Raw genomic sequence first — 121,896 nt, forward strand, 5'->3', positions numbered from 1 at the left:
TGCATACTGTTTCCTTGAGTCATTACCAGACTGCGGACTTTATGCATTACTAAGAAAAATTCATGCATGTATTATGAAACTATGATGACATTACAAGAATTTAAGAATACTGTTATATTATTCTCGACTTATTGAAATTGTTAAATATATGTTGTCAGTTGGCTTATGTTTCTTACAATCGACTTGGAAAACTTTTATTTTGCATAAAGGTCCATAGTCATTACACAAACCTTGATAATGTGTAATTTTGAATCTATTACAATGAAATCGATAAAGAGAAACAGTGATAGTGAAACAATGGTACTTGATTAACCTTCGGGTGGCGTTCTATTTTTACAGCGTTCTTTCTCCATTTTTTGATACCTACATTTGAAGGTACTTTGGCTAGACAAGTCAGTTTTAGGGTCAAAATCGACTCCATCGGAAAAGGGATAGATCAACGAACAGAGAACACTTTTCACTTGAAATAAATAAAAAAATACCCTACGGAAGTTTTGAAAGTTAGCTACCTTCTTTGTAGCGAATTCTTTAATCAGAAAAATTTGTGTGTTTCCGATTGATTTTTGTTTCAACGATCGGTTTATCATAGAAATCGGAGGGTAGGTAGCTGCTCTGCAGTTTCACAATAACCTTTTTAAATTTTTTAACAATGTTTTACCCATTTGAAATAAATAATTTCTTTTCAATCTTTGATAACTGATTTAAAATTCGGAAAAACTATCCGAAAGAAAACTAGTTTTTATTTCATTTAAATGTCTTAAGTCTTAAGTAATAACTGAGTAAATGAAAAGTAAAGTTTAGTCTTTTCACCCCTATATTACGCTTAAACAAAGTGGTAGAGATCTGACATTTTACAGAATAACATTTCTGATAAAGAGCATTGCTTTAGCGGATAAACAAACATTGAAAATTGGCATGGGGATCGATTACCCTATTCTTATCCTGCTAGATACTTTGTGAGATTACAGATTTCTGGATCGACTTTGTCATGTTACAGTCAGTTAAGGACTAATACGAGCGATCCGCCCTCTTCCCTGAGAATTACCTAGGAAATTACCTGGACATCTAGGAAATTACCTGGTCAGGTAACCCACGGTAGAGAGCGGAAGGGAAGGCGAGAACACGGTAAATACAGAGTGAAAGAGATAGTCCAAAGAGAAAATCTTTAGGCACACCCACACACATACACATACATTTATGTATATATATATAATATATATATGCATACAACGTAAGAATCATTTCATTTATTTCAAAACTTTGTTTATACTTAGATACGATGAAGCAAATCGTAAATATCCGGACTTAGATTTGCCAGTGCGTAAGTATCGAACGCAAACGCGGGCAGGGTGATGGCAACGACGTTTCTTCTCATCTTCTCATCACGAATTGCTCGTTATTTGTTTAATTACCTATCTTTTTCTTTCTTTTCTTTTTCTCTCCCTCTCTCTCTCTCTCCCTCTCTCTCTCTCTCTCTCTCTCTTTCTCTTTCTATCTCAATATTGCAGCATTGAAAAAGGGGCTTACGTTATACGATTTTTCCTCTCGTGATCGGTTTATTCTCCTTTACGATAATCAAAAAATAAGTTATCAGAGTACTTTGTACTTGTCCAAAGCCGATCGATGGTCGCGGAAGCTCTCTTTCTCACTCTCTCTCTCCCTCAACTCTCCCTCTGTCTTTCTCAGTCCGTCTCTTTTGTTACAGTATACATATTCGGTATCGGAGAAAAGGCAGACACGAAATCGCGTCCATCACCATGCCCGCGGTCTCTTAGACGGACTCTTTAAAATTGCTCGTTAACTCCCGTACGATTCGCGCGTCATTAATCATTATCGATGTAATCAATTACAGTCGTAATTCAATAGCAAATATATTATCACATTTAGATTGTATTAATGTTTAAGACATTCGGCCCGGACCTTCTTCGACAAATTTTGACGCCTGTCGACGATTTATCGTCGTCTCGTCCTATTTCGCGAATCCGCGAAATTTGGAAAGTTCGCGGCTCGAGTTCCGAGTAGCCTAACACCGCGACTCGGTCGCGCGACATCTCGGTCCTCGAGACTCCCGAACACGTATGTATAAGTGTACGCTCGTGATTCCCTTAGACGTCAGTTTTTTTCGAAGATTTCCAGAATCGACCAACCGGACAGCTTTCTCGGAAAGATCATCGGTTTCGTTGCCTGGACTGTTCTCGAAAAATGTTCGCGATCGGTTTCGCCGATCGACTCGAAGCACATTAATTAACTGGCTCGTTATGCACACACACACACACATGTAATATAATATATATGTATATATATATATATATTTATTTATTTTTTTCTCGTCGAAAATTCGTAACTCGTGCAAGTATTGCTTTTCGAGAGGTTCGCGCCGATTCGGACGATGATCGAGAACGAGTAGCTGGCTGGCTGGTCGTTCTTTCTCACGTAAATCTAAGAAACATTAATATAGAATATATTATTGTGTAGTTTATATAAGGTATACGTTAAGACACTTACCATCTACTGCAAAAATTCAACAGTTAAAAGATTGTAACAACTAGTTCGTAATTTTTATACAAGACGAGTTTGCTCGATCGACATTTTTCGTTTGGGAACTTCATTTTAGCTTTCTTTCTTTTTTTCCACGGCGGCCAGTCAACGTAAACGGAAGAAGAGAAGGAAATAACGAATTGAGCGAATTAGGTTCGTCCTCGCTCCCCATTCCTCCCCCTAACATGTCATTCTTTTTTAGAATGCTGATTTCCTGTCTCTCCTTCTACCAACGCCGTTTGCCCCGCCTTCTTTTTCTCGTTTGCTTTTCTTTTTTTGGCACGCATTTGTATCGTTTACTATTGGCACGACAATTTACGAAGAATGAGCTTGCTAGAATTAATTCGAATAAACCTCGGACGCACCTGAGTTCGATCGCTCGGACAATACGATATAATGAAAAGAGCCTTTGTTACACGTATTATGCACCGTATACTAAGACTGAATGCCAATAAATCGTTACTCAGCTCGAGGAGGCTCTACGTCCGTTCACGAAAGGCAATTTTCCTTAAAACAACAATAGATTCACTGGTACATGAGGAATCTGAAGTTCTGCGACGAAACTCGCTGTTGTGTTTAGACTGTTGATCTTTATGAAATATAAAAATTGTCCAAGTGAACTGTAGGAAACAGAAGTCAAATGTATTTCCTCTTCTAAAAGTTTTAATGAGTCATAAACAATATAACAACATCGTTCAATTCGTCTAATATTCTTATCATTTAGTATTTGATTAATCAACTTCTATCGTAAATGCATAAAATCCGCAGTCAGTTATGTTCAACCTTTCGACGCACGAAGATGCCGATTGTATGCATTTATCCCAGAAACGAGTTAGGATGTCAAATTCGAGACAGTGAAAACGTTTGAAGAATTTAAAAATACTGTTATATTATTACCAACTCATTAAAATTATTAAGGAGCGGAATAAACGTATATACAGTTCTTAATTTTGCATCGTAACCTTGCAACTAATACAGAACATTTTTATTTCGCATAACAATCTGTAGTCCAATCATGTGTTCCTTTTAATATTGTAGATACCGAAGTAAAATATTATTCAATATTAACAGTAAATATTACGAGCAACACGTCTACTAACATATTTGGAACGAACTTGCTTTGAATCTATACGAAGATTCGTTTTTAATCTTACACGAATAATAAATTAAATAAGCAGTACCTTTGGTCGCATCGAATTTCATTTAACTTGTATGTCAAGGAGTTCACCCGATATAGATAAACTTTGAACTAAGTATCTTTTTGCACTCTCCTATTTCATTTTATATGAAAAAAAGATACCATGTGATTGTTCCCTTCATACCGAACAATTTTTCTAAACAAATTATTTTTTATAACTCCAGTACTTCACGAGATATTTCCGTTTTCAGATAAACGAAACACCCTGTATACACGCATGAACAAAAAGAAAATTAAATTGACAAAATTCATTCAGCGTTGGTTTGTCTCTGATGTTAGTCACAAGATAAATCCAAAAACATTGATAACACGAACCAAAGATATAATTAAGTACTGTAAACAATATTTCACAAATGGCGTGGAGTATATTTAGCAAAAAAAAGTGGAAAGATCATAACCTTTTGCCGTGTGATAACGAGAAAATTGACTATATGCACCTTTCGATAAGGACGAAATAAAATTCTATTTTTTGTAACTAATATGTAAGCATTAAAGTAAATGTAGATATACAATAAATACATACTTTCTTTTTTCTTCTGTTGAATTACTACGAATACGGAAGTGCTAATTATTGTGGCCGTACATAAAATCGATATTTGTCCACAACACGGATCTAGCCAGGGACATATATCGGCCAAAAGATACTATTCATGATAAACTGCTGAACGTAGAAAAGGACAGCGAAGCTCGACTGGCCTCGGTCGCCGAAGAGTGTAAACATAATATGGGTCGAGTGTATCGGTGTGAGACCATTACTAATCCAATTAAAAAACTTCTTTATTTTTTTATGGGACTTTTCCCAATATATTTGTCCAATTTTTCTGATTAAAATGATACCAAATACGATATTATTCGGATCATATTTCCACTAATTTTCTATATTATATTTGGTTTCATTTTAATCAGAAAAATGCCACGAATATTTTGGTGAAAGTAATGGTCTCCTAGCCTCACATCGATATACCCGACCGTGTTGTGGAACATACACTCCTCGGCGGCGAGAACCACAGATTTCGTCTTAATGTCCCTCGCCAGAACCGCGCGAGGGACTTATATCGGGAATTTACTATATACCCGACCCGCATTATGTTTACACTCCTCGGCGATCGAGGTCACTCGAGCTTTGCGGCCCCTCACGGGGTATACCCCCCGGTAGTGGGGATAGTTGTGGGACTTTTATCGGCTAGATATTTGGGACATATATCGAGTAAAGACTGTATTAGGTTTTCGATAAATGCGCGCAATGCGAGTTCATTCAATGCGTAGTTTTTAAGAGAACAAATAGTATGGGCAAGTAAGGGGTAGTTTAAGGAATAATAAAACATTAAAGAACAGATGGTCGCGTTGTTTGTGTATGGTCGTGTTAACAAACACTAGGAAACGTGCATATAGCGAAGGAAACTCTTGGGACAACCTAGTGTAAATGAAAATACTGTGATGACACCACACATGCGTTAGCTAATTTCGTCGCAGAATGTTCAAGTTATCCCCGTAAAATTTCGCGACGTATTTCAAAAGTGTCCACATTTGGAAGATCTCCTTGTGGAGAAATGTCCAACGAGGTTCGTGAACGAAAGGAAAGCGAGATGATCGCGTGTATCGAACACGTTCACGATACCTTAACGGCTAAACAATCTTCTAAACGCGGCTATCGAAGCCGACGCGGTTCTAAATGGAATAATGAATCGAGCGGTTATCAAAAATAGAATATATCGTTACAAGTACGATACACAACGCATATCAGTATACCAACAATCAACAACATCGCCGTCCCGTTCTCTGTCGCGAATCCACGGGACGACCGGTACCAAAAATATTATCTCACGAAGGAGAACGTTGCATCCGCGTGCATACAAAAGCCCGAAAAAATTAAAGAGACGACGATCCTCCTCAGCTCCGCTCCTCCTCATCGCTCCTCTGAACGCATGCACGCGTTTAATAACGGAAATCCGCTGGCGTACACATGTCGCATCATGTATAGAAAAACTGTTCTGAACATTATTATAAAAAATGTCGCGTATACCGTCGATACAAATCGTTCGTAAATGTACAATCGTTGTTCGAATTCAATTGTATTCGACGATTGCAAAAGTTCCTGATTTTCAGAGACCTCAAGATCTTCCTTCAAGAAAAACCATACACTTTTTCAAAAATGGAATTCACCGGCTTGTAAAACGTTGAGCGACAATCGTAGTCGTTGAGTGACAATCGTAGAAAATTGTAGTGACAATATACTTGATTTAACCCTCGTACACTCCTCGGACATAGTTGCATAAAACAGTCTAAGGGAATATTTCGTCCATTTTTCTTTTACATTTTAAATCAACAATTTACGTTTCATTTATAACGTCACAGAACACGGATCACAATCAGTCACAAAAAAAAACATAAATGCAACTATTTCATTTTCAAATCGGGCACTTCTGCAATCATCTAATACTTGTGTAAAACACGAGGAGATATACAGTGTGCAAAGTGATTGATGAAGAATCTAATTTAGTATGAAAGAAGCATATTGTTCACGTCGCATTTTTAATTTCAAATATACGATTATTATTTCAGTTTATTGTTTTGTAAATAAATAAATTTACTCGGTAATTTCACGAAAAAATATCATTGCAATCTCAATAACTGTAACATAAGAAGTCTGAGACTCATTATTTTAATAGATCCGATCATTTGAATATTAATAATAGTCTAATTACCAGTTTTATTTTGGTAACGAAAAATCTGAAGCTAGTTTTACGCATTTATGACAATACGAATTGAAGAAATACAAAACTGTGAGAACAGAAAAATTTCTGAATATGATTACGCTTTATTAATGATTAAAAGGAAAAATACATTTTTATTGAATTTCTACTTTCAACAATTGACTTAGAAATTTTTTATTTTGCATAAAGATCCACAGTCTAATTTTAGCAATTATTTTTGTAATCTTTTTATTCCTTGAACACCCTAACAAAGTTTGGTTTACTTAATAGATTGTAATAAAAATATATGTATAGCAAGAAATGTTTGCATGAAAATTAAATGGTTTCAAGGGATGAACATACTGGTAGTATTAGTTCTTTTTTGTAGGTAAACGCGTCAAGGACTTATAAAGGTCAACTTTGTTTTTTTAAATGGAATCGTATATTTTCTTATGCACCAATCGATGCAGCTTTTTATTCTCTATAAGAAAGAATTAATCTATGTATGTCGAAAAATGATTAGATAAGGAATTATTTTAATTTAAATATTACAATGAATGTAATAAAATGTCGGCCGACAAGTTGCAAGATGTGAAACGATCACTCTTTTATATGTTTTAAAAATGTTGAGATGTGAATAGATATTACGTTAAACCCTTTTGTAAGTAATTATTAGATAAATAAAGTTATCGTTAGTAAGAGAATGCGATTTTCTTAGCAATATTTAAATTAAAATAACGCCTAAATCGATGATTTTTCGACATAGGTTAATAGCTTTTTATAGAGACTAAAAAGCTGTATCGATCGGTCCATTTAAAAAATCAAAGTTGATCTTCATAAGTCCTTGACGCATCCACTTACAAAAAAAACTAATATATACATCCCTATACTCATCCCTTGAAACCATTCAATCTCTATCCAAACATTTTTCGCTGTGAATAATAATAATAACGTAAATCAAGGTGATAATATCTGGTGCTCCATTCTGTATAAGTCTAATAAAAAGATGGTGCCACTTGTATACACCTGGTGTAGCACTCAAAAGTTGAAAAAATTTAAAAAATGCATTTTACCATAAACCATAGATTATACATATTTACATATGCATATATTTAGTTGCAGATAGGATTGTTATATTGAAGAAACAGTAAGTATTCTATTCAATAATTAGGTTCCAGTGAAATATCAAAAAAACGAAGTACCTAAGGGGATTATGATTTGCATAAAATTTAGCTCTAAAGCTTCGTACAGACCTGAACATTTCGCCGAACAGCGAACGGAACTCAGAATCGACATTAATTTCGGCGAACATTCGTTACCATGGACGAGATATCTCGCTACCACTATGTCGCGTATACGACGCTATTGACGAGATATCTCGTGTTGCAATTTCTGTTGCGTGCTGCTATGGACGAGATTTCTCGCATCGCAAGTTCTGCTGCGCGATGCTATGAACAAATATGTTTTGCATCTATCCTCCGATATTTGCCCTTGTATACCTATGCTTCAAGATCTATCCTTCGGTATTTACAGTATAATGTCACTTATTCGATATACATTAGTGAAACTAAAAGAATATAAGAAAGATAACAAAATACTTTTAGTATTTTCTCTTAAATACTGTCCAATAGCAACTTTTTCAAAATTTCTTTTTCTCTCCATGCGATAAACTAATTGATCTAACGCCTCAAAAAATCCAAGTCGTACGGTTCAGTCTTAAAAAAGTTTTCATCCTTTTAAAACTGTCCGAATATTATTGCGAGCCACTATATATTACATTCAAAAACCAGAAGCATATGATCCTCCAGATATATTTAGCACTTTTTCCATCTTCGTAGGACAAAGTGAATCAGATGTTTTATGTAAAGTGTTCAAGTTAATTTTGCAAAAACTTCTAAAATGCAGGTTCTGCGTGGACCCCTCACAACCAGTTGGGAATGACTGTTTTATTATTTAGTCTGATGTTTGCTTTAGTAATGTACAACGCTTACGCTGGTTTCATTACGTCCATACTGTCCGTTCAAGCAAGCTGAATCAAATCAATTCCCGATCTTCTGTCACACAACTTCAAATTAGGGTACAGCATAACCGATGACAAGTATATTCAGGTACTACCGATAAATTGAAGACCTTTATGCACATATGGTTCATGCAAATGTTTGAATTATAATCTTTCTTATAAGTTTAGCGAGACATTTCAATTGATTTAAATAAATGCAATGTTTTCATAGGAAAGCCCTTTTTAAACATTTGAAAAAAATGATTAAGAAGAGATATAATTAAGAGATATCGGGATGAAACTTGCACTAAAATTAATTAAAAAATTATTACAATAAAGTAACAAAAAAATCATTTTAAATATTATTTTAAGACAATAAAATTGTTAATATTAATGGAAAAATTATTACAAACAATATATATTTATAACGATAATTATCAGTAGATGAAAATAATTTTTAATGAATGGATGGAAAAAGCGGCAACTGATAGATTGACCGTTCACACGAATGCGCGCACAAATGCACGTGACGGCGTTCGTGGTCCTGTGCAAACTGGTGTTCCGTTTGCCGTTCGGCGCAATGTTCGTCAGAACATTCAAGTCTGTACGAAGCTTTAGACTAATCTACGAGTAAGCGTGAACTTTGTTTCTTTATCAGCTGAAGGCTGAGTCATACTGTATATTCTTATGCTCTGACATATGCACAAGTTCACTTTCAAATAGCGTCGTTTTTAGAATACGTAATGATTCTCATATTGTTTTGTTCAGATCTTACTTATTCATTCGAAAAGAAATTTCAAATTGTATAAGTTTAACAACCTTGCATATTGTGTGAAAAATACTCGCCTCTCTATCTACCAATTATTTTCATTACACCCTGCATACTGTATATTGTAGCGTAAAAGTACACAAACAAGTAACAACTTTTTCAATTATTGACACATGCGATTCATCGAATTTTGGATAACTATAATTGTTCAATAATCACAGTATTATTGAAATTAGTCGTTTTTTAATCATTAGTTCCAATTTTAAAATAATTTTCCTCCTTAATACTTTCCCAAGAAAATAATACAGTCGAATAGAAGTATAAAAATTGATTACTAATATTATGTAACATGAATTACTGATCATTAATAAATAAATATTATTTAGCTGTAGTATACCGTTAACAAGTTGAACTTTTCAATTTCTGTACCAAATGTTCGAGACCCAAAATATTTTGAACAGTTAAGAAATAGAAAAATATTTCATGATTTCGACTGCATAATAATTTTCCAGCACATGCGAGCAATCACCATTGTATCAATTTTTCATTATATTTCGCATATTCGATATCAAATGATATTTGATTAATAGGCTGCGGGTGTTATGCGTTTATGATAAAAATTAGTAAATCAAATGCAAAACCGTGCAAATATTTCAGAAATTTAAAAACACTTTTATTATTTTCTCCTGATTAAAATGATTAAGAAAAGAAATAAGTATCTATGTAGCTCCTGTGTTTTACAGTTAAACCTACAGCCTATTGATCAATGCTAATTTTCCTTTATCTGATCAATCGCATTTAGTTATAGGAAATTCTAATAATTTTCGATCAAAATGGAAAATGGCGTATACAGTGATGGTCGTAACACGTTGCGCGTCGTGGAGCATAGATCCCCTTTATCCGTGCCTTTGTTATCTTTCCCTTAAAAACGGTTATCGACTAGAACGTAGGCAGTTATAATACATTAAAAATTGACACACATGTATGTTATATAGATTGGCCTCAACCTTATCTCCTTCCCCGTTGTCTTTCTCTCTCCCTCTCTCTCTCTCTCTCTCTCTCTCTCTCTCTCTCTCTCTCTCTCTCTCTTTCTCTCCCGCTGTTTTTTCATTACTCACTCACTCACTCACTCACTCTCTCTCTCTTTCTTTCTCTTTTCTTTTATAGCAGAAAGTAGTACGGTAGAATCATTTGGGGACGGTGTTCGATCGTAAAGAGGAAAAAACTTGTTACTGTTAATACTTATTCGATGTTAAGTGAGGATAGAGTATAAAGCCTGTTATTACCGAACGGGAACTTGCTTGCTTTGCTTTGCTTTGCTCGCAGACAAACCTTTACAATTCGCTTTGGCTTACACTTTCACGGCTTAAGTATTAGTTGAGACAACATGAAAAAGTTTTACGGTTCGTTGGAAAATCCTGCATTCTCTATGGTATATTTTCTCATCATCTTTTTTTTTCCTATTTTCTCTATCTTTCTCTGTCTCTCTCCCTCTCTCTCGCTCTCTTTCCCCTTATAGTTTGCACCATTCGCTAATGGTTAATATAAAAACGTTAAATAATATTAGTTGAAAGTATATCGTATATCTTTCCACGTTCATTTAGGCGGACACAATTATTGACCACAGCAGAAGACTTTCGAGCCTCTTATCGCTACCACTATGAAATTCGATAAAATTCTGTCGACTATTCTTCCCCCAGTTAACGAACATGTATCGTGTACACTATTTATGTACCTATACGCTGCTGCAATTTGCCAATACTTACCGTAAGAATAGTACCCGCCTCGCGTTTTACATGGTATAATAGTAATGATACCGGTATAATAATCATAGGTAATCATAACAATGTATATCGTTATCGATAATACGGTTAACAATCATAATTACAATTAGACAATTATAATATAGCCGGAGTCGAATATAGGATGGCGCGACAGTAAAATTATGTTTGCAAAATAGCACCTTTCCCATAGGACAGAGACCTCAAGCTGCTTATCTATCTCTCGACGGATATCATTGCTAAGAAAGTTAATCAAATAACGGCTCTTACAGTAATCGTTGTAATAATGTCAGTATTCGTATAATATTTTCTAAAAGATTCTAGACATGAAAATTATGGAATGCATAACAAATCTGGTAAATAAAACTCAAAGTGTATACTTTCCCCGGACAAAAATGTTTATCATTAGAACTGACACTTGGAATAGCGCGTAAATCAATTATTTAATTAATTTGCAAAAAATGAAAATTTCCAAAGAGAACTTCATGACCACCTCCAAGTTACAATTCAGAGATAACAAAAAATAGCCGTTGGAAGAACTTTCATTGTGGTTGTCTTTTTGTCGGATTGCAAGCGAAGTAAATTGAAAGCTCGCGCAGCATGAGTATCTCTTGGCCATCGAGATAGCAGTCTTAACGATCGCTCAATTTCGATCAACAATCGAAATTTTTAACGATCGACGCATAAAGATAAACAAAGGACGAAGACACGCCGTCTAGCGTTCCTACTTTCAGTCTTCCTCTATAGTCCAGTCTACGATTCTAGCACCATTGCGCAGCTTTATCGTCGTTCGTAATCGTCAGATCAATGAACGAGTCCCGATAATTAAAAATCGACTAATATAAGATCTCGTTAGAATTTAAAGATTAGATTACATCATCGACGTTCGCATGCAATTCTCTACGTGTTGCCTAATTACTAAGGGCAAACCTCATCGTTGCTAATCAGAAGTTGAAACTTTCTTGTTACTTTCATCTCCGCCCGGACATCATGTTCTCCTCGAAGCGCCACCAGTATGCATATTGTAATTGTTATGAAGCTTTCGAATAATTACAAAGAATCGTGAAACACTGTTTGAAAACATGGAATCGTCAACTTCTGATCATCCTAGCCGTCGTGGATTCAGCTGCCCAAGGCTAACTTAAATCTTCATTTTACACAAACGCATTGTTATTTTGGGCTCCTCTCACTTTTCTATTCAAATATCGCATTTGGTAATTCATTTTATGTATTTATGAAAAAATTAGCTAGGTCTCATTTGAAATAGTAGAAGTATTAAAAGGATTTAAGAATTTCCGTACATTACTTAGAACGTATTGAAATTATTACACAGAAAAATCAATTCTTATTTTGGTGCTGTGTCTTTGCTGTTGATACAATTATATTTTGCACAAAGATCCACAATCCAGCTAATTACGATTTTAGTGGTTGGATCATTTGCCAGAAGGACTACCTCATCTGTTTTACTTGTCGAAAATTTATAAGAATTTTCAAATACAATTATTCTTCGAACGTCTTCGAACCCGTTCAAATGTTCTCAAACGGCTTCAAACCAGTTCAAATCGTTCGAATTTTATGAACTTTTGTTTCACTTGTCGAAACTTTATAGGAATTATGAAACATAATTATTGTTCGAATGTCTTCGAACCGGCTCAAACGTTCTCAAACGGCTTCAAACCAGTTCAAATTGTTCGAATCGTTTGAATCTCGCGGCAGCTGAAATCACGACGGTACGATCAGCTTTGCCAATGTAAAACCGCCTCCACAATTTTAATACCTAGGTCGCAAAGTATTGACAAAGTTAGGACGTGTGTGAAGACAATCCGCTTCCTTCTGCTGAGTTGCTTCGCTAGTTAGCGGATTCCGAGTTGGAGGACGGCGAAGATTCCGGGCTCTGCACCAGCGGAGTGTCCCTGCCGATCATGGGAGTGAGCAACATGCCACGTGGACTGAACGTGTCGCAATAGAGATTCTCCTTTTTGTGGACGCGTCGCACGTGGCTTCGTAGGTTGTCTCGGCGAGCACTTCTGTACGCACAGTGTGGACAAAGGTGCGGTTTCTCGCCCGTGTGCATACGTCGATGTTGAATGAGCTGAATAAAACAACAAAGAGGATCATCAACAATATGGTAATGTCTCCATGTATTTGAAGAAAAAAACGTGCAAATATCGGTGAAACAATATCGTCGCACGTATGTGATGTTCACAATCTGGCAACTTAAAAATAATCAAATTAATCTTATATGCTAAAAGCGTATAAGAGTTAAAGTCGTAGTACAGCGCATAGAGATAAAGCTAAAGTGGTCCACATACGGTACTATTTATTGGGCTAAACTTTGACTTAGGGGACCACAAATTTTGGACTTTCATAAATATAATCCCGTAGATTTTGACGATAAAATGCCAAAAATCCATGTTTTATCGTTAGGAATTCGATGGTTCAAAAGTTATGCGTGTTTAAAGTTGAACGAATTCAAGCGTTTTTGACAGTATATTTGCAAATCGTTATTTCAATTTCTGAGTATTGTTTCTATAAGAAGACTGTGTATTTCTTAAGATCGTATATTCTAGAACATAATTGTAATAATATTTGATGACCATAAATTGTATAAAATATCCGGCATAAGATTAAATGAAGAATACGCTTAGGTACCCCAGTGAATGATACTTACACAAGCAAACATATCATAGAACCATTGGTCCACCTCTAAATACAAATTGCTGATCTCACGATAACAATACTTACTTTAAATACGTGGAATGTCATTCGAACAACTGCTGAAAATGTCGATCTCTTCAATTACTGGATATTTTACATGCAGAGGGCATCATAGATGTTATTTTTTCGTTTAATACAAATTATGTTCATTCACTGGACAGGTCACCCTAGCAAATATACAGGGTGGGGCAATAACTATTAGCACCTCAGATATCTTCGAAACTATAAGTTTCACAGAAATATTTGCTGAAATAAAATTGCACAGTACGAAGGGGGCCTTCCGGTGGCTATAATAATTTTTTTGCAGGTGGAGGTACTTCAGAACTTGAAGGTCACCTTCATTTTTTTTTTAATGGATCGGTACGTTTTTGTTTCCGTATCTTGATAGGGGATCTTAAAACGAGTTCAACGACCTATTACATAAGGTCATTGAAGGTCATAGAAGGTAGTGAAAGGCGATAATGCTTACGGTTTTGGTAGTGAATGAAACATACGTTTATGGTAGGTGTTCGAAATGATGACCATCACTGTCAATGCAATATTGGATTCTTTTTACGATTGATTGACTTGCAAGTCTTACAGTGTCAGAACTTATTGACGCACAGGCTGCAATAATTCGCTGTTGCATGTCGCAAAGTGTAGTTAATACTTCTTTGTACACGAAATTTTTCATCGAGTTCCCTTCGCGCAATCAATGAATAACGTACTGGACATCCATCATGTTGATACCATATGGGTTGTCATGCAAGTAAAGATAACTCTTCTAGCAAAAGACCCAATGTATCCTTAATAAAATTAACATAGATGTTGCCATTCAAATTTCCATTGATTAAATAAGGACCAATAATTTTATCACCTATGGTACCGCACCATACATTCACAGACCATTGTTTTTGATGTTCAACCTGTCGCAGCCAATGTGGATTTTCCGCTGTCCATAAATGCATGTTATGCAAATTAACATTCCCGTGATTTGTGAATGTTGCTTCATCAGTAAATAAGACGGTACTACGAAAAACCTCATTGTTTTAAATCTGACATTTCGACAAAACTCAAAACGATTCATGAAGTCGTTCCCATGCAATTCTTGGTGAAGACTAACATGGTACGGATGAAAGTGACGGTGCAAAATGCGAAGTACGCTCCTCCTACTAATGCCAGATTCGCGTTCAATTTGTCGCGAACTAATATGAGGATTTCTAGACACACTTGCGAGCATACCGATTTCCATTTCTTCGTTAATTACTCGTTTCTGACGTTCAGTTTTACGAACACTTAAACTACCGGTTTGCCTAAGTTTATCACACACATTTTTAAATGTTTGACGCGAAGGTTGAGACTGATGTGGATATCGTTCAGCATACAAGTTTTTCGCCCTTACAGATGCATGTTTATTCTCAGTGAAGTAAACGGTAAGCATTACGCCTTCCTCTACTGTTTACAATACGTACGTGCAATTTTATTTCAGCAAATATTTCTGTGAAACTTATAGTTTCATAGATGTCTGAGGTGCTAATAGTTATTGCTCTACCCTGTATGAATTCAATGACAAACCCTCTTTGGTTATAATTATTTTATTATGAAATTTGTGAGTACTGGATATATTTACGACGTTTTTCTGATTAAAATGACAAAAAACACGAAACAATTTAGATAATATTCACGTTTAATTCACGACAGAACCTCGGTTATCCGAACTTTTCATTATCCAAATACATACGAGCTTCAACTGTAATCTAATACTACATATAACTAGGCAACAGCTCTATTATCCAAACTTTCATGCTCCACTGATTAGTACGGATAATCGAGGTCCCACTGTAGCTTAAATTAAACAAGTGAATATGACCAAAATTGAGCCACGTTTGATGTCACCTCAACGGTTTTGATCTTAATTCTTACACTAAGAAAAGGAACCCGATTACTGTGGGAGTATCCAATTATTCTGCCTATATATTAATTATACTTATTTTTAAAAGAATGAATATTAAAACAGAAATATTTCATTTTTTTCATTAAAATCAGTTAATACATATGTTACATATCCCTTTTTTAATATTCATTATGATCTAGAAATGAGTACAATTAACATAGGCGCAGTAATCGGTACTCACACAATAATTGGGTCAGAAAAGATTAAACTATTCGCGTTGTTGAAACAATTCCGATAGATTAACCTGAAGATACTAGTCAAATCAATTATGGTGGAGATTCTCTATCCTATCTATTAAGAGCAATAGTAGTAGTAAGAGCAATGTAGTCAATAAATAAATATTGTAAATTATTTTTAATCGTATTTTTAACCATTAAACAATTAATCTGAAGTGTCAATGAATTAATGTAATTATTAAATTGCCGATTTTCAAAATCATATCTCCATCGATTTTTGATAAATGTGAGAGTGAAGCAAAAAATTTTATCACCGAGAAAAAGAGTCTTTGTAATAAAAATCAAATAAAAATATTATTAACAATAAGTCTGACAGAATTGACTTATGGAACAAATATAATTACGAACAAGGTTTCATGAAGACAAAGGAAGGAATAATGAAAAACAAAAACTCTTACATACACATACATTACAACATTCATTGCGCTGCACACATCAATCATACATCATACATAGCATACGTCATTGCTTACATTGTTCACACACTTCAGCCAACAAATTCCTATTAATCCGCCCAGATCTAATTTGATCATAAGTATAAAATTTATCAATCCATTACTCACGTTCTGTCGACAATATTAAATTGCTAGCTGAGTTACAGACTTTATGTATTTTTGCCAAAAAAAAAAAGAGTATGTTCAAATGCAAAATAATAAAACCGTTTGTAGAATTTAAAAATTCTGTTGCATTATTTTCAACTCATTAATATTATTAAGAAAAGGTATAAATGCCACAGATAATTTTTATTTTATATACAAATCCGCAGTTTACTAACGAGTATAGAAGAAGTAACTTCATAAATGTGTTCAAGTTTGCTTGTATTCTACAAATTCACATATGCTAAATACTCACACTATTTCTTAAAAGAGGTCAATAAAAAAAAAGAAATTTTGCATTTAAGAAATTTTATATTATTTTTTACCATATGATTTGTATGTATAATATACACATACCCTTGAACAGAATGGTCACAGAATAACTAACACAGTACTGTCCAATACTTTACTCGTTAAATCTTTCCATATTAACAATATAAATATCAGCCAGTCCTGTATTGATTTTCAGTGCATTCGAGGATCACCGACGCCGATCCCAGGCCGTTTACACAAAGCGAAACATTTGATTTAAGAGTGACACAGAATACATCCAGAGGTAGTTTACAAAATTCAAAGGGCCGGAGTAGAATAGCGTAGAATTTACGATCAGCCGCGGGATTATACGAGCGTGGCAGAGATAGAACTCTAGAAACAATCCAAGCCCATAGATTATACTCGCCGCTATATTTTTCAATTCTACGCGATTTCAATTGGCTCCGAACGTTTCTATAACTCGACGGAGACGAGGATGAGGGTGGAGGGAGGAGAAGAGAAAGAGGCAGAAAAATATTACCTTTTTCAATTGAACCGTGCGGAAGATGCAAATGTCGCAGCAAAAGTATCGGTCGTCACGATGCCTTCTCATGTGTCTGCTGAGATCGACCTCGGAGGATCTATCTGCGCCACAGACGGCACAGCTCACCCTAGTTTCTGGTGCTGTTCCCTTCGCGTGTGCCCTTAAATGCCTTTGGAACGCCTTCTCGATGGTGCAGGCGTACGAGCATAATGAGCACCGATACTCTTCCCTTTCGTATCTGCGCATACGAATTGTACCATTAGTCGAATTTTATGAAGACAATCACATTTTTATCTTATCTACCTACTTATTCGCACCTCCTTCTTGAATACTATATATGTATATAGGGTCTCTCACGTAAGTGCAACCCTCAGAATATCTTCTTTAATTTTGACAAAATAAAAAATTTTGTTTTGTGTAATTTGAATGGTATCAAGTGGCCAGTATCCCGCAGAGGTTGTTTTTCTAAATGATGGTTTTTGTCGTAGTTTTCAAGGTCATCAATATTTTTTTTAATAACTACATATATTTTCGTGTTGCATCGCGTAGGTCATACAAAAATACATTCAAATATACATACTGTGACATGACCTTCAAATGACCTTGAATCCGATGTGTTAAAAATTGTTGATTTTACAGACGCCTGAAAAAAGTGTCAACTTTTTTCATTAAATTATAACAGCTGAACTAACGAACCGATGGGAATGCGTTATTAGGAGCTAATAGTGAAAACACAAAAGTATCTGATAAAAATGATGTCGGTTGAAAAAAAATGTTTTTTAAAGAAATTGCTTTAAAGAAATGCAGGAGAAAATCGTAGGGGAATACTGAAGAATTTGTACCCTTTAAGAACGTGTTTTTAAAAAGGTGAACACTTTACAATTGACGAAATTAAAATTATTTGGAGTGAACGCAGCACCGCGATATACAGTGTTTACTCGATATATGTCCAAAACACGGGTCTAGCCAGGGACATACATCGGCCAGAAAATACTATTCGTTGATCCACGCTGAACGTAAAAAAGGACAGCGAAGCTCTAGAGGCCTCGGTTCATTGCCCCTCATGGGGTATACCCCGCGGCAGTAGGGATAGTTCTGGGACTTTTATCGTCTAGGCATTTGGGACAAATATAGGATAAATAACTGTACCGCCTCGGACGGCCGACTTATATCAGGTATGCGACCGCCACAGGATTTAATAACGTTATAAAGTGTTGGGAAACCTCTCTTTTCATCAATACTATTAATTGTTGGAAACATTTACTATCACTGGATAATGAATACCATGAGAGAGCGGTGAATATGTTCCATTGGGAAACGATGGAATAGAGTGTGAAGGAAGTTTCGATTAAAGATTTAATGTTTTGTTGTATGAAATGAGGATGAAAGTGAAAAAAATCTTTCTTTTCAACCGACATCATGTTTATTAGATACTCTTGTGTTTTCACTATTAGCTCCTAAAATCTCATTTTCATCGGTTTGTTAGTTCAACTGTTATCATTTAATGAAAAACGGTTCTCTTTTTTTACACGTCTGTAGAATCAACAATTTTTAACATATCGAAAAATCCTTTGAGATTCCGAAAATCCGAAACACTACTCCGCAAAGTATCCGATTTCGCGTGGAATGACCCTAAACCCTTTATACAGTAATACCTCGGTATACAGTGGATCCAATAAGTATTTAAACACTAAATTTCCCTTTTTATCTAAGATATTTTTCGATGGTATATCGACTGGGAAACTGAATTCACTTTTTGGTTGAAAATGTTGCAAATCGAAACGTCTATAAAAATACTGAAAAATTTTGCTCATGACTAAAACACCACCGTGGATGTAAAGATGGAAGCTTCCTAGTATTTCGGTAATGGAGAATTCTTATATCATCGGTTCGGATGATCGAGCTTCTACTGAATCATCAATTAAGTGAGTAAATATTATCCCAGTTATATCGTGTTTGGTACCTTTTTAATTAGAACGTTTACAAACGTATTGCTGGAAGTTTTACGAAGAAATAATTAAAAACAAAACAGTTTTGTCATTAGATTAGTATTAACCATACTCAACTTATTCAAAGAGTACGGGTGTACTCTTCGGGGTGGTGATAGTGAGGAACAATTTTACTGAAATATTGTGCACATCTCTTTCATATTTGCATACTGTATATGGAGACATTATTGTAGTTGTAAAAAGAGACAAAATAAAAAATGAGTGTCTCCTAAATAATAATATTTTCTTCTTACACCCTCTACTTTCCGAGACATTTAAAACAATGGTTTTCCAACCTCCAACGTTGACAAGAACTCTGGTACCACCCCGTTGATATGAACAATGTCGAAGAAACAAAAATCGCGAGCTTTCGTTTCAGATAGAAAAGAGATCGGTAAACGGGGGTAAAAATTTACAGAAAATTTTTAAGTACCTATACCTGACGCGTTGCAATGCCAGTGTTCGTTTTTTTCCCGTCGGTGTCATGCCCTGTGCCACGTGCGCGGCCACGTGGGTCTCCATTTCGCACCTGCTGCTCGTTGTGAAATCACAGCCCGAGGACGGACAACTTTTCGTTTCTCCTGTTTCCGTGCTAGTCACGGGTGGATGGCAATCGACAATATGCTTTCGTAGGGCTGGCCTCGTTGGTGCAACTACGTCGCAGGATCCGCACGAATAACCGCGGTGAGCATTGCTCACGTTCGGACTGCTTCCTCGCGACCTGCAAAATTGTGTTGCGATTTTAAATTTCCGCGAATGCAATGCCCATATACAGGCTGCTTCGTAAATCCTAGTACAACCAGCCAGCGGCTGAATCTACGGGCGTTACATTCAACCCTCGCATGACAGGAATTGGGCCTACTTTGATCCAGACAAGTAGACTGTAAATTTTATGTTTTTAGGACAATATGTATCGAGTAACTGCAATGTGAAACGGTAGAAAGATTCAAAGAATTGAAGAGCACTGATACGTGAATCACTGTAATATTCCGACACTTTGTTTTGATATTGGACCATACGACTTGGATTTTTTTTTAAGTCAGAACAATCAATTTGCATTAGTTTGAAAAATTGCAATTGGCCGGGATTACAGAGAAAATACTAAAAGTTGTTGTTTACAACTTTCTTATGTGGGCCTTTATTGAAAATTTGAAAAATACGTTTTGTAGATCTGTATCCATTATACAGATTTTGAAAAAAACGACAGGCATTTAAAGATGTAAAAATTAACGTATTTACAAGAAGTGCCTTGGAAAATACAGGGTGTTCGACTACAGGTGGGAGAAAATTTAAGGGGGGGGGGTCTCCATGACAATATAAGACGAAGAATACAATGAAGACAATGAAGAATAAAATTGCGATTTCGGCTTCGTTATTTAGTTATTAACAATTACAAATCCGCCTAAAATGCGGCAACTCGACCAACAGAGACAGTCACGTATCAAGTGACAGATGCATGCTTACCTTGGTTTTTATTTGGGGCGAGCTGAAAATGTTTTAAGGTTTAACAAATCATTCGTTGGACGATATTGAACCTGCCTACTCGTTAAAACCACAGGGGCATTTCCACTATCCGCCCTATGGAATTATCCAGTAGAAGGCCCTTTTACTTTTTAATTGGTCTAACACTTATCCAGAAATCCTTAGACATGCACTATAATTGTTCATAAAACCATACATAATACATTAAAAGGTAAGACTTGGGAACCTCCTCCCCCTCCTTTCTACACATGACCTACGTCATTCTATTCGTTTTGACATGCTGAACACGAAATATACGTGTCATTTTTTGGCGCAAATGAATAGTTCCCGAGATATTCGCGAAAAACTACCGCTACTACTGCATACATGAATCCTGCGTATACCTACGCGTCTGTGACGGCGCACAGTGTGTTAAATTAAAGAACTTTCGATAGAAATGAGGTAGAGCGATGAAACTTTTTTTAAATTAAAGCTGAAACTTTGTAGAATATGGGAAAAATAGGGAGATTATGGTACGAACGTTTTTTAACCTTGAGAAAATTCGTTAAACTTGCACAATTTCAAGAAAATTATGGTTTTTTCAATACCACGAGCGGAAAAATTTTTTTTTAACATGCTATACATCATTTCCCATAGATTTTTTCACGCTGATTTCAAATCTGGTCTCAAAATTTACGACCTCAGGATTTTGCAAAAAATAGATTTTCGTGACAAAAACTAATGAAGTCATTTTTTCGTTGAAATGATGGGATGGTAATAATCTCTCTATTTTTCCCATATTCTACAAAGTTGCAGCTTTCATTTAAAAAAAATTTCATCACTCTACCTCATTCCTATCGAAAGTTCCTTGATTTTGAATCCGATTTTGTCCAAATTGCCCACTGTGCGGCGCGCCGCAACATGTATGCAGCATAGGACTTCCTTTTTTCTACTCCTCAGCGCGGCGGCCAGCAAGCAACATATATGTATAACGGGCGAACTTGTTAAAAAGATGTTTTCTCTATAGAATATAGAGAAGTCAGGATTTCTGAGATTTTTGACATTGTTCAATTTGAAAACATCGCTCGCTCGCTTCACTCGCTCGAAAGAAAAAACTAACCCAGACCAACACCAATTCCACTTATTAGCAAATCACGTTAACGCGATCACAATAAATCAATAAAAAGAAATATAAAGGTATGCTAGTTTTAACTAAAACTACTAACAAAAATTATGAAAACTATTAATAATTAAAATTAAACGAAAATAATATGTACAGAAAAATTTAAATCACTCTAAATATTTTCTAACGCACATGAGATATTTGAAATTCGTGAAAACAGCTGTCTTGAATCAGTGTGCATACGAACGCAAGCTTGTACGGACGATTCCTCTTGCACAAACACACTTTCTTAAAACGTTCAATGTAGGTGTTTTTTTACGTGGGTGCAGTTAAAGACTTCACATTAATTTCACGGACATTTTACTTTGCGTGTGCGAAAGTCATTGACGTGCGTCAAACGCGAATTAGTTCTGTGCGATTTCGGTACGCAAGTGCATTTTTGTGAATACTTGCACTTGTGAGGATTTCATTGAATATTTGTGGACACAATGGATACCATTTTATAGTGATCTCGAGTAAATTATTTATGTGAGAACAATTAAAAAGTGAAATGGAATTGATCCCTTCTACTCGATAATTCCATAGGGTGGATAGTAGAAATGCCCTTGTGGATTTTAACGAGTAGGCAGCTTCAATGTCGTCCAACGAAGAATTTGTTAAACCTTAAAACATTTTCCCCTCGCTGGGACCCCAAATGAGAACCAAGGAAAGCAGGGATCTGTCACTTGATACGTGACTGTCGCGCGCCTCTATGACGTACGCAACGCACAGCTCTGTTGGACGGGTTGCCACATTTTAGGCGGATTTTTAGTTGTTAATAACTAAATAACGAAGCCGAAATCACAATTATTTTATTCTTCATTTTCGTCTTATATTGTCATGGAGAACCACCCCCTAAATTTTCTCCCACCTGTAGTTGAACACCCTGTACATTAAAAAAAAATTGATAAATAAAACAGCAAGTGGTCTTAAACATCATCACTTATATAGTTATAAGTATGGTCCGTCATTCGAAGGTTAAACGATTCTAGTTCATTGCAACGTCTACCAATTTTGATGAAATTTTCAGAATTAGTACGATTGACTCAGATCTAGGCCCACATGGTTGAATATATTGTAAACGATTAAAGCTACCAAAACCCGATTTTTATAAAAGTTGTTTGATACAATGAGATATATTATGTGGGGTAAATCATTTTCATATTGTTGAAGTAGTAGAAATGATTTGGCTGAAATAAGCTAAAATAATTTTTTTTTTAATGCACCCTATATTCTTGCATACATAATGTTATAATTAGACTGCGGATTTTATGCATTTCAAACAAAAATTAATGGTTGTAATACAAAACAATGCAGAGATTACAAAAGTTGCAGAATGCAGTATATTAATTTTATCGTGTGAGAATTATTAAAAGAAGAAATACATTTAAGTAAGTTAACTTGTACTCCTTACAATCGACTTAGAAAATTTCTATTTTGCATAAAGATCCATATTTAGCATAGCTAAATAATATTTCCACATTCTCTAAAGATTGATAAGCATAATACATACAAGTTTTACTAATTTGGTTTACTAAAATGAGTGTGTATTATTTCCTTACATTAGGGGGACCCATAAATAATCAATTATTTTGAAATGTAAAACAAACTTTGTAGTAAATTCAAGTTTTTATTTCTTAATTTATTATATGATCTTCATCATTGTTTAGGACAGTTTGCCATCTTTCCTGCAAATTTTCAATCCCCCTCTTATAGAAATTCAGAGTTCGTGATGCAAAATATGACTCGAGGTGCCTCCTTACATCTTCTACAGAAGTGAATGTTTTATTTCTTAAATAATGCTCCAGAGAACTGAAATTATGATAGTCAGAGGGAGCAATATCCCGTGAGTACGGTGGGTGCGGTAAAACTTCCCATTGCAATTCTTTGATGTTTTCCTGAGTGAGTTTCGCTGTATGGGGCCGGGCATTCTTTTTCAATAGTTCTGAATACAGTCGTTGTAATTGCTGACAATACAACTCAGCAGTAACTGTTCCTCCAGGTTTCAACAATTCAAAGTGAATTATGCCACGACAGTCCCACCAAATGCACAGTAACACCTTTCTAAGTGATAAGCTAGGTTTAGGGGTTGATAATGCGGTTTGATTTGCAGAAAGCCATTGCTTGGAACGCTTTATGTTATATCCATTTTTCCGGAATTTTTCAGGAATCCATTTTTCATTTCCGGTAACGATTTTGCTAAGAAATGGATCTCTACGAAATCTGGATAGCAATGAAGTGCAAATTGATCGACGAATATTCTTGTTGGTCTCAGATAATTGATGCGGTACCCATATTCCTTGCCTAAATGCCTTTCCCATTTCGTGTAGGTGCCTTTGTATAGTTAAGCATGTGGACCCAAGGCTTCTCGATAATTCTTGTATGTTTAATTTTGGATCAGTTTCCACTAGAGATTTTAGGGTGTCGTCCACTTCGAGGCCTGTCGAGAGATCATAATCACCAGCAGCAAACCTTCTGAACCAACATTGACACTTGTTGACCTTCAATACATCTGCATAAACATCGCAAATTTTCTTTGTTGTTACCGTTGCATTAAATCCCGCGTGAAAATGAAAAAGTATGCAATGACGAATATGATCCTCGGAAGGTACGGACGCCGTCATTTTACTACAGGGTTGTAAAAAAATTATACTTTCTAGAATATTTTGAACACAGGCTGCTTTACCGAAAACTGTAAAAGAATACGTGTTTCCTCTTCAACGATCGGTACAGAACTAAAGGCAAAACAAATTCTTTGCAAATAATTGATTACTTATGGGTACCCCTAATTACACAAGTATAATTCTTTTATGCTAATGATTTTGACCATCGCACATGATTTCTATACTTTAATTAAGGACCTCTTTATTTTAATAAAGAGAAATAGATTTTCAAGATTCAAGCATTAAAACAGTGCCTAAATTATTAAAAATAATTCGATATATAATAAATCGATGGTTAATAATGAAATTAATCAATATTCACTGTAAAAAAAAAAGCACCGAACCATACATTACCATAAACTATTTCAAGCTCCTTCCACCGTAGAACAGCGAGAAGCGAACGGTGCGACATTCATTTTAAAAAAATTCCCCAATCGCGGCATTGTGCTATTAAAAAAGTATCCGAAATTTCGCGATCGGTATTCGCGAAGCGTCCATAACTCAGGGCAATCCAATATCCTTCGATTGCTTTGATTTACAGCGTGATTTATCTGGGATGTTTGAAGTATCAGAAACGAATTCGAGCGAAACGCATGATTTGTCCTCGAGTTCGACAGATTCGTCGCTTTCGTTTTATCGATTCCGCGGTGAGCTAAATAGAAGCCCACAACTTACATATATACCTCTTTGTCCATTATTGAATATAATTTTCTGTAAATCCATCATTGATTTAATTTTCTGTAGATTCGATTTTGACTTAATGTTTTCTGAACAATCTCTGGATCCATTTTCATTATATGTACTCCACATGTTGGAAGGTGCTGTTTATTTTTGAAAGTTAAGTTTTAATACAATATGGTATAATTATATTTACCTATGCTTTCTATACTTAAATAAATCAATAAAATCTTATGAATAAAAGGAATAAATTTTAGTGCAAAGAAGAAACAAGAATCGATTCTTGAACCATTGGGGAACCGATATAGTGGAATCAAAAAGATGACAGTTATGGAATTAAAGAAAAAACATATGGGATAATGGTTCTTCACAACTGTTTCTGTTATATAACAGTTTTAAACAGCTGTTGTTATCGAAACCATTTCAAGCCCTGGTCAGTAGCCTCTTAGCAGTTAGTATTCAATTAGAAAGGTTTTGGCATGCACCCCACCAAATAAGCTGGCGATGAACGTGTTAACACGCATCTGACCGGCATTTTTTCTCTGGTCATCTTTCTGTTCCTTCTTGTACGTTTTAATAAATCAAAACTTCATCTTTCGTTCATGTTTATGAATTATTTTTTTAGTTTAGAGAAACTAGAGTCATTTATTTGCTGGGATGCACAATGATTAATATATTGATCACACAAGTGCACATATGAGAGGCACAAATCTTTAACCAGGTATCGAAATTCATATTTGTTGTAATATATAAAAGTAAATGGAATTTAATTGGGATCTTTAAGAGGCAAACGGGTTAAAGTAGCATCCACTATAATAAACTTTAACTTTATAGTTTTGCTAATTGAATTGCTTTGATTTTGTGGGAATTTTTGGGATTGACATTTGGTACCTAACATGTTAATTTGTAAATGATTGCATACTTCTCAGTGTAAGACGAATGTTCGCTCTCCGAGTCGCTGTCGGAAGGGATGTTAGGGATTTCTGTGGCCTCGAGAGCCGCAGTCGCTGCCGATAGTCTTCCAAGCATGGCGGTGTATGCGCCAAGGACCCAGCCATTTAGAACCGGTGTAACAGTCCCCTCCTGTTATTCAATAGAAATATTGTTATAGGTTATTCAAATGATTTAGTTTTGAAAAGAAAATATAAATACAGCCTGTTGGAAACAGGAAACCGGAAGTGTGCTGATGATCGTAAAAGCAGTTCCGCTATAACGAACAATCGTTTCCGGTTCAGAACAGAGTTTCGAAACTCTATTATATGTATATTCAAAAAATACTATATTATACTATTATACTTTTGAATTTAACGATCCTACATTTATATTCAAAGATTAAGTATACAACTATAATAAAGTTATTTTTCATATAAATCCTGCATACAGTGGATCCAAAAAAATGGTCGACAGTTGAATTGTGCTAATTTCGTGAAAGTAAATAGTACAACCGTAAGCCTTTACTCATTCTAAAGCACGCAGCCTCTACTTTCGCAGAGCAGTGATCATTTTCCTCTAAGATATGTTTACATGTTTTAACAGTTGGGAAACTGAAGACCCTTTTTTCCTCAAACGTTTCCAGAAACTTTCAAAAAATTTTCTTATAAATTAAACTACCATGAATTCGAAGATTGAAGCCTCTTTATAACAGCTCCTTAAGAATTGATGTACGATTTCCGTCACTGTTTTATGGAACAAAAATGAGGAACAAGTGTGGTCCTGTAAAGCCCTCGTCAATTAGTTAGTACATCAATTTTTAAGACATCGTTGTAAAGTAGAAACTTGAATCTTTAAATCTATGGTGGTTTCACTCACGAGAAAATTTACCAAAGTATTCACAGACGTTTGAATACGTAGTATTTACGAGAAAAACACTGCTTCAATTTCTCGCCCTGCTACGTCATGAAAAACAAAATCTGAGAATAAAATGAACGATGGATTATGAAACTAGAGGCATCTAGCTTAGAATGAATCCAAATTTATTTTCGCACGATCATTTTACGAAATGGTCACAGTTTAAATACGGGGTGGCCGGAAGTCGTAGTGCAACTAGGCAGGGGTGGTTCTATGTGTACGAATAAGTCGAAAAAAAGGAATAACATGTTTTCCTTTGACGCCGCGTTTTCAAGAAAATCGAGTTCAAAAATCTGTCAGGTTCGCGTGCTTTAGTATATGCAGGAAGTAGAATTGGTCGGTCATGATCAGACTCGTCAGACGATTCGTATCGAATAACGCGCTTATTCGATACATTTTCAAACTCGATTTTTTCGAAAACGAAACTTCGGATGAAAAAATGTTATAGCGACATTTTTTCTTTTTTTTTGTGCAGAATCGGGCACCCCCTGCCCGATTGTACTACGATTACCGACCCACCCTGTATACGCAATTTTTTCGAAGATTGTAGTTTTAGTGTTCTAATACTTCTTGGATCCACTGTATAGTGTTTTCTCGATTTATGTATGGCTACAACACGGGTCTACTCAGGATTATATATTATCGTCTAGAAGATATATCATTATCGGACATCATCGGAATTATATCATTTTCATTAGAAAAATACCACGAATATGATGGTGAAAGTCTCATAAAAAAATAATGAAAAATAAAGAAGTTTTGTTATTGGATTAGTAGTGGCTTCCTGGTGTCAAACCGATATACCCGACCCATATTATGTTACACTCCTCGGTGACAGAAGTCTTTCGAGCTTCTTGGCCCCTCACGAGGTGTACCCTGCGATAGTGGGGATAGTTCTGGTACTTTTATCGGATAGATAATTACGACATACATCGAGAAAACACTGTATATTACAAATTTCATCGCTGCATTTGTCTTTGTGACTAATGAAAACATTTTCGATATCAAATCTGTAAACAGTTGTAATGATAGATGTTTGACTTGCACGATCGAATTACTTTTTGCTGGAGGTAGTATAAGGAATTTCAATATAGAATGATCGCTCGCGGAATATGCAATAATGATTCCCTATTTTTGCATTCACATCAATAAAATCGTAAAGTGGCATTTCATTGGAATGAGAAGAATGGTGATTAAACGATCGATGTCCAAAAATACCGAAGCAAAGCGAGAGATACGATTAGGTCGACTGGCGATGTCGCGAATTGTTAATAAGAAAGTCGATATGCTCGCAGGCTGGATTAGTCAGATCCGAAAACGGCGTTTAAATGATATGATATTCAATCAATTTGCGTCCAGTCGATCATTTCACGAGCGGATTAAGTCTCATATTTCGGTTACGACATTACTGTCTATTTTACACATCAATTGCCAATTACTCGGTTCCATTCTCCTTTTAGACCGAGCTACGCGAAATTGATCAAACTCGAAACGTACCTTGTCGAAAGCAAGGTAAGCCATCGGATCAAGCAGCTTCGTCGGAAGATTATTGTTGGCCGAGCGATGGGAACTGTTTGTACTTCCACTGTCGCTTTCCTCCCCCGCATCTTCGTTGTCGTTGTTCTCCTTTGGAACTGATGTCTGCGCAATAAAGAAAAATCGATTCTTAATTGTAATTTTAACACATAGCTTATCAATTTTCACGGTTTTCATTGTTCCGAATACAGTGAACTCGCGATGTCAGCAACTCGAGTCTTGATGTCATTTATTCTCCAAGAGTCATTCTTTGATCCGCGACGAAATGCCACGAATATGTTGGTGAAAGTCCCATAATAAAACAGTGACCAATTAAGAAGTTTTGTTTCGGTCTCTCGAGCTTTTTGGCTCCTCACGGGGTTTACCCCGCGATAGTGGGGATAATTCCGCGACATTTATCATCCAGGCCTCGGCAACATACATCACGAATTCGCTGTATAAGATGCTTTCTGAGATAGTGACGCGTCAACCGGTGACGCGATGCACAATGTGGTATTTGGCCCGAAAAGCCGGAAAAAAGTCAATTTCAAAAATTTAACGTAATTTTTTTTATTGCTCGAAGTTGTTGAATGTGTGAAGAACAATGTACTAAATTTTTCTTATTCATTTGTAAGTTTATGAATTTCTAAATTTAATCGAAAGTCAAGAGATTCTATGACTTGTATTGCCTTTCCCATCATGCTATAACATATCGTACATTTATGAGTGATTTGTACATGCTTTAAAAAAGCTGTGTAATTTTTTGCATTATGGATATCTTTAAGTAAGTATGGACTACACTTTCAGACTGTTTTCATTTTTTTTATTATACTTATTTATAAAGTTATTAATATTTGTATATGATCAATAATTCAGAAATTATTCTTACAATTATAAGACTTCATTAACGACTTTATTATGGTTCTGAGTGAGTCCCGATGGTCTTTTTGGTCTCATTATATTCGGTAGGGATTTGTGATTTCAAGTTAATAAAGTTTCGTTCCGGATTTGTCCGGATTGACGTTTTATAGCTAATTTAGTATTAGCGTTTAGAAGTGTTTTACGTTCGGCGTATTAATGGTAATAATTTAAAAATATTCTTAAAATACATATCTACTTATTAAAACATTTCATGATCTACATATTTTGTATTAAAATAATAATTTACATCATTTTAACATAATTTACGTGTAAAAATATTTTTTCCAGCTTTTCGGTGCACGTACTCCACAATCGCCACGATTTTTCAAGGGTTTCCGACAGACTCAGGAAAAAAAGGTTCGAACAAAAGATTAATAGTATTCAGATGTCTACAAATTTCAATACATAAAATTTCGGAGAAAACTTTTTTTATAAAAAGTGAGGATCAATTTAATTTTTTAACTGTTAAGATACATTTTTGACTTCATAATGTTATAGCTGATGTTAAGACGAATTCAACGACCTACTACATTATGGCATTGAGCCTATATATAACGCTTAAATAATTTTTTCCGGCTTTTCGGGCCAAATACCCCACTGTGCGATGGTTCGCCCTTAATACATAGGATGCCCCAGCATCGGTGGTACAACCAAGAAAGGTGTGATTCTACATGAAAAAAATCAGTCGAAAATGGAGAATAAAATTTTTTCATATGAAGCTTTGTTTTCGAGAAAACCGAGTTTGAAAATTCATTTTGTGATATGTGCTATGACTTTAATTTGATTTTCTTTGCCTAAATCACGAAACTGTAGCAGTCACTGATATGTGATGATTAACATAGCGAGTATGTTGAGTAACAATTTATTGAGTCATTGTGATTTTGAGGAGTTATCTTAATTTCGAAAAAATATATCGCATTCGAAATAATCAGATTAAAACAATCAAGTTGAGATCTGTCGATACCACTTTATTTAAGCCACCGCGTATCGGCTACCAGAAATATTTCAATACTGATCCACAACGAGACCTCTTGCATTAAATATGATATTATATACGTAGATATTTTAGTTATAGTTTCTGAAAAAATGTGAGCTTTACAGCTTATTGTTAATCTGATACTAACATACATTCTATGAAACATGGATTCTATTTCAACTGATATCATACCTGCTTACATTCTGAGCGTTAAAACATCGAAAATGTTACAATTTTAATGCTAATGAAAATTACCAATTATTAACAATTAAAAAAATAATTATTAACTACTTTTTGGGAATGTAATTTGATGAAATCTAGCAATTACGAAATCATTTTTGAAACTACATAATCTCAATACGTTTATTACACATTTAATTTATAATGGAGATCTTTTAGATTATATTTTACAATAGCAATTTCATTTATGGATCATCATTGTTGCATTTTTTACTTTCGCTCGTGTCCCTGTATGAAAGTATTACATATAGTAAGGCGCATTCCACTACTAGGGCCGAACGAATCGCATAAACTACATTCTCGCCTTTTAATCAGTTCATTCGGCTAAGGTGTTATGACGGTAGATTGACTCTTCTGGCCGCAGAGACTATTGTGATCAAAGAACTTATCCAGTAATTAATCGGTAAACAATTACAGTGACTCTTATTAATGTTCGGACACTCTTAGAAAGACGATAACTTTTTTAGATATTGGACCATACTACTTGGACTTTTCTTAGAAGTTAGAACAATTAGTTTATTACATAACGTGGGAAAATTTTTAAAAAATCCAATTGGTGAGAAATACAGAGAAAATACTAAAAGTTGTTGTTTAGAACTTTTTTATGTGAGCCTATTAAAAACTGCAATTTTCACCATCTTGAAACAATTGTAATTCACTGTAACGGTGACTGATTTGTATGAAATTTTCAAAATATCTAGGATAGAGTGGGGCTAAAAACTCCAGTGTGTAAGAAGTCCTGACTTAAATATCTTTGTTTGTTTATGGTCGACTAAAATTTGCAATATACTGTAAGTAGTGTGGGAGATACTGAAATTAACCATAGTAGTCGCAACCGTAGTGACATCGTTAGTTGTTTTCAAACATTCGTTTGCTTCAATGCACGGATACATAGAATATTGTATATTGTTTTGTTTTTCTTCTGTGTACTAAACTACTGTCTGACCAACGTATCAGATAAGTATACTACTATTTTATGATCCTTTAGCAATTTGTATATACTTTGGTTTTTTTTTTAATGATAATTGTTTCAATGTATACATCGATGGAACTACAAAGGTACCATTGGAGCAAAAAGTCGCTTGGGACTTATTAATTTAAACGCTTTGAGACCCATTGGGACTTTGAAGTCCACTTCTACGAAGTTCGTTCTTCAATTGTTGGATGGCAGCACAAGCTTATTTCTCTTTGGAAGCTTGCTAGAGACAAGTATATAAGATGATGTAAGGCCAAGATGGATGCTAGGATGGATTTTAAAAGATTAAAAATCGTCCATTCGACTTATATTCTCATGTAGAATTACCCTCTCCACGGTTGTACCAGCAATACTGGGACACCCTGTATAATGTCACAAGCTGTAGAAAGCGAGATAGACTAAAAGATGAAATTATCTAAAGTAGCTAGAGTATCTATGATGCTCGTTGACATTCTCTAAAAAGATTTATTTTGAGATACAAGAAAAATACAAATGACGCTCCTTTTTCCACGGCAATTTTTTTCCGTTGAACAGAAAAACACTTTAACTGAATATATGTGGAAAATGTTTTAAATTTTCCATGGTTTGAGCCCAAAAGATAATAATAATAAGATAATAATTTTTGTTTTTGTAAAAAAAACGGTATGTTTTTACTTTTTGTTAAAGAGAAGCCAAAATCATTTTAGAATTTTTCGTTTAAGCTCGCCGAATCGAAAAATATCTTTGTTTTGTATCTTAAGTGTTTTGCTTGAAATATTGTATAACAAAAACAATTAATATAATGAATATCTGTTAATTTAAAAGGAATTTCTTGCTTATTTACTTTCATATTACATAAAATACCAGATATAAAATAATAGAGACTTTATGCCCTGCGCACGGTGGTAAAAGTAAAGTAAACTAGTTATAGTTTATACAAGAAAAACAAGTATCTCTAGTCCGTTACTACTAAATGCTACATAGGTTTATATGAAAAATTGCATAAAGTATTTTTAAAATTTTCAATAAAGGCCCACGTAAAAAAGTTGTAAACAATAACTTCTAGTATTTTCTCGGTAATCCTGACCAATTGTAATTTTTCAAACTAATGCAAATTGATTGTTCTAACTTCTCAAAAGAAATCCAAGTTGTATGGTCCAATATTAAAAAAGTAATTGTCTTTTTAAAAGTGTCCGAATATTAATGTGAGTCAGTTTTTTCCTGTCTTTTACTAAATTAAAAAATGTATAAACGTAGGCTCTTAAATGCTTTGTCAAAAAATTACAACAAAATTATGAAAAAACGGGGATATCTTGTATATTGTATACACTATTCACGAGAAACATAATAATGAAATATTTCTATTGAAATTGAAAATTAAAAAAAATTCTACAACTCCGACAGAGATATTCAGATGTTTTGTTCCTTTTGATTCGTCGTGTATATTAATACCAAACGAAAGTAAACTGTAAATTCTAAGTACTAGTTTATTTAAAAAATTACTCGGTCCAACGCCAACTTTGCGTTTCAATAAACAATATGCGATCCGTACAGAGATTTTGATACACTGCAGGAAAATTTGAAAATCGTTTCCCTTGCACTAGACCATTCAATAGCTCATCCAAAGAAAATACTACATGTCGACATGGGTGGTAATAATGGAGTGACGAAGAAGATCAGGTTTTCCCGTAATTTCTCTTATCCTTCCCAATTGAAAATTCTGAAAAAAATCAGTCATATTTTAGCTATTACAATGTACATCTATAAATTTTTACAGATGTTTTAGCTTCGAAACCGATTTTAAAAAATAAAAAAATTTTGAAACGCCGATTTCTTGTAGTAGTTATGAGAAACTATGTTTAGATTTTTACAGGTTTAGCATCCCGTTATGGTTTTTAACATATAATTTTTTCAGATTTTTTAATTCAAGAAGCAAAGAGAAATTACGGAAAAACCTGATTTTCTTTGTCACCCCATTAATACCCCCCATGTCGACATATAGGGTAGAAAATTGGCCCAAAGTATTTTCTTTGGATGAGCGTAGTATTTTCTTATCGAATGGCCTAATGCAAATTCAATTTGGTTTGGGGGCACTTTTGACCTGCTTATCCGGCTACACCTTTCAGTTTTAAAGAGTCAAACTGTATCTTTTGTACAAAATGATTCTGTAGACTCTTCCAAATAAAATAGCATTACCTTTATAACATTAGAAATAATATTTAACACGTTAAGTGCCACGTCGGTCTTATATGGTAACGATAACTTTTACTCAAGTTCACAAATTAATTTTTATTGTGATATACCCATTCGAATAAACCGAATTTGATTAACAAGGGAACATTCAGTTGATACAAGCCGATTTTGATGAAACTTATGTGAGATATAGTTTTTCGAAAACTATTTGACTTTTTTTATCGGCAACCATCCACTCTGAAGGGGCGAAAACAGCCCTCTAAGTTGGGGGGGGGGGGGAACCACATTTTTTGAGATATCTCGGAAACCAGAGGTCGAAAAAATCACATTTTTTTAAATTGTGTGTTTTCTAATGGGGAATGTAGTCGCGCAAGAAAATTTTGACAAAAGTTTTTTGTTTAAACAACATATTAAAAATTTGTTTTTTTTTGCAGTTTCTCTTATTTATTGTGAGTTCATTTGAAAGTAAACTCAGGTGTATGTTGTTTGATCCAAAATAAGGGATACGCGTTTTAAGATTTTTTTCTTTTTGCCATTTAACAATAATTATGCATAGTGAAAGATAGTCTTGCACCTGGCATGCGGAGGAAGGAATTCTGGCTTGTTTTGTAAAAGTATAAGGATTTAGTACAAACGTGTATAGCATTTTGAACAATAACCACAATAAGCACTGGGTTATATATCGTTCATTGTTTTATTAGTAGCTAAAGAAGGTGGCGCAAGTAGCAGTGCTAATCACCGTGGCGCACAATGGTTCAGAATCGTAAAATAGGTGGACAAAATTCATATCTCTGTCAACTATGCTGTATTTATTATAAGGAAGGCTGTTTTGGGGGTTTTCAGTTCGTAGAATCCGAATCTGATGTTATCTTTTTGCTACTATAAAGCACCCTTATAAAGCAACCCTTATGGGAGGGTGTTTTATCCGATAAAATCGAAAATTCTTTAATTGATTTAAAAAATAATTTTAGACAAATAATGTTAGAAAACATACCCACGAAACTGTATAATTAAAGAGTTATTGTTAATGAAATCAGTGAAAGTTTATATTTCAGAATTCTAGGTGAAAGTAATTATAATGAATGGAGCTCTAAAAATTCATCACATCACATTTTGTTTAATTAGATGTTTTTTTACACATTTATATAGTTTATTAACAATTATTTAATTATTGAATGAAACAGCTTCTGATTAGGGGCTTTATAATATGTACAAATGCATGTTTTTAAACAAATGTCTCACGGTTACAGACGCAAACGGACGCAGCTAAATTTTAGTTTAATTATAACAATACTATTTACAGAAATCGATATTGAAAGAAATTTGATGCACCTATTTGCACTAAGAAAGTTACAGCATTTTTAAAACAATCTTCATTGAAGAGATATCTAATATTTTTACGTGAAACTGTAGTAGCAACTTACTACTTTAGTAAGAGTGAAGAATTCGTAAGAATTAACAAAACAGCAAATAAATACCAGTATTATAAAAGTTCATTATTCATTTGAAATAAATTTTGTGTAGAAAATATACACGGTATTCTCAATCGTCGCGTAACATATACCGGATTGATCACTGTTTCGAGAGAGCATCGACGCTTGAATGTTTATAATTCGATTGTTCTAAACTATTACATGATCAAGGACCGCCACCTTTTGAATAGGATTTAGACGAGTATTAATTTATCGGTAGATCAAATATTAAATCATTCCATGTCTTGCAATTTTTCGAATTTTGTGCTGCGCACAGTGGTACCAAACGGCCAAAAAGAGGCAAAAAATCTGTAAAAGCGAAACTATCCAATGCATTTATTTAAAAATTTGTAGAGACATTGCTACAAGTACAACGCTTATTTGGCAAAAAAAAATTTTTTTTAAAGTTGTTAAACATTAAGTAATATGGGTTAATCGCAAATCTCTGTTTTCTGCCCATTTTTTATTTATGGAAGCATACAACAAATCCTTTAATAGATTTTGGTCTGGCACTGATCGTTTTGGCAAGGTATAATATTGAACTACCTTTGTGTAAAAAATCTTGAGTCCCTTCCTAACCCTTTCACCGCAATTTAAGTTTAAATATCAACTTTCAGAATTTCCAAGAATGAATCGTGCGGAAGTTACGGTGTATTTGATATTTTAGGTGAATTTTTTAGGAATATTTCCAAATAATAAAGGAAAATGTGAAATGCATATAATTATTAATTCTTTATGTATAAAAAAATATTTATTAACGAATTGAAGAATTGAAAATTTATAAAATGGATTTTTATAAAAAAAAATTATTTTTGTATAGCCTAATAGTGCGTGCATGATGTGCCAAAGTTAGATTTTTGAAAAAAAAATTTTTTACGGAGATATACGCATGGTAAATAACCATTTCCTCGCTCCTGGGAATTCATCAGTTTTCAGTGCGATAGTTATGTGATTACTCCGTCTATAATTGAATACTTGGGGGTCTACAAATCATATGGGTTATTGCAAATGGCTTCAACTATTAACTGGCAAAACAATTTTTTCTATTTAAAATAGTTCCAGATCGAAGCTATTCAAAGGATTTTTTGTATTCCTCCATAAATAAAAAATGAGCGTAACGCAAAGAGGCCTCAGGTTAGTCCACATAAAGAAATTATTTAAACATTTTTTTTATTTAAACAATTAATTCTAACTAACTATTTCACTTTTTCCTTCATTAGAAATGATATATCCCTAAAACATTTCACCTGAAACATCAAATAATCATGACATCCGCGCGATTCATTCTCGGAAATTCCGAAAGTTGATATTTAAACTTAAATTGCGGCGAAAGCATCTCGAAGTATCTTATGATTTTTTGCACAAAGTTAGATCAATATTACACCTTGTCAAAACAATTAGTTCCAGATCAAAATCTATTAAAGAATTTGTTGTATGCTTTCATAAATAAAAAATGGACAGAAAACAGAGATTTTCGATTATCCCATATTACTTAATGTTAACAACTTTCTGCAAACATTTTTTTTTGCCAAATAAGCGTTGTACCTATGGCAATCTCTCCACAAATTTTCAAACAAATTCGTTGGATAGTTTCGGTTTTACATATTTTTTGCCGCTTATTGGTCATTTGGCACCACTGTGTGGCGCGGCGCGGCGGTGTAAAGATACCAACTGTTGTAGCCAATTCGCCTGCGAATTTCAGCGGTCGTTGGACCTTCGACATTGGAGTTTTCCTCGTTGTATATGGTAGCTCTGAAAAGAGCTGTTGGCAAATGCCGGACACTACAGTTTTACCTCGATCATTTACAGCATTTGAAGCAGAAACCAATATTTTCAAGAATTTCTATTGGATGTTAGGGTAAAAAAGGGGGAAATGTAAAGTAGTCTACAGAATGTATAAACACGGCTTTGCTTCGTGTACTATTTAGTCCTTCTGCGTTACGGTTTGAGTTTTGTGACTTCATAAGACAGTGCTACATAAATCATTTCTGACGATAATGAAGGTAAACATACAATAATTATATTATTTTTACTTCTCCTGATTGTTTAGTTTTAGATTCATTTTTACAAATATGAAGGTCAGTCCGATGAATGTTATAAACATTTTGATGGAAACATATAGTCACAGCTACAATAACAAGGAAACTACATTCCCCATTAGAAAACACACAATTTAAAAAAAAATGTGATTTTTTCGATCTCTGGTTTCCGAGATATCTCAAAAAATGTGGTTTTAACCCCTTCAGAGTGGATGGTTGCCGATAAAAAAAAGTCAAATAGTTTTCGAAGAACTATATCTCACATAAGTTTCATCAAAATCGGCTTGTATTAACTGAATATGTTCCCTTGTAAGTTCTTTAGAATGCAAACGGGTTAAAGTAACATCCACTATGATAAATTTCAGCTTTCTAGTTTCGGTTTCATTAATTAAATTACTTCGATTTCGTCGGTACTCTTGAAGTTAATATTCAGCACTTAAAGCAGCGAATGCAGTGTTTAGTCTATATATGTCCCAAATGTCTAGTCGATAAAAGTCACAGAACTGTCCCCACTGCCGCGGGATATGCCCAGTGTGGGGCCATGAACCGAGACCTCCTAGAGCTTCGCTCTCCTTTTCTACATTCGGCGTGAATCAAAGAATAGTATCTCCTAGCTGATATATGTCTCTGGCTAGACCCGTGTTTTGGACATATATCGAGTAAACACTCTAGCTGCTACTGACGTTTTAAAAACAATTTGTGACCATCGTTCTCCGACTTATCCTAATTAGTAAATGTTTCTCGTACCTGGTTATCATTTTCGTCCGATTTTTCGATGTTTCCTTCGCTGTCGTCGCGTTGCTGCTCATCGTTCCTTTCGGTTTCCTTTTTCTCCGCCTCATCCCTGTCCTTGGAAGATTTCGTGACTAGTTCCATGGGTCCATATGGTGGTCCGGCCGATGTCAATGGTAACGGCACCATGTCCGGTTGGTGGAGAGCGCTCAGGGCAAACGCTGCCCTAGGGAGCAGCTGCGTCGCGCTTGGAGGCAGAATCGGGTGCCTTCGGGCGAGACGCGGGTCACCCCAAAGTTCACCCGCGGCGTGAAGACTCCAAATCCCATATTCCATCTGTGAAATTCACCACAAAATAGCTTCTCGCATCTAGGACTACAACCAATTTAGGTTTCCCGGATTTTTCTTAACCTTTAGGCCGCCCATGGACGTCCGGGAGGACCTTTTCTAATAATTTCGGCTTTCCGGTGCTTGCTACCCTTGTCATTAATAATTTCGTTCCCAACAACTCCCTAGCATCCTTAATGTTTTGTTTAAAATGTGCTTCATAAGGCAGTTCCTTGAATGGTGCCAATTTAAACAATTTTTTTACTCATTATATAGAAAATGATATATATATATTCATTTTCCGTCCAATGGAGTCATTTTCGAGAAAAACGTCTAAGACAAAACTTTTACATTTTTTTGCGTACAATTTGAATATGCAATAAAAAATACCAGGTCCCATTAAAAAAAACGACTTCCGGTTTGAAAATCCTATTTCCGGTTAGTACCGGAAATTGCAACTATCACCATTTGATAGAGTATACTCGAATTAGTTACTAAAATTTTTTTAGTTTTCAATAAAAATCACTCTCCATCATTTTAATAGGGGTGGACGGGTGGTCTAGGACACCCTGTATATATATGTTGCTTATATATGTATTACTTATCCAAGTAAAAAGAAATTAAAAATAAAATAAAAATTCAGGGTTTTCACATGCTGTTATCCAATTTTGTTTAGATCTTTTTATTACCAATATACATAATATGTGTTAAGCAAGAATGATTATATTAAATTTTTATCTGTTACTCGTATGTATCATATATAAATTTAATTAGAACTTAATTAAGAACTTTGATTATATTAACAAACAAGATATGTGCCCTCTATTCAATCACAAATTTTTATTTTCAAAAATGTTTGTTGTGTATCCTCATCGGAACATTTTTAAAGATATTTCACAAGTAATAGATTCCAATATGGCTTATTAAAAAATTCGAAAACTGTTTCGAGTTCTCCTTCCTTATGTTATTCATATTGCTACATATGATATTCATATTGCACCAATGCATATTATCATACATTACTTGTACTTGTATTGTATTCGTATTAAAAATAATTTGAATATCATAATACACCAAAGTTTTTCATAAATATCACAAATGAAACAATCCGACTCTCTCACTCGCATCGTAGCTAAACACCGAAAGAGTTAAATGAAAATTAAATTGAGAAACATTGTAACAACGAACTAACAAATTTTATGGCTTTCTTCGTTCGGTAATTAATAGCTAATTTTTTGTCTATGATTCATAAAAAGTCATAAATAAAGTTTCTACTGTACACAATGATATTTTACTTTTATTTCTGTATTGCGATTGTAATCTATAACTTACAGTTTTCATTTGCGATTTCATCTGGTGGTATAACCAGAAAAGGAGTGAACGTCGAGAACGTGGAATAACATTTTGTTGCCCGAGATTTCGTGTTCAAGAAAATTTAAATTAAAGATTCATTAAGTACGCATGCTACAGCAGAACTATTTATGTGAACGAAATCTTCATGAATGCCCGGTTTTGTAAACCCTAACTGTTGACAGTGGTGTAAGCCCCATTTTCAGAAAATCGAGATTATGCATGAATTGCACGTAAAACATATTGTTAAATCTTATTATAAAATATAATAGCGATCCCAAACTAAATTTCTTTATCATCTGTGAAGTTAAAGATTCTTCACTTATCAGAATAAACAACTATTTATTTTGACAGTAGTGTCGGGCCATTTTATAAGTTGCGATTATGACATAAATTTTCACGATGATGAAGCACTTATGTATGTCTGGAATGAAACCGTTCCGTCCAGAGGATCGCAGGGAATAACATTTTGTTACCTTAACCGGATGAAGCGTCAATATTTTATTTCAACGTCAAATTTAAAAGATATTGTTTTTAAAAGATCAAAAAATGCTTAGGGAGAAAAAAATTAATTGGTTGCATCTATTCTTCCGTACAAGTTATTTTATAAAGCCTCTATGGAATCAACTGCAAAATTTAAAACTTTGGAACTGCATAATTTCAGACGAGAAAGACCAAAACATTTTAAAAACATAAAATTATCCCATCTATACAAACTTCTATATCCCTCACTTCGGTTAAATATAAAGATATGAAATGTTCTAAATATAGATATTTTAAATTGATGAATTTAAAACATGAATATTTTTTTATCTTTTATATTATGTATAAAATGATGCTTTTATATGTAATTTTGCTTCGCGTAAAATGAATAAAATATTTAAATTTTTGAAAATATAATATAATTTTTTGGGAAAACCTTGAATTCTAAGCAATTAAATATGATTTATAATCAAAAACCAAAATTAAAAATCATCAATCATCATTATTTAAAATTTGATAATTTTGATAGTAGTGTAAGTCCAAAAAAAGTCCGAAAAAAGATATTAGCCTAGTTCAGAGGTCGGCAAGACCGAGCACATTTCGGCCGATTTTCGAGGGCAATGCCCCCTTGTTCCGGCCGCGTGTCTCGCTCCCCGTGACGGTCATAGTTTTCGAGCTATCTCAGGCGCGTACCGTATGAGCTGCGCGTGGTGCATTAGGGCGACACCCGTATCAATAAGTTTCCACATTATCGAGTAGGCCTATTCCACTATGTCGCATGGTAATTTCGGAAAGTAAATTTGAAAAATAAATTCAGAAGATAAATTTGGAAAATAACTTCTAATTTCATCGCCAATATTTTATTTAGATATGGAAAAACATTTTCGCGTACGTTTAGACTTTAGACGTGCTGAATAAATCCGTAAATACAGTGAAATCTCGTTGTATGTCAGTGCCAACCTTGCGTTTCCAAGTCAGTGGAAAACCTCACATCACCGCGGTGAGTGGCCGAATCTCGTGAGCCGTCGCGGCCACAACATTGTCGGCTATATCAATGTGAGACCAGAAGACGTCTATTAATCTAATTACAAAACTTCTTTATTTTTTGTTATTTTTTTATGAAACTTTTACCAACATATTCGTGGCATTTTTCTGATTAAAATGATACCAAATATGATATATGTAATTCCGATGATATTTACGTGTGTAATGAACGATGGAAGTCTTCCCATAACAGTTATTTGTATATAACATGTATATATCTATATTGTATATAACAGAATTATATCGCGTTTGATATCATTTTAATCAGAATAATGCCACAAATATATTGGTGAAAGTCTCATAAAGAAATAACGAAAAATAAAGAAGTTTTGTAATTCTATTAGTAGTGGTCTTCTGGTCTCACACCTATATAGCCGACAATGTATGACACACTCCTCGGCGACGACGGCTCTCGAGCTTCGCTGTCCGCTTCTCCGTGCAACATTATATCGGAGACGGATATTCCTTCCGTTTGAACGTCAGTCGCGTTTGTATGTCATAGGCTTCTTATGACTTTCCATCGGAATGACCCTTAGGTTTCCAGCGTGCCCTGTGTATTTCAAATGGGACGCTCGGCGAGAACCACCGATTTCGTATGAGTGTCAGTTAAAAGAACGGCGGGACGTAATGTGGAAATCTATTGATGCGGGTGTCGCCCTAATGCACCTAGACCTCTGGTCTAGTTAAAACTCTAAAAACACACAAAGACGTGAACGAACTAAGTAAACCTTATCAGGGTTTTGTAATCGATTTTTGATATTTTGATAGAAACGCAAACACTTCATTATCTCAAAACAATGAAAAATGGACTTACACCACTATTAAAATAAACGGCTCAAATGAAAGTCTGCTACGAACGAAATTAAGGACGTAACGCATTAGGTTAACGTATGTATGATAACATCAGTTACGAAGTAGTGTTCCTAAGAAGTAGTCGCTTAATTGCAATAATTGTATCTTGAGATTATGGCTTCCAGTGGTAATTCAAATCGCAAAAGAATTATGCTTACTGTTACGCAAAAAATTAAAATTCTGGAAAGATTGAAAAGCGTCGAGACGGGAATTCGTTTATCTAAAGAGTTCAATATTGCAAAATAAACGTTGTCCAACATTTAAAAAATCTGATCTAAAATATTAAAGTACCATACTGGAGTGGAAACAAATGGAGCAAATAGAAGGAAAAAGAAAATCATATCAACTGCAGAAAACACTGTTTTAGGCGATGCATTTTACATATTGTATAATATTTTACGTTCACTAAATAATAAAAGCTTTTGAACATTATGTTTATTTAAATAGGTGAAAAATTAATTTACCAGACTTTACTAAATTACTGTTTTTACAAGTCATTCGTTTACGAGACATGATTGAATCCAATTATCTGAACGTGAACTCCAGTTATTTCAACTCAAAGTTGCAAGTACGGTATTATCTCCGTAACTGTAGCAAAGGTTTCTGTTGTAACTGTCCACATTCTATCCCCACCACTGGGGCGATCCCCCTTTGAAACAGTCAAGCGGTGAACACGCTAGATAACCGAGCCAGCAAGGGCTAATTTTTTTTCATAAAATATTTACTATCGTATTCGTCTGGTTGTTCTGGTTAAAATGACACCAAACACAATGTAGTTACAATCATAATTACTTGTGTAATAAGCGATTAATGTTTCAGGCCTGAATGAAGACGGCGAACGGAAATGAAAGATTAGCACAGAGTCAAAGCGTCGAACCTTACTCCTTCTTTCTATCTCAATCGCTATTCTGCTATACATTCGACACACTACAAAGGATGTAGCACCTCTACTAGAACTGTCACTCGACAACCCGTCCGATACTAGCGGACTCGTATTATTATACCTATGTAAAATTTTGATTTCGGCTTCATTTTTCAGTTATTAACAATTAAAAATCCGTCTGAAATGCGGCAACCCTACCAACAGAGATGTACGTTGCGTACGTCATAGAGGCGCGCGACAGTCACGTATAAAAATATGTGCATTTTACCACGTTTTAATTAACTCGCTTTCTTGTCTGTCTGTTTGTCTGTTCGGTACAACATATTGCAATTGATTTTAAACTAACTTCCCGATAAGCTAGAGATTTGAAACTTTAAGCGTAGAACTAAACATAGTTCTAAACATGGAACAGAACTGGATGACAACACACACAAGACTAAAAAGCAGAAAATAATTATTTAAATAAAACAATTGTTCTATACACCACGTTTTTAAGACGGACTAAAAAGTATAAAATAATTTTTCCTATCCCCATACAGATTCCTAACCCCATACAGATAGTCCTGAAAATTTGTGATTGTGAATTTTTAATAGCTATGGAAATACTTGTAAAATTTAAAAGGAAAAACGTGGATTAATTGATTCATGAATAGTTCATCTAAGTCACTAACAATTTTATTGCACTGCAAATGATATGAACTGTTGCGTGAGTTTTCTCAACTGCAACTACTCTCTACACTCTTTACTATTATCTTGCGCTCCACGTTTTTCGTTTTAAATCTTATAAGTATTTTCATACCTATTAAAAATTCATAATCACAAATTTTCAGGACTATCTGTATGGGGTTAGGAATCTGTATGTGGCTAGGAAAAACTATTTTATACTTTTTAGTCGGTCTTAAAAACGTGGTATATGAACAATTCTTTTTATTTAAAGAATTATCTGTAAATACTTGCACTTGTGATAATTACATTCAATATTTATGGACACAATGGATATATGCAAACCATTTTATAGTGATCACCAGTAAATTAGTTATGTGAGCCTGATTGAAAAGAGAAAACGCATTGATTCCTTCTACTCGATAATTCCATAAGGCGGATATTAGAAATGCCCTTGTGGATTTCAACAAGTATGCAGGTTCAATGTCGTCCAACGATTAATTTGTGAATCCTTAAAACATTTTTACCTCGCTGGAGCCTAAAATGAGAACCAAGGTAAACATGTACTTGTCACTTGATACGTGACTATTGCGCGCCTCTATAATGTACACTACGGACACCTCTGTTGGTCGGGTTGCCGCATTTTAGGCAGATTTTTAATTGTGAATAACTAAAAGACGAAGCCGAAATCGCAAATTTTGTATTCTTCAGTTTCGTCTTATATTGTCATGAAGAACCATCCCCTAAATTTTCTCCCTCCTGTAGTCCGTACATCCTGTATGAATAACCATTGAGGGACGACGACCGATTCTCGATATATTTCTGTAAAATCGTCGTTGTATAATGTTACAGATACTATCATTATATATATAAATTAATTGAGCTATTTCATGTTTTTCATAACTATTTTCAAATTCTAGAAGATAAGCACTAACGAATGAAAATTTATAGTACTTAATACTTTACCTACCGGAAACCTGTTAATAAGACTTTCAATGACTGTATTATATCAAAAAGAAATACAATATCAATTCACGAATAGCGAAAGATTCTAATCACATTTCGTTACAACTTCTGTAATTATAAATTAAAAAGTTTGTAATCCGTCATAATGACAGGTCCTGTAGTTTTAAATCGAGTTACTGACAAGACAAGAGAAACGTAGGAAGATTTTTACAAACCGATTGAATCACGAATAGCGAAAGATTTTAATCACATTTCGTACAAGTGGTTCTGCGAGACTATTCGAAATGGCTGCAAATACGATTAACAGAGGACCGAGAATAGAAAACGGTTAACGGGAAAGACGATATTTGTCTGATTATTCCGTCGGGATGCTAGATGAGTTCTTGTTGGTGAAAAATAAATGAGAATATTCAGCGAAAACGGGAATAGATGCATACTGAATAATTAGTTAAGTCTGCCAGCACGTGAAATCTTGATCGGGGGAGCAGATTTGAACTGATTTAAGGGGAATCCTAGTCGTAGAAAAGGCGTGTGGCGAGTTAAAAGATATAAGCAAAAAATGTTATATACGCTAATCAAGTATTAGGTGAAGGTTGGTCAAGTAGTATCACTGCCTAAACCGTGCCTTTTGTATTTAAATAGTTGTTTAGTACAAACAAAACAGTATTAGCTTCATTAAATGTTTTCGTATGTTTATTTGAAATATAACTTTTGCTGTATCTTACGTCGTACCCACATGAGATTCTCAAATTGTACTCGCAGAAGACATCGAAGAAAACATGATTCAGTGCCTAAAATGTAAAATATGGGTACATAATCTTTGGGCTGATGTTTACAAAAAAAAAAACCAAGAAATATATTTTTGATGTTTGTACTAATTGAATATGTGACGATGATATGATACAACTATTTGCATTTGAATAAATTACTTAAGAAATGTTTACTTATTTTTATGTAATTTTATTTTTAGATACGACTTAAGGTGTATATGGTACGACTTAGTACCTTAGTACCTTAGCACCTTAACTTTTTGTATATGTGCTAATAATTACTATTTCCATTAATATTTTTTGTTTGTGATCTTAGAGATGTACAGTATATACAATAAAGTTTCAATCGATACAGAAACTTTTGACATAAGTTGTATTCCTTTCAAATTATGATTATTTCACCTTATGGGGTACGACTAAACTAACCTTACTCTAATCAAAAAATTTTGCATACACTCATCAACACTATTACAATTTTGTAAAAGCTCAGAAGTATCGCAACCAATCGAATATGTTCAAGTGCTGATGGAATTTGCACTTTCTAGCAAATATTTTCAACATAAATTGCGTACCAGCGAATGATACAATCGGTAAATAGAAAAAGGATATGTAAAGATAACGGAAATGCGAAATAAATATTTGTATAATCACGATGAGTTGAAAGTTACGTGTCCGTGATGGCGGCTGCAGAGATGTACCAATAATTGATGAAAATAATTCAAAATTGCACGTAAAAACATAATAATCGCGTTCGCGTTAATGCATTTGTTTTCGCGCTAATTCCTTCAATATGATACTTAATAAATTATTGAAGGTAATTTTCATTAAATGTTTTTCGCCCAACCTGCACAAGCTGGGATGAGGATTACAATGGATTCTCGTAATAAGCTACACAAATGCGAGCACAGCTACGTGTAAAATCCTTTTCAGGCGATACACAAGATCGAAGTTAAAAATAAAATTCCGATCGTTCGTATATAACAAGAATATTGTTATATGAATAATACTGTTCCTCCGGTTCATTCGTTTCAACTTCATTTGAATAACTACTCTCTGCTTCCAGTCACAAATTAGTTAAAACACTGAACAAATATAATCTTTAAAAGCATTAAAAAAAAAGTGTACGTTAATGTTTTGTCAAGAAGGTATCTCCAAAAATCGAAGTGTGTAAATATTGTTCTCATTCGCTGTAGAGTAACGGACCCAATTACAGTGGAGGTACCAATTACTGTGCGTATATTAAGTATACTTATTTTTAAACCATAATAAATATTTAAAAAGAAATATTAAATTTTTCTCATTACAATCATTTAATACAGTGTTCACTCTATATGTACAGATATGTGCGAAACGCCTAGCCGATAAGAGTCCCAAAACTATCCCCACTGCTGCAGGGTGAAGGGTCAAGAAGCTCGAGAGACCTCGGTCGCCTCTAGAGCTTCGCTGTCCTTTTTTATGTTCGGCGTGGATCAAAGAATAGTATCTTCTGGCCGATATATGTCCCTGGTTAGACCCGTGTTTTGGACAAAAATCGAGTAAACACTTTATATACATGTGTTATATAACTCTTTTTTTAATATTCATTATGCTTTAAAAATAATTATAATTAATATAGGCACAGTAATTGGTGCCCCCACAGTAATTGGGATCCCCCAACCCTATGTTGGAACGCGAGAACTCTTGAAACGCGAGTTGATCGTAAGGTTGAATAACATCAAATGATTATATTTGTGTAAGAATCAAGTCTTATCCTGATGTGATTTCATTATTAAAATTAGGTTTAAATTAGGTTTTACGTTTTTGAAAGAAATCGAAGCTTTGCATACCGAAATTACGGTAAAATGAACATAATAATTCGTTTGAGCAAACAATAGAGCATTCAACAAGAATGTCTCTGGTATTTTAAAATACCGTGTATTTTAAGTGTACCTTTAAAATATAATTCAGAGTTTTATTTTATGAAAACATAAACTGTTTAAGACAATAAAAAAAAACTTTGTATCATTATATCTTGCGATGGATAAATATATGTATGTTCATCTGTATGGGTGTGGACCATTATACTAACGCCTACGAGTACCAACAATGTTAATATAATTACCTTTTTTACCGTTTTAGTACTGTATTTACGCCGCACTTCGCCATTTACGTGAATTGTATTAATTTATTCATGTATCTGTTACGTCAATTATATGCTGTATACATTGTGCTCATTCACTACTGCATAATAAAAACGTAAATCACAAGAATAATACTTGTTGCTAATGCAGAAAAGATAGCATTTGTTACTCATAATAAATTCGTATTATTCTATAATATTAATTATTATTATTTTCAATGAAAAATGAAAAATATCTGAACAATAATAGTCAATTTATATTAAATCAACGTGATTACATTCAAGTAAATCATAAAATATAAAATGTTAATTCGTCTGTAATACGTATATGTAACACAGAATTTTCTATTTAATATCAAAATGTTCGAACAAAACACGTTTGTTACAGTGTATGACGAGCTAATTAAAGCAGTCGTGCAGACACTTGAAACTTCAAAAAATTATCATGACCTAGTTGCTATTAGAGCAATAATTCACGGTCCGTATCAAGGATAATAAACTATTTTTAATGTTTGCAAAAGTATATACAATAAATCTGTTTTGATGTGTTGGTCCACATTTCAAATTCTACGTATCCCAGTAGTTTATGAGTTTTTTAGATTATAAACAATATCTTGTCGTCTGAAGTTAGTTGAATATGGACGGACTACTACAAACGAAAGTTTTTTCTACAAAGAATTGAGTCTGATTTGTGCCTCTATAATATTTCAAGAAAAACTAGATATTAATTGCATGCGATTAGTGTGATGAAACATTATTGAACGCAAACTTCACAAAATGCAAGCAGAATAAAAAATTAGTGTGTTTTTATAGCGTCTAAAAAAAAGTACTCATCCAACGTTGCCTTTTAATTATCAAGAAAACAGTTAATTAAAGCATATTTACATCGAACTACTTTTTAATAACACAATTTTGCATGATGTAATTTCATGTAAGTAACGTTAAACCTGTCACGATGAAAAAATCCTATATTTTCAAGTAAAACCAATAAATAATGATATGCGGACGTGTGTATAAATACTTATTCCTGAGAAATGAATTTCATACACGAAAATCTCACTTTTAATTTTAATCTATTTTTTCCTGAAGTTTTGATTAATTACAGGATCTCAATTTTTCTGACGGGGACGTCTTCCATTATACTGGTTTATCGAAGTTCTGCCACATGCGAGACATTTGTATAATTAAAACAAGGGAATTTTTATTATGCCCAATGAATCGATCGCTCTTTGCGATAAACAGATTTAATCATTTTTAATTGGCCATCATTTGTATTACTCGAAATATATTTGTAAGTTTTACGATAACTTGACTTTATCATGCAGATAATTTTTAATCTTTGCAATAATATATAAAATATTATACTTGTCCTAAATTACATTATATTTACTGTTTATAATATAATTGGCAACGTTTTATTACATCTGTATGCTTAGTTTATTTATGTTTATTACATTTTAAATATTTCATACTCGTGGTTAGATTAGATTATTCACGAGTCTCCCAAGCACATTTCAGTTAATTTTAGATAATTTGGATCACTAGAGAAGTAAGAAGAAACAAGATAAATATGCCCTGTATACACTTAAGATTGTAATGAGTGAAAACCTAAACACAATAAACATAATAATAATAATGATAAAAAAATAAAAAGATTAAACTTATCCTATAATTCATCAATTTAGATTTGTAGACATATCGTAAAGTGTGTAAAACTAATATAAACAAGTAAGAAATACTAATATAAAAAGTACAAAAAACATGTTTTCAGATGTACTAACATTTTTTAATTGGTTTTGATTATTTACTTTCGAATAAAATTTTATAATTTTATAACTCCATTATAACATTGTAACTATTTATACCTAACGCGTTAAAAGACGCACCAAATCGTGTTGTTTCAGTGGGTTAAAAACAGTGGAAACTACATTAAGCATTAAACTAACGAACGCGTATTGTAAATAAAGACATGAAAATTCACGTGGCGGTAATATTGTACTTCATAATTCAAAATTACGCAGCGGTGTGTACGGAACGGGAACGAGAGGCTTAACCATTTTGTCTTTTCGTATAAAAATGAAGCCAAATGGATTTTTCACAATGGTCGGCCGCTTTAATTGCGACGCATTTTGTAATGTTTAATAAGTGAGCCCGCAATGGACAAGCACTGTACTCATTATTTGGGAAACTTCGTCGGCGCTCATTACTCGCGAAACTGTCTGGGAAAACGGTAATCATTTTAATGACCGTTTCCGTTTAAAAAAAAAATCCTCGAAACGAATCCGGAGGACTTTTGATTACGGAAGTTCATCGCGTGCTCCTGTTTCCGCGATGCTGTTGTATTCCCGATAAAAATAACACGACAAATGCCTCGACTAATAAACCCGTCTATCTCGAACGCTGTGCGAGCTAAGAATTTCGTGTGTGAAATTTAGACGGATGCAACGCCACTGACAGTTCATCGATATCTACGTGAAACTGTAATAAAAGAAGAGGAACGGTAATGAATCAAAAAACTCGGACGAGTACCGCAATGATGGATAAGGAAGCAGTCTGTTAGCGAAGTTAAAGGTGGAATAACCACGGAAAGTCTTATTAACGGCCCTCCGGTAAGTAACTATTTCTGTCCGTAGCGCGGACACGTATGACGTTTGGAAAATTCAAAAGTAGCAGAGAAAATTACCGGCCATTTTCTATTTCTCGAGCTTCTCAAATCTACACAACAGTTTTGAAAAATCGACGTTTTCGGTTTGCCGATTAATGATGCACGATAAGAATAAGCAGGACAAGGGACCCAATTACTGTGGGGTACCAATTACTATACCTATATTAATTATACTTATTTTCAAAGCATAATGAATATTAAAACAGAGAGGAAAAAGAGATATTTAACACATGTATATATTAACAGATTTTAATGAAAAAAATTTAATATCTCTTTTTTAATATTCATTATGCTTTAAAAAGAAGTATAATTAATATAGGCACAGTAACTGGTACCTCCACAGTAATCGGGTCCGTTACCCTACATGGTCAATACCCTACGTACAATACATTCTATGTATGTCCCAAATGCCTAGTCGATGAAATTCCTAGAACTATCCCGACCTTCACTGTCCTTTTCTACGTTCGGCGTGGATTAACGAATAGTATCTCCTGGCCGATATATGCCCCTGGCTAGACCCGTATTTGGGACATAATATCGAGTAAACACTGTAATCATCGTTTAAAAATGTGGATTGGTAAAGATTATACGAATGTAATATTGATGGATACAGAAATCTATAGCCTTAAAATTTTATATTCTTTAATATTTGGCCAAAACGATTAATTTTGTAATAGCACAGCAAAAATTGTTTTACGTATCTGTTTATATGAATGACATGATAGAAAATGAAATTATATAGATGACAAATTCACGACTCGTCCAAGGTATTTCATTTTTAACAATTAGACTGCTAATTTTTATGCAATATAAAAATGGTCTGCATTCATCACAAGATACAGGAGTGGCAAGATACAACCTATAGGTTGTTTGCAAAATCATTTTAATAAGTCCGAAACAATGCACCATTATTTTGAAATGCTTTGAATATTGTTCCTATTTTGAATTTGATTGATTCCTGTCATAAGTGCATAAAATCCGTAGTCTAGTAATGATTATTCTATGTGTTCTTTTACCAATGCCAGGAAAATAATTTATTAAATTTTTTGGCATTACAGTTTGTATGCATAATTGGATTTTTCTTTTACTTTTTCCTGATTATTCTATCTTTTATTACAGATCTTTGTAACCCCGACAAAATGAATTCTTGAACTTCAACTGTAAATATAATTACTTCCTTTGGAAGGCGTTCTACAATTAACATGATGGTAATACCTCTTATCATTTAGTACAATTCAACATGGTTAGGAAAATTGCATCACATAACCCTCTCTAAAATTATATGATCGAAATTTAGAATACTAAATTTCAAAATAATGCAATGACATAAATTCTCTATAGTGTTGGGCAGCAATTGCAGAAATGCAATAATCCCGCAATATTAATATTAATTGTGGCCTAAGATTAAAAGTTGTTTAAAATTTTCGGATGATACAATAAATATAATACCACCCCAATATTCGAATTATAATGAACCAAGTACAATAAACAATTTGAATAAGAGAATAATGTAAGCAATAAAAAAATAATCTAAATCAGTGTTCTCTATAACACTTGTCAATTATTCTTAATAACAGGTTTGTTATTTTTAGACTGCGGATCTCATGCATATATGATAAAAATAAACAGCTACGACTTGATCCCATGGAAATAAAAGAATTAAAGGCTGTCAATAGATAACTTTCAATCAACTAAAATGATTAAAGAAAGAAAGAATGCTTAAATAACACCTGGTGCTTACAACAAACAAAATGTTTATTTTGCATAGAGATTCGCAGTCTAGTTATTTTTATATAAATCACAAGCAGAATGTAAGTATCTGTCTCTTGATGGAAGAGAAGGCAAATTTTGACTGTCATTTTCGTTGTATACTCTCAAACTTGAATATGTGACAGAATTACGAATGGAAAATGAGTAGAAAAAATGGTACAACGTAAAATAGATTATACATATCATAAGAAAAAGTATTAAGTTGACTTTGTAATGAAGTGGAATGAAAATTTTTCGTTTCGCAAATTCGTATCCGCCAGTCTAACCCGGTTTATTTGACCGGTAAAGAAAACAGAGACGCACAACACGTTCGATCACACCAGAAAACAGAGCGTACGGATAACAGAACATTCAGCTACCAGAGGAGTTACCGTGTCCTCCAGCAGCGTATGCTCCATCGACAACCATATAAGCATGCAAATACACTCGAACAGCTTAGCCACGGGGAAGCAAAAGATGATGCGACGATACAAAATGATCGCAACGATCATTGAAACAGAGCGATGCATCGCAAGTGACCGAGTGTGTCGGGCATAGTGAAGCAAGCAAAGAGGAAGCTTGGCCAAACGGCAGGGAACGAAATGAGAAAACTGAAAAAAGTAGGAGAAAACGACTGGTATAAAAAAAACTGGTATGGTGGCTCCCAGGTGAAGTCAGGGGAATACTGATAAAAGTAGAGATCGCAACGGTGTAGCCTTAAGACTTATTCCGATACGATCATTAACCCTAGACAACTAAGCTAACTATGCGTGAAAATAATGACGTTGGAAATGGAAAAGATACTTTTTATCTTCTGAAAGAGCAGAAGAAGTGAAATGTAAAAATGATATTTGGTATTGGAACGTATTAATTGAAGCATTTGGAGGATCATTTTATGTCACAAGATCTCAATGTTCCGACCGTAATTTGGACGAGGGCAAAGTTATCTAGGGTTGAAGCGCAGCGGTGCATTGCAACAGACAAGAGAACTGAAAAAGTAGGGGAAAAAAAAGAAACTGGATAGAGAATAAGGAGACAGTCGGCGACAGTGGGATTCCCGGGTGAAGTCAGCGATGGAGTAATAAAAGATTCCTCTTACGGATGCCCGTCCGGTGGCCTACCGCAATTCAGGCCGATCGTCATTACGGGTAAATCATCCCCCGGTTACACGATGGCCCGAGCAAGAAGCTGGCCGATCCCTCCACGGTTACCGGTCGACCGGAAATTACGCAGTGGTACCGCGGCTACGAGAGAGCGACGTAGACGATGTTCGTGGTCGTGGTCGTGGTCGTGGTTTTGGTCGTGATCGTGGATCGTGATCGTGGCCGTGCACACGCGGCCCCGCGAACCGCGAGCCGCGCGAGTCCAGAGAAATACGTCCGGATACGTGCTGCCGCAGAACGAACTCGCGAGATTCCTGACCATTGGACCGACCCTCGTACATGCATACTTTAGCATAACGTTCTCTATACAATATCCAGAAAGAGGGACGAACGCGGGGTGGTTTGGATGGGTGGTGGAACATGGGAGGGAAAGAGAGGCGGGCGGCGGCGACGAAGGGAGAGCACCGACCAGAGACAGACAGAGATGTACAGCGGTACCCTGCCCCTCTTTCCTCGTCCGGAGTCCTACCTCGCTGACCCCTTCCCATTGCCCTCGCGAATCGATTTGTTATTGTTTTTGTGTCTGCGGTCGTCGCGGCGAGCGGAGCAAGCGGGGCGGGTGTATCGGCGGGTAGTGGGTGGCACAGCCTGGGGACCCAGGGGCTGCCGATTGGCAGCGGGGGTGGGCTGGTACACGATGAGGAGCTGGAAGGGTGGCGGGTAGGTACACCCGTACCGGTCGTGCTCGCAGCTTCAAAGCCCTCGGTTTTCGGGGCCGACAGAGAGGCGACCGGGAAGGGTGAAACGGGGGAACTCCGCTACCACCCTGGACAAAAAGGGGAAAGGGAATGGTTGTAAGTGTGCACTTTGCTAGCTCGAAAGAGATGGACGAATGGTCCCGCGCGCGTTCCTGGCCAGTGGTGTAGCCATGTTCGGGCGTCAAAATTTTCGGAGGATCTTTCGAAAGCTACGAAAGCAGATAAACATCCGTCCTGTAAAAGGCTGATAAAGATTCGCATCGATTTATGAAGGTATCGAGGGGTTCATCGCTTACGAGTACATCGAGAGTGTCTGTAATAGTACGCTATCCTCGACGTTTTGTCCCTCGATGAACACAGTATGTTAGAGCGTGTGGGGAGAAATCCTGGCTACGCCACTGGCTCCATTACTAAAAAGAGCGAGAGAAAATGGCTGGTAGGCAAGGATGGAAGCTGGCACACTGATGAGAGAGCAAGGAGGGATGGGGGGTGGCGGCCAGGGGTGAAAGAGGTGGATAGTGGATGGAAGAAACGACAGGGTGAGAGGGAAGAACCGCGAGGGTTAAACGGAGAGGGGGTTTTGCTGCTGGTACTTGTGGAAGGAGGGCTGGTGGGGGAGAGAAAGAAGGGGAGGGAAATAGATCGGATTGCGTGGTCGGCACGAGGGTTGGTTGGTATGAGTGCAACGAGATAAAAGAGGGAGCAAAAGTGAGATGGCAAGAGACAAGGAGATGCTGATGAAAGGAATTCGTAAGACAGAGGAAGAGAGAACAAGGGACGAGCGTGAAACGTCCTGAGAGCAAAAACGCGAGAGAGAGAGAGAGAGAGAGAGAGAGAGAGAGAGAGAGAGAGAGAGAGAGAGAGAGAGAGAGAGAGAGAGAGAGAGAGAGAGTATGATAGAGAGAGAGGATGATAGAGGTAAGACGAGGAATGCGGTTTGACAAGTGACAACCGATCGGACCACTGATGTCACAGATCACTCGGTTGGCCGTTCTCTCACACGCACAAACCACGATTAAATCGCACACACACGCGCGTAGATACACGCAGGAGACAGAGGAAACGAGCGCGCGCGCGTGTCGTGTATCACGCCGTTGCTCGCGTCCCGTGCACACAGTACGTCGTACATAAGCTTTCCACGCCGTCGAGAGAAAAAAAAACAAAACAAAAGTATCACACCGAAAGAACCAGAGGATGATATAGAATCCGTGGGAAAAGAGTGAAAGAGAAAGAAAAAGAAAAAAGCAGGTGAATAGAGAAAGAGAAACAGAGAGAGAGAGAGAGACAGTAGGAGAAAGACGTAGCATGGTGCACAGCGAAAATGAGAGAAATTATGCACGATGACAGGGATAAAGACGCAGAGAGAAACGAGGGTAGAGAAAAGAAACGTGAAACGAGCAGACAAAATTTTTCGGCAAAAGTAAGTAGTAACGTATTTACGATGCTAACCGGCCGATAGCCCCGCGCGACGCCTCTATCTGGTTACCATTACACTCGGATGTATGAAATGCGCCAGCAGCATACACCATCCCCCCACAATAGCCCTATTTATGATTGGGCAAAATTGCTTTCCATGCGCAGAATAAAATCGCGCGCGGCCGAGGAAAAATCCGCGGGGGTTGGATGCACGCGGTGCTGCGACCTGCGCCGACCAGCTCCGGACACGTTTCTTTCGACTGATCCTTATTAAGGACATGCCGCGCGCACTATACAATTATTTGAATCAATCGGTGAATCGAGGCTACTCCTCGACTGTCGGATTTTCTTTGCGGCACACGCCGGCAAAATTTGGGGAAAAATTAAATATGGCGAGGGGTCGCGGTCATGCGTACACGACTCCGGCGACTCCATTTTCCCGTTCGCCAATCAGTGGATGAGAGCTGATTTCAAAGAAATCCGGTCCGCAGCGCCATCTCCGTTCGAGGATCTGATTCGCGTATCGTGCGAAATTTCTATGTAATCCTAACCCTTTCATGTCGACGATGGATTGTTTGCTTTTGTACGATCGACGTTATATAATGTTACAGATATTACAACAATCTATTGATGATTTTAATATTTTCCTTAGCTATCTTCAAATTCTAATGAAAAAATAGAAAGAATTATCACGTATGCCTAATCGAATTGAACAGTTTATGTTGAAATGTTGAAACTCTTATTCAATATACACTGGCCCACGAAAATAATCAAACGTCCTTGAAAACAGTAAAAATCGGACCAAACGACCTGACTTTTTTTTAGCAATTAGAAGAATTGATTTACTAAATGACGTGCAAACAAATTTTGAACAAATTGCAATTGCTAGGAATTATAAGAGCAAATAAAAAAAGCACTTCCCAAAACTTTTTTATTTGAGCCTGTAATGAAAATTTCATCGAAATCAGTCGACGCAGATAAAAACGGCACGCATCGAAAGATGTTAGAATCTGTGGATTTTAAGCAGAAACTGACCAAAGGTCGTGAAAAACTACGATTTTCGCCACTTGTAACTACTTGTAGCTCGTGTGAATATTAATCGATTTCGATGAAATTTTCAGCATGTATACAACTAGCATAGATCTACAAAACGCATATTTTAAATTTTCATTACAGGCTCAAATAAAAAAGTTGTAAAAATTGCCATTTTTATTTTCATGTAATTCTTACCAATTGCAATGTTTTCAAAATCTTTTTTGCACATCATTTGAAAAATCAATTCTTCTAATTGGTCAAAAAAATCAGGTCGTTCGAGCCAATTTAAAATAAGTTATACTACTTTAAAAGGTATTTGAATATTTTCGTGGGCCAATGTATAAATTATTGCACTTAAAAATTTTCAAACTGAATCTGATTTTTGTATCATGTTTAGTTCCTTCGTTTATGACTTTACATTAAGGATGAGGCTGCTGTTTTTAGTGCAAGAGCCTGTAACTTGTTAGTATCTCTCCCTAACCTAGAAACAAGGTAAATCATTGAGTGTAACATAATTTAGTTTCTTAAAAGACAGAATGTAATACCACACCTTTCATAATAGTCTTTAATAGTGTTGTATGTATTTGGTTATTATACCCATCTACTTCCATAGGTAATACCAAAATTAATCCCCTCTCCCCTTCCCAGGGCTTGCTCCAGCAAGCCCCCTGGAAATTCTGGGGATAATGTTGTATGTATTTAAAAAAATCTTTAATGCCATCACTGACACATCAGTAAGACTCATCAGATCCAATTAAATCCATAATAGACTTCAAAGTATCGCAACAAAATTTAAGTGCTTGAATTGTTTCTTCCCTTTCAATGGGTGTTTTAGGAAAAATTATATTATCACAGCATAGTACATCATAGTCCTGTAAAACAATATGTAACTGAGATAAAACATCTTCCATTAATGTAATATCTTGAGATTCTGTAATTCAAATCACAACAAATCCATTTCTCTAACACAGTTCTAAAATAGGTCATTTGCACAAATATTTATCGATTGTTACTTACTAATACAGATTTTTATATCTTCTTCAGATCTTTATATCTTAATGCAAATAATTTCTCTTTGTTACAGTCAAGTTCGTCAGCCATTGGTGGTAATTGCGATACGATCAATTTCTCCATCTCCTGTGTCTTCTGTCTCAATATAATTTACACCATCAGACTCTATAAGTATTTGTCGTACAAAAGTTCCATCTCTGTATGCTCCTCACGAAAGCATTTATCCAACTGAGGTTGGAATACTGACAATCGATCTGCTCCACGAGTCCTGTGACGTGTAGATTAACGTAGTAGTAGTAGTTTAAATATTTTACATGTTTTATAGATACATATGAATAAATAATTTAAATAAAATTTGTTACTATGTGATAAGACAAAATCTGAAAGAAAAAATCTGAAGAAATCGAAAAAAAGAAAAAAGAAAAAGAAAAAGAAATCTGAAATCGTTAATCGATGACGAGAAGACAATTGAGCGCCGACATCTGATATGTTTCCCTTCTGTGTTTCACATATGCAAGCATTTAATATCCTAAAAATAAGTAACAGTTATTATAAAATAACTTAAACAAACTGAAAAATTAATTACCCTTACTTTTTAGTTCGACGTATCACTTTTGGTGGTTTCATGTTACCTTTCTGCATCTTTTGATGTTCATCTTTGATGATCATTACTGATCTGCAAACAGTAAACATGGTAAGGGGGCTTTATGTACATAGAAGCCCCCGAACGTGAGACAAAAAAATAAATTGTGTGGTTGGTCTGCTCCAGACATCGGGGCTGACAGTCTTTGAAAATCTCTCGTTGGTGCCCTTACCACCGACGAGATATTTAGAAAGATGCCAGTCCCCGTGTTAAACTGCGAGTCTCAAAGTGGGTCCCAGGTGGGTACTGGGAGCGGTCGGTAACGGCCCCAATGTCGAGATACTCTCGTCGGTTGTGGAACTAAGAACGTGGAACTATCACTGATCTCAAATACCAACATCGCTAAACATACCGCGCTCGCTACCTAAATAGAACATTTGCTCGTGAATTACGTAAGAAACGTCAGTGACATAGGCAATAAATAAACGTATAATGCGTAGAATGAGAATAAGTATTTTTTATTGTATAATTTCATTACACTCTTATTGCCTTCTTATTTTCCATATTGTTCACTATTGTAATCATTATTTTATAATCAATAGTTTATAGGTGTAATTAATTAATTTGGAACTTATCGCGATATTTATAAAATAATGATTATTCAAGAAAATATATTCTGTAATAGTTATGGAAAAAAAAGAACAAATACAATATTCAAGTAATGACAAAATTCAATCGTCCTTATTCTGATCCGTAGTAAAAAACAGAAAATTAATTTTTTCACTTATTTAACCGATAATACCACTTCTAATGCTGGACTGCATTGACTGCAATTATTCAAGTAGAGGTAGTAACGAAATGGAAGTGTTAAGTAATGAAACTAACTTTCGACGGATCACATCCATGTAATGCTATTTGGTGGCAGTATTATTGCTATTTGACAAACGCACAGATACACAGATTCTTATATCTTGCAATGCACGTTGTTTTTTTCTCCGTCAACCGATTTCGATGAAATTTTCAGTTTGTGTATCACTAACGTAGAGATAAAGACCCATATTTTAAATTTTTATTGCGAATTTAAATAAAAAAGTTTTGAAAAGTATATGTCATTGTAAGTTTTAATTATAATTGTATTGTTTGCTATTTTTTATACGTTATAGTATTGTTTCTTTACATTTTATATTTTTTATATTTTATAAGCAATAAATTTTATGTATAATCAATAATTGTATTGTTAAATTTCATTTTCTGTGAGTAATTGTCAATACATATACGTTAGTAACCACATCTAGACTTTTGCCCGAAATTCAGCAATTTATCCGCACTGTGCAACGCGGCGAAAAGCGAGCAATCGAACTCGAGGCGAGAATACGCTGTACTTCTCTGTGTTCGAAACTTTTATCGCTTGTTACATAAGTGAATATCATCGGAATTATATCATATTTGGTTTAATTTTAATCAGAAAAATGCTACGAATATATTGGTAAAAGTTTCATAAAAAAATAACGAAAAGTAAAGAAGTTTTGTAATTGGATTGGTAGTGGTCTTCTGGTCTCACACCGATATAGCCGACAATGTGTGGTCCACTCCTCGACGACGACGTTTCTCGAGTTTCGCTGTCCGCTTCTTCGTGCAACATTATATCGGAGACGGATATTCTCTCCGTTTGAATGCCAGTGATTTTGGTGTGCCATAGGCAGAGTTGGGCATTATTTAGATAAAAAATTATTTAAATGCCGATTCGAATAAAAGATACTTTATCTTTATTCGTTATTCGAAGGTTCGAATAAAAAAAGTATCTTTATTCGACGAGTATCGAATAAATAATTTTATTCGACGAGAATTTATCCGACGAAAAAAGATAATTTTTTTTATTCGAAGCGGATTTATTCGAACTTCAAATAATTTTTTCATCTTTTATCTGTATCTTTTATTCGAAGGCTTCGAATAAATCTTCGAATAACTTTTGCCAAGCGCCGAGCTTCAAAGACCCAGCGATAACAGACGACATACAATGTAAGCGGATGGAGAATCGCGCACGAATGAAAGTTTAAACTTTTAGATTGTTCAATACATCCTCATAAAATTGTGACGATCGAATGGAGGGGATTTTCCTTATGAAAATGAGGTCAAATTCAGGTGTAATCGAACAAGTTTCACTGATACGTAATGTTACGATAAAAATTACAATCTCATTAAAGACAGTACAAATGATGTCGTGTTTGGACTCATTTTGATCGGGATAAGCTCTACAACTCATTCGTATTAACAATATTGTTCTGATTAAAAACATAAAAGCATAAATTGCCAATAATGCTCGATTCTTCATCTGCTTACATTGTAGGCTGTTGGTCGGTCTTTAAAAAAAAATCTTTATTCGTCGAATAAGTTCATTACGTGTGGAATAGAGATAACATAATTATTTTTATTTGAGGCGTAACAAATAATTTTTTTATCTTTTATTCGCTGTTTGAAATGTCTATTTCAATAAAAATTTGCCCATCTTTGCTCCTACAATTATATTATTTTATATTATATTAATTCATCCACGTGATTCTCTCTCAAACTCTATACTATTCGGAATAGTACGTTAAATAAACGCTACTCTAGTTTTCAACATATTTCTGTTCCCACAGATCGATTCTTGGAACAATTATCTATAAAAAAAGTGTAAGGAAATAATGCTTGTTCATGAAATATTTTTAAATTACAAATTAAGGTAAATCATATGAAATTTGAAGTAGAAATTGATTTTCCTAAAATTATGCTTTAATAATTTCTTACGTAAAATATTTTTACGAATTTTTCGTCCTTGATATTAGATTTACTTTTAATATTTTAAATCTTAAAAAGCTACACTAAAAAAAAATATCTGTTTAATTTGAATACGTTTTTCGGAGAATGTAACATTTGATAATCGATATGGTTCCGTGATGATTCACCTTCTCACCGACGAGAATTTCCTTCGTGGTCTTCTGCACCGACGAGATACCGTCGTTGGCCTTCTGTTTCTTACTCCAGCCAAAATCTATCCTAGAGGGCGGTAGAAAGCACCGCATTTTTCGAGCGACACATTCTCCCGTAAGGCTGGCAGTCTTTATATATATCTCGTCGGTGACTCGGTTCTGTTCCAGGAAAAGCTGCTCGGTTCTGTGTCATGCTAAGACTGAGCAGATGTCAGCACTATATCGGTAACGCCGAAAACCCGGGGTAAGCACTCTCTTATCCTCTCTGGGTCTAACCTATACCTCGTCTCTTGTTGTATCCCTACTGTTTGAAAGGAAAAGGTAACAAGGGTAACTGTATTCCCCTGAATTTTTGTCAATTGTCCTGATCTGGTGACACTTGGATTGACTTGGATGGAATCCGATGGAACTGAACTTTGCAACCGACACCAGGCATGATGGCATGATAGAGAGTACCCCTCTTGCCTCTACAATCACTATCATACAGAGCTCCTGATAACGACAATATCAGATTGTGTGAAACTATATAACAACGGAGACAAGAATAATAAAGCTGACAGAACACTGTGTGATAAACTAAGAGTTTCGTAACCTAAATTAAGAAGTGTATTTAAATACATATTTTATCATGGATCAGGTATGCATTTCAACCATTACGTTTTACAATATATTTATTTGTTAAATATCACAGTATTTATTCAGCAGTAACGTAAATGATCACGATCATATTCGGTATGTTTTTCTGTTATTAAATTCTTACACGTTTATACTTGCAACCGAAATTACTTCCATCGCAATCTAATAATTTATTACACCATAAAATAGATTATTTTCATTAAATTAAAGTTAACAAATCGTTTAATTTTTAGTAACAGATTCTATAATTAGGAGTGTTAAGATATATAAACGCCAAAGTATTTGGAATAGTTTCTTTTACCTACGACCTATACGGTTATCAAATTTTAATACACACATTTTTAAATCATTATTATTAAAATCAACTAAATGAATAATTTTGATGACTATATGGCATTTTGATTGACACTATATGGCATTCTTTTTTTTTTCATGAACAAAGTAATAAATTGAAGTGTAAATGATTACGAATTTGAATTACAAATATTTTCTTGTATTTAATAGGATAAACGAAATGTTTCACCGTTGTTACGATCTATATTAGCTATTGATAAGAAGATAACGGAAAATTTTGTGAAACATGTTGAGAAACTTATGCCTATGAGACAGTTACAAATACATTATAAAGCATTAGAGGTATGTATAAGTTATTCTTTCTCATTTAAATAATAAATATATCATTTTTAAATAGTATCAAGTGTATTTGATTTAAATGTATCATAAAGTATAGTAATAATAATAAATAGACATTTAAATTACTAAATTAAACTTATTTTTCCGTAAATATTATTTAATAAAGTTAATAGTTAAAATAAAAGATGTTAATTAGGTACGAGTATAAATATTGCATCTTGATTTTTTTATTCATATATATTATTATCTGTGTAGATATCTTGTCATGGACTAATATGGATTACATTGACACTTGCACTTATTTGGATCCTTGATAACAGAAATTTATATCAAGTGCAAGTCAATTTATTAATAGGTAAGCTTGAGAATTTAAAATGTTACCATCTAATTTAACCCAAATATATTTTTAGGTATATTGTTAGACATTGTTGTTATTGGTGTATTGAAAGCACTTACTAGACGAAGACGCCCTGCCATTAACGATGATCCTCTTGCATTAGGACCTGATAAATATTCTTTTCCATCTGGTCATGCCTCTCGGGCAGTGTTAGTATTCTATTTTTTCTATTATCTGTGGCCTCTGTCTGCGATCTTTTATCCTTCATTGTTAGCATGGATAGTTGCTATTTCTCTCTCAAGGCTCTTAATGAGAAGGCATTATATTCTTGACGTTATCTCAGGTCTAGTTATAGGTTATGCTGAAGGAATTCTTATGAGTATTTTATACTTAGAACCTGAGACATGTAGGTATTTAATCTCTTGGATAACTGATGAAAAAATAGATGGTGCAGAGTATGATGTATAGTTCAATATTTTAACTTAAGAAACAAATGAAATGCTGCATATACAGTTGAGAATGTAATGCAATATTTAATGTATTTTTAATTACTGTAACATAGCCGTGTTTTTTAAATGTGGATATATGAGAGGGGGGATTATTGATATTGGCTACTATATTGTAAAATAAAGAGGAGTGTTTTATACTATAGCAATTTATTATATTTTCATATGATATAATTTTTCCCACTCATTTTCACTTTTATGTTTGAGTAATACTTTATTATTTCAAGTGCCTGGTATTTCTTACAAACTCAGTATTAGAAAGTACAAAATTTTCTAAATACTTCTGACGAGTGTGTTCATATGAAGAGTTTATTTTATTCTAATGAAACAAATGAATGTAGTAAAAATAAATTGAAAAGCAGTTTACTTTTATAAAAAACAAAAAGGAATAATTCACATAATAAATTCGTAAATTATTTTATTGAAACAATCTATCAGGATGGACCTACGAGACCAAGTTTCATGCCTAATGAACGAGGATAATATTATTTTATAGAGATCAGATAATATTATTTTAGAGATATATATTATTTACGTTTCACTTTGGTATACAAATTTCATTATTAATCTTTACAGAATAATATTTTCTCTCTTCATTAACAGAGAAATACCTGGTATTATACTTTCGACTAATTATATGTATATAAAATTACTAGCCAGTTCATACATGGATTCTACCTGCTTCACATGTACTACAGCATAATTTATTCTTTTATGAAAACTTACTAACAATTTGAACATTACAACCATTTCAAATAATAGGAATACATAATTTTAGGTTTTTATACTAGGAACAAATAATTTAATATGGTCGCGTTTGAGACACGTACAATAATACCTTTTTATGTGAATAAAAAATGAAGTTAATAAAGCAAAGGTAATAACTTACATTTCTTTAAACAGTACAAAAGGTTTTCAGGTTTCACTTTGTACGCAGCTCACCTCCAATATAAAATAAGGAAATACTTTTTTTTAATAAATAAAAGCATTTGTTTTTCTTGAAAAGAAAACGCATTCTAATGTAATAAATACTACCATTTTTATGGTCATCGTTAACTACCCTTTCCCAGTTACTTTACTGTGAATGGTACAGTTGTTTTTATGCTTCGTCACATACACAAGCAATACAATTTTCCATTACAATTCCTCTAAGACTGTTCATAAATATGAAATAATTTTATTTAAAGAAATGTCAATTCCTCACTTCTTTAATTGCTTTACCACAGAGGTGAATGGTAAAATTTTAGGTCCAAACGAGAGTGCTGGTTAGTACCAGCTACTACTTCTTGACTACAAGAAGGAGATGGCTTCACATTCTTTTCAGTTTTCTCTGTTTCTCGTAAAATGGTAGCTAGGGGAGTGGGTTGATGATCAGGTAAAGCAGGTGTCGGAACCGTAGATAATTCGCTTGTACGTTGCTTCTGTTCTTCTTCAGAGTAAAGACTCAAAGAACGTGGTCTTTCCGGTTTCGATTGTATGACAGCAGCTGTGCTCGGGTTTTCACTGAAAAAGTAACTTCCCATGAAGTTGTCAAAACATAGAATATTAAAGAACATTGACATATATTCTATGATGATAATTTTTCACTGTGTACAATTCTATATTATTAACACTCAGAAGACAGAGGTTTTTCAAAATATAAAATCCAAGTCCGTTCGAATATTTATTTATAAATTTTTCTAGGTATACTATCATCATATTCTATCCAAGAAGTCAACCTTTTTATTAAATTTAATAAAATTAAATTACAATTTGATTTAATAATCAGCAGGTGAAAAGTTAAATGAAATTTTTGACGAGTTTGATCAAAATGGATCAAAGTACCGTCGTCTGAGAGTCAAATCATTGAATCTTATGAAAATTGTAATATCTGTGGTTGTAAGGAAGAACACCGCATGTCACATACTTTCAATTTCGAGATATTGCCGTTTAAAATTGCGATCACTAATTCTTTGTACTAGTAATATTTCCTTGCTGCATTATTTTTGTGAGCCTATCAAATTTGTTTTCATGACTTCTTTCTGGTAAATACGTAAGTCCTGTATTATAAAACTCAATTAATGCATAAACTTACATTTTTTGAAATTGTGACATGCACAGTTTTTTCTTGCAGAAACAGATTTAACACTTTCATTGTCACATAAATCTTATATGTTATACAAAATTTTAAGTAATATAATTAAATAAAGCCATTTCATAATTTATAACGCACTTATCTTGCTGCAATGCATTTGATAATTTTTGATAAACTGTTTTTTTACAAGAAAAAACAAGATTCACCCACCAGCAATCTCTGTGGCAGTCAGTGTTCATACAATCATTTCAAATAATATGATTCTAACTTTGTAACGATATTGCCAAGATTAAAGTTAAAAAATATGTAAACAAATAATATTACAATGTCTTTTTAAAGAATTAGCAAATTAAAGATTGTATTTTTTTGAAGTTTACTTGGTATATGGTATCTTCAAAATTGCAAGATAAGATAATGAAGTATATATTTATAATATACGAGAGTACAATGTGAACCACGGAACTTGGTCAGTTTAGATTACTGTGTTATTAGCAGGCCGACCGAAATTTTTTGTCCACTCTTTTTTCAGAAATTTTCAAGATTACCACAATATGATTATGATTATGATTATTACCACAATGTGATTATTTTTTATAAATAAACCTATAATTTTTGTACACCTATCTTTTAGTGGATATTAAGATGAATTCGATAAGTATTATTAACAAATTTCTTTTCATCTGGACAGAGAGAACAAAAATATTCTAGTTGAAAGAATTTTGTATTACAAGGAACATCATATGCTCTACATACACTTTCCGAAGTTGTTAATACACCGAAATTATTGATTTGAACGCTTGCTTACTGTTTATAAGTATTTCGTTCTGTACATTGGAATACATCTAATGATAGTGGAAGAAGTGAACCGTTAGTAATCTTAGTGATATTCGTTTGCGTACACGTTCCATGGTAATTTACAGTATCAACGAAAAGATTGAGTTGATCTTGATGCTATGGCATTATTGACAGCCCCTCAAGTATCTACTAAAATCTACTTGATAGTCCTGGACGGTTGGATCGGTTGTAAAGGTGTAGTAGATTGGCCAGTTTTTACTCGGTTAGATTTCTTTTTATGGGGTACATTGAAAGAAAGAGTGTATAAAGATGCTTTAACAATATCAGAAGACAAACAATTGTGAATGCATGCTCAACTATCAGAGCAGATGTCATAGAAACTATAGAAGTTATAGAAGAAACTATAGAATATTTTGAACAGATATTTTAAAAATATTTTCTCGGTTCAGATGAAACAAAATTTGTTGATATACTTACCAAATTCGTCTTAATATCCGCTAAAAGATAGGTGTAAAAAAATTATAGGTTTATTTATTAAAAAATTCATGGTAACGTTGAAAATTCCTTAAAAAAAGAGTTGACAACAAATTAATTTATTATAGTCTTCATCTAGAACCGTGCAATACTTGACAAAAAAATTTCAATCAGCCTATTAATAACATAGTAATCTAAACTGATCACGTACTATAGTTCACTCTTAACACATTGAGGAGCATAATATGTAGAACTAATATAAACATGAATATATTATTAAATGATTGCAAGACATATTTTATGGTCGAACATATACCGAAAAACATTCTTAACTATATATACTATGTGCCACTAAAGTGTATCAATTAGCATTAATTAGTTTATATTCAAATTATTTGTGGACTAAATATTAATATCTTTCCATAAGTTCAAAATAAAAATTAGTGAATTATGGTTTTATTATTATTTATTTTATCAAACAGTAAAGGGTACCTTTTTCGAAGAAAGTTATGGTCTTTGGTTCAGTTATGCTCCTCATTGTAATGTATATATGTCATGCAGCAATCAGAACTTTTGAATGTGATTTAAGTGAAATTACTTACTCCGCAAATAAAAATAAAAGGAACATGTTGCTGGTGCACAAAGGATTTTAGGATACTGAACTTGTGTTTCAGAGTGGATTTGTTTAATATCTGGTAATGAAAAGGGAGTAAATATAAATCCATGCTGAGCATTCAATGAAAATGTTTTACTGATATGCACAGGTGCAAGTAATTGCTAAAAATAATAATACATATCACAATACATAATGTACATATATACATACATACATACATACATACGCACGTATACACATGCACATTACAATCCAGTAATATAATATCAATAAATCTGTGCATTAAAAATAATATTGCTGAAATAAATGTCAATTGCGATTAAGTTGCTTTGCCAAATTAATTAAATATGGAATTTAAAAAATATATATTAAAATAAATAATTTAATCACAATATAAATAAATTCATTATGTATTCATTATGACTCTATTAAATCCTCTCTCTCTCTCTCTCTATATATATATAATGGAAGTTCTATTTTACATTTACAATTTGTTAAATATTAAAATTATTTACAGTCACTAGACAATAATAATCTTAAATACCCCAGTAAACAATTTGCTATGAATTTGTTACCAAAATTTGTCTGCAAATTCCGATCCATCTGTTTCTACATTAGGCTCGGTATTTGTGTGCAAAGGTTGCAGCCAACATTCCATGCCAAATCAAGACCAAATCGAAGCCACACCTTGACTTTGTTATAGAGCAGTAAGAGCGAACCTAACCTTGTTCTAAGAGTAAACCTTGCTTGTAGGAAGGAGAACGGAATTAAATTATTGAAAATATATGAAACATAAAATTATATAATCTAGAAGTTTAAATAAAATTCTATTTTTCCTCCTACAGCAAGGTTTATTCCGATTTTTCCCGATATGTACTTATAGAGCAAGGACTTAGTGCGATCGCCCTGCCCTCTATAACGAAGCCAAGGTTTGGTCTCAATTTGGCATGGAATTTTGCTTGCAAACTTTGCACTCAAATTCCGATCTATTTGTTTCTGCATTTGGTTCCGAATTTGTCGACAAGTTTTAGTTCCAAATTCATACAAAATGGGGACCAAATTCTGTTCCAAGTAGGGTTTGGTACCAAATGGACAAGTTCTTTACTCGCAAACTGTGATATGAACATTGCGCAAAATTTTCTCTAAACAGAATTTGGCTAACTGGGACCATACTGATATAATGAAAGACGCAAAATCTATATTTTTCTATACTTACAGTGAAATCTCGTTGTATTTCAGTCCCGCCGTTCTTTTTACTGACAAATCGGTGGTCGCCGAGCGTCCCGTTTGAAATACACAGGGCACGCTGGAAACCTAAGACTCATTCCGATTGAAAGTCATAAGAAACATATGACATACAAACGTGACTGACGTTCCAACGGAAGGAATATCCGTCTCCGATATAATGTTGCACGGAGAAGCGGACAGCGAAGCTCGAGAGCCGTCGTCGCCGAGGAGTGTGCCACACATTGTCGGCTATATCGGTGTGAGATCAGAAGACCACTACTAATCCAATTACAAAACTTCTTCATTTTTCGTTATTTTTTTGAAACTTTTACCAATATATTCGTAGCATTTTTCTGATTAAAATTAAACCAAATATGATATAATTCCGATGATATTTACTTATGTAACAAGCGATAAAAGTTTCGAACACAGAGAAGGACAGCGTATGGGAAGGAAAGAGCCGCCAAGAGTCGCGGCCGCCGGCACAGATCAAAGCCCCTCCTGAGCGCAAGCCTTTAAATGAAAAATTTAACTTCTTTTTTATTAATTACTTTTTTATGCGACTTTCACCAATATATTTGTGTCATTATTCTGATTAAAATGATATCAAACGCGATATAATTCGGATCACATTTACACTAATTTTCCGTTAACGTAATTGTTATGGGAAGTAGCTTTCATCGTTCGTTACACACGTAAATGTCATCGGAATTATATCATATTTGGTTTCATTTTAATCAGAAAAATGCCACGAATGTGTTGGTAAATTTTTCATAAAAAATAACGAAAAATAAAGAAGTTTTGTAATTGGATTAGTAGTGGTCTTCTGGTCTCACACCGATATAGCCGACAATGTTGTGGCCGCGACGGCTCACGAGATTCGGCCACTCACCGCGGTGGTGTGAGGTTTTCCACTGACTTGAAAACGTGAGGTTGGCATTGGCATACAACGAGATTTCACTGTATTTAGGAAATTAAATATATATTAAAGTAAAAGATTACAATTTATCATCGAGATCCTAATTGACAAGAGAAAATTCTTATGTTATCACTATTGGATATTTTCGAACAACATTTAACTTAAATAATCAAAATTCAGGAAAATGTAAGAATGGAAGCGTCAGGTAACATTTAACACGCTATTGAATGTGTTCTGGCAAGAGATAGCGTGAACGCATTCACTGTAAAAAGAGAGAAAGCCGCTTTATTAAGGCTAATGTGTTATGCAACTTTTTTGTTAAACTTTTAGCGGCAAGATTGGACGTTTTTAATTTTAGTGGTCAGTTAACTTGATTTACTACATAGCGAGTTAAATTTTTAATACTATATATCATGTAACCGTTACCAGATGGGAACAGTTAATAAACGTTATTTGTCTGAAATCTTATTTCTCTGGTTATCGAAGAAATTAATTGAAGCTTCAATATCAGGCATCCGCGAGAGGCTCGCTTTTTTCAAGGTATGAACACAGAATCGAATAGCTAATTAATTTAAGCTTGCAGGACCGTTCAACGATCTGGTGCTTGCTTTTCATCACTACTCACCCAGTACGTTCTGCGGATGGACCAAGCACTGTAGTGTTATGAATTATCTAAAAGAAAGCGTTAATATGTTTTTAATTGAATTACAATGTAAGTTGCAACAGAAAGTTTACGACTTATGAAATTTTTGTTATTAAGCTATTGTTGTTATTAATTATTTATTAGTCGATTTTCATTATAATGTTTATCGAAATTATGTAAGTGTAGCTATATTATCTAAAGAAGTCGATATACATACAAAAGTGCTTTCTTAGAGCTTACTCGTCTGCAATTTGAAACTATAACTATCAATTGTTTTCTGGATTTATTATATTGTATTACATTTATTACATTTAAATAATTATTACATTATATTACATTGCATTGAATTCATTTGAAATCCCAACAAATACACATAAGTTGAGTGAAAAAAATACAAGTGAGTGACTTTGCTTGATATATTTAGTATTAAAATAGTATCTCTACATGCCTGTCTACAAAAACATTGTTGATAATGCTGTAGATAATGCTTTGACGGTTATGATCAGTACAAAGTAATAAAAGTATGATTTTGATACAAAATTTACACATGATATTTCTGTTCTTCATTTTACAATAAGCTCAAATGTTTGAATAACATTCTTTAAGTGTAATACAGTATTTTACGGTGTTGTACTTACATTTGCCATGGAACAAGGTGGTCGTGCAGCAGCATATCTACCAAATGAACTACGTGTAACAGGTGGAGGATATTGAACTCCATTCATGCTGAAAAAAGACAGAAGTATTGTAAGATGTGTCCTTATTAAAATTACTGAACAATATTATCAATATACTTAATGTTATTAGAAGATACAATTCCTTAAATAGAAGAATTAAAATAAATAACTTTAAGGATGCTGGATTTGGTCATATCTAATCGTAGGTATATACACAGGGTGTTCACACTATTACTAGCCAGTGTGTTTCTTGCAAATAATAAATATTAGAAAAAATGACAAAGGAAAAAGTAGTGCTGTTTTCTTTAAGCAACGTAATGGCGTATGTAATTTTTTTGTGTTTGCACTATCTTCTTAGAAATGAAGGTGATCATCAATTCTTTAAATGGAATGCTATATATTTTGTTATATCACATGAAAGCGTGCGTCAAGACAAATTCTTTCCTATGTGATACAATGACCTTCTAGGTCGTACAAAGTCAGAAATGGAAGAAACATTTTGAATATATCATACTGATGTGTTTACTAGTATTCTTTATTGACCAGACTAAATACAATAAATGGCCAATATGACTTCCTTATTATGCATGTTCGGTTCGAATAATTACATTCTTGGTAGTTTCTTCTAATGTTGTCCAAGATATTAATGCACGTGCCTGCGTTATTTTACTTTTTAAGTTGTTAACATCTCTGGCCTGTGTATCACGACATTTTTACGAAATATTACGTACAATATAAAAATGTTCCTTCCATTTCTAACCTTATATGACCTTATATGGTTATTGTGTCGTATTCGAATGAATTTGTCTTCACACAACGTTTTCATATGATAAAAAAAGAAATATATATAAAGTCAAATAAATAATAAAATAAAACAATAAAATTAAATATATAAAAATAAAAATAAAATAAATATATAAGATATATAATATAAAAATATATATAAAAATTGAAGGTCACCTTCATTTAAAAAAATAGTGCAAACACAACAGAATGACACACGCCGTTACGTTGTTTGCAAAACACAGTATTATTTTTGCCTCCTTCATTTTTTCGAATATTTATTATTTGCAAGAAAAACGCTGACTAGTAATTGCTGACAAACACTATTTGAGTTTTACATAAGTTGCAACATACGTACCCAGAATTACTTTTTCCAACATTGTTATGAATGTTGTTTTGTCCAGCAATGTCAATATTAGCGGGAAGGCTATATCTATTCGATCTCACGGCCGGATGTTCTAAAATTCACAAAATACTTTATAAAATTAAATTACTGTTCCGTATTTTTCGTTTCTGGTGAAGCAACCTTGTAAGTTCCATGCGATAGTGATAATTCATACTGCACGATGGTTTCCTTAGAATTTTTGAATTACATTTCGCCAGGGATACTGCGATCAATTTTCTCGAATAAGTTAACTTCTGGGTAAAAAAAATGAGAGCAGCTCATTTATAATCGATGGAGAACACTTATCGTTTAAGGACAGCTTCGAATCGATCACACGACTCGCATAATAGGGTCGTTGGTCGTGTATAGGGTGACACTGACCGCAATTTTATGCGCCTTGGGGCAGGAATTACCGATTTAGGATACAGGCTACCGAAGAACAAATTGCAAGACAAATGTAATCGACCTTCGACCTGCCATTACCATACCCTTAACTTGAAACCAGATTGGCAACGAGCTCATGGGCAATGTGGTGTATTATACTTTTACGGCGGTACATGAAAAACGTGATACGTTCCCCGATTTATACACGATCATCGGATCACTGTAAATTACTAGTTTACAGGCCAAGCTCTTAGGTTTATTAATTTTTTTTTTAGTTGAAAACTCTTTTAGTAAGTAAGTGATTTAAAGAATCGATTTTTTAATATATTTAAAAATAGTTACTATAAATATTGTTAAAATTAACTTTGTGACCTATAATAGAACTTCAGCCATATTTATAACTGCGTCTTTCAATCTTCGAAAGTGTTTTTAATAACTGATAATTATTAAAAATTAATAGGCTGATTCTTAATTGTTCGAGTCCGTTTGAAGGTATTTTTAGAATGATATTCTTAACATACGAAACTACCAGAAAGCATAAAAAAAGAATTTGAATCTTTTTAATCGTTGAACTAGTGAGACATTCTAAATGCCAAATGCAGGATGAAGATGATATACATACCGCCATCAAAAAATCCGTGGAAGACGACGAACTTATTGTTCTGCGGTATTATTTTGGAGAGGCCATAGTATTTGTCTAGAAAGGCTAAGAACTTCTCAGAAGGTCTATCGATCGCCAGTTTCACCGGCCTAATATGTTCTTCCTGGAAATTTAGAAGCAACTAGGAATTAGTCAACAATTAGTCAATCTTGAGATGAATTAATTAAATGAGAATTTCCAAAACTGATAGTGGACTTATGTAAATACTATTCAATTTAAATAGAAATCCGAATCAAAAAAAGATTTAGCTTGATAAGTCAAATGTTTGCAAATTAATGTGAAAGTAAAAGTTTTATTAACTCTGATGAAATCTATTGTTTTGTCGTATCTAATACAATTGCCTATATACAATACAGTATAAATTAGAGGCAAAAGTTAGTAAAACCATTTGTAATATTCACAAATTTTTTAAATTTCTATTTCTATAAATTATTTCGCAAATTTCGTATTTATACACTTTTAATATTACGAAAATATAGTACAATATTCCAATATCTTTTTCTCAGAAAATAAAGAATCTTTATTACTTTAATTTATTGTACTATTTAGTATACCTAATTGTATAAATTATACAAGGCACATCGAATGCAAATTCTACTATAACGTTCAATCGTCGAATATTAAAAATATTCTTCATCAAGTGACCACGGGAATGTTACAAGTGTTTATCAGATTCAATAGGATTTATATTTTCACTTTGACATAGATGAAATGAATATTTTTAACCCTAGATAACTAAACTATAATGCAAATGATGATGCCAAATAAAATCACGAATGCAATTGGACACTTTTAATTTAACAACGAAAACATTTTACCTTAAGAGAAAGGATACACGAAATGAAACAGTGTTATTCGATATTGAGTTTACTAATATAATAGAACTATTCGATGCATCATCTGGTATCACAAGATTCGAATGTTTGCCATTTTTACGAATGTTTAGTTATCCAAGGTTAAATGATACAAGTTTAGATTTTTACAAATTATGATATTTGCCGAACGTGCAAGGGGAGGTATAAATAACTGCTACTATTCTAAGCTTTAATGGTAACTAGAAACGTAGTGAGATAATAATTATTAGCATAAATTTGAGTGGGGTCGCCTTGGCCCCAATATATAGTTCAGTTAACGGTTAATAAACTGGTGAAACATAATCTCAACTCAAATCACCTATTTTACCATTTTTTTTTTGTTTGTTAACCATTTGCATCATAGAAGGCCTTTATCACCAAACTTTTTTTATTATTATATTTAAGTACAAAAATTACTACAAGTAAAAGAACTTCATATTTCAGCATTATAAGAAAAAATAAATTGAGCGTATATATACGCTCCGGTGACAGTGATCAGGAAAATTGAGCGTATATATACGCTAATGATGCAAATGGGTTAAAGATGGCTATATCGAGTTATTCAAAAGCGAGGACAAAGGTTATTGAAATAGCATAGCTATCCAACTTCCCAAAATGTGAGTGAAGTACTCATCGGCACTCTTGGTACCTTGGTCTAATAAGGAGAAACGAAAGTACCGAGGCGAAACAAACAGTTCGAATGAGTTCAGTCACCTTTCGGGTTACCTTCGCCCGTAACACCCACGCGTAACGACCTTTTGTCACGCTCCTATTTAAGATCGTTCACTAAATAATCTGCCAACGTAGGCCAGCCCGTTGCCTTTTCTTTTCCAAGATTTTGTTTAGGTACTCGATACATTTACTTCGTACGACCAAGCCGCTATTATCTAAAGCTTCGATCATCTACAGTCTACAGTATCGCAGTAATATTCGAACAACTTTTAAAAGGACGATAACTTTTTACCCGACTACGCAAACACAGAAGGTAATTAAACGCTGAATCATACGACTTGGATTGTTTTGAGAAGACAGAACAATCAGTTTACTACAACTTTTTTCATGTGGACCTATAATGAAAATTTAAAAAGTACGTTTTGTAAATCTGTACATACAATTTTTTAATATTTTGTTCAAAAAGAAATTGAGAATAAAGTCAAGAGCTTTGTTAATGCCACTGTAAAGAAGGAAAACCGGAATTTTTCACTTGTTTATTATCTTTGACAAAAAATTCTCTAAAACTTAGCACACCCGACAGACTTGTAAATGTACCCTGTAGGATAATTCATGATGCCGAGGGAAAGAATAAGAGGAAATGCTGAATCTATGGTAAGAAGAACTATGCCGACTGAGAAAACAGGTATTTCGTAGCAGTGCAGCTGCATATTCTAGATTATTTTTGCCTCGTTTTGTCATGGTTGGCGCACTTGTCGGAATCACTGCAAGTGCTGTCGGCTTAGCGACACGTGAATTCGCCCCGTGGTCTCACACACAGTGCTCAACTATCACGAACGCCGGCCTGTACGGTACTTTTCCGTAATTAATGCATATTAGCCGTACTCCCCGACGTGTTATAGAGACTGCCATTAGCGTGGCAGTTTCTCTGTGCACCTAGCGCAAAAATTCGTCCCGACGAAAATTATAAAAAATTATATGAACCTCTAGGAATCGCGGAATTCTAACGTTTTTCCCCTTCCTCCTCTTAATATCGCTTTGTCAAGTAAGCGAGGACAAGGGTCGAAGGAATTACAGTAGAGCTTCCCGTATCCTAATCCCCGTTGTCTAAGTACCTATCATAATCATAACAATTTAGTACGAAGCTAACTGTGCAGCAGTGTCGCAATGGCAACGAACGAAAACTTGTGATTCTACTTAGGTATTGAAATAAAATACGAGGTGATTAAAAAGCACGAAATTTCTGAAAATACAATACAATTGGCAAAAATACATGGTGTCGGAAAATCTACAATAACAGACATTAAAAAACAAAACCTTAATATTGAAAATTATATGCAATGTATAGATAGATTTCTCAGATGATAGAGTATATCACACACACACCAATTTTATTTCACAAGCTGAAATTGTAACTGAAGGTAATGATGAGGAGAACGTATTTTCTCATAAACCTTCTCACGTCGAAGCATTCGAGACATCCGTAAATACACAGTTGTCTACGTTGAGAAACATATACAGTGTTTACTGGATATATGTTCAAAACACGGGTCTAGTCAGGGACATATATGAGTCAGGAGATCCACGGTATTCCGGTATTCCGGTCCGGTATTCTTGGATCCACGTCGAACGTAGAAAAGGCCAGCGAAGCTCTAGAGGCCTCGGTTCATGGCCCCTCACGGGATATACCCCGCGGCAGTGGGGTGTACAAATTGTAAAGTCTCTTGATTTTTATTTTAATAAGTGAAATTTAATATCCGAAAAGTTATTGTTCCGTTATTCGAAAATTCCGTTCTCCGACCACTCTTGTCTTCCTATTAATGCGGATATGGGAGGCTCTGCAGTACTGTAAATAGTTTACAATCCATGGCAGCCATTATCGCAAATACCGATCGCTATTTGATGTTTTTGAGTGTCTCATTAGTGACAATTTGTAATCTACGTTCAAGAGTGTGGTCGAGGACCGTTGCAACATCAACAGTTGCAATTGAAAATGACGTTATACTCGTGGCTTATGGACAACCAATAATGAAACTCGAAGCACATAATACATACTTTGAAATAATATGCACAAATATATTATAAACCATTCATACCAGAATAGTAAAAGCTTTTCATAAAGCTTCACTACGAAAAGATTTAACACTAAACCTACCGAGCATAAAAGTAGCAGATATGCGTTGCCTTATAAAAACGACAAGATTGTACTTTTTTAGAGTTCGTACAATTTTTATTGTAATATGATCTTCAGTAAATTTTTAATCTCAATAATTGTAAAATAAAAAATTTGAAGCCGTTTATTTGACCTGCAGAGGTAGAAAGGAAAGAAAGTCGAGCATCTAGACTGATACCTGTGAGAAAGAAACTATCAGAACACAATATGAAGAAAAGCACGTCGATAAAATAATTTGATTTGAATAATCTGATGCATAAAATGGAATTTCTTTATTTCAAATAATCTAATGCTTTAAAGTCTCACAATAATGGTGCGTAAGACATTTTTCTGTCTTTTGCATGTTATTCGAATTGTATAAATGTATAAAGTGTTCCATTGGTCAATAACAACCGCGCAATAGCCATAAACTTAATTTGAAATGTGAATTTAACTCGATCATTTTTGCACTTGCATCGTGTATACAAATATCCACAAATTACACCTTTAAATCAGTGAAATAATCTTTTAGATTTTCTAATGACAAGTTTAAATTGTATTTATTTACGTTAGATGTTATTATATGATATGACATAACTGAATTTTTCCATTTCACCTTATTTTTATGTTATGTATTATTTATATAACGAGCGTAATTTTTCTATTTGGTCGTTGGTTATAATTTGGTTTGCCGTGGCGATTGCTTGCGAAACGAGAAACTTTCGCAACTAGTTGAACAGGATCGTGGCAACGTTACTTCGTTTTGCACAAGGTTTCCGTGGAAGTAGTTTAGATCAAGATCACACGTCGCCTTTCTGCTTTTACTCGGGAAGTAATTACACCTTGTTTGCGATCCGGACGATTTCCAATCTGCGCGGGTGGAATCTGTGTATACGGGACGTGCGAGTTTCTTCGTGGTTCCCACGAGTATGGGATCGAATTCATCGGCAGATCAAGCATGGTTTCTCCCATAGATTCTCATACTACATTCAATTTGAAATTTCTAACCAACAGGATAGACTTATTGGTAGAGTGTGGATTTTACTTAATGTCATGAAGAAACGGAGAGTGTCGATGTATTAGTCTTGACATATTAAAATTATTGAAGAAAGAAAGAAATTTGCATTTAGCTCCTATATCTTACAATTAATGCAGAAAAATCCGCATTGGATAATTAGATTTATCTTTCCTTCAAGGAATGTTGGGACATTAAAAACCTATAGGTTAAGGGACCCAATTACTGTAGGGGTACCAATTGCTGTGTATATATTAATTATATTTATTTTTAAAGCATAATGACTATTTAAAAAGAGATACAGTGAATCTGGGATATATGTCGTCGAGATTTCTGAGTTAGCCGTCGTGGAATTATCCCCACTACCGCGGGGTATAGCCCGTGAGGGGCCAAGAAGCTCGAGAGCCCCCGCCGCCGCGGAGTGTGAATATAACACGGTTCGGGTATATTGGTGTGAGGCCAAGAGACCACTACTAATCCAATAAGAAAATTTCTTTATTTTTCATTACTTTTTATGGGACTTTCACCAACACATTCGTGGCATTTTTCTAATGAAGATGATGATATCTACTTGTGTAATGAAGGTGAAAGTTACTTCCCATTACAATTACATTAACGGAAAATTAGTGTAAATGTGATCCGAATTATATCGCGTTTGATCGGAATTGTATTGTGTTTGGTACAATTTTACTCAGAAAAATTCAACGAACATACTGTTGAAAGTCTCGAAAAAAAATAATTCATAATAAAAAAAGTCTAAGTTTTGATTTAAAGGCCTGAGCTCACGCCAGTCTTTCAACTTTCCCGAACGCTTCGACTCTCCGCGTCTTTTTCTTTCTCATACGCTGTCCTTCTTGGCGTCCGAAACTATCACCGTTCATTACTCATGTAAATATTATCGGAATTATATCATATTTGGTATCATTTTCATTAGAAAAATGCTACGAATGTGTTGGTGAAAGTCCCATAAAAAGTAATGAAAAATAAAGAAGTTTTGTTATTGGATTAGTAGTGGTCTCCTGGTCTCAAATCGATATACTCGACTCGTATTATTCTCGGTCTCTCGAGTTTCTTGGCCCCTCACGGGGTATACCCCGCGGTAGTGGGGATAATTCAGCGACAGTTATCGGCCATGCCTCGACGACATATATATAGAATTCACTGTACAACATTTTTGGGACGCCTTGCATATCATTTTTTCATATTATTACGAATAACGGATATATTCAAGGTGGTCAAAGCTGGTGGGCAATCCTACGCAAAGGTGGATTGAATATAAATAAATATGAACATGGAAAAGCAGACTACTTACAGACAACATATGCTGGTAGAGAATATTCCCAAGGCCCATGCGTTGTCGGGACTCGTGGACGTAAAAGTCTAAAATGCACCTAGGCTTCAGCTGGTAATGAGCTCCTGTTTCGTCGAACATGAAAAGATTCTTCGATCCGGTCTTTAGCAGGCCAACTACGCTGCCCAGTCCCCTGTAAAATCGAAGCAAGGTTGAAACATTACGCGGATAATGATTCACGGTTGTGGTCCAACGTTCGTGATCCGCGTTGCTCGAAACGCATATGATTTTCATCCACCATGAATGTAAAACTTTATCTTTTAACAACTGCAACTACGGGACCCGTTCAAATCACGGATTGTAAATTTTTTATTAATTGTTATAAAGATGCATTTATAGAGAAGAATATCTCTTCTGACACATATTATGATAAAAATCGCTAAATATTTAATCAATTTTAGTGCTGCGTAGATCTAGTGTTAATTTCGTACACAATCCTTCAAATAATTTCATGAAAAGTTTCACTACAATGCATCGTAGAAGTAGGTTCATGCTGCTTAATTTTTTTTCATTTTTATGACATTCAGGTAATAATTTCACCGTCCCTGTTCCTATTAGACAGATTGTGAAATGCTTGAAGACGTATAGCCTCGCAATATACATGTAAAATAGTAAACATCTACACGTTTATTTATTGTAAATTGGGCATGCAATTTTAAACATAAAATATTTCATTTAACGAAGTAAATGTTTAAACAGTGTTTTATTTGAAAAATATTGATAATAGTTCGGATTTATTTTTAAATGAGATGAATTTTAATTAAATTTACTTTTCCCAATATTATAGTTATTTTCGTTATCGTCCCGTTTTTGTCCTCAATTTATTTTCACTACCAACGAATACTTGGGGCACAAGTATTACATATTCATAAAATAGAAATATTTTTTCCCAGAATTTTACTTACTATTTAAAATACTGTTCTATTGCACTGAATATCATCTATTGCCCTAAACAGTATTTCGAATATTTCACAAGTTAACTAAATATTGTTATGAAACAGACTAATTCAACGAATAGTTCGAAACATTTATGTTAGTAACGTTCCTCATTATACATATGTACATACGTTGTGAGTGAAACGTTCATAATAGAATTTCTTCGTGTTATTTCTAAATTAATAAAATATATATTTTTTATACGTGTTTTTGTTAAATAACACCTATGGAGACGAAGGTTTACATAATGTCTAAAGGGATTTACATTCACTTACATTGAAGGTTTACATAATGTTTAAAGGGGTTTACATTCACTTACATTGAAGGTTTACATAATGTTTAAAGGGGTTTACATTCACTTACATTGAAGGTTTACATAATGTTTAAAGGGGTTTACATTCACTTACATTGAAGGTTTAAATTCTTGATGTAATAAGAATATCAAGCGAATAATAAATTAATGAAGAAATAAAATGCGTTTATTTTCCACGGTTTGCTGCAAAGTTTAATATTAACAAACGGCTCGTTTCTGGCTCGTTAAAAACTCTTGACCGTATGCTTTTCAGTATTTTGACAAATCATTATTTTTTATTTTGCTTCGAGAAAGTTATCCAAGACTTCTAACTATATATAGTATATGGTAATGCGTGAGGGTAAGGTTCGTTAAGCAGAACGGATGAGGAAGAGCTTCATACTCTGATTCGCGCGACTTTTTAGAGGTTCATGGCCATGCCACGTTGGCCGTTATCGCGAAGCAAAATTGCTTTACAAGATTCGCAAGAGGAAGTTACAATATTACTGCCTTAAAAAATTCTACTTCAGTATATGACATACTGCACATTATCTTTCTTACTAGTCGTTCACTTTGCTTAGCTTCGAAAAATAACTTCCGAGTTGTAATCTTTTTTTAATCTTACTAATAACGACGTTCCTAAAATAAAATTTTGTGTAGAACGCAGAAAAATGTTAAGCAAATATTCTTTATACAACCTGGAAGAATTCTGACAATTAAAATAAGATTAAACTATTAATGGAGCGATTTGCACAAAATTATATACATGTTAACTGACATATATCCGCCCGCATGACTAAAATTAGTCATATAATAATATTAATATATAACATTAATATTAGTCACACGTTAGTCATTTGTGTTTTTTCAGAAAATAAATAAACGAATTAACGAAAATTAACGAAAGATGAAAACATAAATATTTCTTATATGTTACACGAAAAATGCATTTTCAAATAATCTTGTGTATGAAATAAAGAAATAAAATAGATCTTGCAATACTATCTAATTTCAATAAAAGTGTTTCGATTACTATTTTCAATTACTTCTTCCTCGTTTCTGTTCTATAAAATAGCCAAAAAAAATCGTAGATTAAGTTTTAAGTAGTCGTTGTAAAGAGGATTATTTACTTTTTGGATCCATTGTATCTAGTGGGGTTCATCACACCCTACCTAAGCAACGAAGCCCCCTTCCCTACAATCAGACCTGCAGTCAGACTCGTGATGAAGATTCTGAACAGAGGCGAATAAATATGTATGCTATTAATTTCCTTTAAACCGAAATAAAATTCTATTTTGTTGTAGCCGATACATGTACAGCGTTTGGAGAAAACATAGGCGTATAATAAATATAAACTTTCTTTTTTTTTTCTATGAAATTCTGAACGATGAAGAATTTCTAATCACTATAACCACAAAATACAGTTTTTGTTCGATATGTGTCCCAAATATCTAGCCGATAAAAGTCCCAGACTTAAACCCACTACCGCATGGAATACCCCGTGAGAGGCCACGAAGCTCGAGTGCCCTCGGTCGCCGAGGAGTGTAAATATAATACATAATCTTCCAGCCGATAATTGTCCCTGCCAGACCCGCGCTTTTGACATATATCGAGTAGACCGAGGCCACTCGAACTTCGCTGTCCTAATTTACATTCGGCAGTGTATCAAAGAATAGTATCTTCTAGTCGATATATGTCCTTGGGTGGACCCGTGTTGTGGATATATGTATATCGAATAAACACTGTACATACAGTTTTCTTTCGATATAAGACGACGACGTTTTTTCCGCAACAAGGGTGTTTTTTCTCTATCCTCCCTTCTTTTGAAGTTGTCCGCTCGACAGAACGAGACGGTATCTATTCTTCTCCAACGAAAGATACACGGATGCCCACTTTATGGTCTGGACAACTTTATACCGACCGATAAACTCTCAGCCCATTCAAGAACAATGCCAAGCCGAATAGGTAACCTCATCCACAATACGTCGGAAGCCGTCCCGAGTGATCGTCTTATATCGAAAGAAAACTGTAGTAGTGCAAGGGGTTAAAAAAAATGAGAATTAAATAAGATAGAGAATTTGATAGCCAACGAAATAGATGATTCCCTTATCCCGCGTTACACAGAACAGTCCACAAGAGGATGGAGATTTACAGAAAGCCTCGCAGTATAGGTACAATGCACCGTGTAGCCTGGAGTGGAGTCGATTGCATCGCGAGGGAACTCGCATCGTCACGAAGACGACGACGCCGGGTGCACGAGAGCGTCTACATACATTCCGTGCGTCGTTAATGGCGGCGCGAGTGGGTCTTTACGATACAGCTATTATCATCTCCGATCGTCGCGCCTGTACGGGGTATTAATTTTTCTCGCGCGGGAAACGGTTCTGAAGAACATTTTAATCAGGAAACACATCGGGTCGAGAGGAGATGCTTTGTGAATAGGGCCGAGCGAGGAAGGAAGTGCTTCGCTTTCCGCAGGCAAGCGACACACCAGACACGACGTATCGATCCAACCGACCATTTTGCGCGCCGCGAAACCCTTATCCTGCGAAATGCAGCTTCCCTTCTGCTCCCTACTGTCACAGGTTGGCTTTCCAGTTGCAAGTTTTTTAAGAGGATCTCCTTCGAAAACGACCGCTTACTCTCGCCGTTTTACGGTAACGCGCAACGCCGGAAACTGATCGCGTACCATTTTATTTAGGGATCAAAAATAACAGTTTCCCCAAAAAGTTTTTACGAAAAAGATCAGTAACTGAAACTCTAACTTGAAGATATTAACCCCTTGAAATACAAAGATCTCTCAAATACCTTATCTGTTTCTTATGACATTTTGGACATTGGTGTAAAATATTAATATTTAAGTAAATATTATCCATAATTTGTTTATTACCATATCCCAGAAACATATGTGTCTGCTTTGAATTTATACGAAAATTCGTGGTTATGCTTACATGAGTGATAAGCTAAATGGTATCTTTGAATAAATTGGAGATTCAACTGAAAAATGAAATTAATTGACAATAAAAAATAAAATGTATTGAGACCGATTGGCTAATTTTTGCATCGAATGCTTTAACACGTTGACTGCTATGTCGTCCATATGTGGGTGACGGAATTATTTGTCCAGGTTTTAAAATGCATTTTTACGTTAATATGTAAACTGTACCAAAGATTAGGATCTATAAAATGCAAGAAAGTTGGAGGACTACTCAATATCATACATTTAATTTTTTTCAATTTCTATTTCATTAAATAACTTACTTTGATTTTATGGAATTTTTGTGGTTTCTAGTTTGGCAGTCAAAGAGTTAAACATCTAATTTGGCAATTGGTTACGCTTTTACGATGAGTCACGACTTACTTACCGGTTTGCTTCGTTATCGACTAATAGGTAAATTATGTGGTCCGTGTCCCGAAGTTTTAGGGCGTTGGTTATTGGTTTGTTCAAACCCTGGGCTCTCGCCGAGGCCTCGCCCATGTCGTCCAGGATCCTGCTTAGTTGCCTCTGGCATTCGCTAAAACAAGTATTTTTAAACATTTACAGTGTCGTATAACTAGAGAAAATAAGCATGCGGTCTACGACGTTTATTTGTGACATTTTTCTGATTGAAATGACCCCGAACACGACACAGGATAAGGGACCAATTATTGTGTCTATATTAATTATATTTATTTTTAAAGCATAATGAATATTAAAAAAGAGATATATGACATATATATTAACTGATTTTAATGAAAAAAATGTAGTATTCATTATGGTTTAAAAATAAGTATAATTAATATAGGCACAGTAATTGGCACCCCCACAGTAATTGGGTCCCTTACCCCAATTTGAATTACATTTAGTTGCTTAATTCATTCACGATACGGTGGAACCTTGATTATATTATTTGTACTAATCTGCGAAACGCGAGTGTTCGGAAAATAAACAGTTACCTACTTATAGTATTAGAATAATCCTATTAAATCGTGTTGCATATCGATTGTTTAGATTGAATTGTTTACGTGTGAAACATGTAGGTATTTGGATGATAGGGAATTCGGATATTTTCAAGTATTTCGGATGTTTGGTCTCATTTTTATCAGAAAACTGTCGCGAACACGTTGGTAAAAGTTTTATAATTAGCCCTGTTCCTTGCAATTGGTGCAGGAAAATTTTATTCTACATGAAGACCCGTAGCCTATTCATGAGTTACATCCATTAAAATTTTAACTGTAATCGCAGCAATGTTTATTAATATTGTTGTAAATCATATGTTACGGTTCACTACACAAATAGGACGACGCGGTTGCTCCACTTTCGGTTCTCCTCTGTTTCCTCGTTTTTCTGCTAGTCATTCGTTTCGTACTTTCCTATGATTTCTCGCTAAGGAAACAAAAAGTCTTAGTACCTACTCGGAACTGAGAATGTTCATTTTCGGTAAATTCGTTTGGTGTTGTTGATTCAAAAAAAAAAAAAGACAGAACTCACTGTTTAACCAACCCTCCCAAATAAGTGATTTTTGTTTACCTAAATACATCGCATAAAGGAGAGCGTATATGTATTGATAATATTTCAATATTGGGATTATTAGTACAAATGTTCTTTTGTATTAATTGTACTATGATTTTTGCATGATCACCACATTTCTGTCGAGTAATTTTAAGAAGTAAGCTAAAAGCTTCATTTTTATTACGTTCAATGGAAACAAATGTTTCAAACATAAAAACAATTATTTCAAGCATCCACATTCTATGTCACATTGTATTGAAGCACTTATATTCTAGGTTAAGGGACCCGATTCCTTTGGGGTGCCAATTACTGTGCCTATATTAATTATACTCATTTTTAAAAATTTTTCAAAGTTGTACGCACAATTTCAAATAAAATAGACTAGTTACTATGTGAAATAATATTTTACCCAATCAAGAATTTCGACGATATCAATGGTAAAAAGTTTATAAGTTTTTCAAAAAGAAATTCCCAAAGTATTCTTTCGAATCAGGCCAATAGTGATTTCTCAGTCTAATTTATTTATGTATCGTAATACAAGCACGACACGTTGAAAAGAAAGTCAGTCTCCGGAGCCAAGTAAATATTTAGTCAACTCGGGCGAACAGAAACGAGAAGACTTTTTGGTCATGTAAATACAATTCGCGATTCTCCGTCGTCTCTTTCTGCACGTTCTACAAAATAATTATTATCGGCAACCCTGTCGTCGCGGGGCATACCTATAGTTCCGAACGCGGCGATTTATAAAATCGATTACACAATCCAATTATGCTTCTACGCTCCAAAATTAGCGTGTGATTCAGCGCCGCGTGTTTTCCCGTTCCGCATACTTGTGACCGTGCAAGTTCGCGTAAAGAATCGTCGACGTGTGGAGCCTGTCAATTAACGACGAACAAGGTTCTTTCAAGTGATAATCATTCTCCAGTTTTCCGCGAACAACCAAGACAACATACATGTATACTTGCATCGCATTAACCCTTTAAGGGCCGGGATAGTCACGTGACTTTTTCAGTGTCAGCAGGTCGGTAACTGCTGTATAATTTCCATTCACAGCCTTCAGACACAGACTTAAGATCCGTCTTGGTCTTGATCCGACGGGTCTTAAGTCTGTGACTAAACTTGTCACATTTTTTGCTCTGTATTATCGAAATTATGAATTCTGACGCCAGAAACGAGCTTCAAGTTTTTGGCTTTATTTCGCAGACAATCAAGACAAAATATAGCTCAATTTCTAGCTGGAGATATTTTCTAGCGCTATTCTCCATTTCATCCAAGAAACTCATCCAATGGCATAAAAATGGTTGCATTCCACGGCATGCACATCGTTAATTTTTTGACTACATCTATCGCTTATATTACCAAATATCTAGATTGAACCTTCCTCTTTCGAATGAGCCCTTTCCCAGCGAAAAATATTCTCATATAAGGACGAAAAGTCGGGGAACGTAAAACCATTTTTCGCCTATTTTTGTCGGTAATGTGGTCACTCTACCTTATCGCGAATCTACGAAGACCGGGCCCTTAACCCTTTATAGCTTCGCGTAACATTGGGGTCACATGATAATATATCAATATTTTTCAGTCCAATTTTATTTTTAACTACAACATAACGGAAAGTATTTTAAGTTCTTTTGTTTCTCCTTTTTTACATTAACCGTACCGAGCACAAAATGGAACCGATATATACAGTGGTATACGTTCGACGTAGATCAAAAAATAGTATCTCCTATCCGATATATTTCTCTGGCGTGTTTCGAATATATATCGAGTAACCACTGTACATGGCGAGCTGAGAATCATACTAGTGTAAGTCACATGCGTGGTATTTCGCGTAAAATAATGTACCGCGTTTGTTATAAAAATTCCATATAAACTCCAAAGACACATCTATAGATTCAGAAAACCTATAAAAGATGTCTGTATGTGAAAATTAAAGAACGAAACAGAATTTTATACCATCTACAAGTGAATTGTTTAATTGTGATTGACTCACATCGATATATTTCGAAACATTTTGATTAGTAAGGGTAATGAGTACCTATACAAATATTCTTAAGAAATCACTTTTTTTATCGATTTCTTGTTCAAAAATATGCATATATTATTGTTACGAGCCAGGGCTGCGAGCAACGCGAGAAGCCGGCGAGGGTGTTGTTACCCCAGGAATATGGTTTCAATTTGTTAGTTAGGTACGTGGACGCACCCAATGCGAAATTCGGGAGCCGCTAGATTGGAAAAATCATTGTTGGATTAAGAATTTTAGAACTTTGATGGAAATCAGGGACCCGCTAGGATAGTTAGTAGACCTCGTAACTTATATATAATTGAATTGATACAATCCGAGCGGTAAGATTATATCGTGTGGGAACGTTCAATTATTAGATTAGGATTTTGGAACAATAATTGAGGGTTTGTAGATTCGGCGATTTAACAAACAAGACAAATATATTCTGCATGTTACAAGTGTTGGTGTCGCGAATGAATTTATAATAAGTATACAATTAAAGAATTTGTTACCTATAATGCACGGTTTTGACGCACTGGCAATGCGGGGTCAAAGAGCAATTATGAAAATGCCAAATAGAATCTATACCGAACTAGCAGAATCTATAAGGTTAAAATTTGATTCGAAAGGGCATTTTGACCCGATCTCACTAGAATTGACGCTTATGCGTGCAACGCGACGTGACTCTTCACGTGACTGCACGAAATAATATTGGACACACGATATTCATACAATATTGTTCGACTGGGGATTATTATGCAAAATAAAAACTGTTTTCAGCAATTGCAACTAGGAGCTACATAAATGTTTATATCTTTTCTTAATTATTTTAATCAGTCGAAGATATAATTTTATAATCAGTTGCAGATCAGTTGATTAAATAATCAGTTGAAGATCAGTTGATTATATAATCAGTTGAAGATAATAAAACAGTATTTTTAAATTCTGTAAATGTTTCTACCGTTTTGCATTTCATCTACATACTCATGTTCACCACAAATGAATATGAATATGAACACTGAATACCCGATTCTCGAAAAACTGCCTCTATTTAAACTGTGACAATTTCATAACAAATGATGATACGATAAAATTTTCGACAGTTTTTGGAGACATTTGAATTTGCAGCATTTTTGCCTGCTGCATCATGTAAAAATCTCTTAGAGGAGAGTAAACACTGCCTTGCAAAAGTAGAGGCTTCATGCTTTAACACTAAACCCACCAAGCACAAAACATATAAAAGTGAAACGTCTTATAGAGGGGAGAAGACTGAATTTATTGAAACTTTGTACGATTTTCATTATAATATATGCTTAAATAAAGAAGTCAATTCAGTAATCTCCCATAAAAAAACTATTCCATAATTTCAATAATTGCGAAATAGAAAACCGGTCATTTGACCGTGGTAGGTTTAGTGTTAAAATAAGTTCAGAGTTATGGTTGTACTATTTGTTTTTACGAAATTGTCACAACTTAAATATTGAAAATTTTTCATATATATATGTCTTCATTTTCCTAGAACACATGCACATTAACTCATTACATTGATACCAATCAGACTGCGATTTTATACTATACTACGGTTTTCCCTATTTATATACCCGCTACTGTACATATCTACAAGAATATGTGAACTTCAGTCTATTTTTTTCTTTCTTAGGCGACTTCCCACTCAGCAGATCGATCGTGCCTTAAGTTAATGTGTCGTGGGATCCGACCTAATTCTAGAACTGGAGTCGAGCCAATAAGCCACTTTACAATGCAAATTGTGATGGATAATCGGAGCGGTGTAATGTTTCCATGAGGCATTGAAACGGCGTATAGCGTTGATAGATCAGCAAGCTCCACATAAGAAGTTTCACGTGTCGCAGAGATGTATGTTACTTATCAGAAATTTCGCTTACAGCTCACATTTGCATCCCCTACATTGCAAATGTGATTTATTTGCAGAAAGAACCTTGCGCTGGTATATGTAGAGCTCAGGCTTGAATATAATTTATTTATATTATTTTATTTATTCACTGCCTCAAACAAATTAATTTATAATGCCTTTGTTTTGTACAAAACTCAAATAATTTCCTATTTGAGTTAACTAAATCGGCCGAATAATAAATAAATCCTAATATCAGGATTTAGAAACATTAAAAAATGTTATGGTCGAACTAAAGTAAAATCATGATCATTGTAAAACAGAAGAAATATAGTTTTATTACAAAATGTTATGTTGGCATGGTAGAAAATAACAATGAAATGATAAAAACATTTTTTCGAGTCGCCAAAAAAAGTTTCCTTTTAGGAAACATGCTTTTAATGCAAACTCAGGCTATGTGCAAAATTTGAGCTCAATCCGATTTGTCCAATTTTCGGAATTTTAGTCCAGATTTGACATAAATATAATCTTATCTAAATATACAATCTTATAATTCTAGCGTAAATATTATGTTGTTACGTATCATTTCGTTTTAATATTATGATTAAATTTCGCAGCGATAAACATTAACCCCTTTTAAAAAATTACATAAAATGACAAAAGAATGAATTAGTATAACCCGTAATTCCCTTCGAAACTTTCGCTAATATAGTTGCCATGTTGCGAAATTTTCCACAAACTTTTATAATTACAGAACGCGAAATCGAATTGCACTGGAATTTTGTAAATATATTAACAGCTCCGGTAGATTAATAACAATACAAAAAAAAAACGCCGAAATATCCATAAAAGATTCTGTCTAATTAGAAATATTTTCTGTCTAATTAATTTTTTTGTATTAGAAACTATATTTATAAAAGTTTCTATTTTATTTCTCCTTGAAGATCTTTATGAACTATAATTGCATCGAGATTCGCAATCTAGTAATTACTCGCGGCGCTACGAAAGCAGTTACAGTTACGCACCACATCCTGAATATTTACTCTCATATTTTTCTTGATTTTATTATCTGGTAAAGTTGAACGACTCTGCAATTAAACGCTGCACGCTTATAGCAAAAATGGAACCAGCAACCGCGTATTGAACTCCTCGTTGACGTTTTATCGTCGATATTTCATCGTATCGAGTGATACAGTCTATTCCACAAGAGCGTGGACGCGATATCTGAGTGCAAATAAATCTTTTCTGTAAAAAAGATTAATAATGTGTCCTATCACCAGAATTAGCGATTATTGCTTCACAACGTCTGGGCATACTTTCAACCAGCTTTGCAGCGTATGAGACAGGAAGAGATCTCCATATTTCTCGAATACGGCGAACTAGCGTCTTCAATTTTAATATACGCTTTCCTAGGAGTTTGTACTTCATGAGAGACGAAACATTTTCGATTGGATTCCGTTTACCGTTTTCCGTTTAGCGTATACGGTGCTCATCTCGAAATGACATGAACTTCTCAATGACAGAAATGATACTAAGAGAATTGGGGCTATTGCGTATTAGAGGAGACATTGTATGTTTGGCCTGGCACAATCTTTGCTGTAATGGGTATCAAATTTCACAGATATCGCGTCCACGCTCTTGTGGAACAGACTGTAGAGTCCCAGGGACTTGTATTAGTAATTAGCGTTGGTTTGATCCGACGACGACGACACCGCTGAACGGATGAGCACCATCGGGAACCAATAAAACGCACGTATTATGCCGCCCGAAGCAATTTGATCGGGAACAATAAAAACACACGGTTTCGAGTTTCACGCTGCTTTCACGAGAAAAAGGAAATCGTTTTTATGAATATGTATTGAACACGTAAATTATTACGAACTCGCGCGGTGAAATCATCGCGTTCGTTTTCTAAAACGCTCGCGGATAGAACGGAAATCGCTCTCGTGATCACTCCTCGAATTTATAAAAATCTTTGAACACTTAACCCTTAAGTGGACCTCCAAGATGTATACTTAAGAAATGCAATGATTTTTTAATTAAATTATATCTAATAATATATTCAAGTTCAATATTCATCGCTATCGAAATGGTAAATAGTTTTACGAGCCGCGGGCCAGGGCAGTTAACGCGTAGACCGAGGTTTGTTTGCTTACACAGGGATAGGTTGTCGTGAACTAGTCGATGCCTGTTTCATCACCGATTTGCCCACTAGAATAGGAGTAGTGAACTAGTCGATGCCTGTTTTATCACCGATTTGCTCACTACCATAGGATGGGTAAACGGAAGGTATTGGGAAGTCTGCCCCCGTAACGATTAAATATTATTGATACACCTCGAGCGGTAAAGGTGTATCAATGTGGGAAATACTAGCCACTGGAATTCAAAAGGATGTAGAAATGAGTTGAAGACTCGTTTGTTCGACAATAATATAATATAAAAGTAATAGGGGTCTACAATTGTGTAGTGTATAGTATTATCGCGGATACTAAGTGTCGTTGCTCTCGATTTTGACGCACTGAGAAATGCGGGGGTTATGTTAGCTAACTTGCCTTGAATAACGGAGGTAGCGGTTAAAGAATTTATTCGAAAGGAACTATGAACCCGATCTCACGACGCGTATCTCTCGGTTTTCAGCTTCAGACTAACCCGTTCATGAACAAACTTGGACCCTTTATATAGTCCGATTTTGTTTAGAAGAAGTCAGAATGGGGGGGGGGGTGTAAGGCATCCCTTCAAATTTTTCCATATGCGTGCACCTTTCCCTAATGTCGTAATTGTTTATCATGGCATATAGTCGTACCTCAACAACATGTGGTTTCAAGAAGTAAGAGACTCAAGTAAACAGAGTCTCCGTACGTAACAATAGAGACGTAGTGAGTTAGTCAAATTTCATCTAAATAATTATGTTGTTAATAGTTACACAATAAATGATTATTAGCATAAATTTAAGTCGGTCCCAATAGTTCATTTATGGGTGCACGAGTTGCATAAACTTTTTCCAGTAAAAATAATAAAAATTACATGAGTTACATATTTTTTTATGGAGTACGTTTTGAAAAACATCTGTTGCCATAATTCCGATCCTTCTGCTGATCAAAAACAAAAAGAATGGGGAAGTATATTAATCAGTGTGAATTTATTACAGTTCGTTATTTACAAAATGACGGCATTTTGAACTTAAATTAATGATTTTGCAAATATATTTCCGCCGTTAGATTTTTTGTACCTGCGATAACGAAACATGTGTTAAAACAACCCTCTCAAAATTTTATGTCAATTGGCCAACTAGAACTTAAGATATCATGGTAACAGTTTCGAGAAATGTGGTTTCGAGAAAAACGCGTTTAAAAGTGCAATTATGAGTTAACAATTGCGAGATACAATTTCTGATGAAATGATGAAAAAATTCAATCGTTTACAATTTGTTGTTTTTGGAATCATTTTGATACCGGATTCAATATAATACGGACTTATGATCGGACTGTTAGGTTTATGGTCTCAATCTCGAGCAGAACAGAGTAAAACGAATAACCGCGGCACAATTTCATCACAGACTTCCGTAAGCGTTACGAGTCATCGCCGAAGAATTTACGAACGTTTAGACAGAGTTCAATTCCCACCTTGTGAAATAATAGTAATCTTTTACAACGTGAAAAAGGTCAATGACGCGAGAAGCAGTCGTGAGAACAGATCAAAATGAACTGCGAGATTTTACCAAAATCCACAAATCCAAATCAAAGTAACATAATTTTAAGCTAATTTAATTGAATTTAATTTGGAGCTAAAAGTTATCACAGTGACTGCTTTAACCTTTTTAAATCATACAAATTCTAATGAGATTAGGTTAAAGCACAAGAGAGAGTTAAAATACAGAATTATAATAACATTACAAACAATTATAGTCATTCACATATGAGTGACATGACAGACAATGTGTTAACCTTGTAATAGTTATACGTATAACGAAGATATATATTTTAACCCATTCAAACTAAATTTTGTTTATGAAACTTTTATCAACATATTTGTGACATTTTTATGATTGAATTTGAAAACAGGATGCAATTTGACTCATATTTATTTGTTACAATACGGTAGAACCTCGATTATCCGTTTTAATCAGTGAATATGGATCGCTTGAGATTGAACTACACTGAATTCTCTATAAATATCCACAACACGATTCTGGCGAGGGTCATATATCGGATACGAGAAACTATTCTTTGATTCGCACCGAACGTAGAAAAGGGCAACTAAGCTCTAGAGGCTTCGGTTGCCCAGGAATACGGTTACACGTGAAGTACGCAGGTATTTAAATAATGGAGATTTTAATTACTATCGGTTCGGATAATCGAGGTTCTACTAAATCGTCAATAAAACGCGCAAATATGCTCCGATTTATGTCATGTTTGGTCACATTTTAATCAGAAAAACGTCACAAACATGTTAATCACACTTGTATAAGAAAATAATTGAAAACAAACTAGTTCTGCCTCACTGATTCGCCTAATCTCGTATACATTAAAAAAAGATGAAAAAGAGTCGTCAATTTAGTTATAGACTCTATAACTATATAATATAGAGGATAGTAGCAGATGGGATGATGGAAAGAAGAGAGAAATAGAAAGTGGAGCTTTTGAGTATGAAGTGCTGATGCAGACAGAATTGTCTCCAAAAAGATCCTGATGGCAGTTGACGATTACGTCGCGCCGGAAGGAAAAGGAGGAAGGCAATAGAAATATGCCTAAGGCCTACTCTGCGAATTCCATGACATGTCTCCATAGGTAAAAATTGTTACACATTGATAGCGGTCGATTATGCATTTGAACAGTCAGTCTCATAATCGATGGCACACAGTTTAAATCAGAATAACTTTATTATAAATGGAAAAAGCGACCTCAGTTTTTCTGCCAAGATAAACGGATTAGTTTGCTAGATGATATGTAATGAACATTTTGGAACAATTGTGTTTATTCTAAATTACGGAAAAAAATGAACAGGTTGCTTTTCACAACTTTTTTAGTTGGGTTTGTAGCGAAAATTTAAAAAATGTGTTTTGTAGAATACAGTGAATGCGCTTTGTATGTAGCAGCTCGAGTTTTGTCGTGCTCGGAGTACATACTATTCTTTGATGAATTACCGCGGTCGGTAAACACGTCATAATTCCTGTCTCCTTTGAATTATCTGTTAAAGTCTCAGTGTCGCCAATACTGCCGACGAGATCCCACTATTCTTTGATGCAGTGCTGAACGTAGAATATTATTTTTCATTACTTTTTATGAGACTTTTACCAACATATTCGTGGCATTTTTCTGATCAAAACGAAACCAAATATGATATGATTCCGATGATAATTACTTGTGTAATGAACGATTAAAGTTTTGCACGCAAAGGAAGACAGCGTATGGGAAGAAAGATTCGGAGAGTCGAAGAGTTCGGGAACGATGAAAGATTGGCGTGAGCTCAAGCCTTTAAATCAAAATTTAAACTTTTTTATTATGAATTATTTTTTTTACGAGACATTCTATTACTTTCATTATGGAACGTATTCAAGGATGTGCTCACTACGTCAAATATAAACATTGGTAGGCTTTTCATGAAGAACATTCTTCATGAAAACAGTCGAATATCTCAGTAACGGTAAGTTTTAGGACAAATACACTTTAGTACTTTTATACTCAGAATACGCTAATCTATCGAAATCGAGCATAAAAAATTGGACATTCCATTTAAAAATACAAAGGTGACCTCTATATCTTCTCTACGCCTCCACTTGCAAGAATATCATTTATACCATATTATGTAGTTTCTTAAACCCTACAACTTTTGTAAGTAACCTTTTTTCGTATTGTTTGAAATAACCAAGATAGTCAAGTGAACAGAGTTCGTGGGACACTGTATATCCCTGGGTAGACCCGCGTTATGGACATATGTATGTATATCGAGTAAACACTGTATAGGAAATGTGATCTGATCGTGTTAAAATTAAAAAAATTGTTTTGATGGCGTTCTTACGACCATACTGGCCAATGGAATGTCAATCGATCGCAACGACCGTGCAACTTTAGGGATGAAAATGTTGGCGACATTAGAGGCCAATTATAAGGCAACTGGCCGCCGGTTTTCAGTAGTCGATTTTGCTAGGCGAGCAACTCTCACCTACACAAGTATGCGGCGGTGTTACGCATTTTGCGGTGAACTCTGTTCGCAACAGGTGTAACTTTTCATTTCTCCTCAGTCACATAATCGGTCATATAGTTTAATTTAAAATTTATGCAACTTCTGTTCTTTTTTAATTGGTTACTACAGTGACTCCAAAAAGCATTTACCACTAGGTTTACGGAACCCATCTAAATTTTTTGCCCGTTTTTAATTTATTATTATTGAGATTGTAAAGATGCATCCATGAGGAATCATTCAACAAATTTAGTTCTTTGGGTATATATTATACAAAAATGGCTAAACATTTGGATGGACATCTTATCTCAACCTCACCTTATCACCTTATCTCAAAATTTTGTATAGCATTGTTTTCAAAAGATGGCTATATAGTACTTTATACAAAATATGTAATACATTCCACATATACTTTTTAGCATCTTACATATTTTTCTATACAAATTATTTGTTATACAACATGTACCTTTACATAGTACCTTACAAATATGCTCCCGTGTGTTGTAAATATTATATTTTATATTTATGCTTATACATAAAATATTTTATAAATACAAATAAAATAGTTTGCTATTTTTAATATTTTTAATATAACCACAAGTCATCGCTAGATTGATTTACGCAGTGCCATTTATATGATCTACCTTCTATATTTTCTCGATCCTTTTCCTCATTCGATATGCGTGTTATGTATTTCGTTTCCTATCAATAACAATCTGTATTTGTATTATGCGTAAGATTTCTTTCTTATTTATCACATTATTTGATACTGTAGTCTCGTCTGCACAACTGTTATTTGTGTTATTTTCTGTCACGTTTAAATCAAGTGTATTTGTCTAATCGCGATATAATCTTGCTTTCCAAGTTATTTGTCCAATGTCCCATTAGCTGACCGCGTGAATTATGTTACGTATGCTGAAAATGTGATTCGCTAATCTATTTCGTTGACCTTCAAATTTACCATTTCATTCGTTTTAATTATTCGTTGTCTTATTACGTCTCCTGTTATTTTCTAACTTTTGGCTATTACTTTTGGGTCAATTGTTAATTAATTAATTTATGTTATTTTTTATTATAATACAATTTAATATTACACGAATATTATTTACTATAACATAATATCACTTTTAATATAATATTAATTGAAATAATAACGAACTACATATGTATACAAATACTAGTAATGAAATAATCTATAATTATATTCGAGACATTGATTATGAATTAATTTAACAATCATATCAAGTGATCATCTACATTATAATAAATAATTACTGCCACGTCAAATATAGAAGTAAATATTTCTAATATTAACATTAAATCTACCATTTTATAACAATATGATATTTTTTACGCTTCTTTGCAAATTTTTTATAAAAATTCAGTAAAAAGTGTTAACATGAAACTTGTTTCTACGTACTTATCCTACTTTTATTACACATTTCTTTTTTATTAAGTGTAACTAAAATTGATTGCAGCACAGTATGTATACTAAAATTAGCTCTTCATAAGAAAAGTATATTTCCAATCGATCGAGCCAAAAGGTACGCCATCAGCTATAGCCGGAAGTAGTCATGCCAAAATAAAATTTTGTCTACTTCTCACAATCTTATGAAGACAAACTTTTAATTGAAAAAATCGAAATTTTTATTTTAAAGTGCCACCATTTTAAAAATTTTTAGTATTGTTAAAACGTCTAGTTCCGTCTATAACCACATTCATACTGAGTAAGAATAACTTTGATTTTCTAGGTTCAAACAAGCGGGCTGGAATCATGTTAACCAGCAATATACCTTTTTATGAAGAACTAATTTTAGTACTCTACACTGCAGACGATTTTAATTGTTTTTTAACAAAAAAATTTGTAGTTACTCTTAGAAGTACGATAACTATATAGAAACAAGTTCTGCGTTAACACTTTTTACTGCATTTCTGTAAAAAAATTTGCAAAAAGCGTTAAAAAAGACACCCATCACAGTAGAAGATCCCTTTAAATTAATAAAATAGTGTTAGAAAATCTTTTAGCTGAGACGCTTGTACGCAGTCGTATTACATACTGCGGAACAAAAAAACCGATGACGTCAGAACAAATAGATGATAATGTGATTGAAATGTTCAGAATGTTGCAGAAATTCTTTGCGTTGAGATATCCCCGTAAAATCCAAGTCACGCCAACACGTGGAACTATTACAACGACAATTACTTTCGCCATCGATTCACCGGTAACACTAGCGAACGTGATAGTGTCCAATGTCTTGTGTCATGTCAGACAGTTTATTTTACGCCGCACCGGATCGAACTGATTATGTTCCGGGAAGTCATCGAGACGCAAGAATGACTTTAAATTACTGCAATCGTGTCATCGACGCGAAGTGAAAGTACCATGCACGTTCCATATTACAAGATAACCTTGAAGATGACGACGACAATCACGATAAGCAGTACCTATTACGGCATTTCGATTTATTCAATTGCAAAATTTAATACATATTCCCCGGTACAATTTACTAAAATATCACGAAACTTCACTATAATAAACGTTCACATCTCGTATCTTACGTTCGTGATCAGATATTTCCGAAACGGTAGGTACAGTAGAGTACGGGTAAGGTCAATGTCAATAATTCGACTGAAAAAATTCAAATGACAAAGTGACAATAAAAATTTACTTACTTTAACTCTCGATGATCACCTTTGAAGTCTTCTGGAATGAGAGCGTGCGTGACCTTGTTGATCTTTCTGGGCAAGAGTTTATTTACGTTGAACTTGAACTCCATCTCGGCAGTATATTTTACGTTACGTTCCTATTGCCGATTTACACGCGTGATACGTTCAACAACCAACCCCTAACCTACCAATGCTTCTGTCACTACACGGACTTATCACCTCCCAAGTGTTTTTTCGAAACTGTATCTCGAACGAATGTCCTGAATATGGCGGTCAATGGCACCCACCGAAGCAACTTCACTGCATGTTTTTTCCGAGGAAATTACGAATAGATTTCTGTGTCACTGTTGCTCGAGATTACTCCGGTCACCGGGAAACCTCCCCAATGGTTGGACGATTCGGCAGTTTGCAGTTTATTACATATAATTTCTCTGCTGTCACGTGTTCCTACACGGAGATCTCTATATTCATATTCTGACAACTCTTAACTTGCGATTACTCTATACGTCAGTCTCGAGAAAAAATCCGAGAATCATCTGCTAACAATATGCGATAAAATTCGGTGACTCCGTTGTAATGATAGTTCGCACGAGATGTTACAGAATTTCTCGGATCGATCAAGACTCCATAGACCCGATGTTCTTCGCGGCTTGTAGCCGACTGATATCCATCTGTCCCGCGTCGTCGCTTTTCCACTACTAGTGCAAGCTTGGCAGAGAAGTTGGGCGACATACACGGCTTCCTATCGTTGACAATTTGACAGCTGACCGATGCGACAGCGAATCGGCTCGAAAATATCAACTTCAGAAAATGTAATGTTTGCTTTTGAAAATGTCGTGATGCATAGGTCAAAATATTTTATGAGAGCACTAAAGAAATGAAATTTAATGACGACGCAGTGTTTCACCTGACGAATCGCTGGAAACCTCACAGTTTACTGGCGAGCGGTACGTTCAATTTTTTATTGAAAGCCGCGAGTCGCGCCGAGATGCGCGCGCAGACTATACCTGAGATGCGTGATTGTATCGCATCACGCATGCGCTATCATTTTTGCTTTTCGCAAAATAATAATAAACATTTTAAACATATCAATATAGTTACGAGAGCAAGAAATATTCTTTTTAATAACGACTACAAAGAAAACAATCCTACGAATAAATAATAATATTACTAATGTACAATATTTTAAATTATACTAGTATAATAATATTTTTAAATATTATTATAATAATTATAGTACAATGTCAAAAAAACATATGATTAATTCTTCCTGATTTTGTTAGCGATCGCTTGATGATTTATATTTCTTTATGAACACCAGCTGTCGGTGCAGGTAACGTCGCAGCATAGACAAAGTAAAAGAATAGACCATTCACCACATGTGGTTTCGCTTCATACAATCTGAAAAATCTGAAATAGCAACATCGCTAAAAATCAGTGGTTTTCTTGCTCCCTCTAACCAAATGGAACAACCATTGGTGAACTACATAGATCAAAACATTGGACTCTATATATGTCATGCCACGGTAAAGTACTGTAATTCACTGTAATTGAAGCATCAAAATTGTTATAGCAATATAAATTTCTACTAGATTTAGTAATCGTCAACAGTAAAAATGCCCACGTGCGTTGTTAAAGGATGTATGAATAGAACGTTCAGGAAAACGTGTACACAGGAGATGGAGGAAAAAATAATGAAAATCACTTTTCATAGGTAAGTATGAAGGAATAAGGTTTTCATACAAAACAATTCTTTTTATACAAAAATTTATTTCTTAGAATTCCAAAAAGTGGTATGAGACGCTTATTATGGCTAAATAGATTGGGTTTTGATGAGTTGACTGTACCTGTAAAGCGTGTATAGTATGTTCAAAACATTTTAAGATCGAGGATATTGATAGATCCTTAATGTCTACAAGCTTAAGATCACATGCTTTACCTTACGTATGTAATATTTTATAATGGGTGCCGTATTATGTCGTGTAAAATGTTTTAAAATTGGTTATTTTGAATTAAAGGTACAAGATTTAGAAGATACAAGCGAAAGAACCAAAGACGAGGAATTATCAAAAGAAGAGAGTTCATTTCCTGTTGTATGATTCTGCAGTTATAAGCAATGACCCAAGACGAAACATTTTTTTGTTTCATTTTGGTTCAGTTCTGATTAAAATAATTACTTCTCTTGCAAGAAGATTAAGAATTTCGTTTCGCTTATAGATTTTGTTTCTGTTTCGTTCCAGGTCCCTGACTGAGAAATACTAGTACATATTAGTATATTATTAATATATATTATTAGTATATTAGTATAAATAATAGTACAATTATCTTATAGAAATATTACTATTTGTAGTTATATTTGGCATTAAAAGAAGGACCCAGAAATCTAGATATATGTGCTGCATCTGTAAAATGTCCAGTTGAAAAGCGTTCTATCAATGTTTCTTCTGATGAACCATTAGAGAATATACAGAGACTTGTGTCTCCACCAAAAAGTAAATGTGTAGGTCTGTTGTATAGTGCACACATATGAAATCTCGATTGAGATGCATTATTTTAATATATCAAAATATGTCTTATTTTGTTGCAGTTAAAGACGAACATTGCACCGAACAGCGAACGGAACGCAAAATCGACATTAATTTCGGCGAACTGAACGGCAAACGAATTGGAGAATCGGCATTAACCCTTTCGTTACCATCAAGAGATAGAGATCAAGGGGTAGAGATATCTCGCTACCACTATGTCGCATATACGAAGCTATGGACGAGATATTTCGCGTCAAAATGCTCGTTACTCGACACTATGAACGAGATTTCTCACATCGCAAGTTCTGCTACGCGATGCTATGAACGAATATGTTTTGTATCTATCCTTCAATATCTGCACTTGCGTACCTATACTTCAATATCTATCATACGGTATTTACAGTACAACGTCACTTATTCGATATATTCAGCGAGACTAAAAGAATATAAGAAAGATAACAAGATACTTTTAGTATTTTCTCTTCAATTCTGTCCAATAGCAATTTTTCAAAATTTCTTTTTCTCTCCACGCGATAAACAAATTGATCTAACGCCTCAAAAAATCCAAGTCGTATGGTTCAGTCTTAAAAAAGCTATTGACCTTTTAAAACTGTCCAAATATTATTGCGAGCCACTATATATTACATTCAAAAAACAGAAACATGATCCTCCAGATATATTTGGCACTTTTTACATCTTCGTAGGACAAAGTGAATCAGATGTTTTATATAAAGAGTTTAACCAGTTGACTGTGGAGTTTAATTTGAAAAATCCCTCACGGCGCGGAATTAAAATCAAGCAATGAGGAATATATACGTCGCACGCAGGCCAAATGCCGCTATTGTACATTTTACGAAAACAGTAAAACAAAATGAGAAAGAATTATGTTTTTATTCGAGAAGAAATTAACAATTCATTAACATTAACCGCACCGCAATAGAGTTTCGGATTGACGTGTATACACGTCAAACGCGCTGAACTGATTAAGTTAATTTTGCAAAAACTTCTAAAATGCAGGTTCTGCGTGAACTCCTCGCAATCCGACAGGAAAGACTGTTTTATTATTTAATCTGATATTCGCTTTAGTCATTGACAACGCGTTACCAAATGTGACAAAATTCCGATGATATTTACTTGTATAATGAACGACGGAAGTTTCGGACGCAAAGGACAGCATATGAAAAGAAAGAGACGCGGAGAGTCCTTCTCGCCTCGAGTTCGACTGCTCGGTTTTCGTCGCTTTGCACAGTGCGGACAAATAGCCGAATTTCGGGCAAAAGTCTAGATGTGGTTACTAATGTATATGTACTGACAATTACTCAGAAAATGAAATTTAACAATACAATCAATAAATATGATTATACACAAAGTTTATCGCATATAAAATATAAAAAATATAAAATATAAAGAAACAATACTATAAAAAATAGCAAAAAATACAATTTTAATTAAAACTTAAAATGACTTAGCACTTTCAAACATTTAAAATATGTGTCTTTGCCTCTATGTTAGTGATACACGAGTTAGTAACACAGAGTGATCACTCTATGTTAGTGAAATCGGTTGACGAAGAAAAAAACGACATGTATTGAAAGATATAAAAATCTCTAGGTTCTGGTCCAGGCTAAAAAGTTGATGTAGGTTCTGTTCTAGGCTAAAAAGATGATGCAGGTTCTGTTCCAGGCTAAAAAGATGATTCAGAAAAGTGGGGACGCTAAAACCCCGAGCGTGAGCACTCTCATTTCCTCTCTGATCGCTGTTCTCTCTAGAAAGATCTACCGTTTCCACTAACGGTTATACTGACTAACGCATAGGGTGTTATTAGTGCGCGTTCTTATTTCTTATGAATTTTTATAGTAATAACAGAGAGGAATGAGAGTGCTCACGCCCGGGTTTTCGGCGTTCCCGATATAGTGCTGACATCTGCTCAGCCTTAGCATGGCACAGAACCGGTCAGTCTTTCCTGGAACAGAACCGGTCCACCGACGAGATATATATAAAGACTGCCAGCCCCCGTGATCAGTTTTCCCAGGTGGCCTTGAACAATCGATAGTACCGCTATAACGGCCGCTAGAAGAAGCTAAATAGTAACATTTTCGTCCAGTATAGGGAGCTGGGTGCACTTTCCACATTCAGTGTCGAGTGACATTTTCCGAGTCCTCTCTGATTCGGTCGCATGATCCCTGACAAAAGTGGCCGACATCGTAAACAACGGCGCTGCCGTAGCTTCGTTCGACAGCCGTGCCGCGAACACACTCACACACCACCAGGTCGACGTGTACGTGTACTGATGAGAATAGCAAGGGTCCGGGATGCCGCGAATTATTCCTCGATAATGCAAAGATGGGGCTTATCAGTCATCAAAAGCGCTATATAAAAGATAAATCTAGAGCGCTCGCCATCAGACAGGTCCTACTTTTGCTTTCTCGAGCAACATTTTTCATTAATCGGTTGCATGATGCCTGCCGTAGCTTCGTTCGAACAGCCGTGCCTCGGCACACTCACACACCGCCAGGTCGGCGTGTACGTGTAACTACGAGAATCGCAAGGGTCCGGGATGCGGCGATTCATTGCTCGATAATGCAAAATGCCAGAGTTGGGCAAAATATTTATTTAAATAAAAATTTCGAATAACTAGTAAAAGATAAAAAAATTTTTATTCCTTATTCGAAGGTTGGAATAAAAAAAGTATCTTTATTCGATGAGTATCGAATAAATAATTTTATTCGACGAGAATTTATCTGACGAAAAAAGATAATTCTTTTTATTCGAAGCGGATTTATTCGATATATCGATTATAAAATAATTATTACAATGGTGAACAATATGGAAAATAAGAAGGCAATAAGAGTGTAATGAAATTATACAATAAAAGATAATTATTTTCATTCTACGCATTATACGTTTATTTATTGCCTCTGTCACTGACGTTTTTCCGTAATTCACGAGCAAATGTTCTATTTAGGTAGCGACACAGACGAAGTATAGGAGTAGACCAATCACCCAATGTATTTTTCTGTCTCATGCTCGGGGGGCTCTAGAGCTGTCTAGAGCCCCCGTACCATTCCGTGTCACATCCTACCGTATCATTCAGAACTAATATTGTGGAACCGATATTCTGCAATGGCGCTGTTGCTGATATAATTTTAAATCTCATGTCGAGGATTCATATGATGAATGAGACAAAAGAATGTTGTTTCCTCTTAATTCCATTACGGCTGTTACGCGAGTGCATCGAAGGAGACGTAATGTAATAATAATAATAATAACGTAACGTCTCCGGCTGAGAATATTTTGGTCCCGGATCGAATCCCGCATGGAATGATTTTTTTTTTTCGTTAAACACTTTTTTCTTGTTCTTTCTACTACATCAGTCTTCTTCCCTGTGCAATTACAACTACAACAGTGTAATAACATAATTATAAGACATTAAATTAGTTCAATATTAGCCAAAAGTAAGAACGTAGTTTAAATTTAATATAAAATACGACGTTGATATCACTAATTTCATTTGACTATTTAATAGCTGCCTGTTCAATCTACTTCTGATATTGCTTTTCATTTGCAGCGTATATATTCTAATAAATTTAATTATTTGGGATTGATAAAAGATTGAACAACAATATTTATAATAACTAGTTTTGAACATTTTTTCAGGGTAATTAAATTTAAAAAACAAAAAGAATTACTTAAAAATACAAAATATATTTCAGTAAATACCATTAAACCCGATTCTTTTTAATTTTTTCAGTTTAAATTTCACTTTGATATCTTTTTTAGTTCAAAAGTTATAGCAAAATGTGCGCCTCGCTGAACCGGGAATCGAATGCGCTACTTCCAGACATAGTTGGGTACTATTTAGATAACAAATTATTTAAATAACGATTCCAATAAAAGATACTTTAACTTTATTCGTTATTCAAAGGTTCGAATAAAAAAAGTATCTTTGTCGAATAAATAATTTTATTCAGACCTAAGGTATATTTACTGTTGAAATTCAACGATACCATAGCGTCTTAAGCATAAGGATTTAGGCGTAAGGGGCGGTTCTCCCAAGGACAGAAGGACTCAGGCGGGGTCATAAAGTCGAGACCGTAGTCTGTTAGTCAGTCTGGTAGAAGCAGCTAGCCTGTGCAGGTCGCAACTTTAGAAAGAGCTATCACTTACACTATTTACATAAGGATTGAACACTCGATACGCGGAAACATTGTGCCGTTATTTATACTAACACCTTTATAATACTAATAAAGTATATACGGAATAAAGTGTAGTTTGCTGAATAACGTACTATTAAAGAACATTTCCAACAGGTTATGGGCCCAGGACCCTGTGTTTAGTGTTAAATAGTGTACTAAAGTGTTTGCATAAAGACATCTAAAGACATTTTTTAAAGTAGATCGAAACATAAAGTGAAATCATAATGGCAGAAAGTGCGGGATTTCGTTTCGCTATTCAAAAGTTAAATGGTGAGAACTACCCAGTATGGAGCTACAGAGTGGAACTCCTACTGATAAAGGACAACTTGTGGGATGTCATAAAGAAAGATAAGCCTACTACGCCTGATGATGCATGGTCAAAAAGGGATGACCAAGCGCGTGCTACAATTGGATTGCTGGTGGAAGACAACCAGCTACAGCACATAAGGACCGCGAGAACAGCACGAGAGGCATGGGAAGCATTGAAAGGCTATCACCAAAAGGCTACGCTGACAAGTAAGGTACTTTTATTAAAAAGAGCATGCAGAATGATTCTAAAGGAAGGCGGGGATATGGAAGAGCATATCACGACGTTTTCAAATTATATAAACCAACTGGCAGCTCTTGGACAGGAATTGCCTGATAATCTTGTGGCAGCAATTTTATTAGGAAGTCTACCAGAATCGTATGAAACTCTTGTAACTGCTTTAGAGAGTAGATCCGAAAATGAGCTCAGTACTCAATTTGTAAAGAGTAAATTAATAGATGAGTACAAGAGACGAAAGGGCGCGAAAGATGCTAAAGACAATTTTGAAGAAGCAGCTATGAAAACTGCTTATAAGGGAAACACTAGCGCGCAATCAAAGAAGGATTGTTTCTTTTGTAAAAAACCAGGACATTTCAAAAGCGAATGTATTAAATATAAGGTCTGGAAAAGTAAACAGGAAAAAGCAAACAAAGTTTCGAAAGAAAAAACTTCGATGGATTATTGCTTTTACGCAAAGGACGGAACGGCTAAGGAATTGTGTTTCGGGGCGAAGACGACCAAAGGGAAAGCAAATTCTTGGGTTGTCGATTCGGGTGCGACAAACCACATGGCGACAACAAGGGAATTTTTCCATGAATTTGACTCTGGCAGGAAGGGACACGTTTGCCTTGCAGACGAAGAAAAAATGGCTAGAGTGGAAGGCATGGGTGCAGGGATAATCAGGTACGTCGACGTTCCTGGGAATGTTTCAGAAATACACATAAAGGATGTGCTGTACGTTCCGACCCTTGACTGTAATTTATTATCGGTCAAGAGGCTTACGAAGGACGGATACAGGCTTGACTTCAAGGGACAGAAGTGTCGAATTATAAAAGATGGGAAACTGCAGGCGACCGTATGTCTGTCTCCAGAGCTGTACGAGCTCAAGACGGTCGAAAAAGCCTGTGCAGTAAACAGTGTCATAAATAAGGGCCACACTCAGGATTGCCAGCATGCATGGCATCGGCGTTTCGGGCACCGAGACCCGGTCGCAATTAAGGAGTTGGCCGAAAAAGGTCTAGCGACGGGAATTAGGGTGAAGGACTGCAAGACGCGCGAGACCTGTGAATGCTGCGTGAAAGGTAAAATGGCACGAATACCTTTTCCCAAAGAATCAGTCAATAAAAGCCGAGAAATTTTTGACCTTGTACACACCGATGTTTGCGGACCTATGCAAACCATGACTCCAGGTAATAAAAGATATATTTTAACAATCATAGACGATTTTTCTAGATATACGAAAGTTTGCCTAATGAGTCGGAAAAATGAAGCAGCTACATTCATCAAGAACTTTATTGAAATGGTGAAAACAGAATTCAATAAGAAACCTAAGGTAATAAGGTCGGATCGAGGTAGGGAATATATTAACGAAGATTTGCAAAGTTATTTAAGGAATCAAGGAATCAAGTCTCAATTCACAGCCGCTTATTCGCCACAACAGAACGGGGTAGCAGAACGGAAAAATAGATCTTTGCTGGAAATGGCAAGATGCATGCTACTGGATGCAAATCTTGAAAAGAAATACTGGGGCGAAGCGGTATGTACAGCAAATTATTTGCAAAATAGGTTGCCAACCAGAGCAACAGGAAGGACTCCGTATGAGCTGTGGTATCGGAGAAAACCAGACGTAAGCAATTTGCATGTATTCGGATGTAAAGCATATGTATATGTTCACAAAGAACAGAGGCAAAAATTAGATGACAAAGCAGAGAAATTTATTTTTGTCGGATACTCTGAGGAGTCAAAAGCATATCGACTATTAAGTAAGGAAACAAATCGAGTAAAAATTAGTCGAGACGTAATTTTTCTGGATGGGATCCGTGAAAAGAGAATTGATACAGAAGATTTAATGCACGATGAGGTTACAATTTCAAGGGCCGAAACGACGGTTACAGCAAATCAAGGAAGCGTGCAAGAAGACATCACGGAAGAAATATCGTCATCGGAAGAAATATCGTCATCGGAAGACGATAGCGAAGGCAGGTTTTGTTCTGCAGACGAAACGGACAGTGACTTTCACTTGAATTTAGGCAACAGAACAATTCAGTCGCAAAGAAGATGTTCCGAAAGGTCAAACAAAGGCGTACCACCGAATAGGTATATGGCGGCGTCTTTAAAGGCAAAATTAGAGGACAGCGAACCCAGGAGTGTGCAAGAGGCGTTAACAGGACCACTCAAGGACAAGTGGAAAATTGCCATCGAGGATGAGATTAAATCATTAAGGGAAAATGGCACATGGGACATCGTAGAAAGACCAAAAGATCGGGACATTGTCACTAACAAGTGGGTTTTCAAAACAAAGCGAAACGTCGAGGGAAACATCGAAAAGTACAGGGCTCGACTCGTCGCGCGGGGGTTCTCACAGAAATATGGGACCGACTACGACGAGGTCTTTGCACCTGTTGTCAGACAGACTACCCTTAGGACATTTTTGACCATAGCAGGTCAAAAAGGTATGTCGGTCAAGCACTTCGATGCAAAAACGGCATTTTTGAATGGAAACATCACCGAAACAATTTATATGGAACAACCCGAAGGCTATGGCATACCAGGTAAAGAGGATTACGTTTGTAAACTCAAGAAAAGCATTTACGGATTGAAACAAGCAGCGAAGGTATGGAATGATAAGCTGAATGGCATATTAAAGAAACAAGGGTTTAAACAGAGCGGTACAGATCCGTGTTTGTACATAAAGAGTGACGGAAAGAAAATAGTTTATATAATTGTTTATGTAGACGATATTTTAATTGCGGCTAAAAAGGTATCAGATATAGATGAAACAGCGAATCGTTTAAAAGGGTATTTTCATCTATGCGATTTAGGATTATTAAGGTATTATTTAAGTATGGAAATTAGGCGTGATAAGGACGGTTTTTATTGTATCAAACAGTCGGAATACATTAAGAAAATATTAACCACATTTGGATTACAGGACGCAAAAGACTCTAGCATACCTTTAGATTTAGGATACATAAAGGGCAGACAAGACTTTCCATCCATGCCGGAAAATAATAAGTACCAAAAACTAATTGGAGCTTTGTTGTATTTAGCAGTTAACAGCAGACCGGACATTTCAGCAAGTGTTGCGATTTTGAGCCAGCACAATAAGGACCCAACAACGGTTGACTGGACAGAAGCAAAGCGAGTTGTTCGTTATTTAAAAGGAACAATGAACTACGAACTAAGACTCGGTCAAATAGACGGTAAGACAGGCTTAATAGGCTTTGCAGATGCAGATTGGGCACAGGATACAACAAATAGAAAATCGAACAGTGGCTATCTATTCCTGTATTTTGGAGCACCAATCAGCTGGGCCTGTCGAAAGCAGTCGTGTGTGGCATTATCGTCCACCGAAGCCGAATACGTTGCACTCGCAGAAGCATCGCAGGAAGGGGTCTGGTTGAGAAATCTACTGAAGGATTTTAACGGCAAAACGGAAGATACGACAATGATCTATGAGGACAATCAAAGTTGCCTCAAGCTCATAGAGAATAGGAAATTTAGTAATAGGACTAAACATATAGATACTAAGTTTCATTATCTTAAGGAATTAAAGGAGCGAGGAACTATAGATTTTGAGTATTGCCCTACTGACAACATGTTAGCGGATATGTTAACTAAGCCGTTAGGTAGAGTTAAGTTAAAATGTATTGCGGAACGTTGCGGATTAATCGGTTAAGAATTGCATGCGGAAATATGGTTATCGTTGAGGAAGGGTGTTGAAATTCAACGATACCATAGCGTCTTAAGCATAAGGATTTAGGCGTAAGGGGCGGTTCTCCCAAGGACAGAAGGACTCAGGCGGGGTCATAAAGTCGAGACCGTAGTCTGTTAGTCAGTCTGGTAGAAGCAGCTAGCCTGTGCAGGTCGCAACTTTAGAAAGAGCTATCACTTACACTATTTACATAAGGATTGAACACTCGATACGCGGAAACATTGTGCCGTTATTTATACTAACACCTTTATAATACTAATAAAGTATATACGGAATAAAGTGTAGTTTGCTGAATAACGTACTATTAAAGAACATTTCCAACATTTACTATTAATTATACGATTACTTAAAGTTATAGGAACATAATATATTTTATATACAAATCCGTTTCTACTCATTTAAATAAAGCAAGTAATTTAATATAGATTATACTTCACTTTTTCTACGAAAACCAAACGAAATGAACAGTTACTACTTAAAGGTAATAATGAATTTTACCAAATCAGTGGTTCAGTTTAAAATGAACAATAATGCTGAAGTAAAAGTTGGTTTCAAGATTTATTTTTTATACTTTTCTTCACTTAACAGCTATATTATTTTAATTAACTTTTTGCGTACAATAAATTATATTCACATTAAATTTGTTCAGTCCAGAAATACTGAATCGTCAGTCATGCACAATTGCTTTTATTTATATAAAATTATTATATATACTTTCTGGTGTAGCGGCTAGCTGGGCGCCGGAAGAGAAATCTTCAGCGCACCAGCGCCAAGAAAGATTTATGGTTTGCACAGCATAAGACGCTATTTGTGAGAAAACGTCTTTAACGTTTTTGGCCACTTAGCGGACAGATGTGTCCTTGTAGTTCCTAGCGACGAACTCAATAGCGCAAGTGGACGCCATAAATTTTGGGTAGTCTAAGGGTCTCCAGCCTAGAGTGTCCCAGCGACGCGTGCCTGGTTTCTATCACCCGGGAAAGCTGGGCCCATTGACGTAAGCCAGCAGTCACGTACCGCACTTAGCACGGGTCCGGAAGACACCCCGCTGCATCACCAAAATTAGATTTTTAACAGAACGACACGCTCACCCTTCTCACGCACGAGAGGCGTGGAACGTGGGCGTGTTATGCAAAATGCACGGATTGGTGGAAGTTCCCCGCAAGGACTTCCACCAATCAGCCAACAAGCATTTTTGAGAATATAAGGCAGAGACTACCGACGCGAAAAGGAAGTCACGAAGTCGAGACACAGCCGCGTATCCGCCGAGTGACTTAGAGTCTAGTCCGGTCGTTGCTAAGTTGCAATAACAGTTCAACCGCGAGTCGAAGCGAATCGCCGGTTTTAGTCGAACCACCCCGGACGCTCTCGCGACATCACTCTTTATTGTAAATAAACGACTCAGTCACGTACACCTGATTTGAACACTTATTCTAAGGCACCCACCTTATATAACCCTGTTCCTTCACTGGCAAGTACAGTCATTATATTATATATGTATTTAACATTATTGCAACTGATCTTGTAATTGCGCGTATCGTACTTGCAACACGCGTTCTCGCTCTGTTTGTCTGTTAACGTCTTCCATAAGTGCATTCACTCGTCTTGGCACCGCCGCTTCTTCCTGCGTTTGCAAGAATGTAAACGTCGAAAGTTCTAGATGCGCCTGCTCTATTTGCTCCCACAAATCGTGTAGCTGTTTCGTTAATACTTGTGCTCTAGTCTATAATTTGGAAAATTATACGAGTGAGCAACTAAATTTGATATTGACATTTAATTCTAATTTTTTATAGCAACACGAGTCTGAATACCTGATACCCTCCAGTGAGAACTTTCAATTTCTTTTCCATTCTGGCGGCTCGCTTGGCTTCCCCAGTCATGTGCATCCGATTTTCTTCTAATTTTCTCTCGCATGCTTCCACTCGGTCTTTCTTTGAAGCCAGCGTTGCTCGCGTATAACGTTTCTGAGTTTCCAGATACAAAATCTGGGACAAGCATTCCTCCCACACAGTCGTGTAGGAATCCAAACTAAGCTCTCCGTGCGCCATACCTTCCTTCACAACCGACATCTCGTCGATCAAGAGTTTCTTGGCCTAAATCGGATACGTGTTTAATAATTAAAAATATTTTTTCCTAAAACTTCAAATGGAGCACCCTGTACTTCTACACTTACAGAAGTAAGCTCTTCTTCCTCAAAATTAATGTACGGATGCTGTTCTAAATACGCTTGGGCTACCGAACTCGAGGCACCTTTACGATTCTGTTGCAATGGATTCTGCAGTGAATCGTATTGCATCATCGTGATCATTTCTCTTTTAATCAGCTCCTCGGCCTAAAATCAAATACCCATTAACAATAACTCTGTATAGCACCTATATTAGACAATAATAAATTCTATGTGACCGCACTCTTTGTAAGTCTGTCAACGAAGTATCCATAAACGGCCTCAAAATGTTCATGTTCACGTCAATCGGCCGTGGCAAGTCTCGCTGTATGACTTGCGATCTACGCGACAGTTCCCTCTTCCCTGCAAAGTATAATACAATTATTCCGAACAAAGTATTTTGTATTAGATACGAAAGTGTTTCCATCTATATCGTTACGCACTCTGCTCCATTAATTCTTGCTGTTGCCTGGCATCTATGTCAGCTTGATCTTCAACGATTTCGGTTGCAGGTGTGGATGCATTTTCATCTCTCGTTTCCCCTTCGGGGACTACTATCTCGTAATCGTTGCGCGGCGTTGGGAGAGAGCTGAGTCCGGCGCGCAATTGTTCTTTAACTTGTTTCTGAATCAATGGTGTTTCCGATCCATCCAGATTTTCGTCCGGATTGATGTTGAGCTTGTCGCGGACAGGCGTGGTAGCCAAAACTCCGTTTTGCGTTCGTATAGACGTCGGTGTGTTGAACGAATTCGCCGGAGTCCCGTCGCTGCGTTGCGAACGGAAAGGTGTAGCCAAAATTGTGTTCGGAGTCGCCACGGCGTTTGTAGTAGGGACGACACCGGTGAAGTCCGAATTGGTTAACGGAGTATTTAGCCCGCCTATAAATGAAAAAGTCAAAGCGTTAGTATCTTCAACGTGTATCATCTTCGGATAAAACACCTCACGCACCTTTCAGTGGAGTATCAACATGAGTAAGAGCCATAACGTTCTGGGCTTCTTGAAGAATTCTATCTGTAGCAGCTGGAGTACGAGGAGTTACAGCCGCGTTTGTCGGTAAAGAATAATCGGCCAGTAAACTGTCCGATAATGTGATTCCACTTTCAGTTGCAACTTCACGGGCTACCTGTTATAAAAGGCCGACATTTAAATAGCTGTACACTTCATAAATTTAAGTACATGTGTAATTTTAGACTATACCTCTGACGCTCTTCCAAGCTTAACAACTTGTTGTAATTCTTGGTCAGATATCTGTGGCTCTGGCAGAACCAGTTTACTTCTTTTCTTTATCGGCTCCTCGTTATTAAGCATTCCCATTGGAATATCATTCTCTTTGCGCTGTTTTAATTTTTGCTTGTCTTTCCTACGTTCCATTTCTTCCTTCTCTTGCCTTAATTCCCCGTCTAAATGTTGTTGTCTCATTCTAGAGAAGTCGATAGCCAGTGGATCCACATGCTCGTTGGACGTATCGTAGAATCCAGTTGCAGGCCGCTTCTCGAACGGAATTTCGGAGTTGTAATTAACCCCGCGTTTCCGTTTATTCTTGTGCGAGACAGTAATACCAGCAGCCCTCAATTCTCTGCGCTTTTGTAGGGCAGCCAATCTGCGAGCTTCTTCCAGTTGCTTCTCCCTGGCTTTACGCTTTGCCTTTTTGCCCTGAGTATTCGCAAGCCTGGCACGTGCCTCGGACAGCATCTCCAATTCTAAAAATAACCACTTTTATACATCTTACATGGAAAAAGAAGTAATGGTTTATAAAATAGATTCTACCATCTTCGTCCATGTCTTTAGGATCTGGTCTGGCGGGTTTTGTTTCTGGATTTGGATCAATTTCTCCTGGTTTGAGTTTACGAGGGTCATCTGCTGCATCATCTCCTTCTTCTTTCTTCTGAGCTTGATCGCTGATAAAGAAAACGTATTGAATACAATAGCGAATTTAAATTCTACTAAAATTATCCACGATTGTATAGGTAGCTTACAGTAAATATTCATAACGCTCTAAACATTGAGCTGCAGTACGTCCGATAATTGGTGCAATGGTTCTCCATTGTGTCGGCATCAATTTAGCAAGATGTAATAACTTCTCGTCTTCTTCTCTGCTCCATTCGGTCTTCTTGATACTTGGATCCAACCATTCGAACCATCGTGCTTTACATTGTTTGGCAGATTTTCTATGCAATAATGATGCTATCCGACTCCATTGGTTTTTGCCATATTTCATCACAGCTGCTTTCAGGATTTCATCCTATAAACACACCACATCAAATGAAGGAAATATGTTTTATAATCAAAATGTAAATTCTAGGTTAGAAATTGTTTTCTTCTTACCTCAGTGTTCCGCCAAACACCGCCCTTTATCATAATACGCGGCATCTTTTATGTATTTTTTATTGTCGTATGAGAGAAAACAAACAATGTACAAGTTCCGTTGATTGCTTTAAAAAACCTGGAAACTGGATTTACTCGACGAAGGCTGATACAAGAGAGAGATTGATTGGGACTTGTTAACGGCGGCAAATCCGCCTTGACTCGTCGAACACGCAGAGTCTAGAACGGCGACTCGCTCTTGCCGCTCGCACGCGGCTAGTGCCGGCGACGCTAGCGCTGCGGCAAGGTACGGAAACGCACGTAGCCCCTCCAAAAAAATAATTAGAGCGTCCTCTCCTCTGTCAGTTAAAGAACTACTCATTGAAGTAATCTCATAAACTTTCATCTATGGTGGTAGTACCAGAGAGGAATGAGAGTGCTCACGCCCGGGGTTTCGGCGTTCCCACTTTCGTGACATCGCCGCTTTAGCATGGCACAGAACCGGTCAGTCTTTCCTGGAACAGAACCGGTCAGTCTTTTAGCATGGCACAGAACCGGTCAGTCTTTTAGCATAAAACTGAACGCACATTATTTTTTTAACCAGGATTAGAACGTACAGCTTAATTGTTTTATATGAAATATGTAACTAACATGTAAATCTTGTGTACAAAATCTCTAATATTAATTGTAATGATACGTATTTTATTTTTTTTTCCAAGTTTGTAGTTGCAAACTTTAGTTGTAAAAAATGGAAAATCCGGAAAAATTCGAACAAATAAAGATCTCATATCGAAGTTTAAAAGCGACCAACCTGAATATTAATTTAATAATGAGCTATTGTCATCAACACTATCTTAAATTTTTTCATATATTTAGCTACTGTTATTATTAATTTAAAAAATTTTTCTTTCATGAATAAATATTTTTCCACCTCAGCACCATAAGATTTTTACTAGATGACTTTAAAAACACATTAGAACTATTTTTAAATAATTTTACTCGAAAACATTCTAGTTTACTCTTTATTTCACCGTTCTACTAATTTTTTATGGGCTGCATTGCAGCTCTGTTTAACACTCCTTTACAACTCAATACCATGGTACCATCCATATTCAAGGAAGTACAATTTTTTGCGACGACCATTGAAAAAACAAAAGTGTTTCCTTCATTTCAGTCCTTTAGTGCGTTGGTGACGTAGCGCCCAGCACACCTACCTGTGTTCTGTGTAACATCTGGAGTTTTATGGTACGCTAACAATTGCTATTGACTCGCAAGCCAGACCGTACAAGCGAATGCATCCACAACTTCCAGAGACCTGCCTCCAAAACTAATTAAAGGAAGGCTAGACATGCAGTGTTTACTATACTCCTCAAAAGAGGCGGATTCCAGTCGCTCGTGTTATAAACCTCATTCGATACTTCATCGAAAGGGTGATCTTACATATTTCTGTAACAGTTCCAAGTGCATGCACTTTGTTCATGATACCCTCTTTGTAATTATAAAATTCAATTAAATATTAAGTAAATCTTTCACGGTGCTAACGGCCCTCGCAGAGATGGGCATTATTTGGGATAAAAAATTATTTAAATGAAAATTTGAATAAAAGATACTTTATCTTTATTTGTTATTTGAAGGTTCGAATAAAAAAAAGCATCTTTATTGGACGAGTATCGGATAAATAATTTTATTCGTCGAGAATTTATCCGACGAATAAAGATAATTTTTTCTATTCGAAGCGGATTTATTCGAACTTCGAATAATTTTTTCATCTTTTATCTGTATCTTTTATTCGAAGGCTTCGAATAAATCTTGGAATAAATTTTGCCGAGCGCCGAGCTTCAAAGACCCAGCAAGGACGGACGACATACAATGTAAGCGAATGGAGAATCGCGCACGTATGAAAGTTTAAACTTTTAGATTTTTCAATATATCCTCATGAAATTGTGACGAGCGAATGGAGGGGATTTTCCTGATGAAAATGAGGTCAAATTCGAGTGTAATCGAACAAGTTTCACTGATACCTAATTTTACGATAAAAAATACAATCTCATTAAAGACAGTCCAAATGATGTCGTGTTTGGACTCATTTCGATCGGAACAAGCTCTACAACTCATTCGTCTTAACAATATTGTTCTGATTAAAAACATACAAGCATAAATTGCCAGTAATGCTCGATTCCCCATCTGCTTACATTGTAGGCTGTTGGTCGGTCGCTGGTCTTTGAAGTTCCGAGCTCGCAGAGTCGCGAGATATCGGTGTGAAACAACTACCAATCCAATTGCAAAACTTCATTGTTTTTCATGATATTTTTATGGGACTTGCGCCAACTAATTCGTGGCATTCTTCTGATTAAAATGACACTAAACACGGTACAAATTGGACTGTATTTAGCATTTTTATCCGTAGATTTATTCGAAGGCTTCGATAATTTTTGCTATAACTTTTGCCAGCTCGACGAATAAACGGCGACGACGGCCGACGAGGACCGACGAGCGCCGAATGTCTAAGACCCAGCGACTGCCAAACGGCACACAATGTAAGCGGATGGAGAATCGTGCATTATTGGGAATTTATGCTTGTATGTTTTTAATCAGAACAATATTGTTAAGACGAACGAGTTGTAGAGCTTGTTCCGATCAAAATGAGTGCAAACCCGATATCATTTGGACTGTCTTTAATGAGATTGTAATTTTTATCGTACCATTACGTATCAGTGAAACTTGTTCGATTACACTCGAATTTGATCTCATTTTCATCAGGAAAATCCCCTCCATTCGCTCGTCACAATTTTTTGAGGATATGTTGAAAAATCTAAAAGTTTAAACTTTCATTCGTGCGCGATTCTCCATCCGCTTACATTGTATGTCGTCTGTCTTCGCTGAGTCTTTGATGCTCGGCGCTCGGCAAAAGTTATTCGAAGATTTATTGGAAGCCTTCGAATAAAAGATATAGATAAAAGATGACAAAATTATTCGAAGTTCGAATAAATCCGCTTCGAATAAAAAAAATTATCTTTATTCGTCGGATAAATTCTCGTCGAATAAAATTATTTATCTGATACTCGTCGAATAAAGATACTTTTTTTATTCGAACCTTTGAATAACGAATAAAGATAAAGTATCTTTTATTCGAATCGTTATTTAAATAATTTTTTATCTAAATAATGCCCAACTCTGGTCACAGGTGCCTTTTGGAAGGACAGCCCACCTGTTATCTAAACATTCTTTTAAAGTCCTTTTTTTACAGTCGCAGAGGAAGAAACGCTCTGTATTTTGGATTTCAAGTAATTGTAGACACTTGTATGATTCTGTTATATATACTACTTTGATAAAATTAGAAAATAAAAATTATGTGGCGTGTGTAATGTCGTACAAAGCAGTTTCAGATGAATGATAATGTGTTCAGGAACTGTTACAGAAATATGTAAGATCACCCTGTCGATGAAGTATCGAATGCGGTTTATGACACGAGCGACTGGAATCCACCTCTTTTGAGGAGTTTAGTACACACTGCATGTCTAGCCTTCCTTTAATTAGTTTTGGAGGCAGGTCTCTGGAAGTTGTGGATGCATTCGTTTGTATGGTCTGGCTTGCGACTCAATAGGGATTGTTAGCGTACCATAAAACTCCAGATGTGACACAGAACACAGGTAGGTGTGCTGGGCGCTACGTCACCAACGCACTAAAGGACTGAAATGAAGGAAACACTTTTATTTTTTCAATGATCGTCGCAAAAAATTGTTCTTCCTTGAATATGGATGGTACCATGGTATTGGGTTGTAAAGGGGTGTTAAACAGAGCTGCAATGCAGCCCATAAAAAATTAGTAGAACGGTGAAATAAAGAGTAAACTAGAATGTTTTCGAGTAAAATTATTTAAAAATAGTTCTAATGTGTTTTTAAAGTCATCTAGTAAAAATCTTATGGTGCTGAGGTGGAAAAAATATTTATTCATGAAAGAAATTTTTTTTTTAATTAATAATAACAGTAGCTATATATATGAAAAAATTTAAGATAGTGTTGATGACAATAGCTCATTATTAAATTAATATTCAGTTTGGTCGCTTTTAAACTTCGATGTGAGATCTGTATTTGTTCGAATTTTTCCGGATTTTCCATTTTTTACAACTAAAGTTTGCAACTACAAACTTGGAAAAAAAATAAAATACGTATCATTACAATTAATATTATTCTTAATTTATATTAATTAGAGATTTTGTACACAAGATTTACATGTTAGTTACATATTTCATGTACAACAATTAAGCTGTACGTTCTAATCCTGGTTAAAAAAATAATGTGCGTTCAGTTTTATGCTAAAAGACTGACCGGTTCTGTCCCAGGAAAGACTGACCGGTTCTGTGCCATGCTAAAAGACTGACCGGTTCTGTTCCAGGAAAGACTGACCGGTTCTGTGCCATGCTAAGGCTGAGCAGATGTCAGCACTATATCGGGAACGCCGAAAACCCGGGTGTGAGCACTCTCATTCCTCTCTGGTAGTACACGGTTAGTTAGACCACAGACGAGGTATAAGGATAGACCTATCATCTTATGGGACTTCGAGTCCGATGTTCTGAAATATCGACCGTTCAAAAAATCAGAGGTTTTGGTATGCCCTCTACGATTTAGAGTGGTGAGTTTAGGAATTATATTGAATCACAGGTATCGAAGGCGTAGTTGCCAAACCACATCGGAGAATATTCGTCGCATAGTTGCCAATTTACTGTTACTGCCGTGTAATGCACAACGCGTATTTCGGCTATTTTCCAAGTTACAGTCGCAATTCTAGAAAAGTAAACGAAACGAGATATTACATGATTAATTCAACCTGAATATTTCATCTCTGTTTAAGTACAAAGCTTTCTGTTTCTATACCCATTTTAAAGCTAAATAAATACTTTTTCAATTTATATAAATAAACTTTTATTTATTGATAGTAAACATAATAATAATTGTTGTTAAAAATTGAAATACCTATTTAGCGCTATTTTTATCTTGAAATTGATTTATATGAACTGTTGTTGGTTCCTTTGAACGTTCTGCTATCAAATACAATTTTCAAAAGGACGGAAAAATATTCAAAAGATTGTCAATAAAAATTTTAATGACAGCTGTTATGCGAGGTTCCATATTCATTACAAGTTGCAGCGTGTCTGTTATTATATGTTAACATTACATATACAATTATTAGTTCTTTTTTCCAAATATTTTCATAAGTTGTGCAAGAACTTATTAATTATAAACAATAAATCTGTATACAATTCTGTTTATTGCTGATCTGACTTATCGTTAAATCGTAAAAGCATACAGGAGTTCAGATTTAGTTGATCTCTTACCATTAGTGTTATCAGTTTTGAAGTAATTGTTTATCAATAATAACAATATCGATAATAATTATCGATAATAACAGACATGCCGCAACTTGTAACGAATATGGAACCTCGCATAACAACTGTCATTTAAATATTTTTTGACAATCTTTTGAATATTTTTCCGTCCTTTTTGAAAATTGTATTTGATAACAAAAGGTTCAAAGAAGCCAACAACAGTTTATATGAATCAATTTTAAGATATAAATGCCGCTAAATAGGTATTTAAATTTTCAACAACAATTATTATTTTGTTTACTATCAATAAATAAAAGTTTATTTATATAAATTGAAAAAGCATTTATTCTGCTTAAAATGTGTATAGAAACAGAAAGCATTGTATTTAAACAGAGATAAAATATTCTTATCACATTTTATTAATTGTTTGCAATTAAAAGATCAGTACCTAATATGAAACACAGGATGTAATAAATAGTACCATTTTATGTATTTAATATATTTATTAAAAAGTGATATACAATACATGTAGGATTCAGAAAGTAGAGACAGTCTCAAGAAAAGAAATGGTATATTGATACATATTATATGTGTACATCGACCAGTTCGTTCTCACTAAACACTACCACTGGGTTATGTGTCGTTTATTGCTTTATTAGTAGCTAAAGAAGGTGGTGCAGGTACCAGCGTGACGCGGTGCTAATTACCGCGGCGCACAGTGGTCTGAAAAGGCCGAAAACGGGTAAAACCCTAGGAAAGCTCTATTTCGAAAAAAGTCTCGATAGAAAGTGTTTTTAATTGTTCTTGGGCACGATAGAAATAAATAAATGAATTAAAAAATAAATAATACATTAATAATAAATAATAAATAATAAATTTTACACATAGATTGAATATAAAATAAATTTAAAATGAAATATAATTCACTTTAGATTAAAAATGATAAAAAATAATTTCTCTCCATAAAAAAACACTACTTAATTTAAATAATAATAATTTTATGTAATTTAAAATAAAATGAAATGAGAAGAATACGCTTATGTACAAGATTCAATGAAAATTTATGATATAGAGGTAACGGTTATTTACATTTTAATTAAACTTATTATTTACACGAAAAAGGTATACTTTTTTTTTTTCTTTAAGTAAGTAAGAGGAGGAAAATGCCTTACGCACATCCCAGAATGGGGTAGTGTGGGGCTCAGGTAGCAGATTTTTGGCGTACCTAGACCCACTAAAAACCTGACCTCACCTGGGACACCACGTTCTTCACCGACATTTCATGAGATAAAACGCGAAGCCGCAGGTTGCCGCAGTATAATTTTGGATTTATTATTTACTTAGACATCTACAAACGTGTTTTTAGCATGCGCACGTTGGCACACGTCGGCGCAAGAGAAATATCACCTTTTAAACTTCATTAACGTTGCTCTTTTCCACGTTTAATGGCATTACATGTAAAACTACTCGAAGAAATTAAAAATAAATAGTTTCCACGATTGTTTCCGAGTTTTAGTACTCGAAGTAAGCCAGGAAAAAAAATATTTTTCGTATTTCTATTTTTACAGGCGCATACGGTTTCTTCAAACATGCGCTTGAGTTCATTCTGAAACCTAGGTATGCTTAGCATGGCCGAATTTAATTCATTTTTATGGAATTGCCGAATTTGATTCATCCTTGAAACGTTTTGATTTAATCCCCTACTAGTAAAAAATATAACAAATTTCATTTTATAAGACACTTGAAAATATGGAGTTTTAGCCGCTCTCAGACCACTGTGCGGCGGGGTAAGGGTACCGACTTTTATAGCCAATTCGCCTGTGAAATTCCGCAATCGTTGGGCCTTCGGTCAAAATATACCTGCAGCCTTTTTAAACTGTGAATCCTCGAAGCTGGAGTTTCCCTCGTCGTTTATGGTAGCACTGAAAAGAGCTGATTTTGAAAGAAGAGCTGTCCGCAAAGATTATTCCACATAATTCTGGCAATATTGATATTCTGCGGTTGCTGGGCCTCCGGTCAAAATATATCTGGAACCTTTTTAAGGGGGCCGGCAGGGTTTGAAATCCATATGCTTATGCATGGGTCAAAACCTTTTCAAACTATCGCTTCAATATTGCAATGAGCAGTTTAAAAGTGGTCACTTGTGTTTGCTAAAAGTCCAATTTATGTCTGTATAGAGCCCAAATTTCGAATTTCTACCTCATCGCGGAGTAATTAACAATATTCGGCAGAAAATTCGAATTCTGAAGCAAGTATGACGTCACAAGATGGCTGCCGCTGAGAGATTCTCTTAATTTCGCGAGATTTAGTGTTCGTATCGAAAAAAGGGCTCTATACAGACATAGCAAAGACATGTACAAACACGGTGGTATGCATTTTTAATTGATTACTTACTTATTTAAGACGTAAAATGTCTAGAAAAAAAGGCATAGCATAACATAGCGTGACAGTCAAGGCCAAATGCCTGCCGGCCCCCTTAAACTGTGGATCCTTAAAGTAATCGAAGCTAGAGTTTCCCTCGTCGTTTGTGGTAGCTCTGAAGAGAGCTGGTTTTGAAAGAAGAGCTATCCGCAAAGATTATTCTACATAATTCTGGCAATAATGATACTCAAGGATAAAATGAGAAAAACATAAATGTTCTTTGCACCAAGAACATTTAAGTACAACTACATTTGATCAATGGAAACACGTTAGACCATCTAATTTTGTAAAGCAGAACTCTACGGGATTTTCAAATTCTCCTGGCCGCTCTTCTATATATCCACTGCAGAACCAAGCATATTGAAACAGCCGTTTATAACGCGCAGCTGATAATTGGTTGTGGATTAATGAGTGTAGTTTAATAATATTATCTCATGCGTGTAGATTGATATCAATATTTAATAATATTGCAAGATCGGAAGATCGGCCCTCTGGCAGGGCGTTACGTATGATCTCGTCGTTATATCCATTCCATGAATCAAGAAGTAAAACAGAATTTTCTGGAGCAGATGGGAGAAATACTTCAGTCAACCATGTTCTAAATAATTCTTTCGTTAGTTTACCCGATGTGGAAGCTTCAATGTGGACATTAGGTGCCGTGAACACACTTCTTCGTACACGAGGTCCTAACTGCCCTTTGACTTCTTTCAAAACAATATACAATGGCGATAGCCGTTGATTCATAAGCACTTACATAGAACGGTCAGTTCGGACAAAAGGTTGACTTCTCTCTTCAAATAAATTTGTTTACAAACGAAATACTGCGAAATTCTTAGATAAATCTAATGAACACTTGTGCAAAGTATTCTACATTAATCTTGATTGTTTGTAGGGAGGGACATCTTTCAATTTCTTCGAGATAGAAATAACATCTGTGCGTCTAGTAGTGTTGGTGTCCGAAATTCAATTTATGAATATGTGGCTCAGACATGTAATTTTGAAAATTTTGATAGACGTCAGAAGATTTTGTTAGAAAAATAATTAAACAATTTTCTATCAATTTAGTAAAAAAATGGAAGAACAACGAACGCGATGTCGATAGATTTCTTTTAAAATGTCCCGATTGGTTTGAACAACCACTGTTTGAATTTGAAGGACGCAGTGAAGGTGGACGACCAAAAAAAGCGTTTTCTGAGGCAAGTGACATGATAAATCGCAGGCAAATAGAAAGCCTGTTGACGCAGTACACCCCGGAAGAGTTGGAGTACATAGCACGAGTTGCACACAGAGCATCGGGGAATGAATTTATATCCATGGTATTATATATTGGTAACTGTACACAAAGTGCTCATACAAGGTGCTGATGTGGTAGAAAGCATCCTATTATCCATCGGAAATCTTTCAGAAGATACCCAGGAAGCAACGCATAAGGAATTATGTACGATAATTTTGCGAGTACCACACTCGGAAAATTTCTCGACGGGCCACCAACCAAGATCTCAGTGACCCAAAGAAGCCATCTGGGGATGTTTTAAACATTTCGGATAATAATGTTTCCAACAAAAGTTAATCGATACTCAGTTATCTATAAATCCCAATAGACAAAAATTTTTTTGATAAAAAATTATGGTCATCTTAAT

General features: G+C 35.1%; 4 protein-coding genes and 3 long non-coding RNA genes across 9 annotated transcripts; 3 read left to right on the top strand and 4 right to left on the bottom strand.

The window, feature by feature from the left end:
* Positions 1 to 12,251: 12,251 nt before the first annotated feature.
* On the bottom strand, positions 12,252 to 38,436 carry LOC143355600 (uncharacterized). Its single transcript, XM_076790560.1, has 6 exons — positions 38,116 to 38,436; positions 28,555 to 28,698; positions 26,132 to 26,292; positions 19,685 to 19,966; positions 17,255 to 17,495; positions 12,252 to 13,070 (listed from the first exon to the last, which is right to left on the bottom strand). Exons 1-6 carry the CDS (start codon positions 38,434 to 38,436, stop codon positions 12,828 to 12,830), a joined length of 1,392 nt encoding a protein of 463 aa, XP_076646675.1. The 3' UTR covers positions 12,252 to 12,827.
* Positions 38,437 to 55,087: 16,651 nt separating this feature from the next.
* On the top strand, positions 55,088 to 57,696 carry LOC143355971 (uncharacterized). The gene is made up of 2 exons (XR_013082591.1): positions 55,088 to 55,252; positions 57,368 to 57,696. It is a non-coding gene; the product is annotated as an uncharacterized LOC143355971 (long non-coding RNA).
* Positions 56,514 to 57,369, bottom strand: LOC143355972 (uncharacterized). The gene is made up of 2 exons (XR_013082592.1): positions 56,834 to 57,369; positions 56,514 to 56,764 (listed from the first exon to the last, which is right to left on the bottom strand). It is a non-coding gene; the product is annotated as an uncharacterized LOC143355972 (long non-coding RNA).
* Positions 57,697 to 61,103: 3,407 nt separating the features above from the next.
* Positions 61,104 to 63,103, top strand: LOC143355767 (polyisoprenoid diphosphate/phosphate phosphohydrolase PLPP6). Its single transcript, XM_076790876.1, has 4 exons — positions 61,104 to 61,483; positions 61,987 to 62,118; positions 62,371 to 62,470; positions 62,526 to 63,103. Exons 1-4 carry the CDS (start codon positions 61,475 to 61,477, stop codon positions 62,918 to 62,920), a joined length of 636 nt encoding a protein of 211 aa, XP_076646991.1. The 5' UTR covers positions 61,104 to 61,474; the 3' UTR covers positions 62,921 to 63,103.
* Positions 63,104 to 63,780: 677 nt separating this feature from the next.
* Positions 63,781 to 98,059, bottom strand: LOC143355765 (alpha-tubulin N-acetyltransferase). Of its 2 annotated transcripts, none has more exons than XM_076790872.1 (8): positions 97,089 to 98,059; positions 83,234 to 83,383; positions 78,602 to 78,773; positions 72,558 to 72,699; positions 71,525 to 71,624; positions 70,345 to 70,432; positions 69,689 to 69,735; positions 63,781 to 64,461 (listed from the first exon to the last, which is right to left on the bottom strand). In XM_076790872.1, exons 1-8 carry the CDS (start codon positions 97,190 to 97,192, stop codon positions 64,176 to 64,178), a joined length of 1,089 nt encoding a protein of 362 aa, XP_076646987.1. In that variant the 5' UTR covers positions 97,193 to 98,059; the 3' UTR covers positions 63,781 to 64,175. The 2 variants fall into 2 exon arrangements, with proteins under 2 accessions (XP_076646987.1, XP_076646988.1); XM_076790873.1 differs by lacking the exon at positions 63,781 to 64,461 and adding an exon at positions 67,029 to 69,104.
* Positions 98,060 to 98,334: 275 nt separating this feature from the next.
* LOC143355769 (uncharacterized) lies at positions 98,335 to 99,799 on the top strand. Of its 2 annotated transcripts, XR_013082554.1 has the most exons (6): positions 98,335 to 98,608; positions 98,675 to 98,796; positions 98,862 to 99,026; positions 99,101 to 99,343; positions 99,433 to 99,586; positions 99,670 to 99,799. It is a non-coding gene; the product is annotated as an uncharacterized LOC143355769 (long non-coding RNA). The 2 variants fall into 2 exon arrangements; XR_013082553.1 differs by having other exon boundaries at positions 98,335 to 98,796.
* Positions 99,800 to 108,589: 8,790 nt separating this feature from the next.
* LOC143355536 (cell division cycle 5-like protein) lies at positions 108,590 to 112,758 on the bottom strand. Its single transcript, XM_076790428.1, has 11 exons — positions 112,531 to 112,758; positions 112,182 to 112,447; positions 111,973 to 112,103; positions 111,403 to 111,905; positions 111,154 to 111,328; positions 110,649 to 111,083; positions 110,450 to 110,568; positions 110,215 to 110,373; positions 109,853 to 110,134; positions 109,488 to 109,764; positions 108,590 to 109,089 (listed from the first exon to the last, which is right to left on the bottom strand). The coding sequence occupies exons 1-10, from the start codon at positions 112,573 to 112,575 to the stop codon at positions 109,549 to 109,551; spliced, it is 2,331 nt and encodes a 776-aa protein (XP_076646543.1). The 5' UTR covers positions 112,576 to 112,758; the 3' UTR covers positions 108,590 to 109,089; positions 109,488 to 109,548.
* Between the last annotated feature and the right edge of the window lie 9,138 nt (positions 112,759 to 121,896).

This window comes from Halictus rubicundus, chromosome 7, assembly GCF_050948215.1.
Source record: "Halictus rubicundus isolate RS-2024b chromosome 7, iyHalRubi1_principal, whole genome shotgun sequence".
Taxonomy (NCBI): Eukaryota; Metazoa; Arthropoda; class Insecta; order Hymenoptera; family Halictidae; genus Halictus; species Halictus rubicundus.

Bases quoted from the DNA above. Each gene is read 5' to 3' on its own strand.
- LOC143355536 (XM_076790428.1), bottom strand. From the start codon at position 112,575: ATGCCGCGTATTATGATAAAGGGCGGTGTTTGGCGGAACACTGAG. The intron at 112,104-112,181 runs GTAAGCTACCTA...TTTCTTTATCAG, and splicing joins GAGCGTTATGAATATTTACT to CGATCAAGCTCAGAAGAAAG. The intron at 110,135-110,214 runs GTAAGTGTAGAA...TATCCGATTTAG, and splicing joins AGGAAGAAGAGCTTACTTCT to GCCAAGAAACTCTTGATCGA.
- LOC143355767 (XM_076790876.1), top strand. The intron at 62,119-62,370 runs GTATGTATAAGT...TTATCTGTGTAG, and splicing joins TACATTATAAAGCATTAGAG to ATATCTTGTCATGGACTAAT. The intron at 62,471-62,525 runs GTAAGCTTGAGA...ATATATTTTTAG, and splicing joins GCAAGTCAATTTATTAATAG to GTATATTGTTAGACATTGTT.
- LOC143355765 (XM_076790872.1), bottom strand. From the start codon at position 97,192: ATGGAGTTCAAGTTCAACGTAAATAAACTCTTGCCCAGAAAGATCAAC. The intron at 69,736-70,344 runs GTAAGTACAACA...GCTTTCTTTTAG, and splicing joins CACCTTGTTCCATGGCAAAT to ATAATTCATAACACTACAGT. The intron at 64,462-69,688 runs GTGAGTAGTGAT...TTACTTTTTCAG, and splicing joins CCATCCGCAGAACGTACTGG to TGAAAACCCGAGCACAGCTG.
- LOC143355600 (XM_076790560.1), bottom strand. From the start codon at position 38,436: ATGGAATATGGGATTTGGAGTCTTCACGCCGCGGGTGAACTTTGGGGT. The intron at 17,496-19,684 runs GTATAGGTACTT...TCGTATGCGCAG, and splicing joins CTGGCATTGCAACGCGTCAG to ATACGAAAGGGAAGAGTATC. The intron at 13,071-17,254 runs GTAATATTTTTC...TGTTTTATTCAG, and splicing joins GCACGGTTCAATTGAAAAAG to CTCATTCAACATCGACGTAT.